Source organism: Triticum aestivum, chromosome 2B, assembly GCF_018294505.1.
Source record: "Triticum aestivum cultivar Chinese Spring chromosome 2B, IWGSC CS RefSeq v2.1, whole genome shotgun sequence".
Classification (NCBI taxonomy): Eukaryota; Viridiplantae; Streptophyta; class Magnoliopsida; order Poales; family Poaceae; genus Triticum; species Triticum aestivum.
Window position 1 is genome coordinate 781361925 of NC_057798.1, and position 144179 is coordinate 781506103.

Below are 144179 nucleotides of genomic sequence, written 5' to 3' on the forward strand. Positions count from 1 at the left end.
ACACACGGCGGTCACGCAAAACATGGAAGGCGGCTGGAGCGTCGGTCTTGGGGCGTTACAGTTGAACTTCCCGTGTTGTTCCAAAAACCAGGGTTCAGGGGGCCGCAGCCGTTCCTGAAGGCCATCCTCCTCCAAATTTCCCTTGCCAAGTTGCATTCCTAGAATAGATGAACCGATGTTTCGAGGTGCCTGATGCACAGGGGGCAGAAATATCCATTTGGCCAACCCCGGCGCTGTAGCCTATCATTGCACCACAATCTATCAAGGTGCAGAAGCCAGGAGAAGATTTTCATCTTCCCGTGTGCCCATGGCTTCCAGATGGCAGTGCAGAGCTCATTTCTTGCAGCTGCTTGAAATTGAATGTTGTATGCTGAACTTGTCGTGTACTGTCCTGAGCTGCTTTGAGTCCATGTGATCGAGTCTCCGGAACCCGCTGTTAGGGTCACATTTTGAGCCGCCAGCAGTCGCCAGAGGGAGAGGAAATCAACAGCTATTTCTGCATAATCGCCATGCCTGAGATCCTTTACCCAAGTGTGGTCTGCCATGGCAGCAGCCACCGATCTGTTCTTTCTCCGGGAGTGAGCATACAGAGCTGGGAACGCTTGTTTGAGAGGTCCAATATCCAGCCAAGAGTTTTGCCAGAAGGATGCCGTGGCTCCGTCTCCGATGGTGACTCTTGTTGCCTGGTTGAAGAGCTTGTGATCCTTCACATCGCATGGCACCGGTGTGCCAACCCATGGCCGGCGGGGCTGCTGCCAGGACAGCCATAACCATCTTAGCCGGAGAGCACGGCTGAATTTGGTCATGTGCAGGATGCCCAAGCCTCCATGTTGCACCGGCGAGCACACTTGCTGCCAACTAACTTTGCATTTTCCGCCGGTCAGCTCCTCATCTCCCACCCAAAGGAAGCGTCCACGTACCTTGTCAATGTCCTTGAGAAACTTGACAGGTGCCCTGAGGACGGACAGCGCGTATGCTGGCAACACCGTCAGAACACTCCTGACCAAAACCCTCCGGCCGGCGATGGATAACAGACGGCCTTTCCATCCCACGAGGCGTGCACGGATCCTGTCTAGGATGAACTGAAGGTGCACGATGCGTAGCCTGGAGACGGTGATCGGGAGACCAAGATACGTCAGTGGGAAACGTACGATCTTGCCCGTGAAATTTTGCAGCACAGGCTGAAGGTCTGTGTCTTCGCATCGGATTGGGGTGACACAGGTTTTTTTCCAGGTTGATTTTCAGACCCGTGGCATTGCCGAAGAGAGCCAGTAGGCCCATGAGGTTGTTACACTCCTGTCTAGTTGGGTTTGCGAAAAGAATCACGTCGTCTGCGTATAGGCTAACCCTTGCCATGATTTTCCTGTCCGGGAGTGTGTGCAGAATACCTTGCTCTGTTGCAGCTTGTAGAAGGCGATGAAGTGGGTCTATTGCTAGGATGAACAGCAGCGGTGAGAGTGGGTCCCCCTGGCGAAGGCCGCACGCATGAAGGAAAAACTTCCCCGGCACGCCGTTCAGAAGACAGGATGACAATGAAGAGGATAGAAGCGTGGCGATCTAGTCTCGCCATCTTACACTAAAACCTAGCCTCTAAAGGAGCTCTAGCAAGTAGTCCCAGGCGACAGAGTCGAAAGCCCTAGCTATGTCTATCTTAACTAGCAGCGCAGGCTTCTTACTACGGTGGAGGGAGCGGACACAGTTCTGAACATATAAGTAAGAGTCCTGGATACTCTTTTTTCTCTGAAAAGCACTTTGGGCGGGCGAGACGATGTCCTGCAGCACGCCTGCTAGCCGAAGAGCGAGCACTTTTGCCAGCAATTTTCCTATCGAGTGGATCAAGCTTATTGGTCGGTAGTGGCCGATCTCTGATGCCCCCTCTTTCTTTGGCAGGAGCACGATCATAGCAGTGTTGATAGCCTCGGTGTTTGTTCCATCCAGGTGGTAAAACTTGTCAAAAACCCTCATCACATCCTCTTTGATGATCGGCCAGCAGATCTAAAAAACCCTCCCGAAAACCCGTCGGGGCCTGGCGCCTTCTCCACTGGCGATGCTTTGATGGCCTTCCACACCTCCTCTTCGGTGAAAGGCAGATCGATGTTGTCACCCTGAACTTGCGGCAGGTTCAACATCTCCTAGTTGATGGTGCTGGAACGGTTTTTCCTTGTGCCAAGCAGCCCGGAGAAGTGATCGTGGACGAGGTCAGCTTTGTCTTCATGGGAGGAGGCAATGCGATTTCCTTGGGACAAAGCATGCACAAAATTCTTCCGCCTTCTGGACACCATTTTTGCATGAAAAAGCTTCATGCTCGCATCTCCAGAACGCAGCCAAGTGATACGCGAAGCCTGGCGCTTGCGTATTCTTTCAATGGCCGCAAAACCCAATATTCTCTGCTTGAGCATTTTGCGAAGCGTGCTCTCCTGGTCCGAAAGCCGCCTGCTTTCCTGAGCCACATCCAGCCTGAGAACCACCTCTGAAGCGATGTGCAGTTTCAGTCTTGCATTACTGAAAAGAGACCTACTCCACACCTTTAGATCCATTGCCACTCTCCTCAGCTTGACCTTGATGCGGACGAAAGGGCAGGAGTGGTTAACTGGGCGTTGCCATGCCCGCTGCACCGTTTCCTGGAATCGAGGAAACCTAGGCCAAAAGTGTTCAAATCTGAACTTGGCGGCTCTGGGCCGGGAGGCCGCGCAAGTAAGCACCAAAGGGGAATGATCGGAGATGGATGTCGAAGCAGCCATAAGCATATACTCTTGGTGTTCCATCTCCCATGGAATGTTGCAAAAGAATTTGTCAATGCTGCACATTGTTGGCTGGGCACGCTCATTTGACCAGGTGTATCGTCTGTTTTTGCATTTGATTTCCTTCAGGCCCGCGCGATTGATCGCATTTCTGAATCTGCCCATCAAACGCCTGTTTATCCTGCAGTTGTTCTTGTTCCTTGCTTCATAAATGTTGTTGAAATCTCCACAGATAAGCCATAGTTGATTTGTCGGGGGAGCAGTGTTAGTCATCTCCTGAAAAAAACTCTCTTTTTCACTGTCTTCCACCGGTCCATAAACGTTTGTGAGCCAGAAAACCTCAGATGACAATTGCAGCATCACTTTGGCCGTCAGAGAGAATTGGCCAACCGGTTGGGTTTCCACTTTTAGAAACGACTCGTTCTAGAAAATGGCCAGCCCCCCTCTTGATCCTACTGCCAGCAGGACCACACAACCCTCTAGAGATGATCCACCAATTTCCCTGGCTAATTGAGGTGACCATTCCTCAATCTTGGTTTCTTGCAGGCATAGAATGCCCAACTTATTTGCCATCACTACCTCGTTCACAGTTGTGCGTCTGGCCGGCGCATTGAGGCCTCTGACGTTCCAGGACATAATCGGAGGGTTCTGATTATTCATCAATGACACAGGGAATGCTCCGCAAGCTGAATTTCATTACTAGAAACACAAAGTACACCATCCATCTAGCAGTGGAGCGACGGCATCCACCAATAGGCCCCAAATCATGTTGTCGCCTAACTAACCTAACCACTACCAAAGCACTGACAAAGCACAACATCATTGATCCTAACTCTAACCAGCTTAAGGTTGGCCGCATGCGGAGCCTAACCACTAAGTGAGCTAACATGATCAACCATCGACCTCTTCGGTCACAGCAGCCGCACCAGGCATGGCTGCAGTGATGCGGAGGGCCACCTCGTCCAGGTCAGTGAGCTTGGCGATGGCCTGAATGTCACTGTCAGACAGGGGCTCGTTGAAACGCTTGATGAGGGCAGACACTGCGCCAGTCGTCATCTTGTCTTTCAGACCCAGGGCACCCAGCTCCTGGATCAACCTGAGCGTAGCCCGCTGCGCTACCGGCACGGTCGAGTGCATGGCCGCCTACCTGGCACTCTGCCTTCTCAGAGTTGGAGCAGCGCGCGTCTTCGGAGGGGCGGAGGAGCGACGGTTGGCACGGGGTGGGAGGGGGCCAAGGACCGCAGGCTCCAGGGCGGAGAAGAGGAGCTGCGGGTCCCTGTTCTCGTCGTCCCCGATCCCCATGGCCTGAACTCGACCAGCGACAACGCTGACCTGCACGTCGATGGCAGTAGAGGGAGTGGAGCGGCAGGCTTGCAAGGTGTCGAACTCCAGGGGTTTCTCCAGGGTGGCCTTGATTGATGCGTCGAGCTCGAGCTGCATGCAGTCCACGCGGGCCGGGGAGGGGATGAACTGGCCCGCCAGAAAATCGGCGACAAGATTGGTGGAAGTTGGCGGAGGAGTGATGGCCTGACGCAGCGGGACGGAGGAGGGGGGGTGGCGAAGACAGCCGTCGGTTCGTGCTCGCGCCTGGCGTTGCTGCGGCCCCTTGAAGCACCTCCGTGATGGCGAGGCACCGGTGTCTTGCTGCGCTTCCTGGAAGAGGTCCCAGTGTTCTCCTTCTCCTTGCCCTTGCCCGAGCTGCTCTTGCCGACGAGGCTGTCGCGCCAGGAGCGACGCCTCCTGCCGCCGCCCCCGGGGCCGTCGTGGTCGTGGTCGCGCTGGTGGACACCGGAGGAAAAGTCGCGGCAGCCCGAGGACAGCACGCGGGGCACGCTCCTGCACCCACGCGCCTGCCCGTCCTCCACCCCCCTCGACCACACACCAGTGTCCATGTAGGGGAGCGTCTCGTCGCTGTCGGAGTCTGATGAGGGGATTCCGCTCTGCCCGGAGTGCGATGAGGGAGGGGAGTGGCGCGGCGCCCAGTCCTCCACCCTATCGACGTGGATGAGGAGGTTGTAGCGATGCGCACCAGGCAGGGACGCCACCCTGCGCTTGGGGGGAGAGTAGCCCAGCAGTTCGTAGACGCGGCGGGCGCCGCGCTTCAGCACCCACAGGGTGTGGGTCGTTGGGATGTGCGCCACGTCCCACACCCAAACCCAGCAGGCGAACAACTTGGTTTGGTCGCGCTCATGCGTCCTGCTGTCGAGGCGGTCGACGCGGCACATCCTTCCCAGCACCTCCTCGGCCCCCTCCAGGGACCAGAATTGCATCGGCAGGTTCTCGACAACGATGCGCACATGGAGGGAGAGGTTGAGCAGCGCAGCGTGATCGTCTTCATGCCAGGGGTTGATGACGAAGCGGACTCCGTCGACCATGACGAAGCCCCTTGCCACGGCGTTGTCGCAGAGTGTAGGAAGCTCGAAGTAGACGAAGAAGGGCTCGGGGTGGTGGGCCGTGACACGTAGGAGGTGCGGCGGGACGCGCAGTTGCTCCTCAAACGCGCGCCCCACCAGCAGAGGGCTAGCCGCGCCAGGCCCCTCGGGCGCGGTCAGGGTGACCGCGTGCTGGCGCAGGACGAACACCTGGTGATCCGTGGCCGGGGAGGAGACGACCACGCCGTGGCTGGTGCGAGGACGGTGGGACGGGTCGGTGTGGGCGAAGCGTGCCTGGCCAGACATGGCCGAAGCGGAGGAGGAGCGGGCAGGAAGCGTCTGCGGTGGAGGAGTGGGAAAATGGAGCCGGTCCCGGACCGGCGCCGGAGCCTGGAGAGGGCCTAGTCTATTCTTAGCAGATCCGCCCGGGCCGCCGTTTCTAGGATTTTGCGGGCATTCCTTCCCGAAGTGGCCAATGCGCTTGCAAATGATGCAGCGAATTGGATCTCTACAGTCTTTCTGGCGGTGGAGCGAGCTGAGGCAGCAAAAACAGAGCCCATGGAAGCGCTTTAAGAAGGCCGCACGGCCGGGGTTAGAGATCGGGGCGCCAGCTGTGTGACGACGCCGGCGAATGCTATTGCCCGGCGGGCCAGAGGCGCGGCGCTGGATCTTAGCCTGCTTCTTTGAGCGCACCTCGGTCCACCCACCGTCCGAACCCGAAGAGGAAAGGGGGACCGGGGGAGGCCGAACCACGATGGATTTGAGCCTCTACTCCCCAGAGAGAGGGAGCGGTGGTGGATCCGCTGGACAACAGGACGCCGGTCCGCGGGATCACTCTCCCCGGAGCAGGATTCACGGCATAGACGGGGGATCCGGCGTAGCCTCATGGCAGGGCGCGCCCCTAGCTGGATCTGGCACCGAGGCCGGCGTCCCCCATCCCGCACTGTCGCAGGAGAGACGCCTTGAAGAGCAGCCGGATCCGCAGGACCGCGAGGAGCGAGAGCGGCGACGACCCATGGGGAGGGAGAGGGGGCCGCCCTCCTAGGGGTGGACGGTGGTGGCGGTGGCCGCCGCGGCCGGAGTGGCGCGCGGCGCAGGTCGCTTGGGGAGGGAGAGCTTCTCACCTACCGCGTCCCCTGTTCTCGCGTGCCTGTGTCTGGAGTTGTCTCAAACATGTGCATGCTTTGGGAGAGTGTCCGATGCTCAGAATCTGCCACCTTATGCTGATACCATCAACATTAACTAGATAACATTGCTGTGAAAAATTATAGAAATAAAAATATCAAAAATAAAATATAAAGTTAGAATATATGAGAATAATATCGCACTACATATAACCTATAGTTAAATGAAGGGTGGACGTATGTTATATTGCCTTGTGATGTTCACTACAATTACTTGTTTTTAAAATAATTAAAATTAAATGATTTATATGACAAACCTGATTCTGATTACCGATTTATTTTCATGCTTGTCTCGATGAGGCTTTTGTGGTACCACTGACTGCCCTCTGTAAAAAAAAATAAGACCGTTAATAGTTGCCATGAAAATATCAAATTCCCCACAAAGTAGTTTTAATAGCGTCAGGGACTTGGGGTCCTTAACACCAACAAGTTTACACGTGCCCTCTGGTTGCGATGGCCATGGTATGAATGGAAGGAGCCCACCAAGATGTGGGTGGGGATGGGAAACCCATGCGACGAGGAGGACTTAAATTTTTTCTATGCATCCACCACTATCACCATTGGCAACGGTGCGAAGACCCCCTTTTGGGACTCACCTTGGCTCCTTGGGCGTAAGCCAAAAGACATTGCCCCGCTCATTCACGAAGCGTCAAAGAGAAAGAATTGGAAGGTGCGGGAGGCCCTCTCACACAATGCATGGATACACAAGATCAAACCCCCCACCAACATCTCCGCGGAGCACATAACGCAGTTCTTCACTCTTTGGGCGCTTTTGCATGAGGTCCAACTTGATGAACTCACCGAGGATGACATTGTATGGAAGCATACGGCTAGTGGGACCTACTCAGCGGCATCTGCTTACAAGGCGCAATTCCTAGGGATGGTTCTCACACCTTTGGATAAAATGGTTTGGAAGGCTTGCCCCCCCCCCCAAAAGTCAAGTTCTTCGCTTGGCTGGCGTTGCAAGACAGAATTTGGACCGCCGATAGATTGGCCAAATGCGGGTGGCCCAACTGTGATCTCTGCCCTCTTTGCAAGAGAGTGCAGGAATGTGGGTCTCATCTCTTCTTCAAATGCCGCTACACACGAAGGCTTTGGTCCTTGATCATTGAAAAATACCACATTCACGGTCTTGACACCAATGGTTGGCCCCTCTTTGACTCGGTTGAGGCTTGGTGGGCAAGTACTTGCGACAATAGCACGCCAAACCGCCAAGCCAAGGCGTCCCTCACCATGCTTGTTACGTGGACCGTCTGGAATGAGCGAAACACAAGGGTCTTCAAGCACAAGAGCGCATCTCTACCTACATTGCTTGACTCCATCGATTCTGAGGCCAACCTTTGGGTCATCGCCGGTGCAAAAAAAATGGGTCTCTTATTTTGCGAGAGTGATCTCATGCCGTGTATTGAGTGACTTGTAACAAACTCTTTTCTCTCTTAATTAATGGATGAGGCAAAGCTTTTGCCTCCGTTTCAAAAAAAAATAGCGTCAGGGACGCAAATGTTTATGTAGGGCTAAAGAGGGAACACTCAAGTGTTAGCAGCAAGTATGGTAAAAAAACACAGATGACTTATCATGTGTTGAAATATATTGCCCGTCTCCCTTCATCAGTTTGGACTTTTGGATGAGTTGGTTGGAGCATGAATTCAATATGGTATCCGAGCCAAGAGGTCTTGAGTTTAAGACCCTGCCAATGCAGTACATCGACCCCACGTCTAAGGACTAAAATAGACTAGACGTGAGGGGGAGTGTTGAAATATATTACCCGTCTCCCTCCATCAGTTCAGATTTTTGGATGAGTTGGCTGAAGCATGAATTCAATATCATGCAAGCCTTTATATGGGTTAAGTAGTCTAGTACATCGACATATCAAACTTATTAACTATCACTCCGTCCTACAATGTAAGACGTTTCTGACACCAGTGTTAGAAAACGTCTTACAGTATGAGATGGAGGGAGTAACTGGCAACAATTTGATTGAGTAAGCAACATTACTCTGACAATTATCACATGAAAAAGCCGCATTGAAATCTGCCAACACGTGGTATACTTGCAAAGATCTTAGCGCAGCAAAGTCAACCATGAAAACATCAACAACCGGATTAGCGATCCGGGAGATAAAATATTTTTGAGAATTTTAACTTGTAGAAATCTTCCGATGTCATATGCTTATCTTTTCTGCGGCAATTCCAATGTCATGCTTACACGAAATGTAAATACTGTTTTGGTTCCGTGCATGCATTGCATGTGTGTGTGTGTGTGTGTGTGTGATGAGAGAAGGAATAAGGGTCGCACCAAACCTCTAAAACGACACTAATATATGTGACGCCGTGGTACTGTCTTCCTTTCTTTTCTGTTTGCGCACCGAGGTTCGATATACCGAACACCCGTGAGCCTGCCTGCGTGCCCAACCGCCGATCGAGCAGCGCGGCGACCAGGGAATCGTCGTCACCTACCAACCAGCTTTTTGATCCTCAGCTGGGTGCGTGCAGCCAAGCGAACATTCGTCGTCGTCTCCGATTCCAAGCGCCTGATGACCTCCGTCGTCCGGTTTACCCAACGCTTGCCTCCCAGTCCACGTCCTCCCTGCCCCGTGACCGAATAATCTGCCGCCAAACGTGGTTATGTGTCTGTCGCTTGTCATTTGCTTGAGGTTCACTGCTTTCGTGGGATCAAGTTGGTTGGCTCTTGACTTGTGTTGATGTATGCGTGGAAGACTGGAAGTTGCGTGCTACTCTACTGACTGAAGTAGGAGCATCACAAGCAGTACTAGCATGATGATATATTCGCCCAATTCGGCAGACAGTTTGGATGAGCGTTGGTTGAATTCATGAGAGCAAGGCTACAAGTTTTGTCCGATAAATCGCCGTCCCTACCCATGCACCCCTACCGTAGCAGATGTAGTAGATAGTGGTATTTACACAGCCCACAATATCCAAGTTGTCTAATAAATTAACATAAGAGCTAGATACAGTGTGCTGGGTTGGTGGTTTGCGGATGACATGTATAGTTTTCTCCTTTCACGTTTTATTTGTGCGGGGTACTAGATCTGGAGTTTGATGACGTGTCCGGGGAATTGCCCTGGTCTGGTTCATTCAAGGGTAATGGCTTCGCCTTTGATGGGGCACCTCGGAGGTCCGCAAAGCTGCATATTAACAATGGAGCCGGGTCAAGCTCGGGTGAGGAAGTGATTCATCATTTTTTGCTTTGGTGGCTACTGTAGTGGTGCCAGAGGCATGTGACAGACACCAACAAACGTTGGTGTCAAGCTCATACTATTCTTCGGTCTTCATTGTATTTTTCCTTCTTGGCCGGCGTTCTTTTGTAAAAAGACTAGTCTTCTACTGATTTTCCAGTTTTATCAGGTCGGTGTATACGTGACTTGTACTATGATCCTTGTGATATAAATGAGAGACGTATTACTATGTGAAACAAAATTAACACAAGAGCTAGGCGTCTATACATCTATAGATGATGTCACCTGTGAGTTATGGCTGGATTTCGTAAGTAGCTAATCCCTCTGTAAAGAAATATATGAGCGTCTCGATCACTAAACGCTCTTATATTTCTTTACGGGGGAGTACTGGCTAGCAACAGTAGTAATATAGCTGCATCTTGTTCCTGCCGAGCTTTGGAGGCATCTGCACGCGTGCACGCAGCATTATATTTAGTATCATGCATGGTACTAGCATCCCTCTCAATTAGCCCTCTGAACTCCTATCAACTTCTTCCACTGATTTGTCCCTTTGTTTTTGTTTTTGCATGTTGTTTCTTCCTAGTATATATCTGAAGGTTCTTCGATCGGCTACATCCATTGGCATGTCACCAAAAAGCTATTTGCAATGGTCCATATGCCATGCGTGCACCAACTCACCCTAGCCCCTCTATTTTGGTACAATCAATCACACTTTACGCTCCAACTTAATTTAGACATGAAATGTGTGGCTAGCAAGCTAACAAGAAAAAAGAAGTCTATCGTGTAATCCGGTGATAAATCTGCAGTTCTTAAATGGGGAGGAGAGGAGACAGTTCCAAGATCACGGATAATCTGAGTCGCCGATGTGACAAACCAGGCATAATTTAGGTTTTGGACTAGAATGGAGACCGGGCAGTTGCATTGGACGATTGGATCATGACAAAACAACACTCACGGCAGTGGCGGCTACAGGAATTTGCAATTGGGTATTCATGTGTATTCATTTTGCCAAAATCATTGCTGTTTTTCGAAAATTGTCACTCTTTTGCCAAAATCAACATTGTTTTGTAAAAATCATGGGTATTCACATGAAGACCCAAGAATACCCCTAGCGCCGCCCCTGACTCACGGGCAAAGTTAAATAACGCAGTACATGTGCCATGCTGTCCTCTCGTTTGTTTCTTGCAGTGCAGGTTTCTCTAGGCCTGTTTTCCTTTTCAGTTTTGAACAGCTTTGCATGCATGGCATGTCTGGCCAAATTAGTAACACTATGAGCTGGAGAAGTAGGAGTGTAGGAGATGAGAGAGGGTGAAGGAAGAGCCGAAGATGATCCTGTGGCATGCACGCATGCATGCATTGTTCAGATGTGAAGCTGCAGTGGCAAAGTCATCAGTCGACCGATGCCCGCCGATGCAGATCCTGAAATTATGTGTGATTGTGAAGCATCACTCTGAACAGTTCTAAAGTTCAGCCCACACAATGTCACTGTTTTGTTGGATTCACAGCAGAGCAAGGGGTGATATTTTGTATGCTTTGCTCTGGTGCCTTCAGAAGGCAGGGCGTCCTCACCACTTTCAGTTTACAACTCTGATGAACCTCAGATGCAGAGGCCAGCACCGTAAAGAGTTCAGAGAACCGGGGAGGGTGACCGTTAGCGTCGCATGCATGGCGGTTAGTCCAGAATGGTTTCAGGAATTTCAAAAAGGTATAAAACATGGTTTCGAAAAAGTTTATATCTATATATAAAAAGTTCCGTAAGGTCCCAGAAACTTTCGAAAAATATGGAATTTTATTTGTGAAAGAAGTACCCCTTAGGCCTAAAGTGGGGCGCATGGACGAACCAGAGAAGGACTCCTCCTTGGTGCGCCCTCTCCCTCCCTCTTCACATAACCATGCTCCAATCCTGGTCTAATGGGTCTAAAGTTTAGACTCCTAATTAGATAGGCTCTAATCCCGTTCTAGTTGTTCAATGAAGATTAGACTCCTAATTAGATATGAACGCCGCTAGGCTTTCTCCCTCTCTCTAGTTTTCTCAAAACTCTTCTTCCTAGACGTCGGAGTGTTGTCCGATTACTACTTTGGAATGTTTGGATGCCTCGGAGGGGTCATCTACTTTGATTCTTGATCGGTAAATCATCTAGGGTAAATTCTCGCAGCTGGCAGGTATAAGCTACCGACGGGAATCGTCGCGCTTCACCGGAAGACAACATAGCCTCCGATACTCTACTCATTGGTGATATCATCATTACCCGCCATCTTCATAGTGTACCTGGGTGCGATCGTGTAGAATTAAATTTATGTTGCATATATAGCATGTTCCCTTACAACTCCGGTACATACAAAATTGACGGCAAAAATACTTGTCCGGATAGGTTGCATTGGGTGAAAAGTAATCCTTCATAAGCTTCATGGCCTTGTGCTCTGTCTCAATTGAGGTACAATCGGCCGTACTATGATCCTAGTCTCGGTTGCCGAAAGTCCTGTTAATGATCACAACAATGGCAATTTTGAAATTGTCATCGTCTTCTTCCTCTTCCGAGGAAGAGTTGTGGAAGAACATCTCCCTCAAGCTCTTCTACACTATGCAGTATCCCAAGTTGGATTTGATTAAAACATAGTAAAACACAATGAAAAAAAGAAAAAAATGAGCCAGGGCTCTCACCTCCTCCTCCCGCAAAGTGTTCACCTACTCATTTTCAAGAACACTTTGCGGGCAGAGGTGAGAGCCTCGGCCAACAATGTTGACGCGATGTCGAGGCTATGGGTCATCGGCGGGGTTGCGTGACGGCCTGCTAACTTCGTAGGAGGAAAATTCTCCACAAGTTGTGCTTGTCGGCCGCCATATAAGCTCTGACACCGCCTAGCTCCTCGGCGGGTGCTCTACGACATCAGGTTCTGCGTCGGCTCTATTTTGGAACAAACCAATTTCAGAGGTGAGTTTTTTCATCCAAGGGATGGCAGCGGCGACAATATGGGTCGATTCCGGCAACAATGACGGCATGCAAGATAATTGAAGGGGGGTAGGAGGTCGACGGAGGCTACGGGGTAGAGGCAGCGTGGGGCGGAGGATATGGGTGGATGCCAGAGGCAACTACGGCGTCGATGCAGGCGGACAGGGGAAAGAGGCCGAAATTATCCCAAGAAGCAGTTGCAGCCTCCTAAATTTGAAGTCCAGCCGACGCACCGCTTATAATTTTGGTGAGTTAAACTAAATAAGGGTTCGACTAGGTCCAATTTAACTCCTCAAAACAATTTTTTTAAGGAGTTAAAGCTTTTCAAGGGATCGGCTAGAGATGCTCTAAAAATGTTAAAGGAGAGGGGATTGGGCTAGTGATGTTGTGACTTGTCAATGAATTCCAGAGCTAGCTAGCTAGCAGCAGTACTATAGCTGCATGTTTGTTGTTCTTGCCGGTTGAGCTTGCACTAGTAGAAAACGGACCTTTAAAATCGGTTTGTAAGGGCCTTTAGTGCCGGTTATGGAAACGGCACTAAAGTGTGGGCACTAAAGCCCCCCCCCCTTTAGTACCGGTTCGGCACGCCGAACCGGCGCTAAAGTGCCACCACGTGGCGTGAGCTCACGCCCTGGTATGGGTGACCTTTAGTACCGGTTGGTGTTACCAACCGGTACTAAAGGTTTTTTTTTAATTTTTTTTGAAAATTTTGGAAAAAAATTTGATTTTTTTTTCAATTTTCAATTTTTCTGAATTATTTGATAATTTAGTCTCTAATCACCACCTCTCTTAACTGCTCAAGTGTGGATCACTCATTCCAAATCATCTAACTTCCCGACCGATCACCCATCCCTCTCAGTACTCCAGCCCAAGCACGCTTAACTTTCGGGTTCTATTCTCCTTCGTTTCCAAGTCTGCACTTGTTGTTTTCCGGACAATAGTAAGATGTTAATCCTATTAACCCTCAGGAGTTTAGCTTGAGCATGAAGTCACACATTTCACCGTTTGAGTTTGAGACTATTATTCTAAAAAAACAGTAATTATTTAGTAACGCTAATATTTCTTGAATAAGTTTGACCATAGTTTGACCACAGTTTGACCATAGTTTGACCATATTTGACCAAAATTCAAAAAATTGAAATAATTATTTAGTAACACTAATATTCTTGAATAATTATGTAGTAACATTAATACTTCTTGAATAAGTAGTTTGACCAGATTTAACCAATTTTTTTAGAAAAACTAAAATTTGACCATATCTTTTTTTCCTTTTGGAATTTGAGGATTCTAAAAAATTCCAAACAGGCCGTAGGCGGTCTCCATCGGATGCGGATTTTCGTGCTGAATTTTTTGATATATTATACGTTTTTTTCCGACATCGTATGCAAAAGTTATAGCCGTTTTACATTTTCCCTACACTTTTTGCAAAACATGTCGAAATTTAAGTTTTCAAATTTTCCTAACTAGTAGATGTAGTAATATAACTACCTCTCGAAAGATTTTATTTTCTGAAGTTTTTATCATTTTCTTTTGATTTTTTCAAAACTTAAATGGCGATACATGGGGGGGGGGGGGGGTTAGAGTTTGAAAATTGCCCTATAGTGCCGGTTTGTGTCTTCAACCGGGACTATAGGTTAAGACTCTGTAGTGCCGGTTGGTGACGCAAACCGGTACTATAGGTTAGACCTTTAGTACCGGTTTGTGTCACAAACCGTCACTAAAGGGGCTCGTGGGGCCCTGGCCTGACGCCAGCCTGCCACCACCCCTTTAGTACCGGTTCGTGGCACGAACCAGTACTAAAGGTTCATTACGAACCGGCACTAATGCATAGCCAATCGAACCGGCACTATTGATCACATTAGTGCCGGTTTTTTTACAAACCGGCACTAATGTGCTTCATGTTTGACCCTTTTTCTACTAGTGTTGGAGGCATATGCGTGCACGCAGCATTAGAGACCATATCATGCATGCATGGTGTTCAATTTGATTTGTCCCCTGGTTGGTTAGCTATTGTCTGCTTATTGGCTAATTAACCTCGGATTAGTGATCTTGGATGCTCTCGTGCTACTTCATGGATTAGTGATCTTGGAGCCAGCGGACAGCTCAGATAGCACTGAACAAGATAGGCCTGTTTCTTCCTCACTCACTCATATCGGAAGGTTCTTGGATGGGCTACATCCGTTGGCATGTCACCAAAAAGGTGCTTGCAATGGTCCATGCCATGCGTGCTCCAACTCACCCTCCCCTTTCGGTACCATCAATCACACACTGGGCTCCGACATAGTTTAGGCAAGAAATTCCGCTGGCTAGCTAACAAAGTCGATCGTGTAATGTAATGTAAGTAATCTGGTGTCCGGTGATAAGTCTTCATTTCTTTAATGGAGAAGAGATGAGACAGTTCCAAGATCACGGATGATCCGAGTCGCCGATGTGACAAACCGGGCATAATTTTGGTTTTGGACTGGCTATGGAGACGAAGCAGTTGCATTGGATGATTGGATCATGACAAAACCGCGCTCACGGGCGAGTCTAACACGGAGTACATGTGTCATGCGATGTACGGAGGCTCAGTTTTCCCCCGGTACAGGCTTCTCTAGGCAGGTTTTCTTTTTCAGTTTTGAAAAACAGTGTTGCATGCACAGCATGTCTGGCCAGATTAGGCCCTGTTTGGTTCATAAGTCCTAGGACTTTTTTTAGTCCCAACTTATAAGTCTCAAGTCCCTAAAAAGTCCCTACCTGTTTGGTTTCTGGGACTTATAAGTCCCTATAAGACTATATTACAACTACAAGTCCCTATAAGTCCCTCCATGAGAGTCTTGTTTTATAAGTCCCAAATGCCCACTTTAAGTCCCTATAAGTCCCTCCTGTTTGGTTTAGATGGGACTTATAGGGACTTTTTTAAGTCCCTAAGCCAATAAGTCCCTAGAAACAAACACCCTCTTAGTAAGTAGTAACATTATGAACCGGCGCAGGAGAGCCGAAGACGATCCCGTGGCATGCATGCATGCACGCCTGCATTGCTCAGATGTGAAGCTGCAGTGGCAAAGTCATCAGTCGACCGATGCAGATCCTGAAATTACCTGTGAAGCATCTTCCTGCACAGTGGTAAAGTTGAGCCCACACAGCGCCACTGCTCTATTGGATTCACTCATCATCCACAACAGAGCAAGCTCGGGGCTGGGGCGACATTTTGTTGGCTTGCTCTAGTGCGCTCAGAAGGCGGGGCGGCCTCTTTCCCCTCAATCAATTACTACTTCAATCACCACCGCTCTGATCGATCTCTGATGAACCCCAGAGTCCGGCCAACACCGGCACTATAAAGAGTTCAGAGAACCCGGAGCCTACCAAGGCCAAAACGCCGGTTTGTTTTCTTCCTGGGAATCATGAGCCGCTCCCCCGTAGATTTCCCTTCCACTGGTACACATGCACATGTCGCTGCACCACCACTCTAGCGCCACTGTGTGCCTGTGACTCGCGGCTCAACTGAGCGAGCAAATCTTCTCGGCCCTCGCCTCCCGAGATATATTGTAGCACCGCTCCACTTCGCTTCGCTCCTCCGGGTGCGACGTCCATTGCTTCCATTGGTGGTTTGTTCTTTGTTGTCTCCCACGTCGAGCACCATGGACGAGGCCTGTGACCTCACGGTGCACGTCAATGGCCGCCACACGCTCCTTCTCCACCAGGTACCTATCTGCCGGCGTCGCATCGATCAAGAAAATTCTTGCAGTTCAGTTTGATATGATTGATTGGTTGCTTGGCGCTTTGAAACAGAGCGTCGTGTGCGCCTTCTCCGGGAGGCTGAGGGCGATGGCGGCGCGGGAGAGGAAGGGGAAGATGACGAGGGTGAGGCCGGGCAGAGGAGCGGCGGAGGCGTTGATGTCTGTTGAGCTCGACGGCTTCCCGGGAGGCGGCGAGGGGTTCGAGCTCGTGGCGCGGTTCTGTTATGGTGATGGCCGCCTCCCGCCGCTCCGCCCCGCCGACGTCCCGCTCCTGCACTGCGCCGCGGCGTTCTTGGAGATGACGGAGGAGGTGCGCGCCGGCAACCTGCTAGCTCAGGCGGAGGCCTTCGTGGACGACGGGCTCTGCTACGGGACGTGGGCCGACGTGCTCGCCGCCGTCAAGTCCTGCGAGTCCTTTGCCGCCGACGCCTCCGGGCTACAAGAGAAGCTGCTCTCGGCTCTGTTCTCCAGGATCGACGCGGGCGCGGAGACGCCCAAGTCGAACTGCTCCACGTCGTCGACGTGCTCGTCCTCGTCGCAGGAGACGGTCGGTGGCCGGCCGTCGTCCGCGGCCAAGACGCCGGAGTCGGTGAAGCCGTCGTGCCTGAGCGGCGGCCGGGAGTGGTGGTACGACGACGTGGCGTCGCTGTCCCCGCCGACCGTCGAGAAGGCCATGAAACTGCTCGGCTGCTACGGCGCCGACAACAGGAACCTCACGCTGACGCGGTTCCTGCTGCACTACCTCCGCCGCGCCGCCACGCTCCGCAAGGCCGGCGACTCGGGCGGCAACATCCTCGCCGGCCTGGCCGACACGGCCGTGCACGGCGTGGCGCTCGCCGGCGGCGGCGCGGCGTTCTCCTGCCGCGGCCTCTTCGGGGCGCTCCGGACCGTGTCGGCGGCGGGGCTGGGCAGGGAGTGCCGGCGCAGGCTGGAGACGCTGGTGGGGCGGATGCTGGACCAGGCCACGCTCGACGACCTCCTCGTGTCCGGCGACGGCGGCGGCGTGTACGACGTGAGCCTGGTCATGCGGCTCGTGAGGGTGTTCGTGAGCTCCGTGGAGGAGGACGGCTCGCCGTTGTCGACGCAGAGGATGCGGAAGGCGGGGAGGCTGGTGTACAAGTACCTGGCGGAGATCTCGCCGGACCAGGGGCTGCGGGTGTCCCGGTTCCTCGCCGTCGCCGAGAGCCTGCCGGACTCCGCCAGGGACTGCTACGACGGCGTGTACAGGGCACTGGACATCTACCTCGGGGTAAGATTAACAACCGTTTCCTTAAATTTTCAAATGTTGGACTGTATTTTAGGAAAATTCGATTCAGGTTTGAAGCAGAAAATATTTCGGATCATACGTGCTCATGATGATCTAGAGCATGATTACCGGGAGGTTAAGAAGTTTGGTGTGGTTGTTGTCTAGCTAATGATAGGCCAATCATGAACATTTTAGTACAGTATTCTCTGCCATGGCAGTGCTTTTTTCCTCCATGCTGGTCAGAGAGGGCAGACACCAAGATTTTCACCTGGCACTGTGCACATTCACATGATGATTTCAGGCAAACTAGTGCAGGTTATGAGAGCTGCTTATGATTAAGTTGCTAACATTTTTTAGTCCAATTTGTTACAGAAAATGAAGAAAACCTAAACACTTTTCAGTCTGTCAATATGACCAAGTTAACTAGGATTGTCTTCTGTCTAAGTCGATGGTGGTACTAGCTATTCGAGGTCTTTCGCAAAGCAGCCGAATAGAGTTTGGTAGCAGCACTATGATCGCCATGGGATGATAGTGATGGACAGGTGGACTGCGTACCACTTTCGTGTCATGGAGTATGGAAGCAATTTTCTTTGCTCTGCGATGGCTTTAGCCCTTTTTGGCCCATCAGATGAGATCTCGAAACCTTGTCACCAGAGACCACACTAACTACCCATCTCCGCTTTATTATCCATCGATCATGCCTTATCCTCTCGTCCATTCAGTCACCCAGTCAATCCATTCAGCATGCTGAAAATTTCATCTCTGTCTAAGATAATGCACTTGCTTCAGAGAACCAGCACTTGCAACAACTCTGAACTTTGGCTCTGCTTTCACCAAGTTACATACAACACATGTTTGGCAGCACTTTCCTCTGCTTGAAGTGAAGTTCTTTTACTGAGCTCCAATCATTTCAGAACTGAGATTTCGCCTTTTTGTTATTACTGTTACCCTTTGTTTGGTCGAGTATACATACCTTCTGCCAGATTGCTTTTGGTGTGCTTCCTATGTCTTCTTCCTTTAATTAACAACCTTCCTCCGCTTTCTGTCTGCTCTTTCTGCTTTAGTTTCCCTTCCGACCACGGCATTCCGTGCACTAGCTAGCCACCGGTACGGAACCTATAAAGTTCTGTTCATCAAACGCCGATAAATTTTGTAAGCTCTTAGTTACTGAATTTGACGTTTTAAACGCCTATAATGTGCTGACTGTAAATTCTGAAATAAGATAAGAGGACCTAGAAGCATTTTACGACTGCAAATTTCCAATTTTCAACTGACATGCTAAGATGGAAAAAAATAAAATAAAAAACTGGCAGACGCATCTAAAACAACTGCATCATTGTATATCTCGCGACGGAGAGAGACTATAATGTTTGTATCTTTGTGAATGTATGCAGTCGCATGCCGAGCTGACCGTCGAGGAGCGTGCGACGTTGTGCCGGTGCCTCAACTACGAGAAGCTGACCCTCGAGGCGTGCAAGGAACTTGCGAGGAACCGGCGGATCCCTCCGAGGATCGCCGTGCAAGCATTGTCCTTGCAGCGGCCACTCAATGCACACCAGAGCCCCTTGTCGTCGCCTACACCGAAGCGGGTCGTGTCAGATGACGAGAAGGAGAAGGAGACGCTGAGGATGAACCTGCGGCGGATGCAGGGCCGGGTGGCGGAGCTGGAGATGGTGTGCAAAGAAATGAGAGGGAAGACGAGGTTGTCGCCCCGGGCTGCGGCCAAGGGTAACAAGGCCTTGGGTGGCAGGGGCTTGCCTTGGATGTGCTAGCAACTGGCTAATGGAAAAATTGAGCAAGGATTTCCTCTTTGGGGGGTGAGGCTCTTGCCTCTTTTCTCCTTATTGATCCTTTTGTACAGTTGTTTTGATGTGTTGATATTTTTGGCTTGTGCCTTGTTGATTGTTGATTGTGAGTAACGCGGGCTATACTTTCTTTTGCCTAAAATAATGTACATGCGATTAAAAAGTTGAAATGAATAAGATCATTTCGGAAAATACCCCCGATTTAGTTCAAAATTGTGACGCTTATTTTGGATTGGGGGGAGTAATTACATATGAGTATGACAGTATAGATAACACGGTACTCCCTTCGTTTCTAAATAGAAGTATATTACTACATACAGAGTAAAATGAGTGAAATCTCTAAAAAGACTTATATTTAGGAATGGTGGGAGTAGTTCATAACTTAGTGCAACCAGGTTGCTCATAACTCAATACAAACGACCGTCATGAGTCATGACAGTAGATGATGATGAAGGTGGGGACGTTAGTTGACGAGCACCACGCGGAGATCTTCTCCTATGCATACGAGTGTAAAGCACAACATATGCAGAGATCGAACCATCATCATACAGAGCGCCACACGACTTTGTGTACCTGGGCAAGTAATTTTTCTCCAAAACTTCAAATGTTCAACTGAACCTAGAGAAAACTTTGATTTTGATTTTAAAAATTGGCAGTTGAATTTGAAATCGAATTCGTAAGCAACGATATTTTGGATCACACGTAGACATAGTCATGCTGGTTTAGGATGGGAGGTTAAGGAGGTAATTGAAGCATCGTGTGCTGATCGATTGCGTTTCCAGAAAAACAAAAGCTAATCGATTCAGAAACAGGCAGCACTGTGTTGATAATTGAAATCGATTTCTCAATAGAACAAAAAAAAAGGTCCAGTCGTGATGATTGGGGAGATGATTACTGTGAGGCTAAGAACGGACAGGGAATATTGTCTGGGACTATGATGGCCGTATGATGGTGCCAAGATGACTGATCAAACAAAGACTTTTGGCAAAGCAACAACTGAATGGAGTTTGATAGTACTATGATGAGTTGCTAATGATGGTTAGAGGGATTGTCTAGTACTACAGTATTAACACTTTTGAGTTATGGAGCATGGAGCAATTTCTTTGCTATGGCTTTGGTCCCTTTTGCACTCTGCATTGTGCGCTAGCTTTTGGTCCATCGGCTCAGATCTGAAAGAAAAACTTGTCACTAGGCCACACCACACTCGCCTGCTTTATCCCTGCCTTATCCTTTCATTCTGTCAGATTAACATGAGGGAATCTCTTTCGGCAGCAGTCACCGACTCAATCCATACAGCATGCTGAATTTTCTTATGCGTCTGAAACTCTGAATCGATGTACAAGGTTGTCTCAGAGAACTAGTACTTGCAACAAAAGTATTTTCAGCAGTACATGAACTAAAATCTGAATCGATTTCAGTGTTCTTCTCTTCTGTCTGAAGGTTGTTTCCACCAAGTCACAGCAGTATTTTCCCCTCTCACGTTGCACAAGCAAACTTTGTTGGCAATTACTACATGCATGCAGATGTTTTTTTTTTCACGCAGGGACGCAACTTTGACATTTGGACCTAGCTAGTAGTCTTTGCTTGACTACGCTTTCTCCCCGATCGCCTGGTGCTTTCCATGTTTTCTCCCCCTTTAATCACCTTCCTCCACTTTCTTGTCTGTTCTTTGTACAATGGGAAGTGCTTAGAGAGATGCTTAAAAAAATAAATCGGGTTTTTTCTGAAGCACCGGTGCCTATTTCTGCAAAGCGTCTCTCCTGTACAAATAAGCACCGGTGCTTAAGAAAAACCTGGTTTATTTCTCTAAGCACCTCCCATTGTACAAGGCCTTAAGGGCACAACCGAAGACCGCCTCAAAACAATGGCGATTAACGGCATTCCAGGAAAACGCCTTAATAGTTATAGTTTGCGGGGCGTTTTGTAAAATGCCACCATATTTGGAGGCGTTTTCGGGAAATAACGCAATATGTTACAACATAAGGGGCGTTTTGTAAACCGCCATCACGAACTTGAAGGCGTTCTAGTGTGAAACGCTTCAGAGTTAGTTGCATGCGCTGCAACCAGGACCTGCTTTGACGACTCGAGGTATTTCTTAAATCGCCCTACAAAACTGGAGGCGTTCTTGATGATCGCCTCAAAATATCTGACCATAGGAGGCGTTTTCCACATTCGTCGCCATACATCTTTCCCTTTGCGAGTTTTTGTAGCATTTTTCTGGAATGCCTCCTTAGACAATCGAAGGCATTTTTGGGGCTTTCAAAGGCGTTTTTTAGTGCCTCCTATTTCCCATCGTGGTTTAGTGCCAAGCCCAAGACTGAGCTCGCTGTCAGCACTGACTGATGAGATTGAGACGCTCAGGCCAACTCTAACCGATCCCCTAAGAATCTATAGAGAAATAGAATTTTGGTTTTACTCCACTATGCTGCACCTAGCCAAAACCCTAAAACCTATAAGGCCTTGTTCGGTTAAGCCACTCCCCAAGTGGATCGGAGTGGAATGGAGGGGATTTGGGTGGAATTTGAGCTAGATGGGATTTAATCCCTGCCAATACCTATCAATCCCTCTCATTTAACCGGAACCGAAAAAGGCCTAAGGGAGTATAATTTTTACTTCCCCGCCTAAAACCCCCTCCAAGCCGCCTAAATATACTCAAGCGCCGAGTAAAAGTTGTGCGCCTCTTTCTCGCGCCCTCGCGGTTCCGTCCTTTCCGTCGCTGCCGCCCCCACACGGCGCCATCACCACCGGTGATCGGCCTCGTCATCAGAATAGATAGCCAAGACCCTTCCGGCACCCGCCGGGCACCACCGCCTGCTTGTCGCTGCCGAACCCCCCCCCCCCCCCCCCCGAGCCACTGCCCCGCGCCAAAAAAGAGGTCAGGGATGAAAAAGTTCCACCGGCCACAAGCATCAGTGCCAAAAGCTTCCGGGTAGCATCTGCCTCTCCGACGACGGTCAACCGCCCTCCCGCCGGCGCCAAGAGAGCTTGAAAACCGACAACCATGGCATCGGCCCACACCGAGGAGGCCGCGAAGAAGAAGAAACACAAAAAGGAAAGAAAAATCAATGAAAACCGGAAAGAAACAAAAAAGTGATGAAAAACTACGAAAACAAAAAAAATTAAAAACCAGTGAAGAAAGAATAAAAGAAAGCGGAATAAAAAAACCAAAAGAAATGAGTGAGTGAACATTGAGCGAGTGCTCAATCAAATTGAAAAAAAAAACCAATAAATGGGCTGGTCCATTAGACGAGCGTACATTTCGCTATAAAACAGTTCTAGCGCTAGCTGGGGAGCCCCTAGTCGGCGCCGGTTAGACAACCTGGCGCCTGCACGTTTCTTGATTGGGCTGGTTCGAATCTGGCCCATTACCTGCTGACAAAGGAAAAAGTGAAACATAACCGTTGGGAGTGATGGGGTTCGAACTCACTATCTCATGTCTACAAACGAACGCGACAACCAGTAGACCAACCTCGTATTGGTGTCCAGTAACAGAAAACAGTTGTAGTTATTGCTTTTAATAAAACGCTAACTTAAATATAACTCAACTTGAAAAGTTCATTGGTTTTGAAAAAGTTCACAAAAAATGAAAAAAAATTCATAGATTTTTAGAAAAGTTCACAATTTTTATAAAAAAGTTCATCTAATTTGAAAGAAGCTCATCAAAATTTGAAAAAAGTTCATTGAATTTGAAAAGGTTCATCAAATTTTTGAAAAAAGTTCACTGAATTTGGAAAAAGTTTATTGAATTTGAAATAAAGTTCATCGAATTTGCAAAATAGTTCATCTATATTTAGAAAAATCAAAATTTGAAAAAAGCTCACCGATTTTGAAGAAATGTTCATGGATATGAGGGAGAGTTCATGGATTTCTGAAAAAAGGTTCATCGATTTTGAAGAAAAAAGTTCATGATTTTTTTAAGAATCCACGCATTCAAAAAAGAGAAAAAGCGAAAAGCAAGGAAAAAAATGAAAAACCGAATGCAAACGTCCAGAAGGAAAACCACGATGGAAGGAACAAATAACAAGCTGAAAATGAATTCTTTTCACAACGTGCTTGGATAGCCGAATGGCTAGTGCCGTTCCCTTCTAACACAAAGGTCGTGGGTTCGAAGACGACCGCTGCACAATTTTTTGCGAGTTTGCGGAAAGAATTGGGCCGGCCCAGCTTGGGGCGCTGCAGGCGCCCGTTTGCAAAATACACAGTAACGGGCGCCTGCAGCGCCAAATAGGATTCGCCCGCTAGCTGGAGCTGCTAGTTCGGCTGGCCCATTAGCATTCTCCGCTCCTCTCCCTCCTCCCTCACTCGTTTGGATTAGGCTCGGCCCATGAGCGGGGCGGGACACCCTCTAATTTTTCGTTATTTATATTCTTCGTATTTTCTTTTGTTCTTTTTAAATAATTTGTGATTTATTTTTTTCCAAATTCTAAATAATTGTGAATTTTGAAAAATAATGTGGAAGAAATCATTAAATGATCATGAATTCAAAAAACAAATGTTCGCATATTCAACAATTTTTCAAAATTCTTACAAATGTTCGCATATTCAGAGAATATTCATGAATTTGAACAAAATTTCCCAAATTCTAATAATGTTCATTATTTTCTAAAAATTCACAAAAAGGGAAAAAGTGGGTGAGAATTTCAAAATTAGTTCCCAGAAATTAAAAAAAAGTTAATTGCCACAAAATATTCACTGATTCAATATATGCATGAATTTCAAGATAATTTTAACATAATAAAAATTAAATTCGTGAAATACCAACATTGTTTCAAAATTTCAAAAATTGTTCGCCGATTCATAAAATGTTCACGAGTTTTAAAAAATGTTCATAATTTAGAAAATGTTCCCATATTTGTGAACAAGTTAATGAATGTAAAAGTGTTGATCATTATAAAAATTGTTCATGAATTTTTTGTGATTTTTAATAAAATGTTCGCAAATTCGTAAAATTCATGATTTCGAAAAATATTCACAATTTTGAAAGATGTTCAGAAAATTTAAAGGAAAAGGGAAAAGAAGTAAAATAAAATGGAAAAAGAATAAAAACAGAAAAGGAGTCCAAAAATAAAAAGAAATAAAAGAGGAGGAAAAAACAAAAAATATCTGCTCAAGAATGGTTCTAGAACCCTCCCAAACCGGTGGGAAATAAAAGACTGAATGGGCTCGGCCATTAACTCTATAGGGAATTGGATGGGGTGTGGGCTTGGTTGCTCGCTGGCGACCTACGCGCAGGCTTTTGGCATTCCTTCATAGATCGACGAATTTCACCCCTACACAAGAAATTCCACTCTCCTTTGTCTCACTCAAGTGATTGGTTTTGAGAGCATTCCGCCACTTTTTGACGACTTTCACTTTCAACCCGATTCACCGCCTACGTGCCCTTTACGCTCAGTCATTCCGAAGAACGCTTGCCCTCCCAATACCCCCCCCCCTCGGGGTCTTCCCGCGGCTGCTAGCACAGAGTTAGGGATCAGTCCGTTGGCAGGCTGATTGTTAACCAAGAGATACGTGTTCTGGGCCAGACCAGTTCACTAATGAAGGATCTGAAGTTCGCTAAGTTGTCGCGACAGCTATGTCTCGCATTAAGCGAGATTGAAGTGGCGAGCGTCTACAATGATGCGCCGGCCCATTGGAGCGAACTTAATACAAGAAATATTGCAGGAAAAGGAACGTGCGGGGTGATTCATTCCCGGGGCTCCTGGGTAATTCGCAAAGCAACAAATAAAGGTGCTAGTGGCGGATTACTAATCAAATGTATGGCGCGCCGTACTTGAGGCGGCGTGGTCCGGTTTTGCACTGTTTCCCCACCCCCCCTTTTTTATCATTTTTTCTTTGTTTTCAAATACAAGTTTTGAAAATGTTTTTCTTCGTTTTTTCCTTATTTTTCATGGTTTTTTCTTTATTTTCTTCTTTCTTCATTTTTATTTGGTTTTCCCTGCTTTTTTTCATTTTATTTTGTTTTTTGTTTGGTTTTGTTATATGTTCTTTGCTCTTTTGTTTCTCCTTTTCGTTTTTCTTCCGTTTCCTTCATTGTATTTAACGGGCTTTCATCCTTTTTTGCATTTGTTTCTTCAGTTTTATTTTTTATTTTATTTTTTCTTTGGTTTATTTTTCTATTTCATTTTTTGGTTTTCTTTGTTTCATTTTTATTTTCTTTTTTTAAATTTTTATATGCCAACAACATTTTCCCAATGCAAATTTAACATTTTTTAATATATTGTCAACATTTTTATATACGCATTTGAGATATTTTTCAAATTCTTGATTCACATTTTTCAAACACAAGATTAATATTTTTTTAATACATGGTCAACATTTTTCCTACACATTTGTAACATTTTCTAATACGTGGTCAACATTTTTTAATACATGTGTTACATTTTATTTAAATGCTTGATTAGTAGTTATCAAATAAAAAGATTAACATTTTTTGAATACATAGTCAACATTTTTTTATACAGCTTTAACATTTTCTAAATGCTTGATTAACATTTTCAAACACTTATTTTACATTTTTTCAAATGCTTTATTACCATTTTTATATACATGATAAATTTTTTTCATCATTTATTCAGTACATGGTTAATATTTTTCTATGCACATTTTAAAATTTCGTGAATGCTTGATTAACATTTTTCAAATATTATGCAATATTTTTGCAAATGCTTGATTAACATTTTTATATGTATGATAAAAAAATCCATTTTTTTATAATATATGATGAGAAATTTTTATATACATGCTCAATATTGTCCGAGCGCTTGAACAGTATTTTTCAAATATTTGTTCACCATTTTTCAGATAGTTATTAAACATTTCAAATACTTGTTCAACATTTTTCTAATACTCGTTCAACATTTTTTAAATATTTGTTCAACATTTTTAGAATTTTGTATAGTGATTTTTCTGCAATATGTAATTAATATTTTATGTTTAAATAAATGTAAAAAAATAAAGCAAAATACGAAAACCATAAACGTAAAGGAGAATATCTCTCAACAGGCTGTGAAGTTCTCTCAACAGGCCGTGAAGAAGCCGAGGAGAAGATCCGATACTCAAAGCCTTTCAAAGAAAAGGAAGATTCCCAAACCGGTGGCGACTACACAGGGTGGCGGGGGATCTCGTGCCCGCCCTCGCCGCGCATTGGCTGACGGCGGCGGGCGGCGCGCCCGTCAGTACCCGCGCGCCCCGGCCGGTGCGGACGGCGACTGCGCTTAGGGAAGCAGCAGCAGCTTGCTCGAGCCGGCATGCGGACTACCTGGTAAACTCCATCAATTCACTCTGAATCTGCTCTGTCCAGTTTGCAGTTCGTTACTCTGGGTCGCGTCCAAACCCCAACTTTTTTTTTTTGAGAAGCAAGAGTAGGAAACTACTCTGCAGGGGAGACAAATTCAGCTATCATCAACTGCTGTAGCTCTTCTGGCACGTCGGAAGCTATCTCCTGATCAACTCCGTTTCTGGCCGCCGCGGCGAGCTTATGGGCAAGAGCATTGCTTGCTCTTCCCACATGGTTCACCCTGGAGCTTGCAAACATTGCAAGAGCTTGTTTAATATCCTTAATCAGAGCGAAACACTGACCGATTCTCCCCCCCGGCTTCCAGCTCTTTTACGATTGCCTGACAATCCAGTTTCAAGATCAAGGGGCCTCTATAGTATTTTGCTAGCGAACGCAGTCCAGCAAGAGCAGCTTTTGCCTCGGCCTCCTCAACAGTTCGGCTAGGGGTCAGATTTCTGCTCATTGACACGATCACATGTCCAGCCCTATCCCTTGCGACTGCACCTGCAGCAGAGACACCGGATTCAGACTGGAAGGCTGCATCTGTATTCAGTTTCACAACATCTCCTACAGGACCCGACCACTTCGAGCATTGTATCATATGACATGAGGGGCTACTTCCTGCATTTGTACTGAACCCATCCCCTGTCCTTGCTGCCATTTGTAGATCTTCGGCATACTTCCTCAGAAAAATCACAGAGCTCATGATTGATTCCCTTCCATTGTGTCTTAGCGTATCCTCTCTCAAGTGCCAACATCTCCATAACAGCAGCAGCAGTTTTGCTCGCGTATCCTCTGGTTCCGTGTCCAAGAGCACCTGCAACCAATCATTCCCGGTGTTCCTAAATGATTTCTCTGCAGGTAAGGGCCACTCTTTCCTCATAGCATCACGGAGAGCCCTGCTCTTTGTGCAAGTGATCACGGCGTGAAATTCATCTTCCTCTCCATTGCCGCAGATACTGCAGGTGGGTTCTAGCTCAAGTGTTCTCTTAAACTTGTTTCTCTTTGTGGCCAGGGTATTTGTGGCGACTCTCCATCCAAAAATCCTCACCTTCTCGGGCACCTTAGCTTTCCAAATGAGATCCCAAATGTTACGATCCCCAGCCTCTCTGCTCGAACACGAGGGATTTGTTTGGACACTTTGACTATAGAAGGCTGCAAGCTTGTACGCACTCCTGACCGAAAAGATCCCATTCTTCTCAAAATGCCATGCAATGCAATCTTTTGTGTCTGTGTTCGGAATGGGGATTTTGCATATTTCCTCTGCATCAAAACTGTGAAAAATTTGGCGGATCAGGTTCACATCCCATTCCTTCCTCTCTGTGTCCATAAGTTGGTTAACCCAACGCAGCCTGGACCTTCTAATAAAAGCAGCCGATTTGAGGCCTTCTTTCCTTGGTATCCATTGGTCCCGCTTGATCTGAATACTCTTTCCATCCCCCACTCTCCAGATTAAACCTTTTTTCAGCAGCTCCAAACCGAATTCTATGGCTCTCCATACTGGAGACGCATCCGAGGCAAAAACAGTATCCAGAAGCTCACCATTGGGGTAATATTTAGATTTCAAAACTCTCGCGCAAAGGCCATCCGGATTCTGAATTAGTCTCCAGCCCTGTTTGGCTAGGAAGGCCTGATTAAATAGGTGCATGTCCAAACCCCAACTTGATTGACTAATTGCCAGTGATTTTACTCTTCTGAACTTATTGATGCGCTGCAGCGATCGGCTGCCCCCTCCTCTGCCTGACATATCTGTTAGGTTGCTGTGGCGTCGAAGTGTAGTGTCCACAGACCACAGGGATAAAAAGTTCAGTTTTGTTCTAAGTGTCACCTGACTTCTTGCTGAAGGAAAAACATCGGATAGTTACAGCTTAAGCTAGTATGCTGAGATTTACTGTCAGTAGATGAGTTCTGCCAGTTCATATGTCAACATTAACAATGGTTTCCCGCAAAAGAAAAAAAAACATTAACAATGGTTAGTAACAAATAAAATTAGGCAAGTTTTAGTAGAAGTAGCTGAACACGAGGGAGAACTGCATAAACATTCAGCAGGACATTAGTTGGCAGCTCCAAGCTGAATTGATACACCAGCAGGTGCAATGTTGATGCCCACTGTACCAGTTAATATTACAAAGCCTCAAATCCGCAAAGGAAACAAAAGAAGAAAAAACAACAAGCATACATCGCATCAAGAATTCAATGCCCGTTCCAGTGTTTGTAACATGCAAAGATACTGTGTTATGCAGCAATCACGGTATTGGTGCACTGGCAGGCACAATGTTGATACCCAGAGCCTGTTTCCTCTGCGCCAAAAGATCTTCGGCATTTTTTGCCAGAACAGAAGAAAGAGGCTTCAGAGGAACCCCATAGCAGTCACGATCGACACCAGCGAAAAGCATGTCGCTCTCAACACAGTCCATCACCTCTGAAGCCTCCAGTAATGTTGCAACAATATTGTGTCTGTCGATCCTTTCGACGTTTCGATCATGCTTGATGAATTCTATAACCAGCTCACAAGTAAGCTTTTGTATCGCCAGGCATGCAGGGGTGGCATACATGTTGTCCTTGACCATCTTCTTCAGCCTCACCACAAAGTCTTCCAAGGTATCCGGCGGCGTCTGCGAAAGTAAGATTCCTGCAAGATTAAGATTGTTGTTTGCACGAATCGCCGCAACGAGCGATAACAGCTCCGCTTGCAGCATCCTATCCCCACGCTGCTTGTTGGGGGTCCCTGAAGTGAAAGGCTGGTCTTGTTCTACTGGAAGCAATTGTTCGAATACCTGCAATGAAATACATACATATTATAGCTAAAATAAGTTCAGTAAGAGGATTCTACACATGCAAAGATGGGTGAGTAAGTTTCTGATTGCCTAATTACATATCTTAAAACATTCTCAGAAATTTAATATGCATCATGTTCTAACATGAGCATCTAGAAAATCATACGAACATATGATCAAATATACCATGTAGATAAAAGATGTAGGGTAATAACAACTTGTCTTTTTGTAGAGACCAGATATTTTCATATTTTTGCATTAAATTTCTTTGGTGCTAATGTTATAACATGATGCATACTTATATCTGAGAAATTTTTAAGTTGCGTAATTAGATAAATTGTAAACTCAAGCGCCAACCTTCCATGTACATTTATTTTCTGCAGAAGTTCATTGCTGAAAACTTGTGGCATGTAGGAGTAGGTGTGTTCAGGCATACCTTCCGTAAGGTTGGTGCCTTGACGTAGTTGCTCAAATTCTTCAAGATGACTCCTACACTAATACGACAGCCCGTGTTGATATCTATTTCCACAGTATCCGTTGTATTTATTTTGCATTTGATGGTCTTGATATTGCAGTCAAGCAATTCAGTAAGACGATGGATATCATCATCGCAACCTGTGAAGCTCTTGATAGCCTCTGAATCACTAGACAGGATGGCCAATGTTTCACCAGCCTTTTCTTTAAGCCGGCTTGCAGTTTCCTGAGCTTCTTTCATCTTCTTTTCTGCATGTGCTTCTTTTGCTTGTTGGGCCCTCTTCTCTTTGATCTTTTTATTGCGATTACCCATACATGTTCCCATTGACGGTCTTGGTGAAGTATTTGTTTGGCTTGGAGTTGGTTTGTCAATCTTCTCTTTTTCATCTTTCAAATAATCTTCCATCCAATCTGCAGTAAGGAAGATGTTGTCTCCATTGATATCTCCATTGATGGAAGGTCTAAAATGGCACTGTGTGGCGTCGTGATGGCGTCGATGGTAGATGTGACTGGCAAGATTTATGCAGTGATTCCTCCTGAATACTGGACGGCGGAAGATGGTGGCGGTGGATCCTAATGCGCACGTGGTGCACGTTATGGACGCATAGACCGACTGGGCTTTAGGCCAACATATTAGATAGTGTCTGTTATGTGGACATGGCACATCTGTATACTTGTAGGTGTGGCGATTTTGTTCGCCTAGAAGGTGGCTACGGATTGATTCTTGTATTCATTTTGTTAAGCTCTGATGAATAATTAATAAAGATGACTGTGTGCATCATGCTGATGCAAAGACTGGGCTAATCCTTAAAAAAATAGTCAAAGCACAAGTTTTTGAGAGGACCGGTGGGTGGGAGATAGACCACTTGCTCAATCCTACTCTAGACTTTGTAACATATGCTTTGACAGAAATGTTTCTATTGCTAATGTGACAGAACATGGGTTCAATAATACTCCCTCCGCCACATATTAGTTTTCGCTGGTTTAGAACAGTACTAAACCAATGAAAATTAATATAAATAATATGGGACGGAGGAATATTAAATTAGGAGAACCATATACTATGGACAAACTCATATGCTTTGGAATGAAGGTGAAGAAACTGAACTTGTACAAACCCTCACATAGTTAGATGGCTTGCTTCTAACAATGGCGAGTTTCTAAAGAAAAAAAAAGACTAAGTCATCGGTGTTGGTTGGGACAGTCTCTGTTTTATAGACTATCTGAATATTAGAGCATCTCCAACTCTGATCCTCAAACCCACGCAACCGTCCGGATCGTGCTGTCCGTACAGCGGAAGCCATCAAACGTGGTCCTGTATTCGTCCGTCACCTGGTCCGGACGCGTTTTCTCCCACAAACTGAAGACAGACGTGAGGAGGTTTGCAGGAGTCCGGACCGATGCCATACCCGCTTCTAGTCGCCCTGGCCCACCAAACAACCCTTCCCCTCCTGTGCGTTTTTGGTTAGGCCGCTCCAGAGTGCCAGTGCCTGCATTCATGCCCGGCCAGAGCGGATGTGACCGCTTACCGATGCCGGTATTGAAGCGGCACGTTGGTCGAGAGAGCACCGCCCGCGCTGCTTCCTGGTGCAAGCGACTGTTGCACGTTCAAACGTCACGACGACTGCCAGTCTGTCCGCCTGTCACCAACATTGATGGCACCCGGTTGCCGATGTGTCTCCTCCTGCGCCACCCGTCCGACCCTCTTTCGCCCACCATTGCTATAAAATCCAGTGCCCCGGCCATAGCCGTAGTCATCCACCTCCGATCCCTCTCCACAACACTCCCACCATGGATCCCTCCCTCGCCAAAGCTCTCTGGGACAGGCAGACGTCAGACCAGAAGAAGGAGATGACCACCATTGTTGTCGACTGGATGGCCAGCAGGCAGACGGAGGACGATGACGTCCCAATGGAGGATGCTGCCGACGACGAACCGACGCCACCCTCCTCCGCACCACCATTCTCCTCCTTCTCGGCACCCAGCTCCTCCTCCGCGCCACCCTCGCCGGTGCATTGCACCATGACCATCGGCGAGGCCCGTGCCCATTACATTGACATGGTGCAAGAGGAGCGGGAGGAACATTTCGTGAGGTGCAGGCCGCCGCCGCCTACAACCACCACCTTCTCCATGAGCATCTGCAGGCGGAGGAGCAGATCGCCACCGGCAGAACGGTCGCGCCAGACCCAGACATGTCGGAGGAGGAGGCGCTGCTCAAGTCCTACAGCTCCGCCTGCGGGATCCGCCTCACCCGCTGGCGGTACCGACAGTGGGTGGCGGAGGTTGCGGCCGCCGGCAAGGAGTGCGACGACGATGTGGGCGAGGCGGTGTTCGACGAGACCGACGATGAGGAGGAAAACGCCGAGGCCACGCCACGCCGCCACCACGAGGAAGCCGACACGTCCGCGGGCACCGCTCACATCGAGGAAGAGTAGTGCATGATAGGTTGCCGCCGCTCTGGTCCCAAGAATGCCACCGCTCCTCCCCTCCTGTTGACACCAAACTTGGTGGGTTGAGCATCTTTGGCCGATTAGTCACCTGGAGGCAATGTGGAGGAGGACAACTTCACTTCCTGGGCCTCCGGAGGCGGAGGTTATGGAGGCAGAGCTAGAAAAGGCGAAGCTTCAGTTCTCTTAGTTCATGGCCGGACATGGGGAACGGGCGCCGACAACCATTTAAACCCAGCTAGATGAGTTCCACTTAGTTGATGTTAATGTAATGAAATCCGTCTTGTATAGATGAAATCCGTCTTGTATAGATGAAATCCATCATGTTTATATGTAATCTAGCCGTGTTTATTGTTGGGGAACGTTGCATAAAATAAAAAATTTCCTATGTTCACCAAGATCAATCTCTGAGTTCATCCAGCAACGAGAGAGGGGATTGCATCTACATACCCTTGTAGATCGCGAGCGGAAGCGTTCAAGAGAACGGGGTTGAGGGAGTCGTTCATGTCGTGATCCAAATCACCGGAGATCCTAGCGCCGAACGGACGGCACCTCCGCGTTCAACACACGTACGGTCAGCGTGATGTCTCCTCCTTCTTGATCCAGCAAGGGGGAAGGAGAGGTTGATGAAGATCCAGCAGCACGACGGCGTGGTGGTGGATGCAGCAGGGATTCGGCAGGGCTTCGCCAAGCGTCTGCGGGAGGGAGAGGTGTAGCAAGGGGGAAGGGAGGCGCCAAGATGCAGGGTGCGGCTGCCCTCCCCCCCTCTTTATATAGGGTCCCCAGGGGGGGCGGCAGCCAAGGGGGGAACTTGCCCCCCAAGGCAAGTGGAGGCGCCCCCTCCCCGAGGGTTCCCAACCCTAGGCGCAGGGGGGCCCAAGGGGGGGCGCACCAGCCCACCAGGGGCTGGTTTACCTCCCACTTCAGCCCATGGGGCCCTCCGGGATAGGTGGCCCCACCCGGTGGACCCCCGGGACCCTTCCGGTGGTCCCGGTACAATACCGGTGACCCCCAAAACTCTCCCGATGGCCGAAACAACACTTCCTATATATAATTCTTCACCTCCGGACCATTCCGGAACTCCTCGTGACGTCCTACGGGTTCGGGAGATATGCAGACATGACCGAGACGCCTCTCCGGTCAATAACCAGCAGCGGGATCTGGATACCTATGTTGGCTCCCACATACTCCTCGATGATCTCATCGGATGAACCACGATGTCGATGATTCAATCAACCCCGTATTCAATTCCCTTTGTCAATCGGTACGTTACTTGCCCGAGACTCGATCGTCGGTATCCCAATACCTCGTTTAGTCTCGTTACCGGCAAGTCACTTTACTCGTACCGTAATGCATGATCCCGTGACCAGACACTTGGTCACATTGAGCTCATTATGATGATGCATTACCAAGTGGGCCCAGAGATACCTCTTCGTCATACGGAGTGACAAATCCCTATCTCGATTCGTGCCAACCCAACAGACACTTTCGGAGATACCCGTAATGCACCTTTATAGTCACCCAGTTACGTTGTGACGTTTGACACACCCAAAGCACTCCTACGGTATCCGGGAGTTGCACAATCTCATGGTCTAAGGAAATGATACTCGACAATTGGAAAAGCTCTAGCTAAACGAACTACACGATCTTTGAGCTATGCTTAGTATTGGGTCTTGTCCATCACATCATTCTCCTAATGATGTGATCCCGTTATCAATGACATCCAATGCCCATAATCAGGAAACCATGACTATCTGTTGATCAACGAGCTAGTCTACTAGAGGCTCACTAGGGACTTGTTGTGATCTATGTATTCACACGTGTATTACGATTTCCGGATAACACAGTTATAACATGAATAATAGACAATTATCATGAACACAGAAATATAATAATAACCATTTATTATTGCCTGTAGGGCATATTTCCAACATTTATATGAAAAGCGGTCGAGTTTGATCGAATTTCACCTAGTTAGTTTTAACTGTTGTCAAAATGTATGCGACTAGCGTTGGATGGCGGCCTTTCGCATCCGTGTCCGTGGACTAGTCTCCCTTATGCGCGGACGAATGCGGGAGGAAATTTACGGGTTGTCGTGCCCTTATAAAATGGTTTTTGTTTTGAGATTTTTTTATTATCCTAGTACCATGATCAATATGGTTGGATTTTAGCTTAGTTTTTGGCCGATTTTGCAGAAACACATGCAAGCAGAGAGGCACTAAGCTGGGGAGTAAGAGCATCTCTAGTAGACCCCGTAAAAGTCGGACCCCAGTCCGCTGCAAATTAGATTTGCGAGGCGAATTCATGCGCTGCAGATCAGACCCCGTATATAAAACTGTAAAATTAAAAAAAAACATTCACGGGAGAAACTTGCAACGACATTCATCATACATAGTTGATCATCATACTACATTATAAATAGTTGTTCATCATACTACATCATAGTACTACATGGGGGGAGGTCTGCGGGCCATGCAATGTATCCGAGCCTAGGCTACCAAAATCGAAGGGTGCGGCGGCGACGATGCGGCGGAGGAGCCGGAGGAGCTCAGTCCTTGTCGGAGTCGAGGTCGATCCACACCTTGGCCTGCTCGGCCTTCATGACGCGTAGGTCTGCCTCATCGAACGCGTGCGCCTGCAACGCCGCGACGCCCTGCTTGAGGAAGATGTCCTCAATCTCGAGCTCACGGCGGCGGCGCGCGTCGGCCTCCTCCTCATCCCTCGCCGAGCGTTCCATGATAGCACGCTCAAGGTGGTCCTCCTGCCCCGGGGGGAGGTAGTCTTCACGACCGATGACGACCGATGCGGCGGGTCCGCGTCGGCCTCGAGCTTGACGGCGAGTGGCCCGAGCTCCTCCGGCTCTCTCTTGACCGGAGTGAGCCGCGAGCTCGAGGCGCCCGCGGACGAGCTCCCCGCGGCAGGGAGCTGGAGGAGGCGCGGCGGCGGACCGCGAGCTCGCTGCGTTCGAACGCCGTCGGCGGCCGGCTCCCATAGTTGAGCCCTCCCCCCCCCCCCCCACCCCACTTGCGTGTGCCGTCGTTCCGCGTCATCCCCACCAGTTCTATAGCTGTCCATGTGTCGGGAAGGGTTGCTAAGGCTTTTTTTGGGCTCGCCGGCGACGAGAAATTGGGGCGGGGGGGTGGGGGTGGGGTGGGGGTGGGGAAGGGGAATCGCAACGGAGCAGCGGCGGAGGCGGATAGGGTTTGACCCGTATCCGAGCGGTGAAATCGCATAAATAGCGGTCGAAAAGGTCTTTTTCCGGGCCACGGTAAACTTTTTACGGGCCGGGCCCAGGATACGAAGTCTGTTTTGGCAAGAAAAAACGGGCCGAACTCATGCACTCATCGGAATTATATGGGTTCAGCCTTTTACCGGGTCTGACAGAGATGCTCTAAGGTGGGTCCAACACATAGCAAGTGAGATCGTAGCAACTGCTCAGGGATGGCGCCCTGGAAGGATTCGACTGAAGCTGGCCGATGCATTGAAACTTATAACGTACTCCGTGTGCGCGGGGGGAGGGCGGTGGCTAGAGATATCTCCTAACCCCTAAAATAAACTTTCCTACTGCGGGGTAGCTGCATCCGCGGTTACTCGCAATAGAGGATGTTCTTTTTTCTTTGTTAGTTTTGAGATAGCTAATCGAACCTGCTACCGAGTAGCAAAATAGAACGTTCAGGCTGCAAGTGGGACTGTACGTGGGAGTCCCACCATAATCCACCTCGTCCCAATACAGTTTGATGTTGAAAAAAAGACATCCCACCAAAACTAACATAGACTAAGTGAGAATAGATAGTATTCCCATTTAACAAAGTAGAGCAGTTAGCAGCAGCAGTACGCGTAACATCTCGGGCTTCTTCGGGCGGCCATGGAGATCCTACGGGGGAGAGAGGAGAGGGAGATGAGAGGAGGGGGAAAAGGGAAATAGCAGGGGCAGAGGGGCGGCGCGATGGTGGCCTCCGGTGGCTCACCGGCCGGAGGTCTGGCGTGATAGGTATTGCAAGAATTTCCTCATGCCGATAACTTTATGTGATGGATAGATAAAATTTGGGTCACACAAAACATATACAATACGAGCCCAAGGAGAAAGATACAAAGGAGTGTTACATACGAGAGGAAACTGAATACTAAGCACTAACCCGGCGGCCTGCAGGAATGAGAGGATGGTCAGACACCAAAAGTCCCTCTTCGTCAGATCGGAGACGAAGCCGCCGAGGAGGACCACGGTGGCCCACAAAAGCATCAGGGCCCCGATGGTTTTCAGGATAATTCGGACGTACGCGGCAAAGAGCGCATACTTGTTGATGGTCCTTACTTCTAGCCGTCGTTGAAGCTCTTCCGAGAAAGCGTCGAGCTCATTTCCCATGCCTTGCTGCTGCCGCTTCCTGTTCCGGTTTCCAGATGCTCTGCCCCTACGCCGTACCCCGGTGGGCATTTCTCCCCTGGAGTGGTAATGGTGGTGGAGCGGCAGATTTGTGGTTTCTCATCAGTTTGCTAGTCAAACAGTCTACTATTTCTCCTCTGGAGCTCGTTTGGCGGCCATGGTAGTTTAGATGGAGCTGTGAGGGGGAAAGGGTGAATGTCATAAGAAACCGCGTGCGCATGCACGCAATCAGGCACTAGTCTCCCACTAAAAGACTCCACTTTAGATATTTTAGGGCATGTTTGGTTTCCAGCCTAAGGTTGTCATGCCTAATCTTAGTCATGCCATAACATTTTAGGCATGTTTTTGGTTCATTGCACACTTACGGTTTGCCATACTTTTCTAGTTGTATGGCCCACATGTCATAGGCTCGGTTTTTTGCCAAATCTTGCCACACTTGTGGTGGCCATTTTATTAGCCACACTTTTTGTGACAGCCACACTTTGCCTAAGGTTAGTTGTGGCAAAGTTAGTCATGAACCAAACAGATGACTAAACTACCGGAGGTAAAATAGTTGTCGGTTCTTGTTTGAAGCAATATATTCCGATTTGGAGTACATATAACGACCACTATGTTGAGTCATCCGACGGCTCGTCCGATGAGGAGGACTACACAGATGAGACAACGATGAGGCAGGTGGTCCTTAAAGACGCAGAGCATGCGGATGAGCATATTCTGAATTTCATGGAATTGATCAAGGGTCATCGAGTGCTCAATCGCGGAGCGTGCGGCCGTTTGACACTGATGGATGACTACTTTGCCCCCGATGCACTTTTTGTTGACCATTTTCGCCAGTGTTTTCAGATGCGCAAAACTGTCTTCGATCGGTAGTACCTGAGGTGTTTGGACTTCAGTACCTGAGGAACTAACTGTGGCAGACACCAAGAGACTCTTGGCAATCTCAGAAGCAAGAGAAAGGTCAGGTTTGCTCGTATCTCTTGACTGCATGCATTGAAAATGGAAGAACTGGCCAAAAGCTCTACAAGGGCAACATCAGGACCATGCTAAGAAGTCCACCATCATTATCGAAGCTATTGCATCACATGATCTTTGTATTTGCACGCTTTCATTGGCATGCCCGGGTCTCACAATGATATCAATGTGCTGCAGCGATCACCATTGTTTGCGAGGCTGACTGAAGAAAAAGCTCCTCATTGCCACTATACTGTCAATGGACATGAGTACAACATGAGGTACTATCTGGTTGACGGTATCTTTTCTCCGTGGACTACCTTTGTCAACATCATCTCTAACCCAGTTGGCTAGAAAAAGTCTCATTTTTTCCAAAGACAAGAAGTAGTTAGAAATGATGTCGAGAGGGACTTTGGAGTTCTGCAGGCCCGTTTTGCAGTTGCTAGTGGACCTGCTAAATAGTGGGATCCGGAGACCTTGTGGGGGGTGATGACATATTGTGTGATCATGCACAAAATGATCATTGAGAATGAGGGTGAGGATGCCGCCGCAGCTCTAAAATTTGAGAACATGGGTCATCGTATAGAACTTCCAGATCAGAATTCTGCCACGTTTGAAGAGTTTATTCAAATGCATCAACGAATTCGGCATTGAGCAACTCACGAGAAGTTGAAGGAAGACCTGTTTGAGTATCCATGGGTGGTTAAAGGGGACAACAATATTGAAAAGTAATATTTAAACTACTGTTGCATGGCTATTTGAACGTATATACTCTATGTATGCGACTATTGGAACGTGTAGACGTTAAAAAAATTAGGAAGGCCGAATGTATGCGGGTAATGTTGGATGGCCGCCTCCTGCATCAATGACCGCAGACTGGTCCCCTGTCCATGGAGGGATGCGGGAGAAAATTTATGGGTTAAGACTTAAGATTGGATATGCCCTAAGTTGGTTCACAGTTGGTTGTACTCCCTCGTGCATTAGGCATTTGAAGCTGTGCACCACCATGCCCAAGATGAAAGGGAAAACAAAAGATTATTGTTTATTTGTTAATTAATATCATTGCATGTGACAAACTGACCATTACATGTCGTACTGGGTAGTCTCTCAAGTCACTGAAAACATACGCGACCCACATCTTTATTACGTCTAAGTGTTTTGGAATTATATAGTTTGTAATGTGGCTAATGCACAAGGCAGTACTGTTTGTATGTGCATAGCTACATACAGTGAAGTTGTAGCCACTGTTTGAGAAATGTTACAGTGGAAAGCGGGCACCCATCATTCACGTAATTTAAACTAGGACTGGCTATGGACCTATGGTAAACAAAGGCAGCAGACACAAATATGTAAAAAGCGGCAGACAGCGAAAATGCCACATGGTGGCTGCGCGCCTCGGTGCACTGAGGTGATGTGCGCCCTCCGGAAAGTTCTGGTGATGTGCTCCCTCCCTGTATTTGCAGTAGCAGTTCCCGGCATTGAATTCATCGGCCCGTGTATAGAGGGCCGGCCAGCTAGGCGCGAGGTGCAGAATCTAGCCTCGGATGCACCTGTCTGTGTGTCCAGTTGATAATACTATTACTAGCTATTTTGTACTGACCACAACATTTGTACGCATATCTTATTATTAATTTGCAAAGCTATAGTTAATTTATTTCGCCTCTACCTTGTAAAAACATTCTATTAGCTATTTTGTACTGACTACAACATTTGTATGCATATTTTATTATTAATTTGCAAGCTACTACTCAGGGTTTATTTGGAACTTGGAAGGGAGATTAGCAAACGATCGGTGCATCTAGATTTGCATGGCCAGGGAAGGAAAAAGTCATCACATGTACCTGCGCGGGAGTAGTCAAAATCTATATAATGTACCCAAATGAGACGCATTATGCCCGCAACAGTGTAGGGAATCCGGTGCAGTATCTGGTCAGGTCTTGTCAAGTCAGGTCAGGTCCAGTCACCGGCCACCCATCACGACTAGCTTTCAGTCTTGTCCATCTCACGGGGCTAGCGGGCTCTCACGGGGCTAGCGGGCTTTCAGTCTTGACGAAGAGAGATTAGGTTTGGCTGCGAGGTCTATTTGATACTAGATCCAGATTATCAGCATTGCTATATCAACTGGATAGAAGTAGCGACAGATATTGCCTAGACGGTGATTTTAGTCTTACTATTGTATGTTTTTGTAAGGCCTTGTGATGAATAATTAATAAAGTGGCTGCATGCATCGTCCAGATGCAGGGTCCTCCTTCTTTTCTAAAAAGAAAATGAAATGATAATTGTGTTTGGTTATATAATTCGCAGAGTCGCGGTAGGTATTGCAAGAAATTCCTTATGCCAATAACTCTATGTGATGGATAGATAAAATTTCGGTCACACAAAACATATACAATACGAGCTCAAGGAGAAAGATACTCCCTCTGTAAACTAATATAAGAGCGTTTAGAAAGGGAGTACAAAGGAGTGCTACATACGAGAGGAAACTGAATACTAAGCACTAACCCGGCGGCCTGCAGGAATGAGAGGATGGTCAGACACCAAAAGTCCCTCTTGGTCAGATCGGAGACGAAACCGCCGAGGAGGACCACGGTGGCCCACAAAAGCATCAGGGCCCCGATGGTTTTCAGGACAATTCGGACGTACGCGGAAACGAGCGCATAGGTGTTGATGATCCTTACTTCTGGCCGTCGTTGAAGCTCTTCCGAGAAAGCGTCGAGCTCATTTTCCATGCCTTGCTGCTGCCGCTTCGCATTCCGGTTTCCAGATGCTCTGCCCCTACGCCTTACTCCGGTGGAAATTTCTCTCCTGGAATGGTAATGGTGGTGGAGCAGATTTGTGGTTTCTCTTCAGTTTGCTAGTGAAACAGTCTAGTGTTTCTCCTCTAGTGCTCGTTTGGCGGCCATGGTAGTTTAAGAGGGAGCTGCGAGGGGAAAAGGATATGAATGTCATAGGAAACCGCGTGCTCACATGCACGCGACCAGGCACAAACAAGTCTCCCACTGAAAGACTCCACTTTAGATATTTTAGACCCGATGGGAAGCTAGCACGATATTTCTGTTGGACTGGGAGCACTTGCCAGTTCGCTAGCCCGATTGCATCTTGCAGCCACCTCGTGCCGCTCAGCAACGATTTAATTTCCTGCAAGTTCCGGATATCACCGAGCTACCGCCTGCCGATCGATCAGACATTGGCCTGTCCACATGTACTGCTTCTATTAGGAAAGATTAAATTCCGCTTTTTTTTTACAACTTACAAGAAAAAACTTTCCATCTATTTATCATATATGCCATGATAGTATAAAGAACCCAAAATAATCAAAATTACATCCATGTCCGTAGACTATCTAGTGACGACCACAAGCACTCGAGTGAGCCTTTTGACGCGCCACCGTCATCACCCCTTCCTCACTGAAGCCGGGCCAAACTTATTGTTGTAGACAGTCGGGAAGTCATCGTTGATAAAGAGAAGTATAGATCGGAAGAATCCAACATGTAGACACACGAACAAAAACGTGATCCAGAAAGCACCACCGAAGACCAACGCCGACCGAATCCCACGAGATCCAGTGGAGACACCTCCACCCGCCCTCTGACGAAGCTAGACGCATCATCGGAACGGGGCCGGGCGGGGAGTGTTACACACACACACACACACACACACACACACACACACACACACACACACACACACACACACACACACACACACACACACACACACCTTAAGACCTTATTCTGCTAACACTAATTCTTATTCTGCTAACACCCCACCTAACCGACACCGACCTAACGCGCATCTGAACCGCACAAAAAAAAGAACCTAAAGTCTAAAAAGTGGCCGGCCACTAACTGACCGAAACGGGCGGCCGGCCCGTGGCCGTTCGATCGCGCGAGCGATCGCTCCCAGATCCGCCAGGTGCCACCTGGTCTGGATTGGTCGCGCACCGCGGTCGTGGGCGGTTTTGTCCGCATCCGGACGTGGGAGGCCCACCTGTAAGTGGTAGAGGAGAGAGTAGTGGGGGTCGTGGGCGGCGGTTTTCGAAATCTGCGCCTGAAATCCCTCGCCGCAGCGTGCTCTCTCTCCCGTCCTTCCTTCATCGTCTTCCTCCTCGCCATCCTCTCCACCGAACGGGGCGTGGCGGGCGGAGTGCTCAGATTTGACGGCGGCTTGCGGGTGGTTCTCCTCGCCGGGGAATCGCTGGTGCTCCTCACCGCCGGAGGTATGCTCTCCCTCCACTTCTACGTGCTTCTCCTCCCTTTCTCTATCTCGCGGAGCGCGGATGGTGCCGAAATGCGAGGGGAATGCTCTCTAGGGTTCGGGAACGGCGCGAACTACCCCCGCTTATCTTCGATTTTGGTCACGTTGAGTTCCGTTCTCCCATCTCACAGCACGCGCCCAACGGTGGTCGGGATCTACAAGGTGGCCTGAAATCCCTCGCCACAGCGAGTTCTCTCCCCATTCCGTCTTCGTCTTCCTCCTCGCCATCCTCTCCACTGAACGGGGCGTCGCGGTGGAGTGCTCAGTTTGGCGATGGCTTGTGGGTGGTTCTCCTCGCGGGGGAATCGTTGGAGGCGTAGTTCACGGCACGGGGGTGGCTGGACAGGGTCAACGTGTAGTCCCCGTTTGCGCGATTTTAGGGCGATTTGGCTGTTTACTTCATGTTCCGTTCAATTTTGCAGAGATTTGAGATCTGTTCATGATTCTTAGTTATTCTGTAAGTTGTATTAGATGTGCGCAATGTTGTGTGCAATGCATTGGCTGATTTCGTAGTTGATGTTCAGAGATTTAAGTGGTTAGTTGCACAAAATTCTCCTCAGTTGGCTACGTCCATATAGTACTTGACTGTCCATATGCTCTGTAGTTGCAGCAGTTGTTTTGGTCAGTTAGCTCACTGTTTTTGTGTGCAATGCATTGGCTGATTTCGTAGTTGGTGTTCAGAGATTTAAGTGGTTAGTTGCAAAAAATTCTCCTCAGTTGGCTGCGTCCATATAGTACTTGGCTGTCCATATGCTCTGCAGTTGCAGCAGTTGTTTTGGTCAGTTGGCTCACTGTTTTTGTATTAGGTGGTTGTCTATACTGTGTTCAGTTGCACAAGTTGCCTGCTTGGTTGGCTGCATCACTTTTACTAAGTTGGCTATTCATATGTTATACACTTGTGCCAGTTGCTCTACTTAGTTGGTTTTACTTAGTTGCATATGTTATACACTTTTACTAGTTGGCTGTTCCCCCCTCTGCTGTGTGCAACTAGGGACTCTTGTTTGTACAATTTTAGCACCAATGCTTGCCAATTTTCCAATATAATCTACCCAATCGACCAGCGTTGTGGTGGCTGTGGTGGTTTATGTGTTATTCTCCTGCTTTGTGCAACTAGGACCCCTTGATTTTGTGCAAATTAGTACCAATGCTTGCCAATTTTCCATTTTAATTTTTCTCAATGTGCAAGTCTTTTGTTGTGGATGTGGTTGTTTTCATGTGTCTCCCTTCATGTTCAACCAGGGACGCTTTTTTCAGAATAAGTTATCTCACTGAGCTTGTTGCCTTTACTTAACTTTTTTCTGTCTAGGTATTACTTGTCACAGTTGGCAAGTAATAATTAGGCAGAAAAAAGTTAGTTGGCTTATTTGATGTCCAGTTTGCACAAGGTTTACTGCCCAGTTGGCTGCATGATTGTAGTAGTTGGTTGTCCACATCTTCTAACTATGTTTTTTTGTTGTATTTCCTGCCGCAGGGCAAAAATGGTTATAATAGGAGGAGATGCGGGTGGCAATGAAGGAGATGTATTTTTATTCACTTTTTTCTTTTGTTTTTGAGTTGTTTTTCAACTTATGCATGTATGCTAATGTCTTTTTTTCATGTTTTCTTTTGGTTGCCTAATCAGCGTTCTGGAAGTCAGCATCTTCGCCGGAACTCGAAGCGTCCTACTAATCGCCAGCCACGACCTGCGCAGAGTGTTGAGCAGGGAGAGGATGTTGAGGTAAGTGGCATGTTGATGACACAAGTCCATTTTTTTGGTTTTGTTCGGGTCATATAACATTTTTTATTTTTTCCCATGCTCATGTTTTTTTCTTAGGATGCTGATCAGTTCCGTGTTGTAAAGCGGACTAGACGTGCAGCACTTGGCAAGGGAGCTGAGTCATCTTCTAGGGTAAGTAAAAATCTCAAATATAAGTGTTTTTCTCGCCTTTTTTAGATAGTGATGAAATTATGCAGCAGTTCGGAACACTATTTTTGTTTTTAGTCTGTCAATAACAACCTTTTGTAGTTGACATCTCTAGTCATTTTGATTTAAATACAGTTGACATTAGTTGGCATTAGTTGGCATCTTGTAGTTCACTAGTTGGCATCTTTTCATAGTTGACATCAGTGGTCATTTTTTTGTGCAGGCAGCAGTTGCTGGAGAAGTTGTCGCATCTTCCGCAGCAGATGCTGAGGTATGTGGGTTTTTTGTGTGTTTTTATGAGCTATTTGAATAGTTCTTTGCAAACCTTTTTTTAGTTACTGTTTTTCTTGTGTTGCAATATCATTTCTTATTGTTGCACATACACTAGAACTTTTTGTAGCTGCCAGGTCTCGTTCTTTTTTTATTTACTATTTTATTGTTGCACATTCAGTTGCACACTGGCAGTCTTTGCAGTTGTCCTCATGAGCTTTATTAGTTGCACAAATACATCACATTAGTTGGCATGATCCATTTTATGAATATATAGCTCATTCTAATACTGATCCAAATGATGATTGCTAGTTTTTTTTCATTCTTGTTTTTTCTCTTGTGTTTAATGTTTGTGTAATGCTTTCATTTTCTAATCAACAGGGCAGCGGTGAAGGAGTTGAGGTGGCTCCAGGGGAAGATGTGGAGCGACCATCACAAGCAGGCAGGATAAGGGCATCACCAGCGCGCTTTGCAAATTTCAACGCCTCTCTAACTCCACTACAGAAATCAGAGCTAGTTTCGAGGTCGGTCGGGGGGCTATTGAACTTATCAGACACACTTCCAGCGGACCTCACTAAGTTCCTGGTGCAGTCCTACCAGCCACAGACCTCTGAAATGGTTTTCCCAGGAAGGGGAAGGATCCGTGTCGATGCTGATAGTGTTCAGAGGGTATTTGATCTCCCAAACAAGGGTCCAAAAGTCAGATATTTAGTTGACAAGGATGCCACTAGGAGATTCAGACAGGCTTTCAACATAACTGGAAATTCTCATCCCCAGATCACTACATGGCTCAAGATGATTGAGCATATGGCTGGAAGAACGGATGACACATTCTTTATGGCCTGCCTTGCGGTTGCCTTCAGCACTTTTCTAGCACCAACCACGGCCTTGAAGCTCAGCCTAAAGTGTTATGGACTTGTGCTAGATCATCCAATGCTAAAGAATACAAACATCTGCCTCTTTGTAGCAGAACACATTAACGAAGCTTTCCGGAACATGGACCAGGAGAAGCAAACTGTTTGCTGCTGCTTGTATCACTTGATGGTTAGTGAAAACGACCACTTTTTTTCATCTGTTCCTGTTCTTTCTGTGCAGTTATAGTTTGCTGAAATTCTCATAACAATAACTGAACTTGGCCTTTTCTTTTGTTTGGGTCTGGTGCAGATACTATACCTTGATGCGCTCGTACATGACATCCCAGTAAGCAACTGCGCGATATGATCGAATACATGGGATAGTACTCTATTTGCCAAGGTGATCAAGAAGGATACTATCTCTCCTGGTGTGTTCGGAAAATTACGAATGAGTTCTTTTTTGTTTTTTTCCAACAGTGTCTTCCTTCTATGTTCTTTTGATGTCTGGTCACTCTTTTTGGAAATTGCACAGAAAACTGTCATCAGTTGGCACAACAATGCATGTAGTTGCAGAGATTATAGCTTTAAGTTTGGCAATCTGCACACATGTTCATTTTAAATTGGCACACCATCTTTTTTAAGTTGCACAGTTTTACTAATCTTGTTGCACAGATGTGTTGCATCAGTTGGTAGGAACTTTTTTTTAGGTGCCATGTGTGTTGCACAGTTTTTGTGTCTTTGTTCAGTTGCATATATGTATAGTTGAATTTGTCTACCCCAGTATCTTGTTGTAGTTGCATAGGTTGTAATGTGTGGTTTCATTCAACACACAAATCTATTTTGATAACCTTGTTATTTTCTGTTTCTCTTTTTTTTTCACATCAGCTTAAAGAGGAGTATAGAGGCACGGAGCAGACACCACTGTTTGGTGGAATTTTGCAAGCTGAAGCATTTGTGGCATCCAAGTTACCAATAACATACAATCCGCAGGTTAGTGTTTTGCATACAGAAACTTGTATCACTTACCAATATTTTTTCTATTGGCTGGGATGTATGTTCAGTTGGACATGTATAACTTTTGTAGTTGCGAAAATTCAGAATTTAGTTGGCTGTGATGTATGTTCAGTTGCACATATAAGCTTTTGTAGTTGCACATGTTCTTTTGGATAGTCAAAGTGTTCATTTACAACCATTGTCATCAACTTTTGGCAGAAATGCATGGTTTTTACTTTGTGCCATAGTGCATGTGTAGTTGGCTAGAATCATGTTTTTAGTTGGCCAGAAAGTGTGTATTAGTCGTTTTTGCTTATCACATCATGGTCAGTTACAGACATTTTTACTTTTTATTATTTTTTCTAACTGAATCAGTACTGAATCTTTTTTGTGTTGATGCAGAAAAAGGCAAAAATTGCGAAAGTGGTCAATGAGCTATGCAAGGCTGTAACTGAACAGGTTGGCACCTTCATTGAAGAAGTTGCCAAGATCGATGACGAGGAACCAGATATTGATCCTTACGTACAGCAGCCATCAATGCAAACTGGGGCATCACGCCGTGCTCCAAAAAGAAAGAGACGGCGGTCAACTATACAAGAAGAAGAAGAATTTGTTGAGGATGATTCAGAAGAAGATGAGGAAATGGAAGCAGCGATAGATGCTGACGACGATGAGGAGACAGATGCGGATGAATCAGAGGAGGAGGACAAGGATGAGGATGACAATGAAGAAGATGCAGAGGAGGAGGAGGAGGATGAGGAGGAAGAGGAGGAGGAGGAGGAGGAGGAGGAGGACAAACAAGAAGAGGACAAAGGAGAGGAGGAGAACAAGGAAGAAGATAGTGATGCAGAGGAGGAGGAAGAAGAAGGTGAGGCCAGAGAGGGGGACGGGGACAAAGGGGCAGCAGTTGATGGCAGTGAGAGGGGAGAAGACAAAGGCGCAGCAGCTGATGGCAGTGAGAGGGAAGAAGACGAGGATGAAGAAGACGAGGATGATTATGGTGATGATAAAGGGGGATCCAATGGAGGCAGCGACAGCAGCGATGACGATGATGATGACAACGCCCCTGGTTCTGGTGGTACAGGTGGCAACACATCCAGGAGGACTAGCACTCACGCCACCCCTGCGAGCAGCAGCAATTCATTGAGTAGCAGGAGCACACTACAGATGTTGATTGACAAGACTTGCTGGAAAGACAAGGATTTGCCAAAGTCAAAGAAAAATGACGAAGCAGAGTCTCAGGGCAGCATTGATTTGTTCAAGCTCTACAACTTGAAGCCAGCTTTGCCAACCACCTTTCCCGTGCCAGATTTCAGCGACAAAGATATGTGTGAGAAGATCAACTTTGCCATTGACAAGAGCCTGTTCTTATCAACTACTGCTGAAAAGAATCAAATTGACATGGAGAAAGCAGGAAAGGGTCTTGACTGGGTTCATTCAAAGGAAAAATACAAGGAATATTTAAAGCAGCTCCCAGACCTAAGCTCCAGCAAGAGCAAGGCAGCATCCACGGCAAACCCTCACGTGGTCCAGAAGTGTAAAGCAGTTTCAATGAAGAAGAATCTACAGTTGCCTCAAACCAAGGAGAAGATGGTGAGTGCAGATGCTGAAGTAAATCTATACTACTACATAGTGTACGAGTTTTGAATGATAGCAAAGCATCAATCCTGGCCATTGGTCTCCTCTATCCAACGGTTGAGACTTGAAGGATTCGCAGTGAACAGTACCCACAGCTGCTTCTAATGGCTTCTGGAACAATCGCCTCACACTTCCAGATTTCCTTGCCATTGTTGCATGTGTCAAGGAGTCTGACTGAGACCCGAGTATGAGTATGGGGTGGGAAGAGAAACAAAAGTAAATAATTTATGGGGTCCATCACGTACTGTATATCTTTATTTCCATTCTTTGGAAATTTCTAGATGTCACTAGACCACAAGAGTTGTATCATAACAATTACATTTTTTCGTTAATTCATTTCTGCATGTGTACATTGGCAATATTTCTTTTGCTCTGAATTCATTGCAAAGTATTATATTCATTTTCCTTTACTAGAATCATCAGGACAATATTGTTAAGACGTGCATTGCACATGTATACATACTAGTATGGTCAAGGAAGCTGTGCTTCAAACTGATATGCCAACAGTAGTGAGCAGAGAGCCAACCAATGTCAGAGAAGTTCAACAGATCAAGGGGAAGACTCCCCTTTCAACAGTCCCACCAAAACCACCTAAGCAGAAGATTGTCAAGTTTGCCAGGGGCGCAAAGGGGGAACAGGCCACAAAAGATTTGGGGTTCAGAGATGAGAGAGAGCTGCGAGCCGCAGCCATTGATGCAGGGGTGCCAAGTTCTGCCAGGTTGCTGCCAACTCAGACTGGAAAGATGCCAACTACAGATACCAGTGTGCCAACTGATGTGTCAGTTAGCAGTATGGTCACAGTCAAAACCACCACAGCTGGTCAGGAAGGCACCACTACAACTGTAAGTCCCAAGGTGCCTAATGATAGAGATGCTTCAATGCCAAACACAAAAGGAGGTGATCCAACTATCAAAGTGCCGTCCCCAAGAGCTGTCTTTCAGCAACCATTAACACAAGAGGAGGTGTTCGACATTATAAGTAGGTGCAAGCCTCCAAGGCCGCCAACTACAACACTATTGCGAACCAAGTCAGTGAATGATGCACCCGTGTTTGTGCCGCAAGGAGATGCCCTGGTCCTTGAACCCTTACGAAGATCAAACTCTTATCATGGTGACGGGTTCTGCGATGCACCATCTTTTGACCTCGGCATAGATGGTGATGCTCCAGCACCTGCTCCAGCAGTAGATACAGCGGAAGCCGGTGTGATTAGCATCGATGAGTGTGAGTTAGACCCAGCAGCTGTGAATGAAGGATGTGATGCTGCTGATGCTGGCAAGGCAATAGCTCAAGAACTAGATGTTGGTTCACCGGAGAATTGCCACACCCCGATATGCGCAGAACCAGAACTTGGCACGAGCAGTTCTTTGGGGCCACCTCTTGCACGAAGACAGAGGAGGGTAAGAAGGCCCGCAGCATCTCAAATGTCTCCATTCATCGACTACAACAAGAACAAGACTTTCAGCACCAATGAGGTAGTAAACAAGCTTTACGCTGCCCTCTTGTATTGGGTCAGGCATCACAAAGGAGCAAATGATGGAGCTACCAGGTAAACTAACTCCCCACAACCTACATACATATCTTTTTCAGTTGCATAGCACCAGCCACTTAGTTGCACAGAAAGCATAGTATGTTGCACAGAACAGGGCTTTTAGTTGCACACTGTTTTTTTTTCATTTTCATGCACATTTTTTTTGCTGCTGTGACCCTTCGAGCTAACTTGTCTTTTTATTGCTTTCAAAAAAAATCAGCCCTGAGATAATCAGGTATGGTGCTTTCTACATTTCTTTAAAGGAGTTAGTTGATTCGATGAAGCCAGTTCAATGGTTGTCAAAAATTGTTATTGAGACTGGAATCTTACACATCATGGATAACTTACCAGAAGGGTCAAAGAAGGTTGTTATGCCACTGAGGTTTTCTGTAAGTTTTTCCAAAACCTTCTTTTTACCCTCATCTTTGTTCTGTAGCACTTTTTCGTTGACCATTTGAGGGAGGCCTTTCACCTACTAAGGAGTTTTGAGCCATGTTTTATAATCTCTGCAGATAAAATTACAGCAAGGGATCCACAATGTGAATGAGATGAACAAGAAGTTTGATTACAAGAACCGTCTCGACAAGAAAGACTTGGTGAGTGTTGTGCCCACATCATCAATCTTTTTTTAGTTGGCACCCACAGCATGTCCAGTTGCACATGACACATCTATTAGTTGGCAGATACTTGTTGCAACCCGTTTTTAACTTGACCAAGTCTTTTACTATTTTTCTTAGCTACATCTTGTATTTGTGTCTGAAATCGTTCACGCTTGCAGGTCATGCTACCAGTTCTCGAGTGCGCAGATGTAACCGATAAGGACGGAGGGAGGCATTATTGGGTCTTCAGTGTCAACTTGAGGGACGGACGCTTCGAAGTTCTTGATTCAAGCAGGACGCTGGACAACATTGAGCTGATGAACAACGCCTCTACCATTGCGGGGGCAGTACGCCAGCTATGGAGGAAGCATTACCCAAAGTTCAGCATCGAGCACTTCCAGATTATTGACATTGACGTACCGAAGCAGCTTGGCAAGTAAGACAATAAGCATTTCATTCCTTCTCAATCAAATACAATCATTTTGTAGTTTTTAAATTTTTCTACATGTGCAATCTTTAGTATTTTTAAGACACAGTACTAGTCTTCAATCTGTTTTATCATTTTTATGAGTTTCTAATGGATTATCTAGCTAGTTGCAGAGTGGCGCATAAGTAGTTGCACAGTGGCACATAATGAGTTGCAGTAGAAAACAAGCAGTTGCACAGTAGGACATAAGTAGTTGCACAGAGTGCATTACCTTTATTTGGTTTTAATTTTATGTGACAATTTTTTTTGCCCATTTTTTGCAGTAATGAGTGTGGGTTGTTCGCACTGCTTAACGCCACCGAGTGGAATGGTAGCCCACTGCCCAACTATGACCCCAAGGAAGTACTCAACATCAGGAAGAAGCTGACGTATGATTGGGTCACCAGCGTGCACAACACCGCCCCATGGAGGAAGTTGCTGAGATACGACAAGGAGTAGGTCAGTACTATTTTTTTCTGCTCCATGGAGGAAGTTTCTGGTCTGTACAATTTTATTAAGTAGATTTTGTAGTTGCACACTGCTATTAATTGCGTTTGCAACTCAATATCATCACTTTTGTTGATACATTAGGAGCACTGGATATACAATTGTTCAACAACTAAATATTTAACCAGTTGCCAACAAAGGCACAAATAGCAAATTTTTTTTTACACAATGCATGAACTAATTCAAGCAGCATAAATTAGATAAAGAGGAATCATAGATGCTGAATGTGTCCACTTGGTCCCAACATTGCTAAAAAAGACATCATTATTTTCCTTTTTTTGTTCCAAAGTTACAAATGAGGAAACAGAATCACAGGAGCCTCTGTGGACACACACCAGCAGTGTGCTCTGTAGATTGGCACTGGCTGCATTTGTTTTTCTTCTTTGGGTGTAGCTCCAGCGCCGATTTGTACCGTCGACTCTTTGCCCTACCCTTTGTAGTAGACCTTGGAGGATCCCTGGGCACAAAATCATCAGAAGCTTGTGCAAGGGATGCAGCCTCCAACGGGGCAGTAGGACCGTCACGATCACCTGTGTAATAATCATATAAAAAGTTTAGTATTTTTGTTATTGTGCAACCAGCACTGATGTTCTGTGCAACCACACAGTACATTTTGTGCAACTAACTGGTTGCTGTGTGCAAGTTAAGTTAAAAAAAAACACCTGTAGTAGCACGACCTGTCATGGTACTTGGATTGTAGTCGCCTATGGGAAGAACATGAAAAACAAGTTAGGTTTTTAGCTTGATCCTCAAACTAACACAGCGCACGCAACTAGGCAGCATGTTTCTGTTCAACTGGGCACTATGATATGTGCAACTAAAGTCACTCACCCTAGTTTTTGTTTTGGAGTCGGTGAAGGTACTAACCTGGGTTATGAGCCCCCTGAGTCCTGCCTGTAGGTCCATTGGGAGTAGCACAAAGGGCACTGCTAGTTGGGCCTGGCGGGGGAGGAGGTCTTTGAGGGTTGGCATCACCTATAGGCAGAACAGGACAAACAAGTCAGTTGTGTTTATCTTTTTGATGCTCGAACTAACACAGTATGCGCAACTAGGTAGCCTGTTCGGTGCAACTGAGCACCATGATGTGTGCAATTGGAGTTACAGACCTAGTTTGATGGGGAGTTGGGGGAAGGTAATTACCTAGACGACGAGCCCCCTGAGTGCTGCCTGTAGGGCCATTGGGAGGAGCATGCGGGGGAGGAGGTGGCGGAGGATGCCGTGTACAGCCAGGAGGGGGAGGAGGTCCTTGAGGGTTGACATCACATATATGCATAACTGGAAAAATAAGTTAGTTGTGTTATCTTGATGCTTGAACTAACACAATGTGTGCAACTAGGCAGTATGTTCTGTCCAAGTGGCTACCATGGTGTGTGCAACTGGGCACAATGATGTGTGCAACTGAAGTTACACACCTAGTTAGATCAGGAGTTGGGGCAGGTAATTACCTGGATGATGAGCCCCCTGATTGCTGCCTGGAGGTGGAGGAGGTCCTCGAGGGTTGCCATCATCTGATGGCCCCGTTGCAGCAGTCGGTTTTTTCTTTTTCTTGGACTTGTTCAGGTGGCCGATCTCGGTACGTGCTGCACGCATATGCTTGTATACAATAGCTTGTGCTGGATCAGAACCACTCGCAAACTTTGCTAGTTTCCGAAAATCGTATATCATGTTCCTCTCCCTTATCTGCTTCTTTGATTGAGGAGGCATTTCATCCGGTTTCTCATAACCAGTCCCTGGCGCACTAGGTACAACAGTAGGTGTCCACCGTCTTAGCAGGTACCTTTCCGGTATGACATCAACTCCAACATGGGTGAACACCTTGAGGATGTGGCAACAGAGGATGCCGTCCTTGTCCATTTTACAACACTCACACAAATAGGAACCCTCCTCCACCCTTGCCTGCACCAAGTAGTTTCGAGAACCATATTTCGCAACAAATTCCTGGTTCGGTCTGAGCTCAAACGCAGCAGCACCAACTTGGAATGCATTATAACGTCCAATCAGCTCAAACTCTTTTCTAAACTTGCGGTAAAGGTCTCTAGTATAGGTTTTGTAAGCTTGCTTCTCTATTGGGAAGTTGGACCACAACTCAATCTCAAGGTGTTGTGTCCTGTAATCATTGCAGCCTTCCTTGGCAAGGATGTGGTTCTGTATTTTTTCATATTGCTTGACGAAGTTCAACATTGAGTTGTGTGGGTTCACATATCTTTTGAGGATGGCGTTGAACCCCTCACTACGCTGTGTAGACTGGAGGAAGGGAAAGAACCTGTGTTTGAAGTAGCACGGCACCCAAGTTGACCTGCATTCGTACAACTTCTCAAAGTGCGTGTGTGCCATAGCCTCATACTTCATCATTAACCCAGCCCAATTCTGCTCAAACTCGTCTATAGTGAAGCTGAAGTCAACACACTTGTTGAAATCATCAGAGAGTCCTGGATTCCGGCACAGCAACCAACCAACCTTTTCCTGTGCCTTTTTCATGATGTGCCATCGACAACAACGGTGCACGGTGGTTGGAAAGATGCTCTGTATTGACTGCCTCATCGCACCATCCTGATTGGTGATGAAGTTGTCAGGAGGTTTGCCATCCATAGCTTCTAGGAATGCTCCAAAGACCCAATAAAAGCTCGATGCCAACTCCTGCCTCACAAACGCGCAACCCAGCATGAAAGATTGGCCATGTCGGTTTATTCCTATGAAGGGCGCGAACGGCATATTGTACAAGTTGGTCATGTAGGTGGTGTCAAACGATATGCAATCGTGGTACGCCTCCGCATAAGCTTTTTGAGCTAAGTCGTCCACCCAAAATATGTTGACAACTCTGTCCTCTTCATCATATTTCACCTTATAGAAGAAGTCTGGATCGGTTTTTTGTATATCCTTGAAGTGCGCAATTGTCTCAATCAGATCACCCTCCTTTGTGTCATCTCTACGGAAACTTGTACAAAGATTTGTTATTTCCTTTGGTCCAAACGGCACCATCATCTCAGATCCATAGAACTCTGCCATTACATGCATCATTCGTCCTGCATAATACAAAAACAAGCAGTATATCCTTTTTTTAGTTGCACAAATGCGCACATCCAGCTGCACAGTAATAGGACACGTGTTGGCACAGAAGATAATCACAGGAAATGGACACCTAGCTGCACCTTTTTAAAAACACTTTACAGTTTTGGCATACATGACATTTGTGTATTTGCACAGTAAAGACAATCTAGTTGCACAAGAAGCAACCAGAGTGATATATAAAAAGCATGGGAAGTTGGACAGCAGTTGCATAGTTAAGCCATTTCAGTTGCGCAGTAGTACCATAACAGTTGCACACTAGACTGCATAGAGGGAAACTTAATTCTTCAAGGGATATAGTAAAACACCACACCTGTAGTCAAGTTGCAGTTATACAAGATGCGCAGAAACTCCTTTTCATCAGGTGAGATGCCTTGGTGGGATCTCAAGTATTTGGACAATGAAGGTTTGTTCACGAGCGGATGATTGTGGTCACGAACAAAGTGCGTCACCTCCCATCGCCCATCTATCAGCTTCACCAACATTTTCGCCTTGCATTCAGTCTGCTTTATTGTCTCACGTTTGCGCTTCTTCTTCTTCTTACTAGTACCAGCATCCTCTTCAGCAAATATTGGAGGTTCTTCTTCCATCTCCTCATCACTGTTAACAGATGTTGGATCTGGAATAGGGTCCAGGTAAGGAGGAGCCTCAGCTCCTCCATCATCAGCTTTGGGCTTCTTGAACTTGTTGCAGCAAAACTGTTGTTTTATCAATTCATTGGTGCGGGGTGTCCGTCTAGAGGTGTTCATCTTGATAGAGAAACCCATCTGTAGTGCGTAACTGTTGTAGTGATCCTTAGCAATTTGAAGGCTGTCAAACCTCATGCCAACATAGGGTTCCATAGGTTGAGAACCAGCCTCATCCTCTCCTTCTTCTACTTGCACAGCTCTGTCAAAAGCCCCAGCTTCTAGCTCAGTCCTGGTTGGACCAGGAACATTTGCCTCGGTTCCTGTGTCATCAAGAGTATGGCTCTCTGACTGCAAAGACACCACTACAGGGGCACCACGGGCTGATGACTGGCCTGCCACATTGTCATGGCCCGTAGGGTTACCATCACGACTTTCCTGTGTGTAGTAAACAGATCGACCATTTTCTATGCAGTTTCCTTGTTGTATGCTGGGTTGCTGCTGATCCATATCATGAGGAAGCTCATTGAGATCTGGAGGCAACTCATTGAGATCAAGCATTTTTCTCTTGTTTTTGGATGCTGCCACACACTCCCTGCACATATATAAAAAAGAAGAAATTGATGTCATCAGTTGTTTACCACAGAAAAACTGTGTTTCAAACAACCTAAAAGCAACATGACCATAGCATAATCTTTTATTATAACAGTTATGAATTTTTTTGTTTGCACAGAGTTGTTATGTTAGTTGCACAGTTTGCAGTAAATAACTGGCAAGAGCATGACTTCTTTTTGCTACAGAGTTTTTCTTACCTTTTCCCTTTTTGTTTTGTTGCATTGATCTGTAGGTTTCTGTTTCACAAGGAGCTCTTTTCAGATTTTTCTGCACATAATTGGATGCTACATTTGAGAAGGAAAATCTAGGTGAAAGAAGAAAGAAGAAAGAAGAATTGGAGGACAGATTATAGTTGTATGTTTTTCATCGCCGTTTATGTTTCTAGATCTGGTATATTTGAACATATTAATATGATTTGCAATAGGTGTGGGACTAGAATATATGCGTGGGACAAGATTTTATGTGTGTGAATATGTTAATATGGTTTGTGGCTTCATTAGACATGGACAAAAGTCCCTATGTTTTTTCTGTTGCACTACAGATTTCTGGTTTTCGCTAGAATAGACGTCTCAATTTCCAGGATTTCCACTTGGCCAGCATACATATTCAGTTGGACATTCAATGCTTTTAGTTGGCTAGAATAGATGTCTCAGCTGGCCAGGTTGCATTTTTTCAGTTTGTGGCCAACATGCATGTTCAGTTGGACAGTTAATGCATTCAGTTGGCTAGAATAGATGTCTTAGTTGCCTAGAATAGATGTCTTAGTTGGTCATCAGTTTTTGGCCAACATGCATGTTTAGTTGGCCAGAAAACATGTTTTTTATTTAGACATATACTACATTTTTTCCAAAGTGTTCACTCAGAAACATGTATTGCCAAATATATGTTTAGTTGGCAGGATACATGTTTAGTTGGCTGGGATGCATGTTTTAGTTACACATTTATGAATTTTTCGTTGCACATGTTCAACAAAGCATTGGGCAGTCAATTTTTTGTTCATTTTGCAAATAATAACTAGAAGTTGGCTTTAATCATGTTTTAATTGGCCAGAGAACTCGTTTTTAGTTGGCTTGTTTTAACACATCCAGGTGGTAGTTTTTGGCATGTTTAACACATCCAGCATGTTTAACATCTGGTGTGATGTGCCAGATTCACCTCTTTTTTGAAGCAGATTCTCCATGGATCCATGGAGAAGGGGGAAGTGAAGAGGTGCAGAGGGGGCTTACCTGCTCGATCTTACTGCCTGGTATGGCTATGACCACCCTGCCCTTTAGATCTTGAAGCAGCTCCTTCTACTTTGGGGCTCCCATAGCGGCTGTGTAGGAGGAGGAAGAAGGGCTGGGGGCGATTGCGTTTGGATCTGTTTCTGGCGTGCAGAAGAAGAAGAAGGCAGCGTCGGTGGGGCTGAGGCGTGGGGGCGAGCGATGGCGTGGATTCTGCAACCTGGGCAGATCCTCCTTCTTTCGTGAGGAAGAAGAAGATAGCCAGGGCGCAGTTTGGCGAGGAGGGTGCACGTGATCCCGCGGGGCATGGTTTGGCGAGGAGGGTGCAAGTGATCCCGCGGCCAGCTGGCGGGCGGGGCAGTTGCCTTTTTCGCTCCGACGGGCGGGGACCAGGTGGACCACGTGGGCGAGCGGGGGACTGTTTCCTCTTTCGCTCGAGGGGGGACCAGTTGGTTTCCTTTTTCGGGTGGCCGCTGGCTAGCGATCCCAGGGCGGCCGTCCGCCCACTAGACGCGCCCAAAAAAGAACCCACCCCACCGGCCCATCTACCCCACTCTTCCCCCGACCCACTCTACCTTCCTTCTCCCACGCCCCAGCCCCGATCACCAACCCAACACCGCGCCCCCAGCCCCGATCCACCAACCCACCACCGCGCCCCCAGCCCCGATCCACCAACCCACCACCGCGCCCCCAGCCCCGATCCACCAACCCACCACCGCGCCCCCAGCCCCGATCCAACTCCAGGCCGCCGTCGCCCCGCCTCCTCCACCTCCAGGCCGCCGCCACCCCGCCTTCTCCTCCAGGTCGGTGCCGCCCTGCCTTCTCCTCCAGGACGGCGCCGCCCCGCCTTCTCCTCCTCCTGGCCGGCGCCGCCCCGCATCATACTCCTCCAGGACGGCGCCGCCCCGCTTCCTCCTCCTCCAGGCCGGCGCCGCCCCGCGTCCTCCTCCTCCCGGCCCGCGCCGCCCCGCCTCCTACTCCTCCAAGACAGCGCCTTCCCCTGTCGTGCACCACCCACCCCCGCGCAGGGATCACATGTTCCCCCACCTCCCATCCCACCCGCAGCTGCGTGGTGTCACCGGCGGGCGTGCAGCTCCTATGTCATCCGGCGGGCGTGTAGATCCTCCAGTGCCTACCTTGCTCGCCATGGCCACCTCCCCTACCTGGCTTCCCCACCCACGACCCTCAATCCCCTACACCTCCAAACGGATAGCTAGCGGCCAGCGGCACCGTATCGTGATTCGTGACCCCATCCTTCCTCCACCGTTGGCTGCTGTCCCGTGCAGCACCGCCCTGCCCGGCCTCGTCCTGCCCCATTGCGCCCCCTCCACGAGCTGGCACCCAGCGCCGGATCCGGCCGCCACGAGCCCCAGCGAGGCGCCAGCAGTGGATCCGGCCGCCACAGCTGATGCCACCACCTGTCGCTGGCCGTTCAACCCCCGCGACCCGACGGCCTCCTGCAAGCATGGCGAGGAGAGCACTTCTTGGCTGTTTGTGGTCTAGTTGGTGAGCAATGCAGCTCATTCCCACCTAACGAGCAGCTCCTTGCCAGCCAACGAACAGGTCCACCCGGTGCACATGAGATTTACCATTGTTTTGGTGTTTCTTCTGTAGAGAACTCAAAGTGCAAATGCAGTCTGCCGTTGTGTTCGCTCTTGAGGGATCAGTTTGATTTTTGCAGGAAAAAGAAAGTGGTGCAGTTCGGTTGGATGCCCGCTTGAGAATGATACTGTTCACTTGTGCCCATTATGAAAAGTGCGAAAATTTTAGCGACACAACGAGATATTATTGCGGTTTACTTCGGTATATGTCGCAGCTCACTTGCCCTTGTCCATGCGGTTCACTCTTGTTCATAAAAAAATAAAAAAGACAACAAAAACACACAAAAACTCGTCTAAGAAAATTTACACCCGACAAAAGAAAATCATGAATTTCGCTTGACTATTTGATGAAGTGCGGATTTTAGTCTAAAGAAGTGCGGTTTGCTACCTCGTTTGGGAAAATTTACGTCCCACAAAAAAGAAATCATGCAGTGCACTTGTCCATCTGATGAAGTGCGAGTTTTAGTTTAAAGAAGTGTGGCTTGCTACCTCGTTTGGGAAAATTTACGTCCCACAAAAAAGAAATCATGTAGTGCACTTGTCGGTCTGATGAAGTGCGGTGTCGTGGCCCGTTTATGGTACTCTCACGGTTCCCTTTTCATACTATTGCGGTTCACCAACGCTCGAGATGAAGTGCACTCCATCTCGTTTGGGAAAAATTTAAGTCCCACAAAAAACAAATCATGCAGTGCACTTGTTCGTCTGATGAAGTGCGGTTTTTAGTCTGAAGCAGTGTGGTTTCTGTCTGATGCAGTATATACGACGATTTGGGGTCGCGAAGAAACAGAGTGTTCGCATTTCGTTAAAATCAAAATTACTCTTAAACCATAAAGAATTAGAGAGAGTATTCTACATGAAAAAGTTGTATCTCGTCGATATCTTTCCAAGGGCGTAAGATTTGAATAATTTCGACCAACGGTTTGTAAAAATTTCGCGAAAAAAGGCCGCTGTCTCTCGTCGTCAGCCGCACGATTTTCAAAATTAACTAAAAACCGTAAAGAATCTCGAAAACATTTCAACATATGAAAGTTGCGCCTCGTCTGTAGCTTTCCAATGACGTATCACATGCCTCATTTCGACAATCGTTTCAAAAACTGGAGCGGAAATAGTAGCAAATGGCTGACAAATCAACTGCCATACCTATCGATATCTATGAGGATGTGCCCGTTATTGTTGCTAATGTTACTATTTTGACTGACTTTGTTATACTTGAGATGCCCGAGGACGAGAACATGTCGATTATCCTTGGTAGACCCTTCTTGAATACTACGGGGGTTGTTATTGATTGCAATAAAAGCAAGATCACTTTTCATATTAATGGTAATGAGCATACGGTGCACTTTCCGAAGAAACAATTCCCAGTGAATGGTATTAATGTTATTGAAAAATCTTCGACAATCACTATTGGAAGTTTTCAAATACCTCTACCTACTGCCAAAAAGAAATATGAAATACTTATTGTTGGGGAAATTCATATCCCCATTGAGGTAACTGCTACCTCTTGAGCACTGCGTTGGATTTCCCCGAAGAGGAGAGGATGATGCAGTAAAGTAGCGTAAGTATTTCCCTCAGTTTTTGAGAACCAAGGTATCAATCCAGTAGGAGACCACGCACAAGTCCCTCGTACCTACACAAAACGATAGCAACTCGCAACCAACGCTTAGGGGTTGTCAATCCCTTCACGGTCACTTACAGAGTAAGATCTGATAGAGATAATATTTTTGGTATTTTTGATAGATAGATGCAAAGTAAAAGTAAAGGCAAAGTGAAAACAAAGCAAGTAAATAAAGTGATATAGATTGATATGATGAGAATAGACCCGGGGGGCATAGGTTTCACTAGTGGCTCCTCTCAAGAGCATAAGTATTCTACGGTGGGTGAACAAATTACTGTTGAGCAATTGACAGAACTGAGCATAGTCATGAGTATATCTAGGCAATGATCATGTATATAGGCATCACGTCCAAAACAAGTAGATCGAAACAATTCTGCATCTACTACTATTACTCCACTCATCGATCGCTATCCAGCATGCATCTAGAGTATTAAGTAAAAACAGAGTAACGCCGTAAGCAAGATGACATGATGTAGAGGGATAAATTCATGCAATATGATAAAAACCCCATCTTGTTATCCTCGATGGCAACAATACAATACATTCCTTGCAAATCTCTCTGTCACTGAGTAAGGACACCGCAAGATTGAACCCAAAGCTAAGCACTTCTTGTTGGGGAACATAGCAGAAATTCAAAATTTTCTACGCATCACCAAGATCAATCTATGGAGTAATCTAGCAACGAGGTGAAGGAGAGTGCATCTACATACCCTTGTAGATCGCTAAGCGGAAGCATTCAAGTGAACGGGCTTGATGGAGTCATACTCGTCGTGATCCAAATCACCGATGATCCTAGTGTCGAACGGATGGCACCTCCGCGTTCAACACACATGCAGCCCGGTGACGTCTCCCATGCCTTGATCCAGCAAGGAGAGAGGGAGAGGTTGGGGAAGACTCCATCCAGCAGCAGCACGACGGCGTGGTGGTGGTGGAGGAGTGTGGCACTCCAGCAGGGCTTCACCAAGCACCGCAAGAGACGAGGAGGGAGAGAGGTAGGGATGCGCCAGGGAGAGGTCAAAACTCTTGTGTTTGCAGCCCCCAATACCTCAAGTATATATAAGGGAAGGGGAGGGGCTGCGCCCCCATCTAGGGTTCCCTCACTAGGGGTGGAGGCAGCCCCAAAACCCATCTAGGGTGCGGCCAAGGGGGGGAGAGGGGGAAACTTGCCCCCCAAGCAAGGTGGAGGCGCCCCCTCCCCAAACCCTAGGCGCCTTGGGACCTGGTGGGGGGGGGGGTGCATCAGCCCACCTGGGGCTGGTCCCCTCCCAAACTTGGCCCATGCAGCCCTCTGGGGCTGGTGGCCCCACCTGGTGGACCCCCGGGACCCTCCCGGTGGTCCCGGTACGTTACCAATAGCACCCGAAACTTTTCCGGTGACCAAAACAGGACTTCCCATATATAAATCTTTACCTCCGGACCATTCCGGAACTCCTCGTGACGTCCGAGATCTCATCCGGGACTCCGAACAACATTCGGTAACCACGTACTTTTATTCCCTATAACCCTAGCGTCATCGAACCTTAAGTGTGTAGACCCTACGGGTTCGGGAGACACGTAGACATGACCGAGACAACTCTCCGGCCAATAACCAACAGCGGGATCTGTATACCCATGTTGGCTCCCACATGTTCCACGATGATCTCATCGGATGAACCACGATGTCGAGGATTCAATCAATCCCGTATTCAATTCCCTTTGTCTAGCGGTATAGTACTTGCCCGAGATTCGATCGTCGGTATCCCGATACCTTGTTCAATCTCGTTACCGGCAAGTCTCTTTACTCGTTCCGTAACACATCATCCCGTGATCAACCCCTTGGTCACATTGTGCACATTATGATGATGTCCTACCGAGTGGGCCCAGAGATACCTCTCCGTCACACGGAGTGACAAATCCCAGTCTCGATTCGTGCCAACCGAACAGACACTTTCGGAGATACCCGTAGTGTACCTTTATAGCCACCAGTTACGTTGTGACGTTTGGTACACCCAAAGCATTCCTACGGTATCCGAGAGTTGCACAATCTCATGGTCTATGGAAATGATACTTGACATTAGAAATGCTTTAGCATACGAACTACACGATCTTTGTGCTAGGCTTAGGATTGGGTCTTGTCCATCACATCCTTCTCCTAATGATGTGATCCCGTTATCAACGACATCCAATGTCCATGGTCAGGAAACCGTAACCATCTATTGATCAACGTGCTAGTCAACTAGAGGCTTACTAGGGACATGGTGTTGTCTATGTATCCACACATGTATCTGAGTTTCCTATCAATACAATTATAGCATGGATAATAAAGGATTATCATAAACAAGGAAATATAATAATAATAACTAATTTATTATTGCCTCTAGGGCATATTTCCAACAGTCTCCCACTTGCACTAGAGTCAATAATCTAGTTCACATCGTCATGTGATTAACACTCACAGGTCACATCGCCATGTGACCAACATCCAAAGAGTTTACTAGTGTCACTAAACTAGTTCACATCACATGTGATTAAGACTCAATGAGTTCTGGGGTTTGATCATGTTTTGCTTGTGAGAGAGGTTTTAGTCAATGGGTCTGCAACATTTAGATCCGTATGTACTTTGCAAATCTCTAGGTTATATTGTAAATGCTTCTTCCACGCTCGACTTGAAGCTATTCCAAATGGTTGCTCCACTATACGTATCCGGTTTGCTACTTAGAGCCATTCGCATAGGTGTTAAAGCTTGCATCAACGTAACCCTTTACGCCGAACTCTTTATCACCTCCATAATCGAGAAACATGTCCTTATTACTCCAAGGACAATTTTGACCGCTATCTGGTGATCCACTCCTTGATCACCTTTGTACCCTCTTGCCAGACATGTGGCAAGGCACACATCAGGTGCAGTACACAGCATAGCATACTATGGAGCCTACGTCTAAGCATAGGGGACGACCTTCGTCCTTTCTCTCTGTTCTGCCGTGGTCGAGCTTTAAGTCTTAACTTCATACCTTACAACTCAGGCAAGAACTCCTTCTTTGACTGATCCATCTTGAACACCTTCAAGATCATGTCAAGGTATGTGCTCATTTGAAAGTACTATTAAGCATTTTGATCTATCTTATAGATCTTGATGCTTGTTGTTCAAGTAGCCTAATCCAGGCTTTCCATTGAAAAACACTTTTCAAATAACCCTATATGCTTTCTAGAAACTCTACAACATTTCTGATCAACAATATGTTAGCAACATATACTCATCAGAAATTCTATAGGCTCCCACTCACTTCTTTGGAAATACAAGTTTCTCATAAACTTTGTATAAACCCAAAATCTTTGATCATCTCATCAAAGCATACATTCCAACTCCGAGATGCTTACTCCAGTCCTTAGAAGGATTGCTGGAGCTTTGCATACTTGTTAGCGTCTTTCAGGATTGTCAAAACCTTCTGGTTGTATCACATACAACCTTTCCTCAAGAAAATTGTCGAGGAAACAATGTTTTGACATCCTATCTGCAAGATTTCATAAATAATGTAGTAACTGCTAATCCAATTCCAACAGACTCTTAGCATCGCTACGAGTGAGAAAGCCTCACCGTAGTCAACTCCTTGAACTTGTCGGAAAACATCTTAACGACAAGTCGAGCTTTCTTAATGGTGACACATACCATCATTGTCTATCTTCCCTCTTAGAATCCATCTGTACCCAGCAGCCTTACAACCATTAAGTAGTTCTTCCAAAGTCTACACTTTGTTTTCATACATGGATCCTCTCTCGGATTTTATGGCCTCGAGCCATTTTGGAATCCGGTCCCACCATCGCTTCTCCATAGCTCATAGGTTCATTGTTGTCTAGCAACATGACCTCCAAGATAGGAGTACGTACCACTCTGAAGTAGTACGCATCCTTGTCGTCCTACGAGGTTTGGTAGTGACTTGATCCGAAGTTTCATGATCACTATCATAAGCTTCTACTTCAATTGGTGTAGGCGCCACAGGAACAACTTCCTGTGCCCTGCTACACACTAGTTGAAGTGACGGTTCAATAACCTCATCAAGTCTCCACCATCCTCCCACTCAACTTTTCGAGACAAACTTTTCCTCGAGAAAGGACCCGATTCAAGAAACAACCCCTATTGCTTTCGGATCTGAATTAGGAGGTATACCCAACTGTTTTGGGTGTCCTATGAATATGCATTTTATCCGCTTTGGGTTCGAGCTTATCAACCTGAAACTTTTCACATAAGCGTCGCAGCCCCAAACTTTTCAGAAGCGACAACTTAGGTTTCTCCAAACCATAGTTCAAACGGTGTCGTCTCAACGGAATTACGTGGTGCCCTATTAAAGTGAGTGCGGTTGTCTCTAATGCCTAACCCATGAACGATAGTGGTAATTCGATAAGAGACATCATGGTACGCACCATATCCAATAGGGTGCAACTATGATGTTCGGACACACCATCACACTATGGTGTTCCAAGCGGTACTAATTGCGAAACAATTTCCACAATGTCTTAATTGCGTGCCAAAGCTCGTAACTCAGATACTCATCTCTATGATCATATCATAGACATTTTATCCTCTTGTCACGATGATCTTCAACTTCACTCTGAAATTACTTGAACCATTCAATAATTCAGACTTGTGTTTCATCAAGTAAATATACTTAGTATCTACTCAAATCATCCATGAAGTAAGAACATAACGATATCCACTGCGTGCCTCAGCACTCATTGGACTGCACACATCAAAATGTATTACTTCCAACAAGTTGCTTTCTTGTTCCATTTTACTGAAAATGAGGCTTTCAGTCATCTTGCCCATGTGGTATGACTTGCATGTCTCAAGTGCTTCAAAATCAAGTGAGTCCAAATGGTCCATTTGCATGGAGTTTCTTCATGCATATACACCAATAGACATGGTTCGCATGTCTCAAACTTTTCAAAAACGAGTGAGTCCAAAGATCCATCAACATGGAGCTTCTTCATGCGCTTTATACCAATATGACTTACATGGCAGTGCCACAAGTAGGTGGTACTATCATTACTATCTTGTATCTTTTGGCATGAACATGTGTATCACTACGATCGAGATTCAATAAACCATTCATTTTGGGTGCAAGACCATTGAAGGTATTATTCAAATAAACAGAGTAACCATTATTCTCCTTAAATGAATAACCGTATTGCGATAGACATAATCCAATCATGTCTATGCTCAACGCAAACACCAAATAATAATTATTTAGGTTTAACACCAATCTCGATGGTAGAGGGAGTGTGCGATGCTTGATCACATCAAGCTTGGAAAAAACTTCCAACACATATCGCCAGCTCACCTTTAGCTAGTCTCCGTTTACTCCGTAGCTTTTATTTCGAGTTACTAACACTTAGCAACCGAACCGGTATCTAATACCCTGGTGCTACTAGTAGTACTAGTAAAGTACACATTAACATAATGTATATCCAATATACTTCTATCGACCTTGCCAGCCTTCTCATCTACCAAGTACCTAGGGTAATTCCGCTCTAGTGACTGTTCCCCTTATCACAGAAGCACTTAGTCTCGGCTTTGGGTTCAACCTTGGGTTTCTTCACTAGAGCAGCAGCTGATTTGCTGTTTCATGAAGTATCCCTTCTTGCCCTTGCCATTCTTGAAACTAGTGGTTTCACTAACCATCAACAATTGATGCTTGATTTCTAGTTTTGCGGTGTCAAACATCGCGAATATTTCAAGGATCATCATATCTATCCCTGATATGTTATAGTTCATCACGAAGCTCTAGCAGCTTGGTGGCAATGACTTTGGAGAAACATCACTATCTTATCTGGAGGATTAAGTCCCACTCGATTCAAGTGATTGTTGTACTCAGACAATCTGGGCACAAGCTCAACGATTGAGCTTTTCTCCCTTAGTTTGCAGGCTAAGAAATTCGTCGGAGGTCTTATACCTCTTTACGTGGGCACGAGCCTAAAATCCCAATTTCAGCCCTCGAAACATCTCATATGTTCCGCGATGTTTCGAAATCGTCTTTGGTGCCTCAACTCTAAACCGTTTAACTGAACTATCACATAGTTATCAAAACGTGTATGTCAGATGTTCACAACATTCACAGACGACGTTCGAGGTTCAGCACACTGAGCGGTGCATTAAGGACAGAAGCCTTCTTCGAAGCAATGAGGACAATCCTCAGTTTACGGACCTAGTCCGCATAATCGCTACTATCAACTTTCAACTGAATTTTTCTGTAGGAACATATCTAAAACAGTAGAACTAAAGCGCGAGCTTACGACATAATTTGCAAAGACCTTTTGACTATGTTCAGGATAATTAAGTTCATCTTATGAACTCCCACTCAAATAGACATCCCTCTAGTCATCTAAGTGATTACATGATCTGAGTCAACTAGGTCGTGTCCGATCATCACATGAGACGGACTAGTCAATGTCGGTGAACATCTTTATGTTGATCGTATCTTCTATACGACTCATGCTCGACCTTTCGGTCTTCCGTGTTCCGAGGCCATGTCTGTACATGCTAGGCTCGTCAAGTAAACCTAAGTGTATTGCGTGTGTAAATCTGGCTTACACCCGCTGTATTCGAACGTTAGAATCTATCACACGCGATCATCATGTGGTGCTTCGAAACAACGAACCTTCGCAACGGTGCACAGTTAGGGGGAACACTTTTCTTGAAATTATTGCGAGGGATCATCTTATTTAGGCTACAGTCGTTCTAAGAAAATAAGATGCATAAACATGATAAACATCACATGCAATCAAAAAGTGACATGATATGGCCACTATCATTTTGCTCCTTTTGATCTCCATCTTCGGGGCTCCATGATCATCATCGTCACCGGCATGACACCATGATCTCCATCATCATGATCTCCATCATCGTGTCTCCATGAAGTTGTCTCGCCAACTATTACTTCTACTACTATGGCTAACGGTTTAGCAATAAAGTAAAGTAATTACATGGTGTTGTTCAATGACACGCAGGTCATACAATAAATTAAGACAACTCCTATGGCTCCTGCCGGTTGTCATACTCATCGACATGCAAGTCGTGATTCCTATTACAAGAACATGATCAATCTCATACATCACATATCATTCATCACATTCTTTTTGGCCATATCACATCACATAGCATACCCTGCAAAAACAAGTTAGACGTCGTCTAATTGTTGTTTGCATGTTTTACGTGGCTGCTATGGGTTTCTAGCAAGAACGTTTCTTACCTACGCAAAACCACAACGTGATATGTCAATGGCTATTTACCCTTCATAAGGACCCTTTTCATCGAATCCGATCCGACTAAAGTGGGAGAGGCTGTCACCCGCTAGCCACCTTATGCAACAAGTGCATGTCAGTCGGTGGAACCTGTCTCACGTAAGTGTACGTGTAAGGTCGGTCCGGGCCGCTTCATCCCACAATACCGTCGAAACAAGATTGGACTAGTAAGGGTAAGCATATTGAACAAAATCAACACCCACAACAACTTGTGTTCTACTCGTGCATAGAAACTACACATAGACCTAGCTCATGATGCCACTGTTGGGGAACGTAGCAAAAATTCAAAATTTTCTACGCATCACCAAGATCAATCTATGGAGTAATCTAGCAACGAGGGGAAGGAGAGTGCATCTACATACCCTTGTAGGTCGCTAAGCGGAAGCGTTTAAGTGAACGGGGTTGATGGAGTCGTACTCGTCGTGATCCAAAGCACCGATGATCCTAGTGTCGAACGGACGACACCTCCGCGTTCAACACACATGCAGCCCGGTGACGTCTCCCATGCCTTGATCCAGCAAGGAGAGAGGGAGAGGTTGGGGAAGACTCCGTCCAGCAGCAGCACGACGGTGTGGTGGTGGTGGAGGAGCGTGGCACTCCAGCAGGGCTTCACCAAGCACCGCAAGAGACGAGGAGGGAGAGAGGTAGGGCTGCGCCAGGGAGAGGTCAAAACTCTTGTGTTTGCAGCCCCCAATACCTCAAGTATATATAAGGGAAGGGGAGGGGCTGCGCCCCCATCTAGGGTTCCCTCCCTAGGGGTGGCGGCAGCCCCAAAACCCATCTAGGGTGCGGCCAAGGGGGGGAGAGGGGGAAACTTGCCCCCCAAGCAAGGTGGAGGCGCCCCCTCCCCAAACCCTAGGCGCCTTGGGACCTGGTGTGGGGGGGCTCACCAGCCCACCTCGGGCTGGTCCCCTCCCACACTTGGACCATGCAGCCCTCTGGGGCCGGTGGCCCCACCTGGTGGACCCCCGGGACCCTCCCGGTGGTCCCGGTACGTTACCGATAGCACCCGAAACTTTTCCGGTGACCAAAACAGGACTTCCCATATATAAATCTTTATCTCCGGACCATTCCGGAACTCCTCATGACGTCCAGAATCTCATCCAAGACTTCGAACAACATTCGGTAACCACGTACTTTTATTCCCTATAACCCTAGCGTCATCGAACCTTAAGTGTGTAGACCCTACGGGTTCGGGAGACACGTAGACATGACCGAGACAACTCTCCGGCCAATAACCAACAGCAGGATCTAGATACCCATGTTGGCTCCCACATGTTCCACGATGATCTCATCGGATGAACCATGATGTCGAGGATTCAATCAATCCCGTATTCAATTCCCTTTGTCTAGCGGTATAGTACTTGCCCGAGATTCGATTGTCGGTATCCCGATACCTTGTTCAATCTCGTTACCGGCAAGTCTCTTTACTCGTTCCGTAACACATCATCCCGTGTTCAACCCCTTGGTCACATTGTGCACATTATGATGATGTCCTACTGAGTGGGCCCAGAGATACCTCTCCGTCACACAGAGTGACAAATCCCAGTCCCGATTCGTGCCAACCCAACAGACACTTTCGGAGATACCCGTAGTGTACCTTTATAGCCACCCAGTTACGTTGTGACGTTTGGTACACACAAAGCATTCCTACGGTATCCGGGAGTTGCACAATCTCATGGTCTAAGGAAATGATACTTGACATTAGAAAAGCTTTAGCATACGAACTACACGATCTTTGTGCTAGGCTTAGGATTGGGTCTTTTCCGTCACATCATTCTCCTAATGATGTGATCCCGTTATCAACGACATCCAATGTTCATGGTCAGGAAACCGTAACCATCTATTGATCAATGAGCTAGTCAACTAGAGGCTTACTAGGGACATGGTGTTGTCTATGTATCCACACATGTATCTGAGTTTCCTATCAATACAATTATAGCATGGATAATAAACGATTATCATGAACAAGGAAATATAATAATAATAACTAATTTATTATTGCCTCTAGGGCATATTTCCAACACTTCTCCCATTGCAAGAACTGCCAATCTAGTTGGCCAAACCAAAAAGATAATTCGAAGAGACTTGCAAAGATAACTCAATCATACATAAAAGAATTCAGAGAAGAATCAAATATTTTCCATAGATAATACTGGATCATAAACCCACAATTCATTGGTCTCAACAAACACACCGCAAAAATAAGATTACATCGAATAGATCTCCACGAGAGAGGGGGAGAACATTGTATTGAGATCCAAAAAGAGAGAAGAAGCCATCTAGCTACTAGCTATGGACCCGAAGGTCTGAAGTAAACTACTCACACTTCATCGGAGGGGCTATGGTGATGATGTAGAAGCCCTCCATGGTGGATGCCCCCTCTGGAGGAGCTCCGGAACAGGCCCCAAGATGGGATCTCATGGATACAGAAGGTTGCGGCGGTGGAATTAGGTTTTTGGCTCATGTTCTGATCATTCGGGGATACGTAGGTATATATAGGAGGAAGGAGTACGTCGGTGGAGCTCCGAGAGGCCCACGAGGTAGGGGGCGCACCCAGGGGGCGCGCCCAGGGGGGGGGGCCCTCCATCCCCGAGACCTGCTCGGGCACTGCTTGGAGTAGGGTCCAAGTCTCCTGGGTCACGTTCGGTTGGAAAATCACGATCCCGAAGGTTTCATTCCATTTGGACTCCGTTTGATATTCTGTTTCTTCGGAATACTAAAAACGCAAAAAGCAGCAATTCTGGGCTGGGCCTCCGGTTAATAGGTTAGTCCCAAAAGTAATATAAAAGTGGAAAATAAAGCCCAATATAGTCCAAAACAGTAGATAAAGTAGCATGGAGCAATCAAAAATTATAGATACGTTGGAGACGTATCAGGCATCCCCAAGCTTAATTCTTGCTCGTCCTCGAGTAGGTAAATGATAAAAAAAGAATTTTTGATGCGGAGCGATACTTTGGCATATTTCAATGTAAATCTTCTTAATTGTGATATGAATATTCAGATCCGAAAGATTCAAGACAAAAGTTCATATTGACACAAAAATAATAATACTTCAAGCATACTAATCAAAGCAATCATGTCTTCTCAAAATAACATGGCAAAAGAAAGTTATCCCTACAAAATCATATAGTCTGGCTATGCTCCATCTTCCCCACACAAAATACTTAAATCATGCACAACCCCGATGACAAGCCAAGCAATTGTTTCATACTTATGACATTCTCAAAACTTTTTCAATCTTCACGCAATACATGAGCGTGAGCCATGGATATAGCACAATAGGTGGAATAGAAGGGTGGTTGTGGAGAAGACAAAAAGAGGGAAGATAGTCTCACATCAACTAGGCATATCAACGGGCTATGGAGATGCCCATCAATAGATATCAATGTGAGTGAGTAGGGATTGCCATGCAACGGATGCACTAGAGCTATAAGTATATGAAAGCTCTACAAAAGAAACTAAGTGGGTGTGCATCAACTTGCTTGCTCACGAAGACCTAGGGCATTTTGAGGAAGCCCATCATTGGAATATACAAGCCAAGTTCTATAATGAAAAATTCCCACTAGTATATGAAAGTGACAAAATGAGAGACTCTCTATCATGAAAATCTTGGTGCTACTTTGAAGCAGAAGTGTGGTAAAAGGATAGTAGCATTGTCCCTTCTCTCTTTTTCTCTCATTTTTTTATTTGGGCCTTTCTCTTCTCTTTTTTATGGCCTCTTTTTTTTAAGTCCGGAGTCTCATCCCGACTTATGGGGGAATCATAGTCTCCATCATCCTTTCCTCACTTGGGACAATGCTCTAATAATGATGATCATCACACTTTTATTTTCCTTACAACTCAACGATTACAACTCGATACTTAGAACAAAATATGACTCTATATGAATGCCTCCGGCGATGTACCGGGATATGCAATGAATCATGAGTGACATGTATGAAAGAATTATGAATGGTGGCTTTGCCACAAATACAATGTCAACTACATGATCATGCTAGCAATATGACAATGATGGAGTGTGTCATAATAAACGGAATGGTGGAAAGTTGCATGGCAATATATCTCGGAATGGCTATGGAAATGCCATGATAGGTAGGTATGGTGGCTGTTTTGAGGAAGGTATATGGTGGGTGTATGATACCGGCAAAAAGTGCACGGTATTAGAGAGGCTAGCAAAAATGGAAGGATGGGAAAAGTGCGTATAATCCATGGACTCAACATTTAGTCATAAAGAACTCATATACTTGTTGCAAAAATCTAGAAGTTATCAAAGCAAAGTATTACGCGCATGCTCCTAGGGGGATAGATTGGTAGGAAAAGACCATCGCTCATCCTCGACCGCCACTCATAAGGAAGACAATCAATAAATAAATCATGCTCCGAGTTCATCACATAACGGTTCACCATACGTGCATGCTACGGGAATCACGAACTTCTACACAAGTATTCATCAAATTCATAATCACCCAACTAGCACGACTTTGATATTATCACCTCCATATATCAAAACAATTATCAAGCATCAAACTTATCTTAGTATTCAATGCACTCAAAAGAAAGTTTCACATATCTTGAACACCAAGTATATTAACATTAAGCAAATTACCATGCTATTAAAGACTCTCAAAATAATCTGAGTGAAGCATGAGAGATCAAATAGTTTCTTTAAAACAAATCCACCACCATGCTCTAAAAGATCTAAGTGAAGTACTAGAGCAAAAATTATCATGCTCAAAAGATCTAAGTGAAGCACTATGAGCAAAACTATCAAGCTCAAAAGATATAAGTGAAGCACATAGAGTATTCTAACAAATTCCAATTCATGTATGGATATCTCAAAAGGTGTGTACAGAAAGTATGATAGTGGTAGACTAACAAGCAAAGACACAAATAATACAAGACGCTCCAAGCAAAACACATATCATGTTGGTGAATAAAAATATAGCTCCAAGTAAATTACCGATGGAAGTGGACGAAAGAAGGGATGCCTTCCGGGGCATCCCCAAGCTTTGACTTTTTGGTGTCCTTGGAATATCTTGGGGATTCCATGGGCATACCCAAGCTTAGGCTCTTGCCACTCCTTGTTCCATAATCCATCAAAAAAATTCACCCAAAACTTGAAAACTTCACAACACAAAACTCAACAGAAATCTCGCGAGCTCCGTTAGAGAAAGAAAACAAAAGACTACTTCAAGGTACTGTAATGAACTCATTCTTTATTTATATTGGTGTTAAAACTACTGTATTCTAACTTCTCTATGGTTTATAAACTAATTTACTAGCCATAGATTCATCAAAATAAGCAAACAACACACGAAAAACAGAATCTGTCAAAAACAGAACAGTCTGTAGCAATCTGTAACTAGTGCAAACTGCTGGAACTCTAAAAATTCTACCAAAATAGGAAGTCCTGGAAAATTTGTTTGTTGATGAGCAGAAAAAAGAATCAACGCAAAAGCACGTTCCTGTGATTTATCATAACTAAATTTGTGCGTGCAAAGTTTCTGTTTTTCAGCAGAATCAAATCAACTATCATCGTAAGTTATCCTATAGGTCCTACTTGGCACAAACACTAATTAAAACATAAAACCACATCCAAACAGAAGGTAGATGGATTATTTATTCCTAAACAGAAGCAAAAACAAAAAACACAAAATAAAATTGGGTTGCCTCCCAACAAGCGCTATCGTTTAACGCCCCTAGCTAGGCATTGAGATTTCAATGATGCTCACATGAAAGACAAAAATTGAAGCACAAAGAGAGCATCATAAAACATGTGACAAACACACTTAAGTCTAACATACTTCCTATGCATATGCATCTTATAAAAATACAAATTATCAAGGCAAGCAAAAACTAGCATGCAAGGAAGAACAAAGAGATGATAGCAATCTCAACATGAAGAGAGGTAATTTAGTAACATGAAAATTTCTACAACCATACTTTCCTCTCTCATAATAATTACATGTAGGATCATAAGAAAATTCAACAAAATAGCTATCACATAACATATTCTCAACACGATCCACATGCATGCATGCAAAGTTGACACTCTTCGAAGATAGTGGGATTAACTAAAGTCACGACCTCTCCAAACCCACTTTTATCAAAAATATCATAAGATTCAACATACTCCAAATATGTGGGATCTAAAATTGACACTCTTCCAAACCCACTTTCAATATTATTGCAAACACTATTATCAATCTCATATTCATCCTGGGGCTTAAATAAAATTTCAAGATCATAAGATGAATTACCCCAATTATGATCATTGCAACAAGTAGTAGCCATAGCAAAACTAGCATCCCCAAGCTTAGGGTTTTGCATATTATTAGCACAATTGTCATCAAGAGAACTTATAGTAAAATCATTGCAATCATGCTTTTTATTCAAAGAGTTATCGTGAATCTCTTCATAAAGTACTTCATCACAATTTCTAGATTCATGAATTTCAAGCAAAACTTCATAAAGATAATCTAGTGCACAAAACTCACTAGCAATTGGTTCATCATAATTGGATCTCTAAAAAGATTGGCAAGAGGATGAGGATCCATAAACTTTTAGCAAGGGAAGATGCAAGCAAAAAGAAGGTACAAGAAAACATAAGATCGAACGGAAGAAGGGCGAATAAAACGGCAAGGGTGAAGTGGGGGAGAGGAAAACGAGAGGCAAATGGCAAATAATGTAATGCGAGAGATAGGGATTGCGATGGGTACTTGGTATGGTTGACTTGCTTGCATGAGCCTCCCCGGCAACGGCGCCAGAAATTCTTCTTGCTACCTCTTGAGCACTGCGTTGGATTTCCCCGAAGAGGAGAGGATGATGCAGTAAAGTAGCGTAAGTATTTCCCTCAGTTTTTGAGAACCAAGGTATCAATCCAGTAGGAGACCACACACAAGTCCCTCGTACCTACACAAAACGATAGCAACTTGCAACCAACGTTTAGGGGTTGTCAATCCCTTCCCGGTCACTTACGAGAGTGAGATCTGATAGAGATAATATTTTTGGTATTTTTGATAGATAGATGCAAAGTAAAAGTAAAGGCAAAGTAAAAACAAAGCAAGTAAATAAAGTGATATAGATTGATATGATGAGAATAGACCCGGGGGCCATAGGTTTCACTAGTGGCTTCTCTCAAGAGCATAAGTATTCTACGGTGGGTGAACAAATTACTGTTGAGCAATTGACAAAATTGAGCATAGTTATGAGTATATCTAGGCAATGATCATGTATATAGGCATCACGTCCAAAACAAGTAGATCGAAACGATTCTGCATCTACTACTATTACTCCACTCATCAACCGCTATCCAACATGCATCTAGAGTATTAAGTAAAAACAGAGTAACGCCGTAAGCAAGATGACATGATGTAGAGGGATAAATTCATGCAATATGATAAAAACCCCATCTTGTTATCCTCGATGGCAACAATGCAATATGTGCCTTGCAACTCTTTCTATCACTGAGTAAGGACACCGCAAGATTGAACCCAAAGCTAAGCACTTCTCCCATTGCAAGAACTGCCAATCTAGTTGGCCATACCAAAAAGATAATTCAAAGGGACTTGCAAAGATAACTCAATCATACATAAAAGAATTCAGAGAAGAATCAAATATTTTCCATAGATAATACTGGATCATAAACCCATAATTCATCGGTCTCAACAAACACACCACAAAAAGAAGATTACATCGAATAGATCTCCACGAGAGAGGGGGAGAACATTGTATTGAGATCCAAAAAGAGAGAAGAAGCCATCTAGCTACTAGCTATGGACCCGAAGGTCTGAAGTAAACTAGTCACACTTCATCGGAGGGGCTATGGTGATGATGTAGAAGCCCTCCATGGTGGATGCCCCCTCCGGCAGAGCTCCGGAACAGGCCCCAAGATGGGATATCGTGGATACAGAAGGTTGGGGCGGTGGAATTAGGTTTTTGGCTCCTGTTCTGATCGTTCGGGGATACGTAGGTATATATAGGAGGAAGGAGTACGTCAGTGGAGCTCCGAGGGTCCCACAAGGTAGGGGGCGCGCCCAGGGGGGCACCCTCCACCATCGTGACCTCCTTGGGCACTGCTTGGAGTAGGGTCCAAGTCTCCTGGATCACGTTCGGTTGTAAAATCACGATCCCGAAGGTTTCATTCCATTTGGACTCCGTTTGATATTCTGTTTCTTCGAAATACTGAAAAAGGCAAAAAACAACAATTCTGGGTTGGGCCTTCGGTTAATAGGTTAGTCCCAAAAGTAATATAAAAGTGGAAAATAAAGCCCAATATAGTCCAAAACAGTAGATAAAGTAGCATGGAGCAATCAAAAATTATAGATACGTTGGAGACGTATTAGTAACTTAGTGATTTACGAAAGTTCTTCGGTTTCATGCTAATCGACAGTGGTTGTTAATAAGACTTGATGAACCTTATTAATGGATCATTTTTGTACGACATGAAGTTGATGAATTTAGTAAGCACTACCTTCTGTCCCTATCTTTTGTTTTCTGTTTTTATTAGTTAAATAAAATAAAATGCCATGCTCTGTCTGTTTTCTGAATTTCCCATGCAACAAAAAATGACCCAAAAATAAAAGTTCTCAGAATGCTCTGAAAATTTCACACAATTTTTTCTGAATATTTAAGAATTCTTGGTGCAAATAATACCAGAGGGAGGTGCACAGGTGGGCACAACCCACCTGGGCGCGCCAGGACCCCCAGGCGCGCCCTAGTGGGTTGTGGTCCCCACGTGGGCCCCCTCACTTGTCTCTTTAGCCCACATCATCACTTACCTCCAGAAAAATTATCCATTGCTCTCTCTCTCGTGTTCTTGAGCTCAAACCCGCGGATTTCGATCTCTTTGCTCGAAGCTCCGTTTCCAAAACAGTTTCAGGGGATTGTTGCTTGGTATGTGACTCCACCGTTTGCCCAATTAGTTTTTGTTTTAGTGGTTTATACTTTGAATAATTATCCACTCTTGGTGCTGCTGTAGATGTACTTGCATGTTAAATTCTTGGTGTTCTAAGTAGTTTGAATGCTTGCTATGGCTTCTATGCATCTCTATGAGTAGTTGCTATCAATTTTATAAAGTTTTGTTGACAAATTTTTGTCACCCCAAAATTTTATTTTCAGAAAATTGTACGTGAACATGAATATCTTCAGGAAGTTTGGCTCGAAGAAGAACTCCAAGGATGTTATTGGGGAGTCTTCTGACAGTGATCTCCACCCTCGGAGGTTGGCGGAGGTACGACCGTGCGAATGGCCGCACACTCCGTTCCTGGAAGAGGTTGGAATTCTTGAGGAGTTCATGCAATATGTTGCGAATGTCGGCCTCACTGATTCACCGCATTTGAGTGTGACCAACACCAAATCCTCACAAATATCTTTGTTCAGAGTTTTACTTTCCTTCCTAGAAATAATCCTGCTGAAGTGATCTTTGGTTTATATGCTGAAAACCATCAGATACCACTTACTGAATTTTGTGACATATGCATGATCCCGTCTGATGGGAGCTTGGCTGAGCCTAGGCCGACCGAGTTTGAGGCCTTTTATCGCACTTTGACAGTGGGTGATGAGAGAGGAGTGTCAGCCATCACTACCGCTGGCTTACATTTTCCTGCTGTTCATTACTTTGCACTTTTTATTGCGAAATGCTTGCTTGCTAGGGAGAAGGTGGGTGCACTTAGTTCACCAGACCTTGCTGTTTTACGTCGTGCACTGGAGGGCGACAACACGCATAGCTTGGGACCTATTGTGGCTCGTCGTCTGCATCTTAATAAATCCCAGGGTAAAATACATGGTGGGATTTTTGCTACTCATTTGGCGGCTCGATTCAATGTTGAGATACGCCCTCGTGATTACCCTCTAACTAAGGTTTACCTAGACCGTGCAGCCATGGAACACCGTCACTTTCTTGCACATGATCGTCCTGACATTGACATTCCTTACAACCTGGTCTATAGCGTTAGAACTCGTGATGTTATTCCATTGCCTGCGCCTGCTTTGTTTGATTCTGCTGCCAGGGGAGGATACCGCATTATGCCTGCAGACATCATCGCCTACTGGAATGCTCATGCTGCTACAGAGGCTGTGGAGGAGCCTCAGCAGTGGGATGAGTGGATGCGTGCTCCTCAGGATCCCTACTACCCTCCAGGCCACTGATCGATTACCAAGTTAGGACAAAAGCCTAAGCTTGAGGGAGTTCGTGTTCTCACCGACATTACATTTATGTCTACATATCATTCTATTTGTCGGTGCTCACAATTTTTCATTGTATCATCCATGCTTAGATTTATTTTCTTGCTTTCTTCTTGTGTGTTTGAAAAAATTTAGAAAAACCAAAATAAATTAGTTGTAGTAATTTACTTTCTATGCATGCTTAGTAGTAATACCAAAAAGAAAACCCAAAAAGATTTCCTTGTTCTTCTTCTGCTTGTTGGGAGCTTTCCCGTGTACATAATTTTCCTCGTTTTTGCTTTGTTTTGCTTGTTGAAGAAAATCAAAAACTCCAAAAATATTTCAGTGTGTTTCTCTTAATTTCTTTTCTTTTTATTCGAGTCTTACCGAGGAGAAGACCACGGTGAAAATGTTGAGTGGCTCTCATATGAATAATTGTTGAACTAATAAAGAGCACATTTTACCTTGTCTTCTCCCGTGAATAAAATGTTTCGCAAATTCCAGCTTAGTCCATGGCACTCTTGCACTATTATTATTTTCATATCGTTCGGTCGTGCAAGTGAAAGGCGATAATGACAACATTCGATGAGCTGGCCGTGGCAGAGAGAAACTGGTATGAACTTGACTTGTTCTGTCTGTATAAATATGTTTAACCTAGTACCCATGATTCAGCCCATTATGATTAAACATGTTTGCAATGACAATTAGAGATTATAGTTTCTCATGCCATGCATAAGTAGCTGGGAGTTGATAATGATTTATCTTGGATATCAACATAGTGTTAAGATGATTGTGATGTAGTATGATGATATGGTATCCTCTTCTGAATGTTTGAGTGGCTTGACTTGGCACATGTTCATACATGTAGTTGAATCAAAACCAACATAGCCTCTATGATATTTATGTTCATGGTGTTCATATCCCACTCATGCTAGTGTCCAATGTCACTTATGCATAATGCATGGTTATGATCGTTATTGCTCTCTAGCTGGCCGCTTCTCAATCTAAATTGCTAGCCTTCGCCTGTACTAAGTGGGGATTCTGCTTGCACATCAAAAACCTTGAAACCAACGTTATTCCAGATGAGTCCACCATACCTACCTATATGCGGTATTACCATGCCGTCCTAAGTAAATTTGCATGTGCCACCTCTAAAAACTTCTAAAAATTATCCTTTTTGTGTGCCTAGATCATTCATGGAACGACAGGAGGTGGTCGGTATCTTCCATGCTAAGCGGGTTATTCTCAGGTCAAGTGTTTATTCACTCGCCATCACACGAGAAAATGGGCGGTAATAGGGATTCCCAGTCCCGAACTCAAAATGCAAATAATTAAACAAAACTCCCCCGGGACTGAAGTTGGTATGGACGACACCCGTTGTTTTGGACAAGCCGTGGAGTGTGATTGATGGTGGAGGGGGACTAAACCTCTACTTTTATTGCTTGGGAACTGCCACTAGCGTGCTTATCATGGAAGATATTGATAACTAATGGTCGTAAAGTGAATAAGAAGGGTGCATGTCTCAAAATATCATTTATCTCTGTTTTAAAAACTGAGCTCTGGCACCTCTGCAAATCACTTCTTCGCTCTGCGAAGGGACTTTCTATTTACTTTTATGTTGTGTCACCACCTTCTAAAACAAGCGCCAGAAACTGAGTAGAGCACAACTGTCATAATTTATGCATTATGTGTAGCTAATGTTGGGTGCATCATGACTGGATCTTTTCTACCATGAATTACAATGTTTAGTCGCTACTTGAACTTTGGAGGTGCTCTGCATTCTTGTTTTGCAGTCTCAGAAAGGGCTAGCAAGATAACACTATTGTCATATTATATCATGGTTGTTTTGACAACGTGTTGCCGTTTGAGATATCTTGTTATTGCTCGCTAGCTGATTATGTCATTGATATGAGTCAATATAATCTTTAAGTGTTATTGTTGACATGGTTAGTTATAATGTTGGTTGAAAACCTGGGTGCTGTTTAAGCTTATTTATGCAAACAAGAGCAAAAGAGTTCGTAAAAGTTTTTCTTTCTCACTTTCAGTTTATCAACTGAATTGCTTGAGGACAAGCAAAGGTTTAAGCTTGGGGGAGTTGATACGTCTCCAATGTATCTACTTTTTCTCATGCTTTTCCTCTTGTTTTGGACCCTAATGCATGATTTGAATGAAACTAACCCCGGACTGACGCTGTTTTCAGCACATGGTGTTGTTTTTGTGCAGAAATAAAAGTTCTCGGAATGGAACGAAACTTTGCGAGGATTTTTTATATCAATAATTAGAATTTCTGGAGCCAAGACCTGCCGGAGAGGGGCACCTGGGTGGGCACAACCCACCAGGGCGCGCCCCCCGGCGCGCCCAGGTGGGTTGTACCCACCTGGTGGCCCCACATACCTCAACCCTGACACTATAAATTCCTATTTTTGGAGGAAAAAATTAGGGAGAAAGAATTATCATGATCCACGAGACGGAGCCACCGCCAAGCCCTGTTCTTCCTCGGGAGGGCAGATCTGGAGTCCGTGTGGGGCTCCGGAGTGGGGATCTTTGTTCTTCGTCATCACCAACCCATCTCCATCGCCAATTCCATGATGCTCCCCACCGGGCATGAGTAATTCCTTCGTAGGCTCGCTGGTCGGTGAGGAGTTGGATGAGATTCATCATGTAATCGAGTTAGTTTTGTTAGGGCCTGATCCCTAGTATCCACTATGTTCTTAGATTGATGTTGCTATGACTTTGCTATGCTGAATGCTTGTCACTTTGGGCCCGGGTGCCGTGAACTCAGATCTGAACTGTTTATGAATTCATCATTTTATCCATGTTTTAGACCCGATCTTGCAAGTTATAGTCACCTACTACGGTTATGATCCGACAACCCCGGAGTGACAACAATTGGGCCCACTCTCGATGGTGATCGTAGTTTGAGGAGTACATGTATTCACTATGTGTTAATGCTTTGTTCTGGTTCTCTATTAAAAGGAGGCCTTAATATCCCTTAGTTTCCAATATGGACCCCGCTGCCACTGGAGGGTAGGACAAAAGATGTCATGCAAGTTCTTTTAATAAAGCACGTATGACTACTTACGGAATACATGCCTACATTATATCGATGAACTGGAGCTAGTGCTGTATCGCCCTAGGTTATAACCGTCACATGATGAATATCATCCAACAAGTCATCGATCCAATGCCTACGAATTTATCCTCTATTGTTTCTACTAAGTTACTACTGCTATCATCACTGTTATACACTTGCTACAAAACTACTGTTGTCACTGTTACTGCTACTATTATTGTTATCACTACTATCAAAACTATCATATCACTACTAGGGAAAAGCCTATACACAGAATCTTAGCAGCAGCGAGGGTTAAAAACCCTCGCTACTGCTACTTACTAGCAGCGCAGGTTTTTAAACCTCGCTACTACTAAGTTGATAGCAGCAGCGCGGGTTTATAACCCTCACTACTACTAAGCGGTCTCTACCGTGCCCCCCGGGACATGCCATAGTAGTAGCGCGGGTTTTTAACCCTCGCTACTACTAAGTTGATAGCAGTAGCGCGGGTTTTTTAACCCTCGCTACTACTAAGTGGCCCCTGGACCATGCCATAGTAGTAGCGATGGTTATAAACCCCTCGGTACTACTAATCGGCTGCCATAGTAGTAGCGCGGGGTATGGCCTCTTTGCAAAATTTTCAAAGTCTACCCCCCCCCCCTTGTGGATCGCCTTTTCAGTTTAAAAATAAAATAAAAGAAAATGATAAAAATGTCCAAAAAATAAAAGAAAATAAGTTTCCCATGTGATATGTGGTCTAGTTGTTGGGAAAATTTACAAATATGAATTTCGACTTTATTTGCAAAATCTCTCTGGAAATTTGTAAAATGGCCATAACTTTTGCATACGAACTCGGATGAAAATGTTTTTTATATGAAAAATCATCTACTCAAAAAGTTACATCCGAATTTAACTGGGGGACCCCGTTAAACATTTTTAAAATCCTCAAAAACCTAACAGAAAAAAGTTACGAGGCTTTTAAGATCTGGAGGCAAAAAAATTCAAAAAAAAAATAGTTTTTTTAATTTTTGTTAAATCTGGTCAAACTATGGTCAAACTAATTATTCAAGAATATTAGTGTTACTAAATAATTATTTTAATTTTTTTGAATTTTTGTCAAATCTGGTCAAACTATGGTCAAACTGTGGTCAAATTTGGTCAAACTGTGGTCAAATTGTGGTCAAACTAATTATTCAAGAAATATTAGTGTTACTAAGTTTTTAGAACAATAGTTTCAAACTCAAACAGTGAAATTTGTGACTTCATGCTCAACCTAAATTCCTGAGGTTAATAGGATTGACATCTTACTATTGTCAGGAAAACAACAAGTGTAGACTTGGAAACGAGGGAGAATAGAACCCAAAAGTTAAGCGTGCTCAGGCTGGAGTAGTGAGAGGATGGGTGACCGTCCGGGAAGTTAGATGATTTGGAATGATGAGGGGTGATTAGAGATTAAATTGAGCAACGATGAGGGGTGATTAGAGATTTGAGGTTAAAATAATTCAGAAATTTGAAAATTAGGGAAAAAAATCAAAAAAAAATTCGAAAAAATTCAATTTTTTTCCAGGGATTACAGATTAGTAGTAGCGCGGGTTCTTACCCATGCTACTGCTATAAGTTAGCTGTAGCGCCTTATTAGTAGCGCCGGCCCCCGCGCTACTAATAGGCCCAAAACCTGCGCTGCTGCTAGGCTTTTCCCTAGTAGTGTATTAATGTGCTACTGATCACTTTGCTGTAGATAATTAATCTCCAGGTGTGGTTGAATTGACAACTCAGCTGCTAATACCTTCAAATATTCTTTGGCTCCCCTTGTGTCCACACTACTAGGGAAAACCTTATACACAGAATCTTAGCAGCAGCGCGGCTCAAAAAGAGGTGCTACTGCTACTTAGCAGTAGCGATCTTCAGAAAAGCGCGCTGCTGATGAAAATTTAGCAGTAGCGCTTGATCGATAAACCGCGCTTCTACAAAAATGTACTGACAGAACCCAACAACCTCAATTTACCAGCAGCGCGGTGGCGCGAAGCGCGCTACTGCTAAAGCAATAGTAGTAGCACGCTTTTTTGTCACGTCGCTGCTGCTAATATTGAAATTGTCCTCACGGTTGGCCCATTTAGCAGTAGCGCGTGTTTGTAAAGCGCGCTGCTGCTACACCCTTAGCAGTAGCGCTCTGGTCCTCCCGCGCTACTGCTAAGGCGCAGCACCCCACCACCTTTTCCCCACCCGTCCTCCCCTCCCCCATCTCCTCTCCTCCCTTTCCCCTACCTCCAACATCCTCTCTCTCTCACTCTTCTTCTTCCTCAAGACTTCTCCCCCATTACTCTCCCTCTTCTACCTACCTGTCTCTCTCTTCATTACTCCTAGCTAACTACACCACCTCCATTAATGCATCTCCTTTATCTTTTTCCTTCCCTCTACTAGTTGAAGTTGTCTCCTCCCAAATTAGCTAGCTAGGTAGATGTAGCATTTATTCAAGTGACATATTTGCCCCCTAACTAGATCTATCTTTGTTAAGAAGAGCTTTGTGCACTTTTGATCTCCCTACATCGTCATCTCCACCGTGTGCTCGATCTCGAGATAGAGGTGATTAAAATTGCATGCTTTTGCAAAATGGAAATATGTGTATGTGTGTGTGATATGATAATTGGGCAATATTATGGAAATTGTGTGTGTGGCATGAGTTGACGCCAAATTGTGCTTTTGAGTTGCCTATGTTTTGCCGAAATGTTGATTTATTTCCGTTTCGGAGAATTCCGGGCAAACTCTAGATTTATATATGTCCTATTTTTAGGGAGGGTCATGCCGAAATTTTGTATGACTTTGATGCATGCACGCATTTTTATAATCAATTTGTTTTTATGACCGTGCAGACGTTCATGATGGTCAGTGGAACGATGGTGGACAGGTGGTTGCGCTCGGCAGTGCAGAACATGAAAGAAAATAACTGGACAGAGGTTTTATGTCTGTGTCGAAAATGCAAAGGAATCGTTTGGCTCAACCCCTATGACGATGGTCGTGTCAAAGCGCACCTGCTCATGACTGGTTTCATGGATGGCTATACTAGGTGCATAATTGAAGATGAGGATGATGATGTTGAGGACGCCGACGGGGCAGGCAATGATGACACGGGGCAAGACGAAGAGATGATCGACAATGGCGACGGGGAAGAGGCCGGACATGGCGGCGGAGAAGGGGCCGGACATGGTAGAGGAGAAGGGGCCGGACATGGCGGCGGAGAGAATGATGTGGAATCCACGCAGCAGAGTTCGTCGGCACTAAGTTCAATCGCGTGGGACCCTCATGTTCAAGCATTGCTTCGCAAGGAGACGAGTACCGAGAGAACTGCTTCTAGAGAGGAGGCTAAGCTGGAGCAACTGGTGGTAGACTCGAACACTCCATTGTATGATGGTTGCAATCCTGAGGTGACCCGCTTGTGTTTCACACTCCAACTCCTGAAGACGAAGGCTAAAAACAAATGCACCGACACTAGCCTCGATGAGCATCTCAAGTACCTAAAGGATGTTCTTCCCGTGGGGAATCTATGTCCTACTAGTGTTGATGAGGCCAAGAAGATTGTGTGCCCTCTTGATCTGCCGCACGTTAGATACCATGCATGAATCAACGATTGCATAATTTATCGGAAGGAGCATGCGGAAAAAACCAACTGTCCGGTGTGCAAAATTTCTCGATACAAGAAGGCCGGGAAGAAATGTCCCCAGAAAGTTGTATGGTACTTACCGATCACTCCCCGTCTCCAGCGGTATTTTGTAGATCCCATGGAAGCAAAGCTAATGCGCTAGCACACGAAGAGGAAGAAGCCCGACGATGGAGATGATCCGAAGCTGAGACATGTCAAGGATGGAAGCAAGTGGAGAGCGTTGAACAACTTCTATTGGTATTTCGAATGTGATGCAAGGAACATCGTGCTTGGCGCGTGTACTGATGGCATGAATCCGTTTGGCAACCAGAACACCAACCATAGCACATGGCCCGTGTTTGTATGGATGTACAACCTCCCCCTGGTTGTGCATGAAGTCGAAGTACATTCACATGAGCATGCTTATTCACGGGCCGAAACAACCAGGAACTAATATTAATTTGTATCTGGGGCTACTTCAAGAGGAGTTAGACACGTTATGGAAAACACCGGCCAAGACATGGGACGCCAGCAAAGGGGAGTATTTCTACATGAGAGCCGCGCTGATCACGATGATGCACGACTATCTCAGTTACGGATATGCCGCAGGCCAGGTGTGCCATGGATATTGCGGATGCATGCGGTGCATGGATGATACGACGTCTTAGCAGCTAACATCAAGGAAAGATGGCGGGTCTGGGAAAATCGTGTACATGGGGCATCGAAGATGGCTCAAACAGGACGACCCGTGGAGAAGTCGTGGAGATCTATTCAATGGTCACGCTGAGCATCGAGGACCTCCACGTAAGCGGAGTGGTGCCGAAATCGATGAGCTGTTGAAAAACTGGAAGGAGGCCCCATGCTGGGAAAGACAACGAGAAAGCCGTCGGAGCCACTGCTGAAGGTATGGAAGACGAGGTCTGTGTTCTAGGACTTGGAGTACTGGCACAAACTCGATACACCTCATTGCCTTGATAAAATGCATATCTGTAAGAATGTCCTTGAGAGCTTGCTCGCGACACTGATGAACATGCTGGATAAGACCAAGGATGGGCCGAAGGCAAGAAAAGGCTTGCAAGATTTGAAAATCAGGGAAGATCTGCACATGCCGCCCCGTAAAATGTCAGACGAGACAGAGATAGAGACAGAGGCACGGGAGAAGAAGGGCAAAAAATAAAGAAAGAGGATTATTGCCCCCTTCTTGCTTCACCTTAAGTCAAGCTGAGATCGGTCGATTCTTTAAGTGCCTTACGGGAGTCAAAGTTAGTTCCGGTTACTGTGGCAAGATAAGCAGATATATAGACACGGACAAGAAAAGGTTCAGTGGGATGAAGTCCCATGACTGTCATGTGATGATGACGCAGATACTACCTGTTTCCCTTAGAGGGATAATGGACAAGCACGTTTGTGACACGCTTATTGGTCTCTGCAACTTTTTTGACGTCATCTCTCGAAAGTCGATCAGTGTGAAGCAGCTCCGAAGGCTACAGGAAGAGATCGTTGTGATACTGAATGAGCTTGAGATGTACTTCCCTCCCGTGTTCTTTGAGGTGATGGTGCATCTGTGTGTCCATATTGTGGACGACATAATAGACCTAGGGCCATCATTTCTGCACAACATGATGCCGTTTGAGAAGATGAATGGGATCATCAAAGGATTCGTTCGTAACATGTCCCGTCCAGATGGAAGCATCGTCCAGGGCTATCTGACAAAAGAGTGCATCTCTTTCTACGAGAATTTTCTATATGGTGCAGACCTGCAGCTGCCTGGTGTTAGTGTTGGTTTGCCCGTTAACAAGCACGATGGGAGGCTCGAAGGAGAAGGTCACTCCAACGGTCGCAGGGAACTGCACGTGGCATACTCAGATCGACGCAGCGACTTTGACAGAGCAAACTTGGTAGTGCTACAACACCTAGACGAGGTAGATCCTTCCGTGGCACTGCACAAAGAAATTATCACAAAGAAGTATCGTGACCGGGGGGTATGCAGGACGAACACCGAAGTTACTAGAGAGCACAACTCCACTTTCCTGCATTGGTTCAAAGAGCATATTATTGCTAATCCCCCGGAGGAGGGCTTTAAGGACGGATTGCTCATATACGCCTTAGCACATGGCCCCTCGCCCAACCTCGTAACCTATCAGGCATACGATATCAACGGATACACGTTCTACACGAAGGCCAAAGATATGGACAGTGATGATCAGAACTCAGGGGTGACGATGGAATGCATGACCGGCAGCGACAACGACGCAATTCAAAGATTTTACGAAAGGGTCGAGGAGATCTGGGAGCTTGACTACGCTGGACTGCAAAACACGATGATGTTCCGTGTCAGATGGGCTAAGAATGTCGAAAGAGAAAACCAGAATTTCACTACCATGACTATACCCGACGCCAAGAGCGCTACCGTGAACGCTATCGCAAAAAACGAGACATGGGTACACGCTAAGCACGTGACACAATGCTTCTTCATAACTGACCCGTGCAATCCCAGTCGTATTGTCGTGAGGAGTGGCAAAAGGAACATCATTGGAATGTATGGAGTCGCCAACGAGGAAGACTACAATCAGTATGACAACCCAATGAGGGAAGATGACGATGATGACGAAGTATACGTCAAAAGAAGAATGAATACTACATTACCTAAGAAAAATCGTACTCCATGGAAAAAGCAAAGTCACAATGAGGGGCTCAATTATTCTTCAACGAACAAGAAGGGGTAGAAGCTGACTAAAAAACGAAAACGTCAATGCTAAGGAACCGTATGTTATCAGTCAAATGATGTAATATATATATATATATATATATATATATATATATGTTCCTATTTTGTATACACACTTAGCCATTATTATGCATGGGTCCAATGATGTAATATATATGTTCCTATTTTGTATACATATTTAACCGTCAAATGATGCAATATATATCGCCTTCCCTTCGTTCACTGCTCTCGGAAAAAAAAGTGAGAGAAAATAAAGGAAATAAAAAGGAAAACTGGTTATAGTAGTAGTGCTTGACTGAAAAAGAGCTACAGCTAGTCAAGGTAGCAGTAGTGGTTTCCGTATAAAACCGCTATAGGTGCCTGTAATAGTAGTAGCGCGTTTGGTCTAAACGAGCTACTGCTACGTCCACTTAACCAAAAGTCCTCACTCTCTCTGCTTCATCCCGCCTCTTTTCCCCCAAATCCCCACTCTCTCTTCCCCCGTCGCACCGCCGTGCCCCGGCGCTCGCCCCCGACCCGGCGCTCGCCCCTGACTCCGGCGCTCACCCCCGACCTCGACGCTCGCCCCCGACCCGGCGCTCGCCCCTGACCCCGACGCGCCACGCCTCCCTCCTCTGCTTCCTCCCTTCCAACCTCGGCCGTCGTCGGGCCTGCCTCCTCGCCCCTGCACCCTCTGTAAACCCCCCCCCTCTCTCTACTAACTAGGGTTCTTCGGTTAATTTACTTAGGTTTTAGTTAGGGCAGTAGGTTAATTAGGTTATCTATTTAGTTATGAATTTAGCTAGGTTTTAAAATAGGACAGAAATTTAGGGTTAGGCAATTGTAGTTAAAAGAAAAGGCAACATTTAAGCAATTGTCCAAATCAACATCCCTTGTTAAAGCAAATTTAGGTAGGCTGAATTTATATGCAAATTTGAACTGGACATGTGATATGTGGACATGTCATGTTTTGGACATGTCATGTTTGTAATTTGGACATGTCATTTGGACATGTGATGTTTTGGTTTAATTTGGTAAATGATCCGACTGGCCTATGTTACGCCGGAATGTTCATTCATTTCCATTCCGGTGAATTTGAGGCGCTTGATATGTCCATTTTTTTTAGCAAAGGTCATGCCGAAATTTTCCGTGAATTTTGGCACGATTTGTGCTAGATAGTAGGCATATCGAGTGCTGGCACATAGATTTCTTTTTTATGTCATTTCTCATTTTTTTCATACTTTTAGAAATAAACGAGGAGACTTAGTCATAGGAAACATGTCGAACAGCGAAGAAACCGGGCCTTCTGACCAAGATGCAGATGAGATGGATTATGAGGGTGAATAAGAGTGCCTCGACTATTTGACTGCTACGCAAGGTTTGCAGGTCGGTCTCGATGATGGTACTGACACCGACATCAACACCGACGGCATCGGCACTGGTGGCGGCGCCGAGACCGGCGAGGAAGGTACCGGCGGGGAAGATACCGGCGGGGAAGGTACCGATGCCGATGCCGCTACTGAAAAGAAGAAGCAGAAGAAGCAAAGGATATGAAAACCTAACAAACTAGGGATTGGACGACTAGTGATCACAAAGATGGCACCTGGCAAGTTTGAGCCATTAGAGCTGGAAGAACCTCACAAGTGCTATGTGAACCAAGTAGGATGCATCCTACGAGAATGCGCGAGCATTAATGACGATGACTTAAGGAGTAAAGAACATTTGACGCAGTTGCTCCTGATGAAGTTGCACAAGAGATTCAAGTTCCCCGACCGGGATGATAACATAGAACAACCGTGGGATGATCCGAATATGAAAAAGATTAACAATCACGCCATGGGCATGTTCAGCAATGATTTGGCCTCCTAGAAAGGGAGGGTGTGCTACGTCTTGAGCTTGCGTTGGTTTTCCTCGAAGAGGAGAGGGTGATGCAGCAATAGTAGCGTAAGTATTTCCCTCAGTTTTTGAGAACCAAGGTATCAATCCAGTAGGAGGCTCCTCAAAAGTCCCACGCACCTACACAAACAAACAAAGAACTCGCAACCAACGCAATAAAGGAGTTGTCAATCCCTTCACGACCACTTGCGAAAGTGAGATCTGATAAAGCTAGTATGATAAGATAAATATATTTTTGGTATTTTATAATATAGATGAAAAAAGTAAAGATGCAAATAAAAGTAGATTGAAAGAAAATATGATAAGAGATAGACCCGGGGGCCATAGGTTTCACTAGAGGCTTCTCTCAAGATAGCATAAGTATTACGGTGGGTGAACAAATTACTGTTGAGCAATTGATAGAAAAGCGCATAGTTATGAGATTATCTAGGCGTGATCATGTATATAGGCATCACATCCATAACAAGTAGACCGACTCCTGCCTGCATCTACTACTATTACTCCACACATCGAGCGACTCCTGCCTGCATCTAGAGTATTAAGTTCATAAGAACAGAGTAACCCATTAAGCAAGATGACATGATGTAGAGGGATAAACTCAAGCAATATGATATAAACCCCATCTTGTTATCCTCAATGGCTGATACGTCCATTTTGCATCATGTTTTTATGTCAATATTTATTGCATTATGGGTTGTTATTACACATTATATCTCAATACTTTTCAGATGGAATGCCTTATGTAGGTGCGTGGGACTTTTGAGGAGCCTCCTACTGGATTTTACAAGGTTTACCATGAACAGGGGGAATGCCGGCAACTGGAATTCTGGCTGGAAAAGGAGCAAATGTTGGAAACCTATTCTACACAACTCCAAAAGACTTGAGACTCCACGAAACAACTTTTCAGATTTAATAAGAATTTTTGGGCAAAAGAAATAGGCCAGGGGGCCCACACCCTGTCCAGGAGACAGGGGGTGCGCCCGCCCTATAGGGCGCGCCCCCTATCTCCTGGGCTCCCTGGTGGGCCTCCGACGTCCATCTTCTGCTATATAAAGAGTTTTCACCTAGAAAAAATCGTGGGCAAGCTTACGGGATGAAACTCCGCCGCCACGAGGCGGAACCTTGGCGGAATCAATCCAGGACTCTGGCGGAGCTGTTCTGCCGGCGACACTTCCCTCCGGGAGGGGGAAATAATCACCAACGTCATCACCAACAATCCTCTCATCGGGAGGGGGTCAATCTCCATCAACATCTTCACCAGCACCATCTCATCTCAAAACCCTAGTTCATCTCTTGTATCCAATCTTGTATCAAAACCACAAATTGGTACCTGTGGGTTGCTAGTAGTGTTGATTACTCCTTGTAGTTGATGCTATTTGGTTTACTTGGTGGAAGATCATATGTTCAGATCCTTTATTCATATTATTACCCCTCTAATTATGAACATGAATGAGTAGTTACATTTGTTCCTGAGGACATGGGTGAAGTCTTGCTATTAGTAGTCATGTGAATTTTGTATTTGTTCGATATTTTGATGAGATGTATGTTGTCTCTCCTCTGGTGGTGTTATGTGAGCGTCGACTAAATGACACTTCACCATTATTTGGGCCTAGAGGAAGGCATAGGGAAGTAATAAGTAGATGATGGGTTGCTAGAGTGACAGAAGCTTAAACCCTAGTTTATGCGTTGCTTCGTTAGGGGTTGATATGGACCCATATGTTTAATGCTGTGATCAGGTTTACCTTAATACTCCTTTTTGTAGTTGCGGATGCTTGCAATAGGGGTTAATCATAAGTGAGATGCTTGTCCATGTTAGGGCAGTACCCAAGTGCTGGTCCACCCACATATAAAATTATCAAAGTACCGAACAAGAATCTTATGAACGTGATGAAAACTAGCTTGACGATAATTTCCAATGTGTCCTCGGGAGCTCCTTCTTCATTATTAGAATTTGTCCAGGCTTATCCTTTGCTATATAAAGGATTGGGCCACCTTGCTGCACTTTATTTACTTTATTTACTTTTTGCTCGTTACTATTTATCTTATCAGAAAACTATCTATCACCTACTATTTCAGTGCTTGCAGAGAAAACCTTACTGAAAACCGCTTATCATTTCCTTCTGCTCCTCGTTGGATTCGACACTCTTACTTATCGAAAGGACTATGATAGATCCCCTATACTTGTGGGTCATCAAGACTCTTTTCTGGCGCCGTTTCCGGGGAGCATAGTGCTCTTGGTGAGTGGAACTTGGTAAGGAAACATTTATATAGTGTGCTGAAATTTTTTGTTACTTGTTACTATGGAAACTAATCATTTGAGGGGCTTGTTTGGGGTATCTTCACCCCAACCAGAAGAGCAAAGAGATGCTCCTCAACCTACTGAATGTTATGAAAATATTCACTTTGAGATTCCTTCGCGTATGATAGAGAAACTGCTAGCTAATCCTTTTGCAGGAGACGGAACATTGCATCCCGACTTACACCTCATCTTTGTGGATGAAGTTCGTGGATTATTTAAGCTTGCAGGTATTCCCGATGATGTTGTCAAAAGGAAGGTCTTCCCTTTATCTTTGAAGGGAGATGCAATAACATGGTATAGGCTATGTGATGATACGAGATATTGGAATTATAAGCGATTGAAGTTGGAATTTCACCAGAAGTTCTATCGTATGCATCTTGTTCATCATGATCGTAATTACATATATAATTTCTGGCCTCGCGAAGGAGAAAGCATCGCTCAAGCTTGGGGGAGGCTTAAGTCAATGTTGTATTCATGCCCCAATCATGAGCTCTCTCGGGAAATGATTATTCAGAATTTTTATGCCTCGGCTTTCTCTTGATAATCACAACCTGCTTGATACTTCCTGTGCTGGTTCCTATATGCTGAAGACTATTGATTTCAAATGGGACTTATTGGAAAGAATTAAACGCAACTCTGAAGATTGGGGTTCCGACGATGGTAAGGAGTCAGGTATGACACCTAAGTTTGATTGTGTTAAATCTTTTATGGATACCGATGCTTTCCGTGGATTTAGCTCTAAGTATGGACTTGACTCTGAGATAGTAGCTACTTTTTGTGAAACTTTTGCTACTCATGTTGATCTCCCTAAAGAGAAGTGGTTTAAATATAATCCTCCCATTGAAGTGAAAGTAGTTGCACCTATTACAGTCGAAGAGAAGACTATTACATATAGTGATCCTATTATTCCTACTGCTTATGTCGAAAAACTTCCTTTTCCTATTAGGATAAAAGATCATGCTAAAGCTTCGACTGTTGTTCGTAAGAGCAATGTTAGAACTTATACACCTCCTGAGCAAATCAAAGTTGAACCTAATGTTGCTATTGTTAAAGATCTCTTGTCTGATAATATTGATGGGCATGTTATTTATTTCTGTGATGAAACTGCTAGAATTGTTAAACCTTGTGCTAAAGATAAACATAGACCTGTGGTAGGCATGCCTATTATTTCTGTTAAAATAGGATATCATTGTTATAATGGCTTATGTGATATGGGTGCTAGTGCTAGTGCAATACTATTGACTTATACAACGAAATTAAGCACGATATTGCACCCGCTGAGTTAGGAGATATTGATGTCACAATTAAACTTGCCAATAGAGATACTATTTCACCAATGGGAATTGTTAGAGATGTTGAATTCTTGTGTGGGAAAACTAAATATCCTACTGATTTTCTTGTTCTTGGCTCCCCACAAGATAGCTTTTGTCCCATTATATTTGGTAGACCCTTCTTGAACATCGTTAATGCTAGGATAGATTGCGAAAAGGATGTAGTTACTATTGGTCTAGGTGATATGTCTCATGAGTTCAACTTTTCTAAATTTCGTAGACAACACCGTGAAGAGGAACCATCTTGTAAGGATGAAATTATTGGTCTTGCTTCCATTGATGTTCCTCCAACTGATCCGTTAGAACAGTATTTGCTAGACCATGAAAATGATATGTTTATGAAGGAAAGGGAAGAAATAGATGAAGTGTTCCTTAAACAAGAACCTATGCTGAAACATAATCTTCCCGTTGAAATTCTTGGGGATCCCCCTCCACCCAAGGGTGATCCCATGTTTGAACTCAAACCATTACCTGATAATCTTAAGTATTCTTACACTACTAGGGAAAAGCCTATACACCGAATCTTATCAGCAGCGCGCTTCAAAATAACTCGCTGTTGCTAACTAGCAGTAGCGCGGACCATTGAAACTCGTTGCTGAGACAAATATAGCAGTAGCGCGTCCACCCAAAGACGCGCTGCTGCTATAATTCCTACGAGGCCGCCGCAAGGCTAGTTATAGCAGCAACGCATTAAAATGACGCGCGCTACTGCTACGTAGCATAGTAGCAGCGCATTTCCCAGATAAGCGCTACTGCTAAGTTTCCTACAAAAATTTAGTCCCACCTCGCTCCGTGAAGAGAGTTTCTACCACGTTAAATATGTTACTTCTCACACTTTGACAAGCACTTGATCTTCATTGAACTCTATGTGTAGAATTTGTGGCTGCAATATGAGTCTTCACCTGTTCCTAAACCGGTGAGGACTCATATTGTCAAATCAGATTGTACACAAAAAGATCGTTGATGATCAATGTGTATTTTTGCATGCTGACACATAGCAGTAGCACTTTACTCTGAAAACCGCTGCTGCTAGATAGCTTAACAGTAGCGTGTTTTGCTGAAGAGCGCTACTGCTAAGCCATCCATCTCCCTCATCTCCTCCCTTCGGATCCACTCACACACAGCCACTCAAAATCTGCGCCGCGCGCACCCGTCGCCCCTCTCCTCCGTCTGCGCCGCGCGCCGTCACCTCCTCCTCCTTGCTGGACTCCGTACCGGCCTCCTCCTCCATCCTCCCTCTCCACTCACCGCTGGCCGGCCCCTCCTTGCCCCGCCTTCCTCCTCCGTCCTCCCTCAACTGGCCACACCGGCCGGCCCCTCCTTGCTCCGCCTTCCTCCTCCGTCCTCCCTCAACTGGCCGCGCCGGCCGGCCCCTCCTCGCTCCGCCTTCCTCCTCCATCCTACTCTCTTCTCCCTCCTCGAGTCGCCCTCCTTCTCCCTCCTGCTCATATGCAACATTTTGATTTAGTTGATATAATTTAGTTGACTTAGTAGGCTAGTTGATTTAGTTGACTTAGAACATTTTGATTTAGTTAATTTAGTAGGCTAGTTGATTTAGTTGCTTAGAACATTTTGATTTAGTTGATTTAGTAGGCTAATTCATTTAGTTAATTTAGTTGACTTAGAACATTTTGATTTAGTTGATTTAGTAGGCTAGTTGATTTAGCTGACTTAGAACATTTTGATTTAGTTGACTTAGTAGGTTAGTTGATTTAGTTGACTTAGAACATTTTGATTTAGTTGATTTAGTAGGCTAGTTGATTTAGTTGACTTAGGAACATTTTGATTTAGTTGATTTAGTAATCCTTTGCTCATATTGCTTTAGAAAGAATGGCGCCACCACCACCACCACTATGTCAACTGTGCAAGTCAAGATGCGCCAGCAGCCTTGCAACTGGCAAGCTGTTCTGCATCTACTTCTAGCCGAGTTTTCGTCATGCGGCGGTAAGAAATTAGGTGAAATGTGAGGTTGAAATTACTGCATTGTGTTGGCATTACTGCATTGTGTCATTTTGCTTATTTTACACAGATCGTCCCATGCAATGTGAGGTTGAAATTCAACAAGCTGACAAGAGACACTATGACATTTGAGGCTCCTGGGGGGCCGTACACTATGGAGGTCGAGAAAGGACGCAATATGTCGCAGATTGGAGGAGATGGATGGGCCCGTTTCGTCGCTCGCATGCATCTTACTGGTGGTGAGTTGATCAGCTTCAACTTCCGAGCAGAAAGACCCAAGCTAGCTGTCATTTATCTCAACCTGGTGGAAGATGATGAAGATGACGAAGATGATGAAGATGATGAAGATAATGAGGACCCACTCGATGAAGATGATGAGGACCCACTTCATGAAGCCATCGTAGCTCAAAGAACAAGGCTGAGTGAGAAGGAGGTGTCCAACCTGTGGGACATAATTCTGCCACGTGCTGACTTTGTCGGGGTTCCATTCGTGACCCGCTTGACAAATACCATGGTTGATCGACATGATATGGTATGTTATACTTACAAATGCAAATTAATAGTGTGAATTACTTAGTGTACAGTCCAATGATATGGTATGTTGTGTGGAATCTAGTCGATGATATATATGTTTTAGTGTAGAGTTCGATCACATGCTTATTAATTGATATGTTTTTCTTATTCAGAAATTGGCAAAGAGCATATCTGTGAGTTATGGTATCGAGCCTGATGAAGAAGGCTCAGCTGGACTATGCCTTACTGCAAGGGGCTCCGTCACAACCTGTACTTACCGCATGGACACGTACGGTCGCACACACTTAAGCTCGGTTGGGTGGAAGAAATTCCTCGATGGCAAGAATCTTCGTGTTGGACAGGCCATCCTAATTACTATCAGGAACACCAACCGCCCAGGCTTGAGGATGATGATTTTCTTTGATATCATCTAGAACTACATATGTGTGTGTGGCTATATCATCTAGAACTACATATGTGTGTGTGGCTATATCATCTAGAACTACATATGTGTGTGTGGCTATATCATCTAGAACTACATATGATGATCGTCGTCGATATCATCTAGAACTACATATGATGATGGCCGTTGATATGACCATGTACTGCTTGAGGATGCATGTTGGCTATGCATGAAATTGTTATCTTAGTACTCCCTTCGTTCCAAATTACTCGTCGTGGTTTGAACTAAAACCACGACGAGTAATTTGGAACGAAGGGAGTACTACCGTACCTAGTAATGGTTTATGAATTTGATATCTACTAGCAGTACCTAGTATATAGTATCTGAAAGGAGAACTGAAAGTGAAAGGAGAACTGAAAGGGAATGGGGTAGTGGGAAAATGATGAAAGATATAGCAGTAGCGAGGGATGACGAAACCGCTACAGCTAGTTAATAGTAGCGCGTTCACAAAAAGCGTTGCTGATATCGTCAGCAGTAGTAGCGCGGGTTGGGGCCGCGCTACTACTATGAGTTAACTGTAGCGCCTTATTAGTAGCGCGGCCACCCGCGCTGCTGCTAGCCTGAAAACCCGCGCTGCTGCTAGCCTTTTCCCTAGTAGTGTTATCTTGATGAAAAAGAAATATATCATGTTATTATTAGTGCTAACCTTTCAGAGAAAGAAGAAGAAAGATTATTGAAAACTCTGAAGAAGCACCAAGCTGCTATTGGATATACTCTGGATGATCTTAAGGGCATTAGTCCCATATTATGTCAACACAAAATCTCAGTGGAGAAAGATGCCTAACCAGTTAGAGATCCTCAAAGACGATTAAATCCCAAAATGAAGGAAGTGGTAAGAAAGGTGATACTAAAACTCCTTGAGGCAGGTATTATTTATCCCGTTGCTGATAGTGAATGGGTAAGCCCTGTCCATTGAGTCCCCAAAAAGGGAGGTATTACCGTTGTTCCTAATGATAAAGATGAATTGATCCCGCAAAGAATTATTACAGGTTATAGGATGGTAATTGATTTCCGTAAGTTAAACAAAGCCACTAAGAAAGATCATTACCCTTTACCTTTTATTGATCAAATGCTAGAAAGGCTATCCAAACACACACATTTTTGCTTTCTAGATGGTTATTCTGGCTTCTCTCAGATACCTGTTTCAGCGGGGGATCAATCTAAAACTACTTTTACTTGCCGTTTTGGTACTTTTGCTTATAGACGTATGCCTTTTGGTTTATGTAATGCACCTGCTACCTTTCAAAGATGCATGATGGCTATATTTTCTGATTTTTGTGAAAAGATTTGTGAGGTATTCATGGATGACTTCTCCTTCTATGGATCCTCTTTTGATGATTGTTTGAGCAACCATGATCGAGTTTTGCAGAGATGCGAAGACACTAGTCTCGTCCTGAATTGGGAAAAGTGTCACTTTATGGTTAATGAAGGCATTGTCTTGGGGCACAAGATCTCCGAGAGAGGTATTGAAGTTGATAAAGCCAAAGTTGATGCTATTGAAAAGATGCCATGTCCCAAGGACATAAAAGGTATAAGAAGTTTCCTTGGTCATGCCGGTTTTTATAGGAGGTTCATTAAGGATATTCCTTTTGTCTTTGATGATGATTGTGTAGAAGCATTTGAAACACTTAAGAAGGCTTTGATCACTGCACCTATTGTTCAGCCACCTGATTGGAATTTACCTTTTGAAATTATGTGCGATGCTAGTGATTATGCTGTAGGGGCTGTTTTAGGGCAAAGAGTCGATAAGAAATTGAATGTTATCCAGTATGCTAGTAAGACTCTTGATACTTCCCAGAGAAATTATGCTACCACTGAAAAAGAATCCTTAGCAGTTGTGTTTGCATGTGATAAGTTTAGACCTTATATTGTAGATTCCAAAGTTACTATTCACACCGATCATGCCGCTATTAAATATCTTATGGAAAAGAAAGATGCTAAGCCTAGACTCAGTAGATGGGTTCTCTTGCTCCAAGAATTTAACTTGCATATTATTGATAGAAAGGGAGCTGAGAACCCCGTTGCAGACAACTTATCTAGGCTAGAGAATGTTCTTGATGACCCACTGCCTATTAATGATAGTTTTCCTGATGAACAATTAGCGGTTGTCAATGCTTCTCGTACTGCTCCTTGGTATGCTGATTATGCTAATTACATTGTTGGTAAATATATACCTCCTAGTTTCACATACCAGCAAAAGAAATACTTCTTTTATGATTTAAGACATTACTTCTGGGATGATCCACACCTTTATAAAGAAGGAGTAGATGGTATTATTAGACGTTGTGTGCCTGAGCATGAACAGGAACAAATCCTACGCAAGTGTCACTCCGAATCCTATGGAGGACACCACGCTGGAGACAAAACTGCACACAAGGTACTACAATCTGGTTTTTATTGGCCTACTCTTTTCAAAGATGCTCGTAAGTTTTTCGTATCTTGTGATGAATGTCAAAGATTAGGTAACATTAGTAGACGTCAAGAAATGCCTATGAATTATTCTCTTGTTATTGAACAGTTTGATGTATGGGGCTTTGATTATATGGGACATTTTCCTGCCTCCAATGGTTATACACATATTTTAGTTGCTGTTGATTACGTTACTAAGTGGGTAGAAGCTATTCCAACTAGTAGTGCTGATCATAAGACCTCTATTGAAATGCTTAAAGAAGTTATTTTTCCGAGGTTTGGAGTCCCTAGATATCTTATGACTGATGGTGGTTCACACTTTATTCATGCTGCTTTCCGTAAGATGCTTGCTAAGTATGATTTCAATCATAGAATCGCATCCCCTTATCACCCGCAGTCTAGTGGTCAAGTAGAGTTGAGCAATAGAGAGCTCAAATTAATTTTGCAAAAGATTGTGAATAGATCTAGAAAGAATTGGTCCAAAAAACTTCATGATGCATTATGGGCCTATAGAACTACATACAAAAATCCTATGGGTATGTCTCCATATAAGATGGTTTATGGAAAAGCATGTCATTTACCTCTTGAACTTGAACAGAAAGCATATTGGGCTATTAAAGAGCTCAATTATGACTTCAAACTTGCTGGTGAGAAGAGGTTGTTTGATTTTAGCTCACTTGATGAATGGAGAACCCAAGCATATGAGAATGCTAAGCTTTTCAAAGAAAAAGTGAAACACTGGCATGATAAGAGGATACAAAAGTGTGAGTTTAACGTAGGAGATTATGTGTTATTGTTCAACTCTCGTTTAAGATTTTTTGCAGGAAAACTTCTCTCAAAATGGGAAGGTCCCTACGTTATCGAGGAGGTCTATCGTTCTGGTGCTATAAAAATCAACAACTTCAAAGGCACAAACCCGAGGGTGGTAAATGGCCAAAGAATTAAACATTATATTTCAGGTAATCCTATCAATGTTGAAACTAATATTATTGAAACCATAACCCTTGAGGAATACATAAGAGACACTTTCCAGAACGTTCCAGACTCCGAAAAGGCAAAGGTATGTGGTACGGTAAGTAAACCGACTCCAAAACAACTCTAATGGCAATTTTTATCAGTTTTGGATTATTTAAGGATTTTAGGAAGAAAGAAGTAGTCCGAAAGGGGCACGAGCTTCCCACAAGAGAGGAGGGCGCGCCCCCCTGTAGGGTACGCCCCCTCTGTAGGGCGCGCCCCCTGTCTCGTGGGCACCTCGTGTGCCTCCCGGACTCCGTTTTCTTGTATGTTACGTATTTTGGTCAGTAAAAATTCATTATATATACTCCCGAAGGTTTTGACCACTGTATCACGCAAATATCCTCTGTTTTCGTTTCGAGCTGTTTCTGTTTCAGATCTAGAACATCATGTCATCTCCGAGTGCTCCCAAGGACAAGTTTTTTGAGAGGGTTATCAACCCCTATCTTGCGGAGGTGCGGCATCACCCTCAAACCATTGAGATGCGTGAGGGGGTGTTGCACATCCGCGATGTGGAGGGACCAAGGCGTACCAAGAGCATGGAGACGAAGCTTGAAGCTATGGAGCAAGAAGTTTTCAAGTGCCAAGGGATGGTGGAGCGTGGACTCAACGCTAACCAGATGATGATCACGGAGTTCACCAACAACCACAAGCTGGATGCCAAAGTCATTGGGGAGACCATCTTCAAGCTTCAAGAGAAAATCGAGCACCTCCAAGCCCAGATTTATGGCCTGCAAAACCAGAACTGTGAGTATGAATATAGATTCAAAAGAATGAGTTTGGCTGCAGATTTAAGGATCCTGGAGACTCGATCATCCTTCTATGATGGAGAGCCTATGCCTTGGAAGACGGATGACAAGCCTGCATCATCAACAAATCCTACCCCATCACCTCCGAAGAAATAATCACATGGGCACTCCCCTTGGCAACTGCCAAGCTTGGGGGAGGTGCCCCGGTATCGTATCACTATCACACTCCTATCTTTACCGCTTTATTTAGTTCGGTCCTTTTAGTAGTATCTTGATCTATTAGTAGTTGAAGTTTTGATATCAAGTAGTTTTGAGTTTTGCTTTGTGATCTCTTTTTGTAATCGAGTCCGCGTGCTATCTATAATAAAGATTAGTGTTGAGTCAAGGGCTTTGCTATGTTGCTATGATCTTGAAAAAGTAGAAAGAACAAAAGAGTTCATATTGATCTTATGGATAGTGATAACTTCACACATAGAAAGTATGAGGCATAAAAATTGTTGAGAGTTGATGAACGTAGCCTTGGTCATCGTTGCAATTAATAGGAAGTGATAACGAAAGAGGGGTTCACATATAAATATATTATCTTGGACATATTTTATGATTGTGAAGCAATCATTAAGTATGACATGCTAAAAGAGTTGACGTTGGACAAGGAAGACAACGTAATGGTTTATGTTTTCCGACATCTCAGTTAAAGTAAATCGTCATTGACCTTCCAAACATGTTGAGCTTGCCTTTCCCCCTCATGCTAGCCAAATTCCTTGAACCAAGTGGAGATACTACTTGTGCTTCCAAATACCCTTAAACCCAGTTTTGCCATGAGAGTCCACCATACCTACCTATGGATTGAGTAAGATCCTTCAAGTAAGTTGTCATCCGTGCAAGCAATAAAAATTGCTCTCTAAATATGTATGACTTATTAGTGCAGAGAAAATAAGCTTTGTACTAACTTGTTGTGGAAGTAATAAAAGCGACGGATTGCATAATAAAGGTCCACATACAAGGGGCAATCTAAAGTGATGTTCTTTTGCATTGAGATTTCATGCATCAACCCTAAATGCACATGACAACCTCTGCTTCCCTCAGCGAAGGGCCTATCTTTTACTTTATGTTTCACATTATGCTTGAGTCAAGGTGATCTTCACCTTTCCCTTTTTCATTTTATCCTTTGGCAAGCTCCTCGTGTTGGAAAGATCATGATGCATATATCCAATTGGATGTAAGTTGGCATAGGCTATTATTGTTGACATCACCTAAAGGTGAGTATGTTGGGAGGCAACACAATAAGCCCCTATCTTTCTTAGTGTCCGGCTGAAACTCTATAACCACAAGTATTGCGTGAGTGTTAACAATTATAGGGGACTACGAGATAGTTGTGTATGTGAGCTTGCTGAAAAGCTCTATTATTGACTCTTTCTGATGTTACGATAAATTGAAATTGTTTCAATGGCTGAGATTATAGTTTGTTAGTTCCCAATGAAGTTTTTGAATCATACATGACATTGTGAATTGCTTATTACTTGAACATAGGAAATCATATGACAAAATCCATATATGTTGCTATTATTAGAATGATTATGATGCCCTCATGTCCGTATTTTATTTTTATCGACACCTCTATCTCTAAACATGTGGACATATTTTTCGATTTTGGCTTCCGCTTGAGGACAAGCGAGGTCTAAGTTTGGGGGAGTTGATACGTCCATTTTGCATCATGCTTTTATGTCAATATTTATTGCATTATGGGATGTTATTACACATTATATCTCAATACTTATGGCTATTCTCCCTTATTTTACAAGGTTTACCATGAAGAGGGGGAATGCCGGCAGCTGGAATTCTGGCTGGAAAAGGAGTAAACGTTGGAAACCTATTCTGCACAACTCCAAAAGACCTGAGACTCCACGAAACAACTTTTCAGATTTAATAAGAATTTTTGGGCAAAAGAAATAGGCCAGGGGGCCCACACCCTGTACAGGAGATAGGGGGGCGCCCCCCCCCCCTGTAGGGCGTGCCCCCTATCTCCTGGGCTCCCTGGTGGGCCTCCGACGTCCATCTTCTGCTATATGAAGGGTTTTCACCTGGAAAAAATCGCGGGCAAGCTTACGGGACGAAACTCCGTCGCCACGAGGCGGAACCTTGGCGGAATCAACCTAGGGCTCTGGCGGAGCTGTTCTGCCGGGGACACTTCCCTCCGGGAGGGGGAAATCATCACCAACGTCATCACCAACGATCCTCTCATCGGCAGGGGATCAACCTCCATCAACATCTTCACCAGCACCATGTCATCTCAAAACCCTAGTTCATCTCTTGTATCCAATCTTGTATCAAAACCACAAATTGGTACCTGTGGGTTGCTAGTAGTGTTGATTACTCCTTGTAGTTGATGCTATTTTGTTTACTTGGTGGAAGATCATATGTTCAGATCCTTTATGCATATTATTACCCCTCTGATTATGAACATGAATATGCTTTGTGAGTAGTTACGTTTGTTCCTGAGGACATGGGTGAAGTCTTGCTATTAGTAATCATGTGAATTTGGTATTCGTTCGATATTTTGATGAGATGTATGTTGTCTCTCCTCTATTGGTGTTATGTGAACGTCGACTACATGACACTTCACCATTATTTAGTGTTGTGGTTAGGTTTACCTTAATACTCCTTTTTGTAGTTGCGGATGCTTGCAATAGGGGTTAATCATAAGTGGGATGCTTGTCCATGTTAGGGAAGTACCCAAGTGCCGGTCCACCCACATATCAAATTATCAAAGTACCGAACGTGAATCTTATGAAAGTGATGAAAACTAGCTTGATGATAATTCCCAATGTGTCCTCGGGAGCTCCTTCTTCATTATTACAACTTGTCCAGGCTTATCCTTTGCTATATAAAGGATTGGGCCACCTTGCTGCACTTTATTTACTTTATTTACTTTTTGCTCGTTACTATTTATCTTATCAGAAAACTATCTATCACCTACTATTTCAGTGCTTGCAGAGAAAACCTTACTGAAAACCGCTTATCATTTCCTTCTGCTCCTCGTTGGGTTCGACACTCTTACTTATCGAAAGGACTACGATAGATTCCCTATACTTGTGGGTCATCAATGGCAAAAATACAATACGTGCCTTGCAACACTTTCTGTCACTGGGTAAGGAAACCGCAAGATTGAACCCAAAGCTAAGCACTTCTCCCATGGCAAGGAAGATCAATCTAGTAGGCCAAACCCAACTAATAATTCGACGAGACTTGAAAAGATAACTCAATCATACATAAACGAATTCAGAGAAGATTCAAATATTATTCATAGATAAACTTGATCATAAACCCACAATTCATCGGATCTCGACAAACACACCGCAAAAAGAGTTTACATCGAATAGATCTCCACAAGAGAGGGGGAGAACATTGTATTGAGATCCAAAAAGAGAGAAGAAGCCATCTAGCTAATAACTATGGACACGTAGGTCTGTGGTAAACTACTCACAACTCATCGAAGGGGCAAGGATGTTGATGTAGAAGCCCTCCATGGTCGATTCCCCCTCCGGTAGAGTGCCGACGAAGGCTCCAAGATGAGATCTCGCGGATACAGAAGGTTACGGTGGTGGAAATTGTGTTTTGTACTTCTCCTGGATGTTTTCGGGGCACGTAGGTATATATAGGAGGAAGAAGTACGTCGGTGGCCTCCCGAGGGGCCCACGAGACAGGGGGTGCGCCCTACAAGGGGGGCGCCCTCCTATCTCGTGGTAGGCTCGGCAGCTTCTTGGCTTGCACTCCAAGTCCTCTGGATCACGTTCGTTCCAAAAATCATGCTCCCGAAGGTTTCATTCCGTTTGGACTCCGTTTGATATTCCTTTTCTTCGAATTACTGAAAATAGGCAAAAAAAACAGCAATATGGGCTGGGCCTCGGGTTAGTAGGTTAGTCCAAAAAATGATATAAATGTGTAAAATAAAGCCCATAAACATCCAAAAGGGGTAATATAATAGCATGGAACAATCAAAAATTATAGATACATTGGAGACATATCAAGCATCCCCAAGCTTAACTCCTGCTCGTCCTCAAGTAGGTAAATGATAAAAAGAGAATTTTTAATGTGGAATGCTACCTAGCATAATTCATAATGTAATTTTCTTTATTGTGGCATGAATGTTCAGATCCAAATGATTCAAAATAAATGTTCATATTGATAAAAGAAATAGTAACACTTCAAGCATACTAATCAAAGTAATCATGTCTTCTCAAAATAACATGGCAAACGAAAGTTCATCCCTAAAAAATCATGTAGTTAGGCTATGCTTCATTTTCGTCACACAATGATGTTCCCAACTTCTATACCCCCGATGACAAGCCAAGCAATTGTTTCATACTTAAATAATCTCAAACTTTTTCAACCTTCACGCAATACATGAGCGTGAGGCATGGATATAGCACTATGGGTGGAATAGAATATGATGATGGGGATTGTGTGGAGAAGACAAAAAAAGGAGAAAGTCTCACATTGATGAGGATAATCAACGGGCTATGGATATGCCCATCAATTGATGTCAACATGAGGAGTAGGGATTGCCATGCAACGGATGCACTAGAGCTATAAATGAATGCTCAACAAAAAAAACTAGTGGGTGTGCGTCCAACTTGCTTGCTCACGAAGACCTAGGGCATTTGAGGAAGCCCATCGTAGGAATATACAAGCCAATTTCTATAATAAAAAATTCCCACTAGTATGAAAAAGACAACTTATGAGACTCACTATATGAAAAGCATGGTGCTACTTTGAAGCACAATATATGAGACTCACTACATGAAGAACAAGGTGCTACTTTGAAGCACAAGGGTGGAAAAAGAGATAGTAACATTGCCCTTTTTATTTATTTTCTTTCCTTTTTTCTTTTTTTGGGCCTTTTTTGGCCTTTCTTTTTTTTCTTTTTCCTTTTTTCGTTGGGCAATGTTCTAATAATGGTGATCATCACACTTCTATTGATTACAACATAAGAATTACAACTCGAAACTCTATATGAATGCCTCCGGCGGTGTACCGGGATGGTGCAATGAATCAAGAGTGACATGTATGAAAAATAATGCATGGTGGCTTTGTCACAAATACGATGTCAACTACATGACCATGCAATGGCAATATGACAAAAGTAAAGTATGTCATGATGATGATTTTTTTGAAAGATCCAGCAAAGCTGCTGGCTTTTCATAATTGATCATAGCAGGGAGCAATGGGGAAATCACGCATACATGGTGGTTGATCCTAGGATCAAAAGAGATAAACTGAAGAGAAACGAAAGAAAAACTGGAGAGGATCCCAGCACTAAGAAAAAAACTCAACGTTGCGCTCCTTAGCCTATCCCTTCTGTTGGCAAGGTGAAAGGATGCAGCAGGCATGATGCACCCGCCTGACGCCATAGCTCAATCACCTTTCTGATCGCCTGTGTCACCTCAGTCAAAGAGGACTCGCGCCCTCTGAAAATGCAGTCGTTTCGGTGCCTCCACACTTCCCACAACGCAAGCAGCATCACTGACTTGATCCCCCTTCTGAGCTCAGGTTTGGTGCTTTCCACCTTGAGCACGCGGCCCGCCCCGTCCAGGCCGTCACTGTCCGCGTGCAGCTTCAAGGCCTCACATCTGTTCCAAGTCGCCAGGTTGCCCCAGAGTGCCTGAGCGAACAGGCACGACCAGAAGAGGTGATCAGCAGTCTCCAGGCTTCTGAGGCAAAGTTGGCAGAAGTAAGGGTTCGGCCATCCTCGTCGCTGGAGCCGGTCATTGCACCACAATATGTTCAGCAGCAACAGCCAAAAGAACATCTTCAGCTTTCCGGGTGCCCAAGTCTTCCATATGATGTGCCTAAAATCGGAGAGATGATTCACCTGGAACTGCGCATTGTAGGCAGATGAAGTGGTGTAGCAGCCACTGGCCTCCAGGTTCCACCTGATGGCGTCGCTGACTTGCGGGTTTATGGCGATCGCCGCCGAACGCAGCAGCTGAGCTAGCATGACAATCATGCACCAGCTGATCCGTGCGCGAGGTCAAGTAGCTAGCGATCATCTTGCAGGGCGTCGGCGACTGTCCTTGTTGTGGAATAGTCACGTCAGATGTCCTCGTGAAAGGACTTAGTTGTGGAGCCATCGCAACTAGGAAGCTTGAAGGGGTTAAATCAGGACAAGAGACACGAGAGGGTTTATACTAGTTCGGCCCCTTACGGTGAAGGTAAGGCCTACGTCTAGTTGGGTTGGTATTGATGTTTCGATGACCAGGGAGGGAGATACACTATGCCCGGCTCTCGATGAGTTGTTTCTTGCCCTATGCCGCCAGCAGGTCGTCCCCTTATATACACGGGTTGACGCCTTGTGGCTTACAGAGTCCCGGCCGGCTTATAGAGTCCGGCTCGATGACCAGTTAAATCTACCTTACATTACAAGTCATGCCATCATGGCAGTTTACTACAACGGGCTTAAGCCGCCTGTGGGCCTTAAGCTCTTTATTGAACCGCCATCTTCATGCTTGGTCTTGGGCTTCCTATGATGAGTCCTCTTTGCGTAACCCGGCGCATACTGGGCGGCTTACACAAATAGTCATATCCCCAACAGTCCTGGTCTTCCTCCTCGAATGCTTGTACAGGTCCGGGAACAACAATTTGAGCGTGCCCTCCCCCAGCCAGGAGCAAGTCCAGAATCTTGCGGTCTGTCCATTGCCGATGGTGACAGAAGTTGCCGCGCGGAAAAGTACCTTGTCTGTCTCCGAACATGGCACCTCCATGCCTACCCAGGGCCGATCCGGGTGTTTCCAGGCCAGCCACAACCATCTTTGACGCAGCGCGCGGCCAAAACGCTCCATGTCCAGGACACTGATACGTCTCCAACGTATCTATAATTTTTCATTGCTCCATGCTATATTATCTACTGTTTTAGGCAATATTGGGCTTTATTATCCACTTTTATATTATTTTTGGGACTAACCTATTAACCGGAGGCCCAGCCCAGATTTGCTGTTTTATGCCTATTTCAGTGTTATGAGGAAAAGGAATATCAGACGGAGTCAAAATGGAACGAAATCAACTGGAGAAGTTATTTTTGGAAGGAAACCCACCTGATGGACTTGGACCCCATGTCAGAACATACGGGAGGTGCTCACGAGGGTGGGGGGGCGCACCCACCCCCTAGGGCGCGCCCCCTGCCTCATGGGGCCCCCGTAGCTCCACCGACGTACTCCTTTCACCCATATATACCTACGTACCCTAAAACCTCCAGAACAGAAGATAGATCGGGAGTTCCGCCGCTGCAAGCCTTTGTAGCCACCAAAAACCTCTCGGGAGCCTGTTCCAGCACCCTGCCGGAAGGGGAACCCATCACCGGTGGCCATCTTCATCATCCCGGCGCTATCCATGACGAGAAGGGAGTAGTTCACCCTCAGGGCTGAGGGTATGTACCAGTAGATATGTGCTTGATCTCTCTCTCTCTCGTGTTCATCTATGGCACGATCTTGATGTATCCCGAGCTTTGCTATCGTAGTTGGATCTTATGATGTTTCTCCCCCTCTACTCTCTTGTGATGAATTGAGTTTCCCCTTTGAAGTTATCTTATCGGATTGAGTCTTTATGAGAACACTTGATGTATGTCTTGCCGTGATTATCTGTGGTGACAATGGGATATCATGTGCCACTTGATGTATGTTTTGGTGATCAACTTGCGGGTTTCGTGACATTGGGAACCTATGCATAGGGGTTGGCACACGTTCTTGACTCTCCGATAGAAACTTTGGGGCACTCTTTGAAGTACTTTGTGTTGGTTGGATGAATCTGAGATTGTGTGATGCATATCGTATAATCATGCCCACGGATACTTGAGGTGACAATGGAGTATCTAGGTGACATTAGGGTTTTGGTTGATTTGTGTCTTAAGGTGTTATTCTAGTACGAACTCTTTTATAGATTGATCCGAAAGAATAACTTTGAGGTGGTTTCGTACCCTACCATAATCTCTACGTTTGTTCTCCGCTATTAGTGGCTTCAGAGTGACTCTTTGTTGCATGTTGAGGGCTTGTTATATGATCTATCTATGTTATTATTGTTGAGAGAACTTGCACTAGTGAAAGTATGAACCCTAGGCCTTGTTTCCTATCATTGCAATACCGTTTACGCTCACTTTTACCTTTAGTCACCTTGCTGTTTTTATATTTTCAGATTATAAAAACCTATATCTACCATCTATTTTGCACTTGTATCACCATCTCTTCGCCGAACTAGTGCACCTATACAATTTACCATTGTATTGGGTGTGTTGGGGACACAAGAGACTCTTTGTTATTTGGTTGCAGGGTTGCTTGAGAGAGACCATCTTCATCCTACGCCTCCCACGGATTGATAAACCTTAGGTCATCCACTTGAGGGAAATTTGCTACTGTCCTACAAACCTGTGCACTTGCAGGCCCAACAACGTCTACAAGAAGAAGGTTGTGTAGTAGACATCAAGCTCTTTTCTGGCGCCATTGCCGGGGAGGCTAGGTAAAGGGCACTCACTCACACCCCGTCAACTAAGCTCTTTTCTGGCGCCGTTGCCGAGGAGGTGAGTGAAGGTATATCTTTAGATCTTGCAATCGAATCTTTTTGTTTCTTGTTTTAGCACTAGTTTAGTTTATAAAAGAAAACTACAAAAAAATGGAATTAAGGATGCCTCATATGCTTCATCTTTTTAATGTCTTTCGTGAAAATGATGGGAAGGAAAATTGTGCTCAAGTACTAGAAGAAGAATTACATAGAATGCTTGGCATAAAATATGTGAATGATGAGCATGATTGCAATGTTGTTAGTATGAATTCCTTGAATATCCATGATGCTAATGATATGCAAAGCCACAAGCTTGGGGAAGCTATGTTTGATGAAGATGATATTTTTTGTCCCCCAAGCTTTGATGAGAAAATTTACTATGATGAAAACATGCCTCCTATCTATGATGATTATTGTGATGACACGTATGCTTTAAAGAATAATGATAACCATGAAACTTGTCATCTTGATCTTAATTTTCAATCACATGATAGTTATTTTGTTGAGTTTGCTCCCACTACTATTCATGAGAAGAATTTGGTTTGTGTGGAGAGCAATAAATTTTCTATGCTTGTAGATCATGAAAGGAATGCTTTAGGTGCTGGTTATATTGTTGAATTCATTCATGATGCTACTGAAAATTATTATGAGGGAGGAATATATGCTTGTAGGAATTGCAATAATGTCAAGTTTCCTCCCTATGTGCTTCAAGTTTTGAAGCTATGCTTGTTTTACCTTTCTATGCTAGTTGATTATCGTTCCCATAAGTTGTTTGCTCAAAAAATCCCTATGTATAGGAAGTGGGTTAGGCTTAAATGTGATAGTCATATGCTTCGTGATGCTCCCGTTATGTTTGAATTCTTATCTTTTATGTGAGCATCATTGTCATCTTCATGCCTAGCTAAAAGGCATTAAAGAAAAGCGATTGTTGGGAGACAACCCAATATTTACCCTTACTGTTTTTGTGTGTTCACATGATTATGCTACTGTAGTAATCATGATTTATAGCTTTTGTTTCAATAAAGTGCCAAGTAAGACCTTTAGGATGGCTTACGGTGATAGTTGTGTTGATCCTGCTGAAAATCAGAAACTTTTTCACCCAGTAAATTAGTTTTGTTAATTCACATAAACGTGCTTCTGATCTGATTCTTTTTGATATGGATTTGTACACCAATTTCTTAGGACTTCGTAATTTTGTAGGATGTTTGGAGTTCTAGAAGTATACGTTTGATACAGGTTACTACAGACTGTTCTGTTTTTGACAGATTCTGTTTTCTATGTGTTGTTTGCTTATTTTGATGAATCTATGGCTAGTAAAATAGTTTATAAACCATAGAGAAGTTGGAATACAGTAGGTTTAACACCAATATAAATAAAGAATGAGTTCATTACAGTACCTTGAAGTGGTGTTTTGTTTTCTTTCGCTAACGGAGCTCACGAGTTTTCTGTTAAGTTTTGTGTTGTGAAGTTTTCAAGTTTTGGATAAAGACTCGATGGACTATGGAATAAGGAGTGGCAAGAGCCTAATATTGGGGATGCCCAAGTCACCCCAAGGTAATATTCAACGGATAACCAAGAGCCAAAGCTTGGGGATGCCCCGGATGGCATCCCCTCTTTCGTCTTCGTTCATCGGTAACTTTACTTGGAGCTATATTTTTATTCACCACATGATATGTTTTTTGCTTGAAGTGTCATTTTCTCTTGTTAGTATTTACTTTCTGTTATTTAGAATAATGTTTTTCATCTTTAGTTTCAATAAAAATGTCAAGGATAGCCTTTGCCATGCTTATTTTTCTAGTATACATGTTGCTGTTTGAAAACAGAAAGTTTACCGCTGTTGCAAAATTTCCCTAGAAAAGTCAGAGAATTATATAATGATGAAACCTTTTGCATAATGAGATCTGGTAAATTTACTACAGTGGGAATTTTATTTCATAATTTTTGGAGTAGGGAAGTATTCATACTCTTGCCTTCTTTACAGACTGTACTGTTTTGACAGATTGCTGTTATGTTTGCGTTGTTTGCATATGTTTGTTTGTTTAATGATTCTATTTGAGGATAGGAGTATTAAGTATGCAGAGGCATTTAGTATGCAATTTTGAATAATAATGTTAGTGATTTGTTACAGTAGAAAATGATAAGGTTTTGCATTGGTTTATACTAATCTATCTCACGAGTTCTTGTTGAGTTTGTTGTGGATGAAGCTTTTGATAAAAAGAGAAACCATGACATGAGATGAATTAAGGAGACACAAAAGCTCAAGCTGGGGGATGACCAAGGCACCCAAGATAATATTTCAAGAAGTCTCAAGCATCTAAGCTTGGGGATGCCCCGGTAGGCATCCCACCTTTCTTCTTCAACAACTATCGGTTAGTATCGGTTGAGCCTAAGTTTTTGCTTCTTCACATGAGTTGTGCTATCCTTGAATTGTAATTTTGTTTTGCTTTTCTTGCTGTTTGAATACAACACCAAGATCTGAAATTCTTAAATGTTAGAGAGTCTTCACATAGTTGCACAATTATTCGACTACTCATTGATCTTCACTTATATCTTTCGAAGTAGTTTGTCGGTTGCTCTAGTGCTTCACTTATATCTTTTTAGAGCATAGCGGTGGTTTTATTTTGTAGAAACTAATGAACTCTCATGCTTCACTTATATAATTTTGAGAGTCTTAAACAGCATGGTAATTTGAATAAAAACTATCATAGAAAGTGAATTGGATGCTATGATCAACTTGATGCTTGATAATTGTTTTGAGATATGGAGGTAGTGATATTAAAGTCATGCTAGTTGGGTGATTATGAATTCAAAGAATGCTTGTGTTGAAGTTAGCAAGTCCCGTAGCATGCACGTATGGTTAAAGTTGTGTAACAAATTTGAAACATGAAGTGTACCTGGCTTGTGCATCCTTATGAGTGGCGGTCGGGGACGAGCGATGGTCTTTTCCTACCAATCTATCCCCCTAGGAGCATGCGCGTAGTACTTGGTTTTTGATGGCTTCTAAATTTTTGCAATAAGTATATGAGTTCTTTTGACTAATGTTGAGTCCAGGGATTATACACACTTTTACCTTTCCACCATTGCTAGCCTCTTCGGTACCGTGCATTGCCCTTTCTCACCTTGAGAGTTAGTGCAAACTTCGCCGGTGCATCCAAACCCCGTGATACGATAAGCTCTTTCACACATAAACCTCCTTATATCTTCATCAAAACAGCCACCATACCTACCTATCATGGCATTTCCATAGCCATTTCGAGATATATTGCCATGCAACTTCCATCATCATATTCATGACATACATTACTTTTGTCATATTGCCATTGCATGATCATGTAGTTGACATCGTATTTGTGGCAAAGCCACCATGCATTATTTTTCATACATGTCACTCTTGATTCATTGCACCATCCCGGTACACCGCCGGAGGCATTCATATAGAGCCATATCTTGTTCTAAGTTTCGAGTTGTAATCCTTATATTGTAATCAATAGAAGTGTGATGATCATCATTATTAGAGCATTGCCCACAAAAAAAAGAAAGGCCAAAAAAAGAAGAAAGGCCAAAAAAAGGGGAGAAAATAAATAAAAAGGGCAATGCTACTATCTCTTTTTCCACACTTGTGCTTCAAAGTAGCATCGTGTTCTTCATGTAGTCAGTCTCATATATTGTGCTTCAAAGTAGCACCTTGTTCTTCATGTAGTGAGTCTCATAAGTTGTCTTTTTATACTAGTGGGAATTTTTCATTATAGAACTTGGCTTGTATATTTCTATGATGGGCTTCCTCAAATGCCCTAGGTCTTCATGAGCAAGCGAGTTAGATGCACACCCACTAGTTTTATTTTGTTGAGCATTCATAGCTCTAGTGCATCCGTTGCATGGCAATCCCTACTCCTCATGTTGACATCAATTGATGGGCATCTCCATAGCCCGTTGATTATCCTCGCCAATGCGAGACTTTCTCCTTTTTTGTCTTCTCCACACAATCCCCATCATCATATCTGTTCCACCCATAGTGCTGGCTCACACTCATGTATTGCGTGAAGGTTGAAAAAGTTTGAGATTATTTAAGTATGAAACAATTGCTTGGCTTGTCATCGGTGGTATAGAAGTTGGGAACATCTTTGTGTGATGAAAATGAAGCATAGCCTAACTATATGATTTTGTAGGGATGAACATTATTTTGCCATGTTATTTTGAGAAGACATCATTGCTTTATTAGTATGCTTGAAGTATTATTATTTTTATGTCAATATGAACTTTTGTCTTGAATCTTTCGGATCTGAATATTCATATCACAAGTAAGAAGATTTACATTGAAATTATGCCAAGTAGCACTCCGCATCAAAAATTCTTTTTTATCATTTACCTACTCGAGGACGGGCAGGAATTAAGCTTGGGGATGCTTGATACGTCTCCAACGTATCTATAATTTTTGATTGCTCCATTCTATATTATCTACTGTTTTAGGCAATATTGGGCTTTATTATCCACTTCTATATTATTTTTGGGACTAACCCAGTAACCGGAGGCCCAGCCCAGATTTGCTGTTTTATGCCTATTTCAGTGTTACGAGGAAAAGGAATATCAGATGGAGTCAAAACGGAACGAAATCAACTGGAGAAGTTATTTTTGGAAGGAAACCCACCTGATGGACTTGGACCCCACGTCAGAAGATACGGGAGGTGCTCACGAGGGTGGGGGGCGCGCCCACCCCCCTAGGCGCGCCCCCTGCCTCGTGGGGCCCCCGTAGCTCCACCGACGTACTCCTTTCACCCATATATACCTACGTACCCTAAAACTTCCAGAACAGAAGATAGATCGGGAGTTCCGCCGCTGCAAGCCTCTATAGCCACCAAAAACCTCTCGGGAGCCTGTTCCGGCACCCTGCCGGAAGGGGAGCCCATCACCGGTGGCCATCTTCATCATCCCGGCGCTATCCATGACGAGGAGGGAGTAGTTCACCCTCGGGGCTGAGGGTATGTACCAGTAGCTATGTGTTTGATCTCTCTCTCTCTCTCGTGTTCATCTACGCCACGATCTTGATGTATCCCGAGCTTTGCTATTATAGTTGGATCTATGGCACAAAAATAAATCACCACCGTGCTCTAAAAGATATAAGTGAAGCACTAGAGCAAAAACTATCAAGCTCAAAAGATATAAGTGAAGCACATGGAGTATTCTAGCAAATTCTAATCAAATAGGCTTCTCCCAAAAGGTGTGGACAGCAAGGATGATTGTGGTAAACTAAAAAGCAAAGACTAATATAATACACGACGCTCCAAGCAAAACACATATCATGTGGCCAATAAAAATATAGCTCCAAGTAAAGTTACCAATTAACGAAGACGAAAGAGGGGATGCCTTCCCGGGGCATCCCCAAGCTTAGGCTTTTGGCTATTCTTGAATATCCTGGGGTGCCTTGGTCATCCCCAAGCTTAGGCTCTCGCCACCCTTTATTCCATAGTCCATAAAAGCTTTACCCAAAACTTGAAAACTTCACAACACAAAACTCAACAGGAAATCTTATAAGCTCCGTTAGTGAAAGAAAACAAAACCACCACATAAGGTACTGTAATGAACTCATTCTTTATTTATTTTGGTGTTAAACCTACTGTATTCCAACTTCTATATGGTTTATAAACTATTTTACTAGCCATAGATGCATCAAAATAAGCAAACAACACACGAAAAACAGAATCTGTCAAAAACAGAACAGTCTGTAGCAATCTGTAACTAACGTGAACTTCTTGAACTCTAAAAATCCTAAAAAATAGGAAGTCCTGGACAATTTGTTTATTGAACAGCAGAAAAAAGAATCAACGCAAAAGCACGTTTCTGTGATTTAACAAAATTATATTCGTGCGTGCAAAGTTTCTGTTTTTCAGCAGAATCAAATCAACTATCATCGTAGGTTATCCTATAGGTTCTACTTGGCATAAACACTAATTAAAATATAAAACACATATAAACAGAAGGTAGATGCAAGATTTATTACTAAACAGGAGCAAAAACAAAAAACATAAAGAAAATTGGGTTGCCTCCCAACTAGCGCTATCGTTTAACGCCCCTAGCTAGGCATAAAAACAAAGATAGATCTAACGGGTGCCATCTTTGGAACAAAATTCATCAATAGAACACTTGTGATCTCTAGGGATTTCTCACCTTTTAGCAATGGCTAAACCCTTAGGAAAAAATTCAAGAAATTCATTGGTAGCAAAAGGTTTCTTAACGATAGAAAGACAATTGCGAAGAACACTTATAGATTTGAGATCCGCGTCTCCCTTACTAGAAGATTCACCCTTATTTTTAGGAACATAAATAAACTTGGCAGTTTTAGTAGGGGGTTTTGGCGTGTTTTTCATGAGGGAAAACGCGGAACCTAAGTTTGTAATGATATCCTCAAGTTTACCGATTCTAGCAGAGTCTAGATCTATTTTTTCATTGACTATAGGTTCTTTTTCTTTAAGATTTTTCAAAGTAACTCCAACCCTAGATCCAAATTGGGTAATGTGATTATGAATCTTTTTATCCAAATTTTCAATCAACTCAACAGTGGAAATTTTATTTCCAATAATATCAAGCCATTGCATCACATGTTCTAAAGTTAAAACCGTTCCATTAACCAAAAGAGGTGGTGGGCCAAACAAATCTAACATAGCATTATAAGCATCAAACATATGGATACTCATAAAATCACCTCCGGTAGCAATATCAAGAACACATCTATTCCAAGGAGTAATGCCTACATAAAAATTGCGGAGAAAAACGGAAGTAGCAAGCTTCCTAGTAGCTTTATATTGGGCATTGCAAATTCTATGCCAAGCATTTTTTAAACTTTCTCTCTCCCTTTGCTTAAAATTGAGAATTTCTTGTTCGGGAGTGAGAATAAGGATAGGAGGACTAGCCATAACGACAAGGTAAACTAACACACGAGCAAACAGAAAAAGGCAAGCGAAAAGAGAGGAGGAGATTGGGAAAGAGAGGGCGAATAAAACGGCAAGGGTGAAGTGGGGGGGAAACGAGAGGCAAATGGCAAATAATGTAAATGCGAGGGAGATGGGTTTGTGATGGGTACTTGGTATGTCTTGACTTGAGCGAAGACCTCCCTGGCAACGGCGCCAGGAATCCTTCTATCTATGTCTTGAGCTTGCGTTGGTTTTCCTCGAAGAGGAGAGGGTGATGCAGCAATAGTAGCGTAAGTATTTCCCTCAGTTTTTGAGAACCAAGGTATCAATCCAGTAGGAGGCTCCTCAAAAGTCACACGCACCTACACAAACATACAAAGAACTTGCAACCAACACAATAAAGGGGTTGTCAATCCCTTCATGGCCACTTGCGAAAGTGAGATCTAACAAAGATAGTATGATAAGATAAATATATTTTTGGTATTTTATAATATAGATGCAAAAAGTAAAGACGCAAATAAAAGTAGATTGAAAGCAAATATGATAAGAGATAGACCCGGGGGCCATAGGTTTCACTAGAGGCTTCTCTCAAGATAGCATAAGTATTATGGTGGGTGAACAAATTACCGTCGAGCAATTGATAGAAAAGCGCATAGTTATGAGATTATCTAGGCATGATCATGTATATAGGCATCACGTCCATAACAAGTAGACCGACTCCTGCCTGTATCTACTACTATTACTCCACACATCGACCGACTCCTACCTGCATCTAGAGTATTAAGTTCATAAGAACAGAGTAACGCATTAAGCAAGATGACTTGATGTAGAGGGATAAACTCAAGCAATATGATATAAACCCCATCTTGTTATCCTCAATGGCAACAATACAATACGTGCCTTGCAACCCTTTCTGTCACTGGGTAAGGACACCGCAAAATTGAACCCAAAGCTAAGCACTTCTCCCATGGCAAGAAAGATCAATCTAGTACGCCAAACCAAACTGATAATTCGAAGAGACTTGCAAAGATAACTCAATCATACATAAAAGAATTCAGAGAAGATTCAAATATTATTCATAGATAAACTTGATCATAAACCCACAATTCATCGGATCTCGACAAACACACCGCAAAAAGAGTTTACATTGAATAGATCTCCACAAGAGAGGGGGAGAACATTGTATTGATATCCAAAAAGAGAGAATAAGCCATCTAGCTAATAACTATGGACCCGTAGGTCTGTGGTAAACTACTCACAACTCATCGGAGGGGCAAGGATATTGATGTAGAAGCCCTCCGTGGCCAATTCCCCCTTTGACAGAGTGTCGGCGAAGGCTCCAAGATGAGATCTCGCGGATACAGAAGGTTACGGTGGTGGAAATTGTATTTCGTCCTTCTCCTGGATGTTTTCGTGGTACGTAGGTATATATAGGAGGAAGAAGTACATCGGTGGCCGCCCGAGGGGGCCACGAGACAGGGGGCGCGCCCTTCAGGGGGGGCGCGCCCTCCTATCTCGTGGGAGCCTCGGCAGCTTCTTGGCTTGCACTCCAAGTCCTCTAGATCACGTTCGTTCCAAAAATCACGCTCCCGAAGGTTTCATTCTGTTTGGATTGTGTTTGATATTCCTTTTCTTCGAAATACTGAAATAGGCAAAAAAACAGCAATAAGGGCTGGGCCTCCGGTTAGTAGGTTAGTCCAAAAAATGATATAAATGTGTAAAATAAAGCCCATAAACATCCAAAAGGGGTAATATAATAGCATGGAACAATAAAAAATTATAGATACATTGGAGACGTATCAGGGTGAAACGAGCTATTGAGGCTGAGGAACCCCTGTCCAAGATTCTGGAGGAAAATCCGACACTTACGGAAGAGGAGTTCGAAAAGTTCAAGGACACTTGCGCTACCAAGGCATCCAAGGCTAAGGCTACGAAATTCAAGAGCCTTCAGCAAAGGAGCACAGCGAAGCATCGCCTCGAAAGCCATGGCTACCTCGGTAAAAGGCCCATATGGGATAAGGAGGACGTGGAACGTGAAGCCGCGGGTCTCCCAGACCCCTTCGCGAAGTTCACCAACCCCTTGGAGCATGACTTCATCAGGGCCTGCTACAAGTGGGACAAGGAAAAAAAAGGTTTTTTACACGGACCAGATCACGAGGAAATTGATTGGACTACTGGTAATTATTCTTTTAGCACCTTACATTTAGCTCCATATCTAGTTGACTACACATTCCTAAACGGTTCATGCTCCTTCTACAGGAGAAGCAACACCAGCTTGCAGCCGAAAGCCCTACTTCTCCGATGAGGCCCAAGTGGGACACCCCTCTCAACCGGGCCTTGAACAAACTTAAGGGACTCCCTTTGGGCCAGCGGCCGCAATATGGTCGTGTGCACGGCGCTGGAGACGGCGCCACGTGGAAGGTGTTTTACAACAAGGGCCCGGAGGCCAAGAAGTAGAAAAATAAGTTTAGTCAGGCAGACATCGACGCGAAGGTGAAGCTTGCGGTCGAGAAAAAGCAGCTGAGGACGCGGAAAAAACAGTCGAGGAGAAAAATGAGTTACTACAGCAGGCAGTTAATGCAGCTGTAACTGCCTGTAGAAATGATTTCGCTACTAACTTGGTTCCAGCTATCATCAACTGGACGAAGGAAAATCCAGACAAGACGGTACATGATTTCCCGATGCCCAGTTTCGTCGGGAGCAACTCTATGAATAACAACAACACCGCACCATCACTTGCTCATGCAACCGGGCCTCCTCTCGCAGTCGCTCCCGCTCATAGCAGCCCGTCCTCAGTCTCTGGCGCGCTAGGTGGGCCTTCGTCTTTGGCTGAGATCGACGCCGTCACGGTAATTACATGTCGCACCAACACACACACACACACACACACAGATATATATATATATATATATATATATATAGAGAGAGAGAGAGAGAGAGAGAATATTCCATTTTCGTTGCCTTTCGGATGTTTTACACCACAGACATATGTGTTTGCAGGGCGAAGAAACCCCGTGCACCATACTCTACTTGATCAAAGGCCAGAAGGTGGACGTGGGAAAGGGGATGATAATGAACCCCTTGAAACCAAAGTTCCACAACCAGCCGATCCCCGCTGGGCACTTCAGGGTTAGCTTGTCCGGTGTGAAATCGGGGCACGAGGCTTTGCCTCCTCCAGTACAGCATGTGGGAGAGGACGACAAGACCGCCCCACCGGGCGGATTGGAAGCTGCAAGGGTTGGGTGCTGCTATGGCCGAAGAATCTTATTCGTCTGGAGCCGGCCGAGAGCACACCAATAACCACACATCAACAAGCATGTGCGGAGACCACCACGCCGCCTACGCAATTACCAGCTCCTGTAGTGCCAGGTGAGAGCGGCGGAGGACGTGATGAAGGGGGTGCAGTAGTACTGGCTGATGTAATCGGTCCTGTAGAACAGAGAATGGATGATGATACGAAGGTCGACCCTATAGGTTTCCCCAATACAAACGCATATGACTGTGACATAGATATGATGAGTCAACCATATGATGAATCGGGCTATCAGCATGCTAATGAGGATATGGATGATATGCGCGGGCAGGAAGGTCGTTGGAAGGATTGCAAAAAGTCTCTCTTCATGAATTCCTCACAGGACACACATGAAGATGCCACCTCAACACAGGCTCAACTAGCCGGGGGTCGTACAGTGCTTAGCCCGGGAACCCTGGGGCAGGGGTTAAGGAAGGGTCTGGAAGGTGTGCCCAAGAAAAAGGAGAGGAAGAGATCGGGGAAGATAATTGCCTCCAAACAAGCCAGAGCACATAGCAGCCAGACGATGGATTCTGAAGAGCGTGTACCCGTGAAAGGTGTGGCCATGTTCCATCTCATGGGAGAGCTGATGCTACCGCCGAAACCACTGGAGGCACTATCAGGGGATCTCAGGAGACTGCACGACCATGTGTTGTCAACTGAGAAAAGCCTACTAGCCTCAAAGGATCCAGGATATCCGACATACGCGGCTCGTGTGCCTGAGGGGAAGTGCTACGTCGACACACGGCCCACGGAGGTGTTCTTCCTGCGGTTTGACCATATCTTTGAGATGTTTCTGACAAGGCGGCTCGATTTTACAATCGTCCGCCTTTTTGCGCTACATATGAGCTCCGTCATGAAGAGTGAAGAAGTCTCGCAAATCTGTGTGGCGGATCCGTACTACATGCACGAGTCTTTCTTGAGTCTCGGCGACTTTGAGCGTGAAACTGCTAGGGACTACCTCCAAAACTTCATGGTACAGAATAAGGACCAAGAAATTGTCCTCCTGCCTTATCATCCAAAGTAAGTCAGTTCCGGACAACCCTTTCGTACATTTCAATCATTCCTTCTCGCTCATATGGAGAATAATTTGAGGTGTCTTTTCCCCGCAGCAACGGGCGCGCCGTCCTTATTGTTCTTTACCCGCGAGTCTCCCATGCCGTGTATTTTGACCCTTCCACATAATGAATATTCTAGATGATGCTCTCCAAGGCTTCAGCATTAGAGGTGGCCACATGCAGATCAGGAAACAAAGGAACAAGAAGATGGGTTTCGTGCATAAAACTAACTTCTCCTGCATCCATGTCCCAAAACCAAGCAAGAAGGATGGATTCTACATCGTCCATCTCATGTTTGAGTTCAGCACGGATCACCAAAAGCTTCGCATGACAAGCAGAAATGATGATCATATCCACAAGTGGCTAGAATCTCATGGAGAAGCGGATTATAAACTTAGAGATGACTTCTTTCGCATCCAAACGGACATTGCGATGATCATCATGAAAGAAGTCGTCGATGAGAAGGGGATGTTCCACCACGGCCCTATATCGCGAGCTGACGTCCAAACTCGCATAGGCATGCAACGCCTAGACCTCACGCCGTTCAAGAAGCTAGGGTCCATCCTTGATGATATGCAAGGATGGAACTTCTAGTGATTTACGATGCCGATGATGATGATATGTGTCGGTTGAACTTGTATACTTTCTGTAGCGATGAAACTTCGTGATATCCACGGTCCCTACCGAACTTGCGTAACGCTACTTTGTTAGTTTGCATACGATGACGTGCGTACCTCTAGTTAATTAGTTTGTGTACTGTATGTTGCATCTAGTTGCTAACCCTTTCTTTTTCGTGTTGCTCTAGTATATTTTGTTGCATATGATTGTACATCCTCTTCATGAAGATGCATCTCTAACAGGTACCTAGTTTCTTGATGGCGAGATGGCAGTGATATGTCGTGTACAAAGGGAAGGTTCCGGGGGTGTACAACGAGTGGCAAGAGTGTCAGGCGCAAGTGAATGGGGTCTCGGGCGCCAGCCATAAAGGCTTCAAGAGCAGACAAGAAGGAGAAGCTAGTTACTCGAGGTTCATGCTAGCGCGAGAGAGGACTCGTAACCGCCGCCTCATGTACTGCATAGTTCCGCTCTCACTCATAGTGATAGCTCTTCTCGCGTATACCATTGTTTAGACGGATGGCGTTGTAGTTGCAAGTATTCGAGACTTGCATGTATCGCTATTTTCGAGATGATGATGAGATACCACTTTGTGTTGGATGATGATTATGATGAGACTATTTGTATGTATATGCTATGATTACATTTGTGGTCTCGCAGCCATTTGTATGTGTATCATGATGACATTTGTATGTGCTAAAGATTCTTGTATAAAGCCTGTTCAAATACAAAACAAATATGCAGAAAAAAAAAATCAAAAACTACTGAAATCAGCAGTAGCGAGTGGAGAAAAGTTAGCAGTAGTGTGACAGTAGCAGTAGAGCGTATAGGTAAAGCGCGCTACAGCTATTAGCAGTAGCGAGCATCCACGCAGCACGCTACTGCTACACTTGTATAGCAATAGCGCAGGGGTGCACGCGCTGCTGCTACAGGTTAGCTGTAGCGCCTTATTAGTAGCGCCGGACCCCGCGCTACTGATATACCTAGAACCCGCGCTACTGCTAGGCTTTTCCCTAGTAGTGCAAATCTATAAATTTGGGTTGAATACTCTACCCTCGAAAACTGTTGCGATCCCCTATACTTGTGGGTTATCACCCACGCTGCCCCGGCCGCGCCTCCTTAGCCGCGCCACCAGGCGCTGTAACCGGTGCCTCCGCAACCGTACCAGGCGCCACAGCAGTAGCCGGGGCTGCTGCCTCTCCCGTACGGGCCTCCCGCCCTCCCGCGCCTCCCACCGAACAGCGCCGCGGAGGCCGGCGCGGCGGCCAGCAGTAGCTCCAGGTGCCTCCTCCCTGGGCCACCGGATACAACCTGTGGACCCGTGTCGTTCATGCATACACCATGCCGGTCCCACGGGCCCTTGCGCCGACCCTTCCCGTGCCGCGTCCGCCGGCGCATCAGGCGTACTATGTGGCTACGCAGCCCTATGGAGGGTACGACTTCCCGGCGGCGTCCCCGCCCCCCTCACCGGCGCTGCCACCGGCGCCTTGGGATCCGGCACTCCTCGCCGCGCTGCACAACGCCCCTACGCCGAAATACTACACTGGAGGCGGTGATTGGTACATGGACACCGGGGCCACGGCTCACATGTTTGCTCATCCTGGTAATCTTGCCTCCTTCACTCCCGTCAGAAACTAGCCGCCACATCATTGTCAGCGACGGTTCCACACTTCCTATCACACACGTCGGGCACACTTCTTTTCCTTCTAATTCCATGCCTTTATCTTTGTCTAACATACTTGTGTCTCCTCATCTTATTAAGAATCTTATTTCCGTTCGTTGTTTCACTCGTGAAAATCCTGTCACCGTTGAATTTGATGAGCTTGGTTTTTGTGTTAAGTACGCTCGAACCAGCATGGTTCTCCACTGATGTGACATCCCCGACGAGCTCTATCCAGTGCATTCGCCTTCATCCGCCACCACCGCACCAGTTGCTCTCTCCGCTGGCGTCGATCTCTGGCACGCTTGTTTGGGTCATCCCAAACCCGTCACACTTCATCATATTCTTAGGAGTTTCAGTTTCAGTTGTAATAAGATAGAGGATCACACTTATCATGTCTGTCGTGTCGGCAAACATGTTCGCGTTCCGTTTAATAACTCCACACCATTGCTTCTTTTCCTTTTCAGTTGATTTATAGCGATGTGTGGACCTCTCCTGTTCCTAGTAATTCGGGCTACTTATATTATCTGGTTATTCTTGATGATTATTCTCATTATGTGTGGACCTTTCCTTTGCGACAAAAGTCAGATGCACTCTCCACTTTGACGGCTTTTTACTCCTATGTCAGCATGCAGTTTGGGCATCTCATTCTTGCTCTTCAGACTGACAATGGAAAAGAGTTCGACAACCTTGCTTTCGGCACTTTTTTGTCGCACCATGGCACAGTTTCTCGTCTCACATGCCCATATACTTCACAGCAGAACGGTCGAGCCAAATGCGTCTTTCGTACTCTGAACGACTGCGTTCGCACGCTCCTGTTCCATGCTAACGTTCCGCCTCGCTTCTGGCCGGACGCACTTGCTACTGCATCACTTCTCCTTAACCTTCGACCCTGCCCGCCCACGGTGGAATTACGCACCTCATCACCTTCTCTTTGGTACGCCACCGTCTTATGATGGTTTGCATATTTTTGGGTGCCTTTGTTATCCTAGCACTGCCGACACTACTCCTTATAAACTTGCACCACGTTCTGTTGCATGCATCTTCATCGGTTACCCTTCTAACTCCAAGGGCTATCGGTGCTACGATCCCATCTCCCACCGTGTGTTCACTTCCCGGCACGTATACTTTGGTGAGCATGTGTTTCTGTTTCACCAGGTACCCCCGGCAGGTCCTCCCTCCACCGGTGATGTGGGAGCCTCGACGCCTCTCCCAGGATGAGTTCGGAAAAAATGTTAATATCGCGTTCGGAAAATGCTAATATCGCGTTCGGAAAATGTTAATATATTTTTAGAACTAAAAATTATTTAATTATATTTTCAAAAATGTTAATATCGCATTCGGAAAAAATATTCCTTTGGTGTAAAAAAAATATTGGCGCAACTTTAAAAAATGTTCGCAAGTTTGAAAAAAATGTTCGTGACATTTTCAAAAAACTCTCAATACAATGCAAAAAAAAATGTCCGCTTAATGTATAAAGAATGTTTCGCACCACTAAAAAAAAGTTTGTGTTGTTTATAACAATGTTAATAAAATGTAAAAACAGTGTTCCCTGAATGTAGAAAAAATGTTTTGTACCACTCAGAAAAAAGTTCAAGACAATTAAAAAAAAGTTCAGATGTTTCAAAATGCTAACTAGTTTACTCTCATAACCCATTTTCATCTCATATCCTAGCATCATCTGAAGTAAAGCCCGGCCCTCGCGCCGCTCCTTCCTCGGGGGCGACACGGGCGGCGACCTCTGCCCCCCCCCCCCCCCCCCCGCAGCCACCACCCTCCAGGCTCCTTCTCTCCCTCGCCGTCACCGGTGGCCTCCGGCAGGCGAAGCCTGTGCGGAGCCGGCGACGGCGGGGCACTCTCTGGCCGCAGTTCGCTCAGGAGAAAGGGGATCTCGCGCGCGGGTTGCGGCCGTCCGGCGCTCGGCTCCGGGGCAGCGTCCTCGTGTGCGGCGGAGGTGGTCTTCGGCGCATGGAGCTGCGGCTGGTCGTGGTGGTGGGCGCGCCGTTGCGGGCGTGCGGTCGCTGGCGTTCGTGTGGTCCAGATCTGGGACCTCGCGGGCCGCGGCTGGCGCAGACGGTGGTGCTGGTAGGAGGCGGCGGCCTTGGTCCGAGCTCCGGCGCGGCCTGGGCGTGGACGGCGTGCACGGACGGCCGGCGTGCTCGCGGCGACTCCGGATGCGCGCGTTGGGCGCGGACCGGCGGCCGATGCGGCGACTGCTGGCGCGCGTCGGGCGCGGCAACTGCTGGGCTTGGCGGGCGGTGGCGTGACCGGATCGGTCCGGGGCGGCGCGGCCGGATCTATGCCCAAGCGTGGGCCTTGATCGCTGGTCTGCCGTCGGCACGGTTGCGGGTGCGACTCGTCGGCAGCTGGGCAGATCCGCCGGGATTCTACCCTTGTCTGGTCCTTGACAGCGCGGGCGACTCCGGGGGAAACCCTAGATCTCCTTGGATCGAGCGATGGCGGCGCTTTTGCATCGTAGTCCCTCTTTAGGGCATTGTTTTGGAGTTTGCTCTGGTTGAAGGCACCAGCGACGTCAGCGGCGCACGTCTGGTGGAGCAACTGCCGATGAAAATCGCGCCGACTACGGTCATGGCGGACGATGGCGGCGTCTTAGATGCCGTTCCCTTGTCGAGGCATCGTCGTTGCAGTCTGCGTCATCAGGCTCGGGATGCTCCGGGGGAAACCCTAGATCTGGGTCTTCCGGATCGGACGATGATGGCGTTTTATCGCTTTCCCTCATGGGGGCATCGTTATGGAGTGAGTGCTGGCTGGAGGGATGGTGGAGCGGTGCTTCATCTCACACATTGATGGCGGCGGATATCGGCGGCATGGCGTTGTGGAGGCTCGGCGTCCGATGCACGAAGATGGACTCGCGCAGGAGGAGGTTGTTGTCTGGCGTCATGGTGACATCGATGGCAGAGTGGCCAGACAAGGTAGAAGCCTCAATATGATATGAAGACGGACTTATGGAAGATGGTGGCGACGACACACGAGTGCGTCTGACCGGATTGTGCCCCAGACCCGTATGTGGCTCGGCTAGGGATTCCGAATGAGTGTTTCGGCTTCCGGCTTTTGATGTTAGGCTTAGGTGAGTGGTTTGGGTAGTGGCCCAGCTAGCACCCCTTCATCATTTTGGATAGGAGTAGCGGCATATGTTGCCAAGATGGTGGATTCAGGCACATTGTTGTAATACTTTGTAAGGTCCTCGAGAATAATCAATAAAGTGGCCGTATGCATCACCCAGATGTAGAGGCCGGGGGTCATCCTCCTTTTCTAAAAAAAAAGATGTTTCAAAATATGTCCGTGCCCTTAAAAGTAGTTTATAAAATGAAAGAAAATGTTCGCGTAATTTAATAAATTGTCTCATACAATTAAAAAAAATGCTCATGACATTTAAAAAAAATCAAAAGTATATTCGTGATTTTTTTAAAAAGTTTAACACAACATAAAAAAGTCTGTAATTTTGAAAAAGGTTTTGTACCATCCAAGACAGTGTTCAATGTGTGTTTGAAAATGTTTAGGTGATTTGAGGGTCATTATTCATGGTCCCGTTTAAATCGAAACTCGATTGACCTGGATAGGTGAGTTACTGGTTGCGACTGAATTTCACTCTGGTGAACCTGATCGATGCTCCACAGCTAACGGTTGTTCCCTCCCCCGCCTGTCGTATATGTGGCATTAAAAGGTTTACTGCTCACACCACAGGGATAACAACCTAGTGCTCCGTGGGATAGCAAGATAACAGTTTTTTGAGTGGTACGGAACATTTTGTTTTCGAGTAACTTATAATATAAGAACAACAAGATAAAATGACTCCACAAAGATGCAGTTGCACTGTCAGTTACATGGATTGACGAACAAGATAAAATTGACCATTCAACATTGGCAGGATGAGTTCTGCCAGTTAATATGTTAACATTGGATAGTACTAACAAATTAAGCAAGTCTCAACAGAAGTGGCACGTGGGTGAGAATTGTATTGTCATTGGGCAGGACATTAGTTGGCAGCTCCAAGCTGAACTCGTACACTGGCAGGCGCAATATTGCCTTAATGCAGAAGATGGATTGGAATCATAATGCACAAAAGTTGCAGTTCTTTTGGATAATGGAAGGATGACATTCCCAGTCTCTGCACCTGAAGGTGCACACGAGCAGTTATTACAAATTCTCACAAGTTGGCAAAGGAAACAGAAGCAGAAACATCAAGCATACAACACGAATTCAATACATGTTTCGGTACTTTTACCATAATCCGATACTCCGTGATGCAACAATCATGGTACTGGTATTGGTACAGAGGCAGGCACAGTGTAGATGCCCAGGGCCTGTTTCCTCAGTGTCAAAAGATCTTCTGTGTTTTTGGAGAGAACAGATAAAAGAGGCTTCAGAGGAACCCCGTAGCGGTCATAATGATTGATGCCAGAAAAAAGCATGCTGCTCTCAAACTCGGCCATTGCCTTTGAAGCCTCCAATAATGTGCGAACGATATTATGCTTGTCGATCACTTGGATGTTTCCATCATGCTTCATGAGTTCTGTAACCATCTTGCAGCTGAGCTTATGTATCGCCAGGCACTCACCGGGGCCATACATGTTGTCCTCCACCATCTTCTTGAGACTCACCACAAAGTCTTCCAGGGAATCCGACGGCGTCTGCTGAAGTAAGATTACTGCAAGATCAATATTGCTGTTCTCACTAATCTTCACGACGAGTGATAACAGTAATGCTTGCAGCGTCCTGCCCATGATAGGCTCATCTTGTTGTATATGAAACAATTGCCCGAGTGCCTGCAACGATACACGTACATATTATTTTAGCTCAAAATAATTAAGTGAGTAGATTTTGTTCTTGCAAGGGTGGATGCTTGAGTTTAGGGTTACCTAATTACCTGTCTAAAACATTCTAAAAAAATCATATGCATCTTGTTGTAACTTGAGCACCTACTAAAATTTGTGCACACAAAAAAGACTGTTCAACTTATTTTTTAACAGTGTAACACTGTAACAGCAGTCCCTTGTCTTTTTTGTACATGACAAACATGATCATTTTTTTTCATTAAATTTTGTAGGTGCTCATGTTATAACAAGATGCAAGTCTACAATTTTATTGAGAATTATTTGAAGATTGATAATTAGATAAACCATAAACTAAAGCACCCAGCCTTGCCTGTACATTTTTTCCCCTGGGAAAGTATATTGCCGAAAACTTGTGGCATGCAGTAGGTGCGTTACAGCATACCTTCCGTAAGGTTGGTTCCTTGTCGTAGTTGCTCAAATGCTTCAAGATGACTGCCGCGCTAATACGACAACCAATGCTGATCTCTATTTCCACTGTCTCTGTTGCACTTATTTTGCATTCAGTGGTCTTGATATTGCAGTCGAGCAATTCAGTAAGACGATGGATGTCATCATCGCATGCTGTGAAGCTCTTGATAGCCTCTGGATGACTGGACAGTATTTCCAATGCTTCACCAGCATTTTGTTTAAGCCAGTTTGCAGTTTTCTTAGCTTCTTTCATCCTATTTTTATCATGATTCAAATAATCTCCCATCCAATCTGTAGAAATGAAGATGTGCAGTGCCCTCTCAATAAGTCTTTCTGTGGAAGTACTTGCTGGATTATGCATTGCTAATTGCATAAGTACCTTTAAAGCTCCCACCTGCAGGCCTGTGATACTGCTGTCACTCTTAATATCGAGGACGGCCTCCAAGTTTCTGACCACATGACTATGATCTGCAATTAGGTCTCGCATCTCTTTGCCGGTGGCTCCTGCAGAAGTTATCATGAGTCGCGTCACCACTCTCAGTGACCCATATGCTACCTTGGTCCATGCGGCACTGCTCTTGATATCTTGTACTAATTCATTGGAGCGGAGAGGCGCAACTATTTTGGAAAGAAGACCCTTGCTGTTGTATATTGCTCTGCGGTTATCATCATCATGAGCCAGGTTCTCTAGAATTCTCAAGCCTGGCAATACCAGATTCTTAGTTCCTTGCCCAGATACAACTGGTAATTGATTGAAGAGGGAGGATATACATTCCAATGCTCCTGGAAAGTGAGCAAGGTTGAGGTCGCTAGCGAGATGCTCCACAATTCTCGCTGCAAGCCATATCATCTCTTGGTCGGCTGGGCTTCTCCAAGCAAGGGTGCCGATCAGCTTCTCTATTCTTTGTCTGGGTGACCTGATCAGCAGCCGTCTTACCTGTGATGGTACATCCTTATCAATCAGCATTGTTAGTACCCTCCCTCCAGCCGCATATTCTTCTGGTAAGCTGGAATCCAGCAAGCCGGCACCATATGTGATCAAATTCCAGCTTGTTGCAGACGTTTTGTTCTTTAGACACATGTCTTTAGTTTTGCGCAAATATGCACGAATTACCTTGCGGCTGAAACCATGTTGGTGGCTGACACTATCTTCGATCGACTTATTAGCCAGCGCTTGAGTCATCAGCCACAATCCGGATATGGCGCCGTGAGCAAATGCTGCGTTGTAGAATAAGTTCAGCGCCCGCTTCATATTTGCTTTAAATGCCTCCCCGTCCGCGATGCCATGGTCTTGCTTTCTTGCACGACCCGACAGACGCATGCAAACCAATGGTCCAGTAACAGCGAGGCCCAACACTAGGACAGCTCGCACGTACAGAGTGATAACTATTACTAGAACTGTCACGACCTTCTGTATTTGTTTCTTCGACCATTGTCTCATAGGCAACTGGTTAAGTTCACGCCGACACTTTTGTAACCAAGATTTAGTGCCGGGTCCAATAACAGCCCAATCCCAATATAAATCCATGCCAGCAAATCCGATTGCTTCGAATACCCTGTGTTGTTCCAGTTAGAACAGGACATGATGTCAACAAGAAAATTTAAGGGTGTGTCTAGGGCACATCTAGATGTGCTCTAGTTATTGCACATCTAAGTGAATGAATCAAGCATAAAAAGAAAAAGAAAAAAGAGAAAGAAAACATTCACATGAATCTCAATGTAAGATCAATGACATATGACTTAGATGTGCAATACTTAGGTTGGTCACAATGGGCAAGAATATAAGCTAGTAACTTACTCACTTTCCTAGACTATGTTACTACCTCCATAGTGGGTAGGAACATCTATGTAGTGTCATGCAACGATGTATTTATTAGGTTATAGACTCATTGTTTCTTGGAGTGTGTGATGTTCCGGTAACTTAGCTAGTTACCACAAGCACCTCTCTCTTCATTAAATATGTGCCACATAAGCAAAGTTGTATTGGAGTGTGTGATGTTACTCCTAAGTTCCTCCCCATTGTGACCAGCCTTATGGCACATCTAAGTTCTATGTCATTGATCTTACATTTACATTGAGATTCGTGTGGATATTTTCATTTTCTTTTTTCTTTTCCTCTTTTATGCTTGATTCACTCACTTAGACATGCAATAACTAGAGCATATCTAGATGTGCCCTAGACACATCCAAATTTAAAATGATAAACAAAAGGAACGGGACTACATTTCACATCTCCAACACTGACCCTCAAATTTCCTCCCGCACCCGACAAGTCCGTGGACAGAATGCAGGAGCTGACCATCCAAAGCTAGCCGCATATGTTTGGATACATTTCAAATGAAATTCAACGAAAATGAACAAATTTGATTCAGACTCAAACAAATCGGATGATATTCATTCACACTTGCATGATTTTTACATAAAACCAGATGATATTACGTCTGGTGAACTAAAAACCTTAAACAAATACAACCTTATAGTACCGTATACTTGACGGTGACTTCGTAGGCCATGTCGACCTACCTAGCTGGCTCCTCTATCATCGTCGTCGGAGCCGTTGTTGGAGTTGTCAGAGTTGGGCTTGGGGCGGTGAAAGGGCGCGACGTACCGGCATGGCTTCCCTGCAGGCGCCTGCCGCTCGCAGATGATCATCTCCGCTCCTCCCGTGCCTTGCACGGTGTGTCCGCAACAAGCGACGACGTGGGCGGGAGGAGAGGGTGGTGGGCCTTGGAGGAGGTGGCGGCGGTCTCGCTGAGAGATCAGTGCTCGCCATACTTGGCCATCTCATCGCTGCCTCGGCGGAGACGATGGTTGCTCCGGGTCCAGGCGTACGCCAGCTCCGGGTCCCCCGCGATGTGTGGCGGCGGGATGTTGGAATCCACGAACTCTGACTGGCACGTCGCGTTGCACCGGTCCCGCCGTCGCCGCTCCCTGTGAGCGTACTCCACCACTGTTCGGGTGCTCTGGAAGGATGAGCTGCTGCCGTTGTCGAGGTAGTGGCGAAGGCAACCACGTGCCTTCATGGCGATCGCGTGGGGCAGGGGCGGCGGTGGAGGGCATCGCTCCTTCTTCATGCGATGGGGCGGTGGCGAGAGCCACTCCTTGACCCATAGGGGAGGCGGCAAGAGGGGCTCCTCCTAGATGTGGCATCCGATTTGGATGTCACGATTGCACCGGGGAGAGTGGGGAGGGGACGCAAGCTCCGGCTTGACATGGAGAAGCGTCTTCGGTGGCGCCGTTGGGCCATTGACGTGGAGTACAGATAAACGGAGCATGATCTCCATCTGCTACTCATACTCCTCGTGCCCTACGTCACTGGCTACTGCTGCGCCACCGACTGATGCTGCAGCGGTTGGTACTCCTCATCGCCAGAGGAGATGACGATCTCCGCCATCGCTGAGGAGTCGGCCATAGATGAGGGTGACGCCCCCGGAGTTTGAGGGCAGGCTCCGAAGCCGCCGCCGAGGCCCACGACTTTCCCATCGCCAGAGTTGTGGAGAAAGAGTGGAGGTGAGGACGAGGACGTGCGGAGCAACGCAGTGAATATGAAGGCGCCAGAGCACGGCTTATATAGCCTCGGTTAGGCCATGCGAACGGACATTCAACCGCTTTAGTGTGGCACAACAGCCGGAGTTGGTTCCTCCGGAAGTTGCGTCCGCATCGAAGCAGCGGCTCCTGAGAGGTCGCATCGGTCAGCGTCGCACTCCTGGCCGGTCACATCATGCGGCATCAATGCCCGCCGTTGCATGCTCTAGGCCGGCATTGATGCGGCGCGGGAAGTGGCATGTACATTGAACGAAAAGCGTGGGAGAGGTGGGTGGGAGATTTTGGCGGGCCATGCTATTCAGGAATCAGGAGTGGTTGTGGCAGCGGTCCGGACGCCCGTAAAGCCCCTTAGTTTCTCTTCGGTTTGCGGCCAAAAAAACATGTCCGGACCGCCGAGCGGACTGATAGAGGACTGAGCTGGATGGCAAAACATGTCCGCACCGCACGATCTGAATGGTTGCAGACGGTTTGAGAGTCGGCGTATGCCCTTAAAACTTTTTTTCTCTGTTTTGTGTCAATTTTTTTAGATTATAAAATATGCCATTATAGTAGACTTTTTTTATTTACCGAATGTCAAGAAGTTCACCGAGTACTTTTTATCAGAATTGAAAAACATGTACCTTTACCAAGTGTAGCGGAAAAATACTCCACTCGGTTAAGAATGGACACTCGGTATATTAATAGTTTATACTTACTTTTTTTTCTTGAAAAACACTTGGCAAAGAATAGGGCATGTGTTCATTCTAAGCGTGATTGGCAGCAGACGGTAAACTGTTGTTTGCTGGCTGCGTTATGCTATAGAATTGAAAAAATCGGCTGGATAGAGAAATTAATATAAATGCCATGGTTTTGAATGGGAGTCGTATGCATTTATAATCAATGTTTTTATAAGAGTGTTATTCTCATGTTAGGGTAGTAGTGTAAATATTTATTTGGGATAGGTCTCATAAAAGTAACATTTGTTTCTTCGATCTTTTGGAGAACTGCTAGTCTCACTTATGGATAGAAATGCACTTGTTTATTTATATCGTCTCACATGTAAACTCATTATCAACTCTAACCTTCATAAGTAGGAAAGATACATTAACTAGTTCATCATATATCCAAAATCAGGTGCAACATACAAGGTAGCAAGTTTGGCCATAAACAGTGCCCGACCAAACAAAATAAAACATGATCAAACGACCATCGGTCATGAAGAAATCAAGCAACATCCTCATTGTGGTGAAGATCGTCTCCACCACAATCGGCCTAGCACCTCCATCGCCATCATCCACATTGACCGCAGAATAATCACTCCCATCTTCATCCACATTGACCCGAGAATGAGCACCACCATCATCAAGAACACCGTTTGTCGAAGCACCACCACCACCTCCACCACCATTGTTAAAAGTTTCACCACCACCACCACCCCCAACGTCGAAGCCAACACCACCTCCAAACCGACCTCTACCACCATTGCTGAAGCCACCACCACCATTGTCGAAGCCATCACCACCTCTAAACCCTCCACCACCACCATTGCTGAAGCCACCAGCACCTCCGCACCCACCACCATCAAAATTGCCGAAAGCAAAACTCCTTCCAAACCCAACACCACCACCATTGCCCGACCCACGAGCCATGAGGTTTTGAAGCTCCATTTTTATATGGCAAATGATCTTCATTCTTCTCAATTTCCAAAATACTTTTGTCATTGCATCCATGCCCTCCAGATTCATCAACATGAAACGGTCTTCCTCGATGGTCCTCTCGTCCCTCCACTTTTGCTCTAGGGTGATCTTGCACTCTTCGAAGACACACCTTTCTCCTACTTATCCTTGCGTTTCTCTTTCTTCTCGGCCATGTCCACCTTAGCATCCCAATGCTTGCTTAAAATGGTCTCTTTTATCTTCGCCATATCACCAATTTGTTCTCTCAAAGTTGTTGCCTCGGCTGTCCTCTTCACTCTTGCTTTCTCCTTCTTGTTTCCTTCTGCTTTGCCCTTACTTCTTCCTCCTCTTGGCGCGTCATCACTATCATCATCCTCATCTTCCAATTTGACAAGGGAACCTTTCTTTGGGGGGGCTTCCTTGTCCCTCACCCTCCACTTCTCACTATCCTTGAGCAAGCACTAACACTGATGAAGAGTGAACGATCGGCTCTTGAAACCCGCCGTTTGCTTGAAATATTCATTGGTGATGTGATCCTACACATGGACATTGAGGCAAATATTACCTCAAACTTTAATCAACTCGGCCAAAGTCAACAAAATGAAGAAACACTCACATAATCATCAATAGTGACGCCAATTGAGGGTGCATTCCACACTTGCTCGAAGCACCCACTCCAACGGCCAAGTTTTCTTGATCACATCCCAGCGGCCTTTGAGTGACTTCAAATACCGGCCGGAGGGGGGAACGACAAGATCCAATGATACTTGTCCTCAATCCTTTGCCAATGATCCCCAAAGGTTTGATCCTTGCCGATCACCGCGTCAAGTGATACACTCTCCCATGCTTGCATCAAGCACACATCCTCCGTCTCCGTGTAGTTGTCGGTCCTCCCCACCCTAGCATCGTACTCAGCCTCCTCAATCACTTCCACTTTGTCACCACCTTCATCCGCTTGATCCACCTCCGCCTCGACCACCACGTGAGGTGTATCAAAATCGTCAAGGGGAGCACTCAAATCCACCGCATTCTCCTCCAACATTTCGGTATATGTTGAGTGCATGTTTTGGCTACAAAATTCAATGGGCAAGCGTAAACAAGTGCTTCAGAGTTGAACCAAACATCACCGGAGCGTTTCAAGCAAAAGAATTGTTTTTACCTGCTGGACGTTTCATCAAACATGTGGTAGGCGTGACCGGTTGAGTGGCCATGATCGGGGAGAACGTGGCTGACCGGAGGCGGAGGAGGAGCCTGGCCTCCTGCCGCGACCACCTTCTTCCTTGGGGGCTTCGCCCGAACGCCATCCGGTCCGGTGAATACTGTCTTCTTCATCGTCGGCGGCCGCTACGGGAGGAATCGGAGCAGGGGTAGAAGGAGGTGGTGCCGTGCTGGTTACGCCCCCTTGAACGAGGTGATTCCCTTGCCACTTCCTCTTGCTGCTGGCGACAGAAGGTGTTGGGGCGGCGCCTGCATGCACGGCCGAGGGAGGCTCGGAAGGACGGAGCGACGGCATACTTGGTGGGGGCGGCACATGAAATGCTGCACCCGGAGATGACGGGTACTCCATAGGATCGGTTGGCGGTGGCGCGTGAGGTGGGAACGAAAAGCAGCGAAAGATTTCTTCGTGCCAAGGATAGGGGAACTGGCAAAAAGAGTGAGGGATCCCGCAGATATGGCGGAAACGGCCCGGACTTTGCAGGTTCCCATAAGAAAATTATGAGACGGCCGATTTTACGGGCTCTGATCGGGCCGGAAAAAAATGCGCTCGTCCGCTAAATCGGCAGTGATATTACCAGATGACCTCTTCTGCAAGATCTATTAGAAATGCTCTTATAGAAGTGCTAGCTCCGCCACCGGGCGCGAACTCTCCCATCTCCAGACATGCCGCAGCTGCTCCGGCAGCAGGGGGGGGGGGGGGGGGGGGGGGATGTTTTCCGGCGGCTAGCGTGGCTCCCAGGTCGTCCGCGGGGAGCGACACGGGAGAGAGCCTGTTACAGATTTTATCCTTTCAAATTCATGGGGAACTTCACGTCACACTTAACATCGACAATACGAATTAACAGAAAACGTTTGGGGGCCGCCTAAGATAGGTAGTGGGGCTACTTCTTCTTCGGCGAGCACAGGATGAACTAAGAAAAAGTGAACGACGCTTTGAATAATTCCAGGGACCTAAAAAATAGCAAAACCGGAAAAAGATTGCATTCAGGAAGAGCTGAATACTAAGCACTAACCCGGCAGCCTGCACGAATGCGATGATGGTCACAGACCAAAAATCGTCCTTCTTCATCGACGAGACGAAGCCGCCGAGTAGGACCACGGTGACCCACAAAAGCAGCAAGGCCCCGACGGATTTCAGGGTAATTCGGACGTACGCCGCAACGACGGCATACTTGTTGATGATCCTTACTTCCGGCCGTCGTCGAAGCTCCTCCGAGAAAGCGTCAACCTCATCTCCCATGCTCCGGAGCTGCCGCTTCTCGTGCTGGTTTCGTCCGTGGAATGCTAATGGTGGTGGAGCGGGGGATTTGTGGTTTCTCTACAGTTTGCTAGTCAAACAGTCTACTAGTTTCTCCTCCGTTTGCTAGTCCTCATTTGGCTGGCTCGACTGCCGGGCTTGGTAGTTTAAGAGAGTGCAGTGAGGGCGGAAGAGGGTATGCAGTTGCCCGTTAGTCTTGCCCGGCCGATCGCATGGTGCAGCCCCGCAACGATTTCTTTCAAGTTCCGCATACCATCGATGAGAGACTGCCATGCGCGTATGTACTAGTATTATACTTATATTACCCTCTTCATTCCTAAATATAAGTCTTCTTAGAGATTTCAATATATATATATATATATATATATAGTAACGCTAAACTAAGCGTGAGTGTAGAATAGCCTATTCTACACCCCAGTAATGATACATACAAAATCTAGTAACACAGTATATAAAATATAGTAATTTTTCTAAAAATGTAGTAAATTACAAATTTGGATAGTAAAAAACATATTTTTAGAATTACTACAGTTTGTACATCATTTTACTAGATTTTGTATATAGTGTTACTAGGGGTGTAGAATAAGCTATTCTACACTCACACTTAGAATAGCGTTACCCTATATGTGTGTGTGTATATATATATATGTTATATATATATATATATATATATATATATATATATATATATATATATATATGATTATTGTTACCTTTAATTTGCATAGTATATTATTCAACAATTGGTTGAAATACACTGTGTTGCTTTTAAAAAAATGGACTCACTATTGGTTGTGTTGTTTATGCATAATTTAAGTGTTTTTTTTTTGCGAAGAAGCATAATTTAAGGTTGGTACATACGTATGATTGATCTTGCAGTTGTGACGTGTACAACTATAGAAGATCTAAAAAGCTTAATCGATCTGAGTAGTCATAAAGATCTAACGACCATGGTCAATTTTAGTACAATTACGAAAACGAAAATGCGGGGATAAGTTTGGTACAATTTATGGATATTTGCCAGCTTAGATAAATCTATTAATTCCTCTAAAATAGATGAACCTATTAATTATAAAAGGATTCAATCAATGACAGGGTGTTTTGTTTCTGCCAACAATTTTTAGTGATCTTATTTATCTGTTGTGGTGTGTTGTGGAGTAGATAGACGGTAAAAGTGCGAGTCACGAGTTATGTCGAACTACTAGGCTTTCTCCCAAAAAGTCACTTTGGAGGATGAGCTCTAGTGAACCCTATATTTTAAATAGTGGCGAATAAATATTTTGAAGTTCCCAAAATTTCTAAAGAAAGCAACATGCTCATTTGGATGTATATTCACACATGCAAATTTTGATGTTGAAATAAGTAACCATGTGAGTCACACAAAAATGACAAAATGATGATTTTGGAAAGATGAACAGTGCATGTGTTATTCACTATTTAGAAATCCTTACTTTTCTAGAATACGCATGAGTATGCGTATCATCTGTTAGAAATCATCATTTTGTAATTTTTGTATAGCTCATATGTTTACTTATTTCATCACCTAACTTTACACCTGTGTATATACATACATATGACCATGTAAAATTCTTTTTAGCATTTTTTGAAACTTTAAATGTGATTTTTGAACTATTTAAAGTAAAGTCCTCCAATGCACCTGGGCTCCAAAAATCCACTCTCTCGATTTTTATACTCAGGGACCTATGAGGCAGACTCCAGTTGCTACTGATGTTTGTCTCGGACGCAGCTCCTCTGACGTACGGCCCACACACTGACGTGTGGGCCCGGACCCACCCATCAGCGGCCCAACGGTAGGGGGGCGTACGTCAGGGGATCCGGCTCCGTTTGTCTCCGAGTATTTGTTTCGCGCAGGAAGACCGGAATGATTCCTGCGTGCTACTGTGGCGCACCTCGCTGGGCAGTGCCGTTCACAAAGGAGGTGACATGTCTGATAGCCATTCGGTGAATCAGGTGAGTGGATCTCGATCCAAACAGGCATTGACGACATGCTCGGGAGACCGAATCTTAGGTGAAAAAAGAGATGATGTTTTATATGCCCAAGAGGAAGAAGATGGGCAAGATGGTTAGCACTGATAGCCACTTTGTCTTTGAGACCCCACGTTTTGCTTGGAAAAAACTTGGCACGTGAACCATGTCTTCTCTACATATTTTCACACGGTGGAAATCGATTAGCACTAATCCATTTGTAATTGCTTATACTGCTAATCTTGGTGGCTAATCCATAATTACCTTACTGTCGTCTTACTGAATAGAAAATCAGAACTGCTACTATTCTGATCCAAAGTTTCAGATTTCTTTTATTTCGCATTTTTTTTACTAGATGACAAGGGTATTCCGCCTGATAGAGTATTTTCGTTTAGGTACAACACTGTTTTGTTTGGAATTTGCCAGTTATCGTGGGGTCTTTGTCCACTCAATTGATTTTGTGCAAGAGAGACTATCACTAAAGTGGCAATGGCTCCGAGGGTGACATCGTTTTTGGTAAGATTGCCTATATGCGTGGAGGAATCAGTCAATATTTGTACTCCCTCTCTCTCTCAGTTTACAGAGCGTGCGCGTACCCCTAGGTCGTCAATTTGACCAACCTAATACAAGTCATATATTACAAAAAATATACCAATATAAACTTAAATTGTTCTATTTTCAAACGGTATAATTTTTGTGTTATATAGTTTATATTAGAGTGATAAAATTGACAATCTAAGTATACGCGCAGGATTTGTAAACTGAAACGCAGGAAGTAGAGATATCTAAGCAGGCTGAGTTATTCGTGTAAGCATCCAACTTGGAGCCATGCAAATGGTTGTATCCCGTATGTTGGATGCTCACATCCACACACTTGCATCTCATCTGGATTTCTGACGCCTTGTCTTACATTTGAACGACGCTGCAGCCAAGACCTGGCGTCCGTCAGTCAACCCCTCCTGTGTACTAATCGTGTAGTACCTTTCACTTCTCGTCGTCCACCGCTGGTGTCGCTGTTTGAGCTGGACAAGGTTGTTGCGGCATGTCCAGCCCCGAATCTCACGGGCCGAACCTACATACTTTTCAGCCGGAACCGGAGTACCGCCGGACAGGGATAACCTGCGTCGTCGAGCGACCTTTCGCCGGCAGGTTCGATGGTGCCAAACATCAGCGTGTGGTCTGAACCGGTCTACTGGTCCGAGATTCTCGCATTTGGTTTCTTACGAAGGGCATGCTTTCAGAACGTACTGTGTGGATGTGGTTCATTCTCGGCTTTCTTCGTTGGAGATTAGAGCAACTCTAAATCGATCCCTCAAAATTTAGAGAATGTAGTGGAGGATAACATTGTGGGACGGAGGGAGTAGCTGTTAATGTAAGTACAGTGATAGACCATGTTCAGTCCTCTTTTTTTTTTGGAACGAAGACGTTGGGCGCGTTCGGCTTTTAATTAATAAAGCCCACAACTAGGCAGCGTAACTGACAGGGTCCGAGATTACAAACACGAGCACGGAGGCTCCGGCCAAATGGTAGCGCAAAGTCTGAATAGTTATCGGGCAGGCCAAAAGCAGCACTGAGCAAGCGAAGATGATTACATGGCTCGTAGCCTGAGCTTAGAGCACGCAGGCTCGCTCGTGCGTCGTCCAAAAGGGCCACTTCAAGTCGAAGAAGAGGCGGGTGGCTCCCTAGCCATCATGTAGACTTGGCGAAGACGTTCTTGTGCATGTTGGAGTTTATCAGCATCCTTGCGCCTCACCAACGGACTCCACTGCTGCAGGAATAGGTTGCATTTGTAGATGATATTAGCAGGGTGTGATGGGAAGATTCCCTCGATCGCTAGTTTGTTCCTCGTGAGCCAGAGGGCCCAGGCCAGCGCGCCCACACAACTCCACAGAACGCGTTTGTTGCCCCCTTGAACCGAGTCCAAAATGGCCACGAGGTCCGCGGTCGAGCTCGGGTTCCATGTGGTGTTGGCTGCGGTGCGAACCCCAGCCCAAGCAAAGCGTGCTATCAGACAGCGAAAGAACACGTGGTTCGCGTCTTCCGGGACGTTGCAAATTGCGCAAAAGGCCGGACGACGGGCCATTGCGTTTGGCAACGTTAGCCGAGGTAGGCAATCTGTTGCGAAACATTTGCCAAAAAAACACCTTAATTTTAAGTGGCATACGCGCGTACCATAATCCTTTCGGCACTAGGGAGGACTGGCCCTGACAAAGTTTCCGGTACAACGACTTGACCAAAAACTTGTCGGATGAGGTAAGAGACCATGTAACTGTGTCCTCGTGCGGGAAAGCGCGACCGGCGCGATTAGCTCAAGCAAAACAGTGAAGTGAGCTTGTTCTGTTCCCGTTAGTTCCCGTTTAAAGGAGATCGCGGGGAGGGGGAGGAGGCAAGTGCCGTCGCAACATGCAGCTCCGGGTCGACCGCCAAGCTGTACAGGTCCTGCAAGTCTTGCCATAGAGGCCGATTTCCTACCCAGTGGTCTAACCAAAACCGGGACGAACGCCCATTGCCAATGCCGAACTTGGCCCCCATAGCGAAAGCCGGCCGAACCGCTTGCAGGTCGTTCCAGAAAGGAGAGCCCCTCGCCACTCCTTCGAAAAATTCCCAGAGGGGAAGTACTTTGCACGCAACAGGTAAACCCACAGACCCGTCGCCCCCTGCGAGAGTTTCCAAATCCACTTACACATCAGCGCGATGTTGAGGATTCTAGTATTCGTGATCCCTAGCCCTCCCCGGGCTTTGGGCCGGCAAACCGCGTCCCACCTCACCATGTGGTACTTGCGTTTGGGTCCCGATCCTTCCCAAAAGAAACGGGACCTGGGTGTATCCATCTTGGCATGCACCCCTTCGGCCAGCATGAACAGTCCCATGGCGAATTGTGGAAGCGAGGAGAGGCTCGCATTCGTGAGCACCAGCCTCGCGGCAGAGGACATATACTTACCCCTCCACGGACAAACCCGCCCACCTACCTTGGTCCAAAGCGGAGCCCACCCCTCTATCGGGATGCGCTTGGCGTCTAACGGGAGGCCCAGATAAGTAAACGGGAGTTTTCCCAGTTTACAGTTCAGGAGATCCGCGATGCGGCTCCCGTCCTGCTCGTCCATGCACATGGGCATCACTTCACACTTGTGAAAATTGATTTTAAGACCCGGCATGAGTTCGAAGCTAATAAGCAAGGCTTTAACAGTGGCCACGCTATGGAGGTCCGGCCGAAAAAGCAATAGTGTATCGTCCGCATATTGCAGATGTGATATCCCCCCTGGGATGAGGTGTCCCAACACCCCTTTGATGTGCCCGGCTTCCACCGCTTTCCGCAGCATTGCTGCCAGCGCATCTGCGACAAAATTGAACAAGATCGGTGACATGGGGTCACCTTGGCGTAAGCCACGCTTGTTCCGGAAGAAGTTCCCTACTTCTCCGTTTACCGAGACCGCAGTTTGGCCCCCCGAGACCAGTTGCATGACTCGATGTACCCACGCCGACAAAAAGCCTCGACTATTAAGGATTTGTCGGAGGAAATCCCAATTGACGCGGTCGTAGGCCTTCTCGAAATCTAACTTGAGAAGGATTGCAGGTTCGTGCGTGCGTTTGAGTTCGTGGAGGGTCTCCTGTAGGGCTAACGATCCCTCCAAAATATTCCTCCCGTGGATAAAAGCCGATTGCGCATGACTAATGGTACGATGGGCGATCGGCGTGAGTCGAGTAGCGCAATCTTTGGCGCAGATCTTGAAGGGTACGTTAATGAGCGCTATTGGTCTGTACTGGCGGATGTGATCCGCACCTGGTACTTTCGAGATAAGCGACAACACACCGAAATTGAGCCGCGCTATATCGACGAAACCACGCATGAAGCCGTTACACACCGCAAAAATGGGTTCACGCAGCAGAGGCCAGAAATGTTTAAACATTGACACCGGCCACCCGTCCGGCCCCGGGGCCGTGTCGGATTTCATACCCTGGAGTGCTTTGTCGATCTCTTCCGGAAGGAAAGCGAGCTCCAGCCCCTCGTTCTCACTATCGAGCACCCGTTGAGAAGGGAGCCAAACATCCACACGCAAACGTGCGCGTTGGGCCTCCTCCGTCCCCATCAGACCTATGTAAAAGTCGTAGATGTGACGGGAAATCTCCCATTGTTGCATAAGGAGCCCATGCTCCGTCTGCAACCTGAGTATCGAACATTTCCTGCGCCGGCCGTTCGCGTACGCGTGGAAATACTTCGTGTTCGCATCACCCTTGAGCGTCCACTTGAGGCCTCCCCTTCGCCTCCAGTATTCCTCCTCTGCGCGTAGCAGAGCTTCGACTTGCCCCTCTAGGGCATATCGTCGCGCCCATTCTTGATCAGAGAAGGGGCGCGTGTCTGCTTGACCGTCGAGAATAGCAATCTCATCAATGAGCCGTGCCCTCAGGATTTTGTCATCGCGACCCTGATTCGCGCCCCACCCCTTAAGACTTGCACGTAGGCGGCCCCCTACCGCAGTCCAGAACTCCAAAGGGCCACGTTGCTGGCCTGCGAGCTGGACACATTTCTGCCATCTTTCCCTGAAGATGGTGTCGAAGTTCGGTATCTCGAACCATGCAGTTTCAAAGTAGAAACGCGGGCTGCGACGCACTCTGTCCTCCCTAGAAGACAAGATTAGCGGTACGTGGTCCGACCCAATCCTTGTTTCGGCAAGGAGTGAGCACAGAGGGAACAAAATTTCCTAGTCCGGAGACATGAAAGCACGATCCAGCACGGATCGCACTGGGGCAAGCTGCTTGTTAGTCCAACTATATCTTGCCCCTGATCTTGTCACTTCCCTAAGTGCCATAGATGCTATCGAATTGTTGAACATGGCCACCCTTGGCCAGTTGATATTGTCATTGTTTTTGTCCGCCCCCGAGCGAATTAGATTGAAATCTCCCCCCACCATAAGCGGGATCTGAGAAGCCGAAAAGGCCATCACCTTGGCTTCGAGTTCGCCTAGGAACTCAGCCGAGCGTGAATGATCTGCAGGTCCGTAGACTTGCACGATCGCGAGCTCGCGGAGCGACGCTCGCACGCGAAACTTGGCCGCTATGAAGAAAGTGCCACTCTCCCAGTGCAGCACCTCATACGTGGCAGTGCATAGGCCTAGCAACATGCCACCGGAGTGACCATTGGCCGGAGTATGATGCCACGCGAACCGTTCTAAGGGGTCTATCGCTAAGATGTCTTGATGTCTGAACTCAGACTTGATCGTTTCCTGGAGCCCAATGATATCTATCTCTTCTTTCCTAATGTACTCCCTTAGTTGGGTGCGACGACCCGAGTGGCCGAAGCCACGTATATTCCATAGGAGTGCACGCATCTAAACGACCCGGTTACGCAGGCGCACCCCCTAGATGTGATCGCCTTGGCCACACGCCTCGCCCTGCCGCGGCGAGGCGAGGGAGGAGCAGCAACCCCTGTTGCTGTCTCCTCATCGGGCCGGGTCGTTAGCGCTGTCGAGGCCTCTGCCTCTAGTGCCAAATGATCCGCGTGTTGCACAGCCGCCGCTGTTAGCGCCGCTTGCGCCAATTCCTTTGCGCGAATCAACGAGATGAGCTCGCACATCTCACCACCTCCCACTGGTTCCACCCCACTCTCCCCCAGGACCTCGCTCAAGTGCTCGTCCGAAAAGGAGTCAAGAATCGTAAAGCGGGGCAAGGGATTACCTGAGATTTCCAGATTTTTCTGAGCATGGAGGAGTTGGGCGCACTGGAGCGATGGCAAGTTGCCCTTGGCGCCCCGGGCACGCGCACTGGCCCGCACGGGGGCCGCTTGCCCTTCCACCACCGCCTTGGAGCGCTTGGCCTTCGGGACCGTCACCGTCAAGGGCGTCTCCAGCGCGATCATAGCAGAAGCAGGGACGGCCAGCGCCATCACCGCCTGACGCGGCGTCACAGGCGCCCCCAGCGACTCCGCAGCACGACCAGCCTCCACGGTCACCTTGCGCACCGCCACCTTCTTGATCTGCTTCGTCGCTCCAATCTTGTTGCTGCTGCGACCACCCAGGGCAGGCGAGCGCGAGGGGAAAGACAGAGGCTTCGGGTCCGCCGACGCCACAGGAGAATTGCCTGTGGGCTCTGCCAGCAGCAAGGAGTCCACCGCGGCCTCCATCCGCACCGAAGGGGATGTGACCGAGCCCAGGTTGGAGCCGTACTGGTTCGGGATGGAGAGCTCCATCTCTGACGAGCCTCCCGCCAGAGAATTCTCCACCTGGGGCTGCAGTGCGCAAGCCCTCGCCCCGCCGATGTCGGTGATGCCCAGCTTCTCCCATTCCGCCGTGTTGATGGAGTCGTCCTCCATGCTTGCGTCCGGCCCCTTGTCGCCGTCCTTGTCACCGTCGTGGCCCTTCCCGTCTGGGCCCTTGCCGTGGGGAGGAGGGGGTGGAGGAGGGAGGGCGGGCGCCGCGGCCTGCTCCGGGGGGATCTCCGGGTCCACAGAAATGTTGTAGCCCTCGTTGTTGAACCAGATCTGGACCGACCCACAGAGCTTGCGCGGATTGCGGCAAGCAAAGCGCATGCGGAACGGCCCTGGGCGGAGCAGAGAGTCCTCATCCACCATCAGAGGGCGGCCAAGCATGATGGTCGCCGCCATGAGCCTTTCGGAGCAACGAAGCTTGGGGGGAATCCCCCCTAACTTGACCCACACCTCTGGCATCTCCATCCCATTGGGCGCATCGAGGACCGCATCGCATATGTCCACCATGAGGTTGTTGAGGGACAGGAAGAGCTTGACGCTCCTGGTGGCCATCCGGAGCATAGCAGGATCGGGGAAGACCACGGAAAAGGCCCCGCCCTCGAGAGGGGAGATCTGCCAATCCCACTCTCCCTCAAAGAGATGCTGCAGCTCCGCCTCGAGGATCTGAAGGGAGAGCGCGCCGGATGGCATGGAGAGAACCGCCGTGTTGGCCCCCAGCGGAACCGAAGCCTCCTCCCGCGCGTTGTCCGGAAACTGAAGGCAGAAGAATCCCTCTCCGGCGATTGCGTGGCCCATGGTCTGGAGCAGCAGAGGCTTGCCGCGAGTTGGGCACTGTGCCGAGGTGTGCCCCTCCTTGCTGCACACCACGCAAAGCGGCTGGAAGGTGCACAGGCTTTGGAAGTGGCCTGTACGACCGCACTTGAAGCACTCTGGGCCGCCCACCTCGTCGACGGGGATCGGCTCCGCCTGCGTGCCCGAGGACGAGCCCGGTGCCTCAGATCTGGGCGGGAGGGGAGGCTTGGTGGCCGCCGCCCCCCCAGACTTGGACTTCTGCTTCTTTGCGAACGAGTCGCCGGCGCGGTCGCCTCCCTGAGCTGCCAACTGCCCCTTGCGCTTGAGCTCGAGGCCTTTCTTCCGGTATTCTTCCTTTTTCTTCTTCTTCCGTTCCTGCTCCTTGAGCCACCAAACGGGCGGCGGCCCCCAGCCACCCTCGTCGTCGGCGCGCCCACGGGTGCGGTCCCGTGGTGGCTCCATGGGTGGTTTCTCCCCACGGCGGTCGGCCTTGGAGCCCATGGCCACCACTTCAGCGAAAGAGCGAAGCAAAGGTGGGAGAGGAGGAGTGGGGAGAAGGAAGCGGGCGGAGTGACCGAATCGCCGCACCTCCCAATTGGAGGCAGGAAACCCTAGTGTGATGTCTAGGGTTCCACAGGGGAGCCACGTCCATTTATATGGCTGCGCGGTGTGGGCCGACGTTGGCAGGCCAAGCACACCCGGGCTGGACTGGGCCACGGGCGTAGGCGAGCCCCCCCGCAGCCCCGACACACCCGGGCCCTTTGACTAGGCCAGCTGGCGTGACGGCCCCGTGGGCAGCCCACCAGGCACCTTGGCAGGTCGGCCCAGCCCGCCACGAGACGTGTCGCCCCCAACCCTAGCGAGGGGCAACCCCGACTCCGACGGCGTCGCCACCACCGCGCCGCCGCCACCGCCACCGCAGGGCAAGGGCGGCGTAGGTCTGAGGGTCAACCCCGCGGCGTCCGCCCCGGGACCCCCACGCCCTTCGCGCGTGGGCGATGCGCGCGGCGCTCGAGCCACAGCCTGAGCACGCCGCCGTGAGCCACGACCACCGGGCGCAAAAGCACGCCGGTGCCTGGCCTTGAAGGAGCCCCCGAGCTCCTCCGCGCGCGCCACAAACTCCCGAATGGAGCAGGCCGCACGCGCGCCAACCACCGGATCCGGCTCAGCGCATATCTCACCTTCCTCGTCGTCGTCCGAGATCCCATCTGCCAGCGCCCAAAAGCGGCTCCCCGACCCCCGAGCCATCTGCCACGTTCAGTCCCTACAAGAGGACTACAGAGCTAAACCTCTTCAAAAGCATTGGGTTGATTCTAAATTTATGTAAGAGTCCATACGGATCTTATAATGTCCACCAAATGGAGGATTACGAGGCTAACATGTGCAATGATGCTACATAATCAAACAGCTAGTATCCTTTAAAGAAGCA

The 144179-nt window shown here is 45.9% G+C and overlaps 4 protein-coding genes and 1 pseudogene across 5 annotated transcripts; 1 reads left to right on the forward strand and 4 right to left on the reverse strand.

Annotated features, from left to right (window-relative positions):
- Window positions 1-15594: 15594 nt before the first annotated feature.
- On the forward strand, window positions 15595-19356 carry LOC123047371 (BTB/POZ domain-containing protein At1g50280). Its single transcript, XM_044470909.1, has 3 exons — window positions 15595-16127; window positions 16216-17412; window positions 18804-19356. The coding sequence occupies exons 1-3, from the start codon at window positions 16065-16067 to the stop codon at window positions 19179-19181; spliced, it is 1638 nt and encodes a 545-aa protein (XP_044326844.1). The 5' UTR covers window positions 15595-16064; the 3' UTR covers window positions 19182-19356.
- Window positions 19357-28508: 9152 nt separating this feature from the next.
- On the reverse strand, window positions 28509-31540 carry LOC123042701 (uncharacterized). Its single transcript, XM_044465100.1, has 2 exons — window positions 29704-31540; window positions 28509-29267 (listed from the first exon to the last, which is right to left on the reverse strand). Exons 1-2 carry the CDS (start codon window positions 30145-30147, stop codon window positions 28737-28739), a joined length of 975 nt encoding a protein of 324 aa, XP_044321035.1. The 5' UTR covers window positions 30148-31540; the 3' UTR covers window positions 28509-28736.
- Window positions 31541-50844: 19304 nt separating this feature from the next.
- Window positions 50845-104759, reverse strand: LOC123039643 (uncharacterized; annotated as a pseudogene).
- A 20135-nt stretch (window positions 104760-124894) lies between these two features.
- On the reverse strand, window positions 124895-134012 carry LOC123047372 (uncharacterized). Its single transcript, XM_044470910.1, has 3 exons — window positions 133526-134012; window positions 126068-127649; window positions 124895-125616 (listed from the first exon to the last, which is right to left on the reverse strand). The coding sequence occupies exons 1-3, from the start codon at window positions 133750-133752 to the stop codon at window positions 125104-125106; spliced, it is 2322 nt and encodes a 773-aa protein (XP_044326845.1). The 5' UTR covers window positions 133753-134012; the 3' UTR covers window positions 124895-125103.
- On the reverse strand, window positions 130501-133144 carry LOC123047373 (uncharacterized). Of its 2 annotated transcripts, XR_006422974.1 has the most exons (3): window positions 132454-133144; window positions 131911-132364; window positions 130501-131830 (listed from the first exon to the last, which is right to left on the reverse strand). XR_006422974.1 is itself a non-coding variant. In XM_044470911.1 (2 exons), exons 1-2 carry the CDS (start codon window positions 132624-132626, stop codon window positions 132019-132021), a joined length of 519 nt encoding a protein of 172 aa, XP_044326846.1. In that variant the 5' UTR covers window positions 132627-133144; the 3' UTR covers window positions 130501-132018. The 2 variants fall into 2 exon arrangements, 1 of the variants encoding a protein (XP_044326846.1); XM_044470911.1 differs by having other exon boundaries at window positions 130501-132364.
- Window positions 134013-144179: the final 10167 nt, after the last annotated feature.

What these genes read in the sequence shown, in the direction of transcription:
- LOC123047372 (XM_044470910.1), bottom strand. Translation starts at nt 133,752, where the DNA reads ATGGGAGATGAGGTTGACGCTTTCTCGGAGGAGCTTCGACGACGGCCG. An exon ending in GCATTCGTGCAGGCTGCCGG is followed by an intron (nt 127,650 to 133,525) that starts GTTAGTGCTTAG and finishes GGAACAACACAG; the next exon opens with GGTATTCGAAGCAATCGGAT. An exon ending in AGGAACCAACCTTACGGAAG is followed by an intron (nt 125,617 to 126,067) that starts GTATGCTGTAAC and finishes GTATCGTTGCAG; the next exon opens with GCACTCGGGCAATTGTTTCA.
- LOC123047373 (XM_044470911.1), bottom strand. Translation starts at nt 132,626, where the DNA reads ATGAAGAAGACAGTATTCACCGGACCGGATGGCGTTCGGGCGAAGCCC. An exon ending in TTTGATGAAACGTCCAGCAG is followed by an intron (nt 132,365 to 132,453) that starts GTAAAAACAATT and finishes TGAATTTTGTAG; the next exon opens with CCAAAACATGCACTCAACAT.
- LOC123042701 (XM_044465100.1), bottom strand. Translation starts at nt 30,147, where the DNA reads ATGGAAGATTATTTGAAAGATGAAAAAGAGAAGATTGACAAACCAACT. An exon ending in AGGCACCAACCTTACGGAAG is followed by an intron (nt 29,268 to 29,703) that starts GTATGCCTGAAC and finishes ATTTCATTGCAG; the next exon opens with GTATTCGAACAATTGCTTCC.
- LOC123047371 (XM_044470909.1), top strand. Translation starts at nt 16,065, where the DNA reads ATGGACGAGGCCTGTGACCTCACGGTGCACGTCAATGGCCGCCACACG. An exon ending in ACACGCTCCTTCTCCACCAG is followed by an intron (nt 16,128 to 16,215) that starts GTACCTATCTGC and finishes GCTTTGAAACAG; the next exon opens with AGCGTCGTGTGCGCCTTCTC. An exon ending in CACTGGACATCTACCTCGGG is followed by an intron (nt 17,413 to 18,803) that starts GTAAGATTAACA and finishes GAATGTATGCAG; the next exon opens with TCGCATGCCGAGCTGACCGT.